At 38.6% G+C, this 141,394-nt stretch overlaps 9 protein-coding genes and 17 non-coding genes across 27 annotated transcripts; 14 read left to right on the forward strand and 12 right to left on the reverse strand.

The window, feature by feature from the left end:
- The first annotated feature begins 5,346 nt into the window (after positions 1 to 5,346).
- Positions 5,347 to 7,972, forward strand: LOC145784326 (peptidyl-prolyl cis-trans isomerase FKBP2-like). The gene is made up of 4 exons (XM_082596126.1): positions 5,347 to 5,531; positions 6,712 to 6,827; positions 7,169 to 7,215; positions 7,718 to 7,972. The coding sequence occupies exons 1-4, from the start codon at positions 5,367 to 5,369 to the stop codon at positions 7,813 to 7,815; spliced, it is 426 nt and encodes a 141-aa protein (XP_082452252.1). The 5' UTR covers positions 5,347 to 5,366; the 3' UTR covers positions 7,816 to 7,972.
- A 4,117-nt stretch (positions 7,973 to 12,089) lies between these two features.
- Positions 12,090 to 31,163, forward strand: LOC145784360 (5-taurinomethyluridine-[tRNA] synthase subunit MTO1, mitochondrial-like). The gene is made up of 7 exons (XM_082596163.1): positions 12,090 to 12,101; positions 12,953 to 13,139; positions 13,624 to 13,752; positions 19,158 to 19,388; positions 22,523 to 22,665; positions 26,699 to 26,850; positions 27,491 to 31,163. Exons 2-7 carry the CDS (start codon positions 12,958 to 12,960, stop codon positions 28,463 to 28,465), a joined length of 1,812 nt encoding a protein of 603 aa, XP_082452289.1. The 5' UTR covers positions 12,090 to 12,101; positions 12,953 to 12,957; the 3' UTR covers positions 28,466 to 31,163.
- A 6,349-nt stretch (positions 31,164 to 37,512) lies between these two features.
- LOC145784512 (ESF1 homolog) lies at positions 37,513 to 50,704 on the reverse strand. 2 transcript variants are annotated; one of them, XM_082596344.1, is made up of 12 exons: positions 50,614 to 50,704; positions 45,558 to 45,691; positions 44,935 to 45,064; positions 43,512 to 43,659; positions 42,324 to 42,530; positions 41,781 to 41,957; positions 41,384 to 41,486; positions 40,779 to 40,949; positions 39,967 to 40,144; positions 39,471 to 39,622; positions 38,945 to 39,267; positions 37,513 to 38,266 (listed from the first exon to the last, which is right to left on the reverse strand). In XM_082596344.1, exons 2-12 carry the CDS (start codon positions 45,687 to 45,689, stop codon positions 38,011 to 38,013), a joined length of 1,977 nt encoding a protein of 658 aa, XP_082452470.1. In that variant the 5' UTR covers positions 45,690 to 45,691; positions 50,614 to 50,704; the 3' UTR covers positions 37,513 to 38,010. The 2 variants fall into 2 exon arrangements, with proteins under 2 accessions (XP_082452470.1, XP_082452469.1); XM_082596343.1 differs by lacking the exon at positions 50,614 to 50,704 and having other exon boundaries at positions 45,558 to 45,788.
- A 4,569-nt stretch (positions 50,705 to 55,273) lies between these two features.
- Trnas-aga (transfer RNA serine (anticodon AGA)) lies at positions 55,274 to 55,355 on the reverse strand. The gene has a single exon. It is a non-coding gene; the product is annotated as a tRNA-Ser (tRNA).
- Positions 55,356 to 64,418: 9,063 nt separating this feature from the next.
- Positions 64,419 to 65,669, reverse strand: LOC145784637 (putative glutathione-specific gamma-glutamylcyclotransferase 2). Its single transcript, XM_082596505.1, has 2 exons — positions 65,451 to 65,669; positions 64,419 to 64,864 (listed from the first exon to the last, which is right to left on the reverse strand). The coding sequence occupies exons 1-2, from the start codon at positions 65,583 to 65,585 to the stop codon at positions 64,424 to 64,426; spliced, it is 576 nt and encodes a 191-aa protein (XP_082452631.1). The 5' UTR covers positions 65,586 to 65,669; the 3' UTR covers positions 64,419 to 64,423.
- Positions 65,670 to 68,095: 2,426 nt separating this feature from the next.
- Positions 68,096 to 68,177, reverse strand: Trnas-aga (transfer RNA serine (anticodon AGA)). Its single transcript has one exon. It is a non-coding gene; the product is annotated as a tRNA-Ser (tRNA).
- Positions 68,178 to 76,620: 8,443 nt separating this feature from the next.
- Trnas-aga (transfer RNA serine (anticodon AGA)) lies at positions 76,621 to 76,702 on the reverse strand. Its single transcript has one exon. It is a non-coding gene; the product is annotated as a tRNA-Ser (tRNA).
- A 9,797-nt stretch (positions 76,703 to 86,499) lies between these two features.
- On the forward strand, positions 86,500 to 86,581 carry Trnas-aga (transfer RNA serine (anticodon AGA)). Its single transcript has one exon. It is a non-coding gene; the product is annotated as a tRNA-Ser (tRNA).
- A 72-nt stretch (positions 86,582 to 86,653) lies between these two features.
- Trnas-aga (transfer RNA serine (anticodon AGA)) lies at positions 86,654 to 86,735 on the forward strand. Its single transcript has one exon. It is a non-coding gene; the product is annotated as a tRNA-Ser (tRNA).
- Positions 86,736 to 86,807: 72 nt separating this feature from the next.
- Positions 86,808 to 86,889, forward strand: Trnas-aga (transfer RNA serine (anticodon AGA)). The gene has a single exon. It is a non-coding gene; the product is annotated as a tRNA-Ser (tRNA).
- A 71-nt stretch (positions 86,890 to 86,960) lies between these two features.
- Positions 86,961 to 87,042, forward strand: Trnas-aga (transfer RNA serine (anticodon AGA)). The gene has a single exon. It is a non-coding gene; the product is annotated as a tRNA-Ser (tRNA).
- A 72-nt stretch (positions 87,043 to 87,114) lies between these two features.
- Trnas-aga (transfer RNA serine (anticodon AGA)) lies at positions 87,115 to 87,196 on the forward strand. The gene has a single exon. It is a non-coding gene; the product is annotated as a tRNA-Ser (tRNA).
- A 3,479-nt stretch (positions 87,197 to 90,675) lies between these two features.
- Trnas-aga (transfer RNA serine (anticodon AGA)) lies at positions 90,676 to 90,757 on the forward strand. Its single transcript has one exon. It is a non-coding gene; the product is annotated as a tRNA-Ser (tRNA).
- An 845-nt stretch (positions 90,758 to 91,602) lies between these two features.
- Trnas-aga (transfer RNA serine (anticodon AGA)) lies at positions 91,603 to 91,684 on the reverse strand. The gene has a single exon. It is a non-coding gene; the product is annotated as a tRNA-Ser (tRNA).
- Positions 91,685 to 92,253: 569 nt separating this feature from the next.
- Trnas-aga (transfer RNA serine (anticodon AGA)) lies at positions 92,254 to 92,335 on the forward strand. Its single transcript has one exon. It is a non-coding gene; the product is annotated as a tRNA-Ser (tRNA).
- Positions 92,336 to 94,555: 2,220 nt separating this feature from the next.
- Trnas-aga (transfer RNA serine (anticodon AGA)) lies at positions 94,556 to 94,637 on the reverse strand. Its single transcript has one exon. It is a non-coding gene; the product is annotated as a tRNA-Ser (tRNA).
- Positions 94,638 to 96,272: 1,635 nt separating this feature from the next.
- LOC145784222 (heat shock protein 68-like) lies at positions 96,273 to 99,327 on the reverse strand. Its single transcript, XM_082596002.1, has one exon. It carries the CDS (start codon positions 99,238 to 99,240, stop codon positions 97,357 to 97,359), a length of 1,884 nt encoding a protein of 627 aa, XP_082452128.1. The 5' UTR covers positions 99,241 to 99,327; the 3' UTR covers positions 96,273 to 97,356.
- A 320-nt stretch (positions 99,328 to 99,647) lies between these two features.
- LOC145784220 (heat shock protein 68-like) lies at positions 99,648 to 102,401 on the forward strand. The gene has a single exon (XM_082596000.1). The coding sequence runs from the start codon at positions 99,735 to 99,737 to the stop codon at positions 101,616 to 101,618; it is 1,884 nt and encodes a 627-aa protein (XP_082452126.1). The 5' UTR covers positions 99,648 to 99,734; the 3' UTR covers positions 101,619 to 102,401.
- A 4,469-nt stretch (positions 102,402 to 106,870) lies between these two features.
- Positions 106,871 to 106,952, reverse strand: Trnas-aga (transfer RNA serine (anticodon AGA)). The gene has a single exon. It is a non-coding gene; the product is annotated as a tRNA-Ser (tRNA).
- A 2,094-nt stretch (positions 106,953 to 109,046) lies between these two features.
- On the forward strand, positions 109,047 to 109,128 carry Trnas-aga (transfer RNA serine (anticodon AGA)). Its single transcript has one exon. It is a non-coding gene; the product is annotated as a tRNA-Ser (tRNA).
- Positions 109,129 to 109,784: 656 nt separating this feature from the next.
- Positions 109,785 to 109,866, reverse strand: Trnas-aga (transfer RNA serine (anticodon AGA)). Its single transcript has one exon. It is a non-coding gene; the product is annotated as a tRNA-Ser (tRNA).
- Positions 109,867 to 110,374: 508 nt separating this feature from the next.
- Trnas-aga (transfer RNA serine (anticodon AGA)) lies at positions 110,375 to 110,456 on the forward strand. Its single transcript has one exon. It is a non-coding gene; the product is annotated as a tRNA-Ser (tRNA).
- A 793-nt stretch (positions 110,457 to 111,249) lies between these two features.
- On the reverse strand, positions 111,250 to 111,331 carry Trnas-aga (transfer RNA serine (anticodon AGA)). The gene has a single exon. It is a non-coding gene; the product is annotated as a tRNA-Ser (tRNA).
- A 15,838-nt stretch (positions 111,332 to 127,169) lies between these two features.
- On the forward strand, positions 127,170 to 130,346 carry LOC145784480 (putative glutathione-specific gamma-glutamylcyclotransferase 2). Its single transcript, XM_082596305.1, has 2 exons — positions 127,170 to 127,427; positions 128,065 to 130,346. The coding sequence occupies exons 1-2, from the start codon at positions 127,275 to 127,277 to the stop codon at positions 128,503 to 128,505; spliced, it is 594 nt and encodes a 197-aa protein (XP_082452431.1). The 5' UTR covers positions 127,170 to 127,274; the 3' UTR covers positions 128,506 to 130,346.
- A 2,280-nt stretch (positions 130,347 to 132,626) lies between these two features.
- On the reverse strand, positions 132,627 to 134,752 carry LOC145784811 (uncharacterized). Its single transcript, XM_082596654.1, has 2 exons — positions 133,261 to 134,752; positions 132,627 to 132,965 (listed from the first exon to the last, which is right to left on the reverse strand). The coding sequence occupies exons 1-2, from the start codon at positions 134,734 to 134,736 to the stop codon at positions 132,762 to 132,764; spliced, it is 1,680 nt and encodes a 559-aa protein (XP_082452780.1). The 5' UTR covers positions 134,737 to 134,752; the 3' UTR covers positions 132,627 to 132,761.
- Positions 134,753 to 136,115: 1,363 nt separating this feature from the next.
- On the forward strand, positions 136,116 to 139,300 carry LOC145784456 (uncharacterized). Its single transcript, XM_082596273.1, has 3 exons — positions 136,116 to 137,136; positions 137,433 to 137,574; positions 137,661 to 139,300. Exons 1-3 carry the CDS (start codon positions 136,743 to 136,745, stop codon positions 139,183 to 139,185), a joined length of 2,061 nt encoding a protein of 686 aa, XP_082452399.1. The 5' UTR covers positions 136,116 to 136,742; the 3' UTR covers positions 139,186 to 139,300.
- Positions 139,301 to 141,394: the final 2,094 nt, after the last annotated feature.

Below are 141,394 nucleotides of genomic sequence, written 5' to 3' on the forward strand. Positions count from 1 at the left end.
TTTGTCAAACCAGTTGTGTATAGAATTTTCTACTTTAAAAAGCTTGTTATAAGGCTATAGGCCTATATACTTTAGGTAGGGTTTAAACTTGTCAAGTTTTTAAAAGAATTTCAAAATTCGAAACCGAATTTCGAGGCCCCTGGACGTTGAGGCCCTATATAGGCTACAGCCTGCCTAGCCTATTGGTAAATCCGGCCCTGTGGGTAGCCTACTGGAAACAAAACAAAAAAGCAAACGCATTTATTCAGTGTGATGGGTGTGACTGCTTTCTGCCACAAAGCAAAGCAAGTCCAGTCGTGGCTCAGTGTTTGTTAATGCAGATCTCAAAGCGGTATCGATGTTGCTTAGGCTGGAACGGTACACGAAGTGAGAACATTTCAGACAAATCATTTTGAAATTTTGGTTTCCAGGTGTTCAATTTTTTGACGAACGCATCAATTTTAGATTTCAATGCAAAATATTGATGTTTTCTCCTCGGAGGAACAAATTAAATTCGTTTAGTTTTTCAAGCAAATCTGAAACTTGGCATAATTCCAAAAGCTAGATACGAAAATGGTGGACTAAAAATGAACTTTATTCTGTTGGAAAAATCACGATTTCAGTTTTCAACGTTAGCCCAATTATAGCTAGTCATTTTAAAGCTTTGACTTTTGAAAGCCACCTCACTTCACGATGCAGTAAAAGAGTTTTAACTCCGATTCTACTTCACCTCAAAAATTTTCAAAAATAGGGCAGCCTATTAAGTGCGCGACTCTTAATAAAGTTAATAACTGTCACAGCATCTCGCACAAAAGTGTTAATATGCAGTAATTTGTGCAAATTGGTATACTTTCTGCGACCCCTAAAATTTGTTACGCGACCCCTTGGGGGGTCGCGACCCCCAGTTTGGGAAGCCCTGCTTTAGCTTATTGGCATGCGATGTCTTAACCGTATCTGTTACTGGCGTAGACCTTATGGTCTCGCCCTCTGCTAATTCAGCAATTTCACATAGAAGCAGTGACGCTAAAAACCTGAGATTTCTTGACTTTTACTTTTTTTTCTTGCCCCAACTTTTTATCCCGAATATGTTGGTATCGGATAATTGTGAAGTTCACAATAAACCTTTTGTCACAGCCAGTTATGAAATGCAGGAAAATTTCGGGTTTATTCAATAGCTTATTGATTGACAGTTTACTATTAGCGTGCGGTTTCATTTTGTGCTTGTCAGTCAAACGCGACGGTGCTAAAATTTCAGGCAGCAAAATCCGTCTTTTTACATTGATTCAACGTCGATTTTGCTGTCTGGGTAGGGTGTCGGTCTCTGACGCAATATGAGTCATTCTTTGCTGGCAGACAATAATTAGGAAAGTAATTCGTTATTTGCGCAAATTGCTTTGTAGTGCAAAAAGTGCATGGAATACTGTTTGCACAGAAACGGAAAAACAAAATTGATGAAATTCTGTGTTCAATACAACAAAACTTTCAAAATGAAATGTCAACTGAAAAGTTTGACCAAGAAATGGCGAAAATAGGTCTAAAGCCGAGTCTTTATCACCCTTTCTACTTAAAATACACAATCACGAATATATTTTGCGAAATAAATTGATTGAAGTGATAGATAAGGCTTTTGACCAACGGCATACTTTTTCCCGGTGATATTTGATATAGCCTAAGCCGACAGAATAATTAGCAATAAGAGAGACGTAGACCTGATGGTCTCGGCCAGTAACTCTTGCCGCCAAAAGGAAGTAGTGACAGATACGGTTAAGGCACGCAAATTCTTAATCGCGCTTCAAACTCCCAAAGTACAACTGCACAATTACTTGAATTACTGGGTAACGTTACATATATACAAAAGAACGACAATTTCACGACGGTAGCAAACCTAAGGAAAGTTGAAAAGACCTACCGGTAAGGTAAAAATCCTGAAGCACAACTGCACAATTACTTGAATTACTGGGTAACGTTACATATATGCAAAAGAACGACAATTTTACGACGGTAACAAACGCTGAAAAGACCTAAAGTGAATCGCAGGGCGCTAGCACCGTATGCTTATTCAGCAAACATCCCCCAACTTTTCATTGATATGTAATGTATGACGGAAAGCACGAATCCGGACATAAATTTCCTATCACAGGATATACGCCGCTTTACAGAACCGCCTGAAAACTGACACGTCAATCGCCAAAGATTGTGAATACTTTAGAAATGTATATATATAGAGTTTAAAAATAAGATTGAGTTTTGAACCAGCCTAGACCTAGTTTCCATTTTTCTAGCATATCTGCGTAGTATGGAAATCTGACTAAAACCATCATGCTCGAGGATATGATTAAAATGAGAATATTTGCAAAAGTACCGTAGCCTACGGTATCTTTATATCAATACTGACAGATACCGTAATATTTCTTTTCATGTAGCAATAGGCTACAGAATATATAGTTCCAACCAAAAACACTTCAGCTTTTGGTCTAGTTGCTTTGGTATTTTGTGCTTTCATTTAGATTAAAGGAAACTGCACAAATATTCCCTTTCCTTGATAACCGTATGCTCAGCAATGGACACATACGGTAACCTGAATTCATCTGTTTGTGCAAACTCCCTGTGATCAAGAATCGTTTCTGTTGAAGGAGAGGCTGTTGATTCAGTTCAGTTTGTTTTTAATTCTGAATATTACAATGAAAAATAATATATGCCTAATTGCCTAATATACCGGTAGGAGAGGTCTGGAGAAAGGTAGAAGCTACAAAACAGTACCGTACAATCAATTCTTCTTTCAAATGAGAGGTTGTTTTTGGACTACATTTCATTGGGGTCAAATCTCCGGGCATTCTTCGAGCAGCCACTTGATTGTAGAGTCCTCCAGCGTTGACAGGCCAACTGCCCTTGGAGGAGTAAACGTCGGGCAGTGGTATAGGATGTGATCTGCTGTCTGTTCCTCTGCACCACAGTTGCATGCCGCAGATGTTGATAGGCCCCATTTGTGCATCAAGTAAGCGAAGCGCCCAACACCTGTGCGGAGGCGATTCAACCGTACCCAGGCAGGTCGGCTAAGCTCCTTTCCTGGTGGCATGGGTCCAGCGTCGGGAACAAAGGTGTGGAGTTTGGAGGTGTTGTCTGTCCACTCCTCTTGCCAGGTATTGGCGATCCAGGATGAGGCACTGGTGTTGTGCTCCAGCAAAGATTGTGTTTGAGTGACAAGGGGGCTTCTCGATTTGAGGCGTTTCTTTATTACCGATCTGGTGATGTAGCTGTGGAGCGCGTGGTGTGGCTCCAGTGATCGGCGGGCCAGGGAGAGTGTGGCAGCTTTGCGGCGAAGCTCAGCAGGGGCGATGCCTGAAAGAACTGGTAAAAATTCAGTAGGTGTAGGTTTCAGGCATCCCGATACAATACGCAAGGCGTCGTTGATGGGTTTGTCGAGCAAGTGAGTATGAGCACTACGACACCATACAGGGGCGCAGTACTCCGTGGTGGAATGGACAAGAGCCAGGGTAGTGGTGCACAGAGTTGTTGCTGTCGCACCCCAGCTCGTACCTGCCAGTCGACGAATAAGGGCAACGCGTGATGTTACTTTCTTGCGAAGTGATTCCAAGTGGTGTCGGTACGTGAGAGTCCTGTCCAAACTAACACCAAGATAGACTGGAGTGGGGTTAAAGGGCAGAATGTTTCCATCGATGTTGATGGTCAGCTCACGCTTTGCTTCCTTATTGTTTAGATGGAAAGCAGTCGACACCGTTTTAGATTTACTGAGCTTGAGTCTCCACTTGTGGAGGTAGTCGGACATCTTAGCCATATCTTGAGTTAGGGTCCTTTTCAGTGGAGACCATTCCGAAGCGTTATGCACCATAGCCAGATCGTCAGCACAGGCATACAGCTTAGATGTTGTTGGTGGAAGGTCATGGATGTAAACATTAAAAAGGAGTGGAGCCAGGACAGATCCCTGGGGAACATCGTTCTTGGCCTGCTTCTTCGTTCGCGTCCGGTGGTGAGGGTGAAACTGCAGTTGTAGACAAGCTCCATAATCATTCTGACCATGTGCCGGTCGGGAAGAAGGTGAAGAAGTTTGCAGGCGAGGCCGCGGTGCCACACTGTGTCATATGCTGCAGTGAGATCAATGAATACGGCACCAGCCTTTTTCTTTTCCTCAAAACAATCCTCTATGTCTTGGCTCATGCGAGTGACCTGTTCTACAGTTGATCGGCCACGGCAAAAACCTGCTTGCTCTGGTGGTAAGAGTGGGTCGATGATTGGATCGACTCGGGTGTGGATGAGTGGTGTGGATACAATCAATTTAAGATATGGCACAGTTGCAACACCTTATTAGAATTTCAAAATTTAGAAAAAAAGAAAAAGTGAATGTTTTAAAATTTATATGACAGTTGCTATGCTGATCTACCCTGGTGCGTTATCAAAAGTGCTGATGATCTTGAAGGGAACACTCTTGATGCATATAGCTCATCATGAAGGGCAAGGTAAGCAAAGAAAACCCCAGAAAGAAATCCTACCACTGGCAAAGCCATTTCAAAATGCAATAAATCAGGCCTTGCACGACAAACAAAAACGAGAGCTGGTGTAGGCCTACAAGTCTCCACTTGGGTTTTTTTTTCAGTCATTTATTGGTCAATGACCGATTTTTTAGCAAAATGTCCGAAAAAAATATGGTCAATTTGGTCAAAATGTCCGAAAAGGGTCATTCCATGTCAACTGTACCAAAAAAATGAAAATTTTAACCCAACATCTCAGATTTTGCACAAATTTAATATGCAGGAAGTACTTTTTGTGCTGATTCCAGAGAAAAAAATTTTTTTGGAAAATGGTTGAGGATTGATGAAGTTAAAGCCAATATAAAATGGCTACTTTTGTGGTCAATGAAGCGGAACAATTAATATGAAAGTCATTAACTAACTTCAAAACCAAATTACTTTATTAGTAATTATTTTATTGCAATGAAATCTTGAAAAAAGGTTACCTCGTCACAAAATATCCTCAATGCTTATTTGGTTCTTTTGAATGTAGGTCTGTAGGATGAATGAAATTTGAATGTCGTTTTCCATAATTTAGTATAGAGCCAAGGCTGTGCTTTTCAAATTCTGACACTTAAGCTGTAGATGCTCTTGGAACTGGTTAACTATGTACAATTGTACAAGAACATTCTCAGATATAGAGTAATGCATAAGTTGATATCAGATGCTGCTGAACGTAGCTTGGCTGTGGCTGATGTGGCTATGGTTTCTTCTCACCCTAACTATACCATAGTTAATTTCTTAATTTTTACTTAAATTACAAAACAAATACATATGATACATAATAAAGAATTTTTTCAACTTTTTTGAAGTATTAGTTTGTTTTCTATTTTACAGGTTAGCCAATTTATAGAGTAAAATATGAAGTTTTTAGTGATTGCTGTTATTTTGTTATTTATGTCCTTTGTCAATGGAGATGACAAACCTACAGAAGGCAAACTCCAAATTGGAATAAAGAAACGTGTTCCACCAGAAGATTGCAAAATTAAAACAAGAAAGGGGGACAATGTTGAAATGCATTATACAGTAAGGTTGTTCTTGGAGAGTAGAATTATTTTCAATGCTTTTACACAAGAATAACAGATTTCATGTGTGCAATGTGACTGAGTTTTTAGTGTGACTGAGTTCATGACTGCAATGTGACTGAGTATATGCAATAAAACATGTTTTACTGTATGTACATCATAGCAATAAGTATATATTTCTTCTACAGATTGATCATGTTTGATCGACTGTGATCTCCCATATGAACTCCCTTCATTCTATTCTGTCTTTTGTTTTTAGTAGTACTTCTGGCATGCTTTTTATTCCCATAATTTCCTTGATATATTGTTAAAATAATTCATTTTTTGTCGTCTTTTTGTTTGTTTGCTTTGTGCCATCCCCGGAATGGCCCGATTCGGTGAGTCCGATTCGGTGAGTTCCCTATTCGGTGAGAGCCTTTTTCGGTGAGAGCCCTATTCGGTAATTTTTTTTTTAAATTATTGTGCGCCGTAGCCTAATTATCATTGCCTTTATAGGGGTTTGGGGGTTGGGGTTTTTTTTGGGTTTGGTGGTTTTTGGGGTTTGGAGATTTTGGGGTTTGGGTTTTTGGAGGTTTGGGTTTTTGGGGGTTGCGTTTTTGGTTTTTTTTGGGGGTTTGGGTTTTGGGTTTTTTTGGGGGTTTTGAGTTTTTTGGGAGTTTTTGGGGGTTTGGGGTTTTGGTTTTTGGGTTTGAGGTTAGGGGGTTTGGGGTTAGGGGTTTTGATTAGGCTACGGTACCCGATAATTTTCAAAAAAAAATTCAAAAAAATCACCGAATTAGGGCTCTCACAGAAAAAGGCTCTCACCGAATCGGACTCACCGAATAGTAGCAGACCCGTGCCATCCCAGTCAGCATTAAATTTTCTGAGTGGCTTCTTGCTATATGTTTAAAATATTTTAATCTTTAAATGACGCTGTCTAATGTCATTTTACATTAAAATTGCAAATATGTATATATTAATAACGTTCGCTTTGCTAGATTGCATTTATTGAAAGTATGCATTTCAATGCGTTTGCTAACCTTAATTGGCAGTTTTAGTACAGCTGTGTAGGACAACAAACACACACTTTTATTTTTAGTATGTTTTAACTTGTATATAAGCGTTTTAAGAAAAACAAATAATGTGCTACATAAAAATGATTCATAAGTTTTCCACAAAAATTTAAAATTACTTTATTCAAGGGAACCTTGAAATCTGACGGAAGCAAATTTGACAGCAGTCTTGATCGTAATCAACCATTCAAATTTCAACTCGGAACTGGCCAAGTTATCAAAGGATGGGACCAAGGCCTTTTGAAGTATGTGAGATTATTATAAGTTAAAGCCAACAGTTAATAAATTGAAATTTATAATTTAAATAACCCTTTTTGTCAATTTTTAACACTATTTCAATGGCATTAAACACTAAACAGTCAGTGCCAGGGCATTATTATATGGCTAAATGAGTAAAATATTTTTGTATTGCAAGTTGTTTCAACACCCAAAAGCAATTCGAAATTTTGGTAGCATGGCATTTACGGTAGTTTTTGTTGTGTGTAAACGTTAGTAAAGAAAAGTGATTTCAGCTGAAGAAGTTTGTACTGAAACTAATTTGCTTTGGCTGAAGATTTTCAGTTCTTCTACAATGTTATATTTTCAGGATGTGTATTGGGGAAAAAAGAAAATTGGTCATTCCTCCACATTTGGGTAAGCGATGCTTATCATTTAGTTGGATGCTTGAGTGTTCTGGGGAGATATTCTGGCAAGATACGTTTGAGAAAATGACATTTTTATTACTATATAACTCCTTTTTGGAAACAATACTTTTAAAAGGGTATTTTATTGAGTAGCTGCATTGCATATCTGCATCATTTTATTAAAAGTATTATTATATACAGGGCAATTTTTGTGGATAATTTCTGGTGTTAAAAACGACTTGTTGCACTTGTGAACTGATCTGTATGCAAATAATAGACTTGGTGTTTTTTTGAACACAACAGACCAACCACAGCAGAACATTACTAGAAAGGGAAATTTTCTGGTGCATTACTTTTTCTATGTCAGATTTTCAATTTTGTTTATCAGACGTTATCTTAATCTACAATAAACATTATTTTTTGAGGTTATGAGCTTGTTTTTTTGTTTAGTTTTTTGCACTCATTAAATGCTCAAAAAGGTGTTTCAATATGCAATTTATTTATCACAACAGGATATGGAGAACGCGGAGCACCCCCTAAAATTCCTGCAGGAGCCACCCTTGTCTTTGAGGTGGAGCTTCTTAATATAGACCGCAAAGAGGAACTGTAACATCCAAGCATATGCAGTGATTGCCTATTCCAAGATTGCATTGTTTGCCAAACCGAGTTTCAGAGTGATAACATTGTGTGAAGCTGTTCGATTCATGATCATATAATAACTGTTTGGAAAAATAAAGTTGAGTTCACGCATTTGCTGTCGTTTTATCTTCTTTAGCGTAGCGGGTTTTTATGGCCAAAAATGGGTTGTATCAATTAAAAATAGCCGAAAAAATTTTTTTGCCTAAATTGTTTGACTATTTATTTAGGCGATATGCATTACTATGAAAAATCATGCTCTTAGGAAGTGGGTGTAAAAAATTTGATTAAAACATTACGTCACATTTTTTCTTCGCAATAATTGCACGGTAACAAAATTAATGCTAGAAAAGATAACAATCCCGATGAACAACCAAACTTTGCAGCATTTATTTGATTAGTTGTTGAAAAAGTCCTCCCCGATAGCCAGTGATGTACGCGCATACAAAAAATATTGACGCCGTCAGCGCAAACGCAAACGTTCGAAAAACTATACGCCGCATGCGTCAACGCAACTTCTAAAAAATGTTGGCGGCGTCAGCGCATACACTAGCGCAAACTCATTTTGTTTGCTAGGTGCCAAACATTCACACGGTATAAACCACTCGAAACAAACAAGTTTTATTTTTAATTTCCACGAAGAAACACAAGCATCTGAAAGTGTTCATCTGACATTTTGCTGCGTTTTGGTTTCAATGTGTCTTTGCCCATTGAAAACATTCTTTCAACCGCAGCACTGGAAGAAGGTATTGGCTTGTAGCGAAAAAAAGTATTTTGGAAATCTTTCGTTGGAAAAGCGCCCACGGTTAATGGTCCTTTGTGTGGCCTCTCTTCCAAGTAGGGCCATGGATTTGTATTATCATGCTCCATTTCACTTGGAGATTAGTATTACTGTAGGCTAAGTTATTCTCTGAATACAATAGTGTAGTGTAAGAAACTGCAGCATATGCCTATCAAAAAAATTCTGGTGTTATTACTAACTGTCGCTCCTAGTAATATACTAACTGTCGCTCCCTAAGAATCCATTCTAAAAAACACTATTTTTAAAATGATTCCGTTTGAATAAGACTAATGTTGCTTTTAATGCCATAATTCTCTCAGTAAGCTCTACCTATGCTTTTTTCTGATAAGACTTTTAAAAAGTGGGTTAATGGAAGACAAAGCTGCCAGACACAAGCAAGTTTAGATTCTGAACTGCACAACTCTTTGTTATTAGCATTCAGGGATAGTTAGCATTACTAGTGTTATTAGCAGTAGGCTACTCGAAAGCCTCTCACAACTGGCCCCTGGATGCATGTTTTGCTAAACTGCTCATCAAGTTACAAAACATATGTTGTGTTTGTAGACTGTCTAAGAATACTCAGCACAAGCATATATATTATTTAGAAAGTATATTGACACGTTAGGTAACAGTAAGCTTCTTATTAGTTGACTTCAATCTTCAAGCAGTAATAAGCACATTTTAAAGCAAAATCAGTCATTGTACAATATCGGTGTTTCCACTTTTAAATATAAAAATCAATTACCAATTTAACCTGATGGCGATGTAACAACATATATAATTACATACTTACGCAACAGAATGTATCAATTGTCAAGTAAAAATTACCTTAGCTTGATAGCCTACTGTATGTAGGCCTACACATTACTACGCTACATAGCCTACTACAAGAATAACCGGCAAAGGCAAAGTAATGTACCGGTACTACATATAACATACAGAGTAGCCTACAACCAGAGTTGCAAGTATCGGTTCCAAATCGCTATTCGATAGCGCTGTTCTCTACTTTTTCAATATCGATTACGTCATAGTCTTTTCTTTTTTCCGCCAATATCGTTTATGGTTTTTCTTTACTTTTTTTTTATGTGAATCGATATTCTTTATTCGATTGTTTTGCGACTTTTTTCAAGCCTTTAAGTCTACTTAATAACATACGACGGACAAAGATATCATAACGTATTTTGACGCTCATGCGAGAAAAACGATAATCGAACAATACCGATCAAGCGGAGTTGAAAGAATAAGCATTTTGTTTGAAGTTATGCATGATTGAGCAGAAAGGATGCACTGGTAGGCAGTATAAAATCAGATACTTGATTTGTATTTTTTTTTTTAATTGCGTTTAATATCGATTAGCCTATTCTTTATTCTCTACTTTTTTGGGAGGCTATTGAAATCGGATATTTCTCTACTTTTTTGGGAAGCTATCGAAATCGGATATTTCTCTACTTTTTTGTTTGAATATTGATATCGATTTATCCCCTACTTTTTTCAATATCGACTTGCAACCCTGCCTACAACATCATGCAAGCAATCACGGTCGGAGACCAAATATTTGAGTTTGTTTAGATACATAGGCTGCACTGCTCATTGCCTGAAAAGTTTCTGATTTGCCCCAAAATGCAAGACTTAACTAATATAAATTAAAGTGCTCACAATTGCTTACAAACGCCTTCAACACTGCTTGACTTAAAATACTTCACACTACGAAGCCAAGTCATTGTTTACATTTTACATGGAGCGACATTAGGCTACCAACCTACCTACTTGCTTGCTTACATTACATTCCTGTTCTGACCCGTAATTTACTAATTTCTCAGTAGGCCTAAGTTGTTTTAACTAATTCTTTCTTTTTTTCTGCAAGACTTCAGTCTCCACATGGGACTCTAGCGTCAAAGGCAGTAGTGCGATATACCCTACAAACAAACTCCAGCTGACTGAACAATAGATGAGACTGTGACACAACACTAGAGCAATGGGCAAGTCGAGAGCCTGCACGTTCGACTCCAGCCACCCGCACTTGCTGTTGTTTCTCTGGGCAAGAAACTTAACGATAATTGCCTCTACCTAGTGATCGATTTCGAGTAATGGGTAGTACCAAATTTAAGTCATAAGTAAAGTAGACAACCGGAAACAGACATTGCCGTCGGCTGCAGCGTGGGTCAGGTGTATGTCGGAAGGCGTACACCGATGGATAGCGCTCAAGTCCGCTTTCCCGCAATGCAGGATAAAGATAAACAAACAAACAAGATGTCAACATTTCGCAGTTTGACAAAAAAAATTGCAAACAACAACTAAGACATTAAAAAGTATGCGTTGACGCTATGCGCTAAAAAACCGCGAAAACTTTACGGCGCAGCCTCAAGCGCAAACTATCCAATAAAATGTGGCCGCAAGCGTTAGCGCAAACAAAAAGTCTACGCCGCAAGTATGCGGCGTAGAATTTGCGGCGCATACGTACATCTCTGCCGATAGCTCGGTTGGTTAGCGCGTGACTTTTGGAACAAAAAAACTTCAAAATCAAGCGACGCTGGTTCGACTCTCGGGGTGTGCACTTGAGCAACACACGTTAAGGACTGCTCTCCATTCAGCGGCATCTAATGGACGGAATAACTCCTCTGCAACAATCGGAAACTTCACTCTGTTAATCTCAGTGACCGGGCCTGCGTCAGTGATTCAAAGCCTCTGCTAGTACGCGAAACTGCCAACATTAAGCTCTACAAGAAGCTTTTCTAGTCCTAGGATAAACGTTCAATCAAATAAAACTTTTGAGAAAAAAACTTTGTTCCGTCACAGGTGTTGCCACAAGTTTTTTTTTTTTAACAACCTTGAAGCTTTATTAATTCGGAGCAGAATTACTCACCTGGCAACACTAGTTTCGTAGATCAAAAGTGGGAAAGCTAACTTTATTGAAAATTGCAAAATTAGCCTGCCTGTCAAATGTTAGGTTCAGACTTGAGAAAAAAAGCTGTTGATTTGTTTTCTTAGTTTTGTAGATCCTTTTTAAAAAGTAAATAAAAAAATAACAGCACTATAACCTCTTTAGTACATGTAGCTCCACCTTTTTTCATTCAAATCAAAAGTAAGTCATGAGAGCAGTTGATTTTGCCTAAGCAGATTGTGAGATAGCTACGTAGTTGGCACCTACCGGTACTTGGTTTGATATGGTAGGTTTCTTTCACTGAGTGATTCAACTAGATTTTTACATCATGAACATACAGATCTAGACAATCATGCAGCAATGAATAAATTTAAAAAATCTTGTTTTTTATTACAATTTGCTTCAAGAAAGCTTCACTCACCTTTCAGCACACAATGTGCAGCATATCATGCCAATTCAAGAAATATTAAGAAAACTTCTGCAGATAAATATGAAGTAGTAGTTGTTGGAGGTGGCCATGCTGGGTGTGAAGCTGCAGCCGCTGCTGCTAGAGTCGGAGCAAAAACTCTACTGCTCACACACAAAACTTCAACCATAGGTAAGTCATCCAAGCCCTCTTGTTTTAGTGCATATATGATACTGTTTCAACTGGTAAGATTGCCTGTTGTTCATTCTGGTGTAGATGCCTTTCTTTGCAGGCAGTCAGGTAGTAATTGGAGTCGGTCATACTGTTTTCGCCTTGCAACCAATAAGTGATGTTACAATGCCATGCTTTTGATTGACATTACTTTGTCCTAGGACTGAGAAGCTTCTTTCAGGGCTTAATCCTGGCAATGTCACATACTTGTAGATTGTAGAAGCTTTGACCCACTGACAAGGGCCGGTCACTGAGATTGACAGAGTGAAGTTTCCGATTGTTGAAGAGGAAGTGTTCCATCCATTAGATGCCGCTGAATGGAGAGCAGTCCTTAACGTGCATTGCTCAAGCGTCCACCCCGAGAGTCGAACCAGCGCTGCTTGATTTTGAAGCTTCTTTGTTCACAAAGTCACGCGCTAACCAACTGAGCTATCGGGGCGGACGTCAATTTATTTGAATGTACATACTGATGACAACTGTTTACTTTCTAAATAAAAATATTTTACAAAGGACTTATGTATCAATGAATCATAGGAATATTATTAGCAAGCTTATTAAAAGTGAGTTATTTGAGTAGGGAAACTTGTGTTTCTATGTTGTGTTTTTCATGTTATCTTAAATCTTTTAACACTTGTAGTTGTGCTATCATATTACATAGATTTGCTTTGTAGGCGATGATTGCAGGCAGCTAGAATTGGTATTTTATGATTGTGAAACATTGTATATTATAATGTATATATATCCTTTTCTTTTAATGGAAACTAACATTTAAACTTTGCATGCAGTTTTGTAACTTTCTTGGTGAACTTCAGGTGAAATGTCATGCAATCCATCATTTGGAGGTATTGGAAAGGGTCATCTTATCAAAGAAATTGATGCACTTGATGGGGTTTGTGGCAGAATATGTGACATTTCTGGGGTTCAATATCGAATGCTAAATCGGCCTAAAGGTCCTGCGGTGTGGGGCCCAAGAGCACAAATCGATAGAGTGCTTTACAAGTATGTTTAGACAAGGTTGTTATCTTTGTAATACCGGTACGGTATGTCCGGTATGTATATATATCGTTGTAATGTATATCAATAATATTCATAAGTATGAAATTGCAACTGTTTGTTTAACATTCTACATTGAAAACATATGCTCTGATAAAGTCTTTGTACATTCATATGGTAGAATGGTCATAATGTGACTGGTGCAAAGCATCACCAAATGTACTATTCTCGTGTATTGCATAGCCAATTTTTGACTGCTCATCTAATTTTTCAAGTGCTACTACTTACACTGCTATAATTGACTCTAAGTGCTTGGAGACAACAAATCATAATCACCTTCATTTATTTGTAACTACCGGTAACTATCAATCATCGCTCGACGATAGAAAAAAATAGATCCTTAACTCCAAAAGAAAGTGTTTTAAAAGTGTAATTGGAATAAGGTACGGTATCTATTTTTGCTTAATCGACCAACGTTTTTCTTGTGCAGAAAGAACATGCAGGAAGAAATATTTAACACCCCTAATTTAGAAGTTATTGAAGCTGCCGTTGAAGATCTGATAACTTCTGATGACAGCTTGTCGACAGATCCTCTTGTTAGTCCGGACACACAATGCAGGTATTTTAAGTGCTATTCACAATGCTATTCTATATTTCAAATTTGAAAGTTTGGTCTTCGACAGCAGATGTCCATGTAGTCCATTTTCCAATAATATTTTTTTTGCTTAATTTGTTTTAGTCACTGCTTGTGTTTTGGTGGGTTTTAGTCAATTTTATGAAAAAACCTTCAGTTTTTGGTGCTTTCTTGCCATCTCCATACATCATTGTTTCAAAAGCAAAGATATCTATGAGAGTTTTAGATCACATCGTACAAAACTTACAAAAAGTCATTAACATTTTTGAACAACTCCTGAAATCTGAGGAGCAAAATGGTTGGAGCAACCTGGCTAATCCAATCAAACAATAAAGAGTCCAAAATGTAGAAGTAGATCAGGCATGCACAACTCAAAACAGTACACAGGCCATTTTAGGAAAAAAATATTTTTCGCAGGCCGCGTGCTAACGTTGTTGTAACTAGCGTGTAGCCTATTTTATATATATAATGTGACCGATTAACCGTCAAATAAGAGATATCGTTGAGAAGATGGTTACTGTCAAGAGACTGTTGCCTCTCGCACTACAGTATCTAGTTGTTTTTAACGCTTATCGGCGGTAAAGCATCGGATTCGTTGATTATGTAACTGTAACCGTGGAGAAAAGTTTATTACTGTTTTGTTCTATTTATCTCTCATAAGAGCTTGTAACTATGTTTCGACGGTTTTACAACAAAAGTAACCCCTCGACGGCCCTCATTTTCAATCAATCAATCTCAATTTCATAAAGATTCTGCCCTCATTTTCAATCTTCCTTCTCTTGTTTTCAGTCATAACGTGATTACGGGGTACTGTATATTTCACAAAATGCTGACAACTCAACCAACAGTACAATTCTGATGTACACTGACACCTACGGTACCAGACACTACGTTTTGAAAATATTCATTCGCGCACTTTGTGCAGAAACAAGCAACAAAGGTTGGATTGTTCTTGTAAAATTTTTCAGCAAAAATGAGCGAAATCACGGAATATCTCCTGGGTCGCATGAAAAGGTTTCACAGGCTGTATGTTGTTCATGCGTAGCCGAGTGGTAAGAACGTCTGCGCGACGTTCGAAAGGACGTGGGTTCGACACCGCTCCAGAGCACGTGGCTGTGTCTCAGCGAAAGACACTTAAAGGCAAGCCAAAATAAGGGGAGCAGCTGACTCGAAGACTATATGTCACTTTGCTGCTTCCTGTCGTCTGTTGTATCGCATCTGTGATCGCAGTGTGCTGTATGTTATCGCAATGGGCGCAAATAAAAGCATGATTATTATTATTATTATTATCATGCCTGAAGTTGATACTAAACTCATGTTCAGCAAATGTTTCGAAAACTAAATTGTCTTCATCTTCGTTGGTACATCATCATCATCATCATAATCCATCGTCGGTTTGTTCCCCACTAGTGGGGGTGGCCGATTGTTTCCGCGCAGCAATTGTTTTAATCCCTTTTCTCCATTTCCTGTCCCTTGCATCTTCCTCCTTCAGTCCGACTTTTTTAAATTCATCCTTTACTTGTTGTTTCCACGTTCTTCTTGGACGACCGCGTTTCCTCTTCCCATCCACCTTTAGATCTAGTGCCTTTCTAAGAACACTTCCTTCCTCCCTCCTTATCACATGTCCATACCATCTTACTCCATTTGCCCTTGCCAGTTGGTCTATGGTCTCTCTCATCTCTAGCATATCCAACAATTCTTCAGTCCTTTTTTCCCTTCTCGTTTTCACCCCACTTATTGCTCTCACCATTGACCTTTCCGTTCTTCTCAGGATTGCCAGTTCACTCTCTCTCAATATCCATGTCTCGCTACCATATAGCATTGCAGGCCGCACACAGCTCCGATATACTTTCCCTTTCATCCTTAGTGAGAATTTTCTGCCATACAACATTTCCCCACATTCCCTGAACTTTGCCCAGCCCAATCTTGCCCTTGTTGTCACTGCTGCTTCACATCCACCACTTCCATTTATCCGATCACCCAGATAACAGAAGTCTGTCACTGTTTCGATGCCATGGCAGAACTCATCATCATGGCCTTCCACTTCATTCCTTCCTTTACTGCATTTCCCACAAACAAAACACTTCGCCAATCTTGTTGCGGCTCTCTTGACGTTAGCACATCTTGCATGTACCCACTTTCCACATTCCTTGCATTGCATTGAATTTCTCATCACTCTCTTGCCGCATATTCCACAGGGATCTACTTTGCTCTCAACAACTGTTCCTTCTGCTCCACTCACCATCACTTTTGTTTTTTCAAGATTCACCTTCATACCCTTGGTTTCAAATGCTTCTTTCCATTTCTCAAACTTTCTCTCCAGTCCCTCCATACTATTACTTGTCAAGACCAGGTCGTCTGCATACAAAATTTCACTCAATAAGCCCTCCCTCACTCCTTCAATTACAACGTCAACCACAATAGCAAATACCAGAGGTGACAAAACTGATCCTTGGTGTACACCAACCTTCACAAAAAACTCGTTTGAATAATTTGATCCAACTCTCACTTTTGTTCTTGCATCCTCATACATAGACATCACAGCTCTCACCAATACCTCCGGTATACCTCTTTTCCTCATTGCCCACTCCATCACTTTCCTTGGTACTCTGTCAAATGCCTTTTCTAAGTCGACGAAACACATATATAGTTTTGTCTGCTTCTCTCGGTATTCCTCCTGCATTCATCTCAATATAAACAGAGCATCCACTGTACCTTTTCCTGGCATAAATCCAAACTGCATATCATTTAATTTCACCAATGTTCTCAACCTCTTTTCTAGTATTCGCTCCACAATTTTCATTCCATGCTCTAGTAGTTTTACACCTCTATATGCACTGCAACTTCTCACGTCCCCTTTTCTCTTGAACAATGGAACAAGAGTACTATGCTTCCACTCCTCCGGCATTCCCTCTCCATCTAATACCCTTTGGCTAAGTTGTAGCATTACTTCAATTCCCAACTCTCCACTTGCTTTTATCATCTCTACGCTCACTTCTGATAGACCGGCTGCTTTATGCAGTTTCATTTGCCCCATTGCCTCCACCACTTCATCACGAGTAACCTTTCCCACTGGACCCTCCACCAGATCAACCTCTGTCATATGATCCCATACATTCTCCTTATTCATAACATTTTCTATATGTTCCTTCCACACTTCTCCTCTGCTTTCCGGGCTGAAATGCAACTTCCCATCTCCACTCCTTATACATCTTCCCCCTACAATATCATTCCCATCCTTTTTCATTTGCTTTATGAGTCTGAATACTTTGTTTTGGCTTTCCCCCATTTTATTAAGTTCCTCCTCAGCACCATTCTTCATAGCTCTTGCAACAACCCTCTTTGCCTTCTTTTTCATACTCTTATACTTCTTTTTATTCTCTTCTAACCCATTTTTGCGCCACTGCTTGTATGCATCTCTTTTCTGTGAAATCGCATGCTTCACCTCTTCATCCCACCACCATGTGTCTCCACGATCCCTCCTCACTTTCTTTTTCCCACATACTTCATCACATGCTGCTAGGACACCTTTCTGAAATGAAGCCCACAAGTCCTGCGCACTCATGTTTACCAGCTCTTTTGCTCTTTTCACAAACTTAATTCTCGTTTCTTTTTCCTCCAGTTTCCACACATTTCTCACAAAAACTCGTTCTTTCTTCACAATTTTCTTCACTTTTTTCATATTTAAGTCTCCTACTACTAGTCTATGCTGCAACTCCCACGGAATTACTTTCACATTCTTCAAGTACTTTCTCTGTTCCTGCCCAGCCACAATAAAATCAATTTCCGACTCATGTCCTCCTGAGCTGTAAGTCACCTTCCTTTTCTCTTTCTTTTTAAACCATGTGTTGGCAATACAAAGTTTCCTTTCATCACAAAATTCAAGTAGCATTCTTCCTTCCATGTTTCTCTCCCCAAAACCATACCCTCCATGAATGCCCTCGAACCCATTTGCTTGTTTTCCAACATGTCCATTAAAATCTCCTAATCCAAACACCAACTCTTTTGAACTCCGTAAATCCCATTCCTCTGCCAAAACATCATAAAAACTTTCCTTTTCTAAGTAATCCCTACCACTTTGAGGTGCATATGCACAGATTAGCCTCACTACCTCCTCTTCAAAAGCAAGTACCATTGTCATCACTCTGTCACTCCTTCTTCTAACTTCTATTACTTTCTCACACAATTCCTCTTTTACCAAGAAACCAACACCACCGATTCCTGTGTTATTTCCTGACCACCATAACTTATATCTCCTCCCATTGACACCTAAAAACCGCGCTGACTGTCCCCTCCATCTTATTTCCTCTAGGCAACATATATCCACCCTTCTTTTTCTTAGTTCTTCACATATTTCAGTTCCTTTACCACACAAACTTCCCACATTCCAGCATCCGATTCTAACACCATAATCTTTTTTCAATGTTTTTTTGTTTTCTCGGAACCCAGAGATTCTTTGCACCCCTTGCCCATCTAAGGGCTGCTGGGGACTAGGGGCCATTTTTAGCTTTTGCTGCATTTAAATAATATTTTGGAGCAAAGATTTTCCAGCCGGATGCCCTTCCTGACGCTAACCACAGTTATTGGCGGTGGGCCTAGCCTTTACTTAAAAAAGTATTTCCTGCAAGGCAGCAGGATTTCTAACAAGTTTTAGCCAACCAGTCGAGGTTGTTTCCCATGAGGTGGGACGTGGACCCACTTGTTAGTTTGGTGTGTGATCAAGACCAGTGTTCCCCGAGACCCATGGTGTAACAATCCATGGTGACTGCCCAGGGTTCAAAGGTGCTACTTGTACCACACACCTACCTCACTACACACCTACAAACCACACTACTCACCACACACCTACAAATGTAAGTAATCCTTGGTGTCGCTAAGTTTGAAATTAAATTGTGGCTGATGGCGCAAGGCAAAATCTGAACTCTTTAGGACTTTGTCCGCCCCGTTAGGTCACTGGTTACATGCCGGCTCAAGATCATGTGGCGCTGGTTTGAATCTCAGGGTGGGTGCTTCTGCAACACATTTCAGGACTGCTCTCCATTCAGCGGCACCTATTGAATGGAATAATTCCCCCGCAACACTTCAACAATCGGAAAACTTCACTCTGCCAATCTCGGTAACCGGCCCTGCATCAGGATTCAGGAGCCTCTACAAGTATGCGAAACTACCACCAGGAATAACCAATCAAGACTTTGTCAGTCCTAGGATAAAGATTCAAAACTAACCAACCGATAAGGACTAAGGAGTCATATATTATAATGTTGTTTTTGTTGGTGACTTGTGTAGAATCTAGCAAAGGTAAAGTTGCCATCAAGGTAAGTTAAGGATTGTGATGCAACTTCAAACTGGCGACTCACAGTCGCACACCTTTACAATGAAGCTTTGCTTAGGTGCATTGGAGTGGTGCTGAAGGACGGTAAAGAGATTTATGCTTCCAGTGTAGTTTTAACAGCCGGAACTTTCTTGCGGGCCTGCATTGCCATCGGGTTGAAGGAATTCCCTGCTGGCAGAATGGGGGATGCTCCTGCTGTAGGATTAGCAAAAACAATTGAAGACCTTGGGTTCACAATGGGAAGGCTGAAAACAGGAACACCACCACGCATCAAGAAGCACAGTGTTAAGTATGAACCTTTTTTACATGTCGCGTAATAATTGATCACTTCATGAAATACATTGTAATAAGATATTTGTAATAGTTAGTCAAGTGCAATGTGACAAAGAGTTTGTTTTGTAAAAACAGAGAGAGACTGTTCACCAGGCATTTGGTAATAAAATTAATTTGCGTTCTTCTGGTGACTATTTACTAGGTTACCTCGTGATGTTAAAGATGATAACTAGCTTTTTTTTTTCCGACGTTTCGTCAGTCAGCACGACTGACTTTATCAAGGTGGCTAAAACAGGTTAATACAACCTGTTCAGCAACGATGGCACAACACAAAAACATACTGATAAAATGAGTAAAGTAAAGCAGCAAGAATCAGAATTAAAACACGCAACAAGATACCTAGAGGTTAAACTAAATGCAGTGAATGCCTAAAACCAGTAGGCTACTTCCTGCAGCGTAAATTTATCTATCTATTGGGCCACTGTCAAGAAACGTTGAAAAGACATCAGACAAGACAGAAAGCAATGGGATTAGCAATAACAATGGTAGAGAAGACGCACTGAGAATGGAAAAGGTGAAGCTAAAGTTAAAGTAATTTGTTGTACACAGAGGGGAAATTCTGACCATCTTTTTGGTTAAGAGCATGTTGTGCCTTCTGGTTTATGTACCATTTTTCTGTGAACAATCTTTTTGTATAATCCTTTTCAGTTTTAAGAATGGTGGCGTTGGTCCAAGTAATTTTATGGTCTGAGTTTATAGAGTGTTTGCAAAGAGCGGAATGCTCTGGACGTTGAAATTTAATAGCTCTTTGGTGCTCGTTGATTCTAGATTTAAGATCACGTTTTGTCTGTCCAATGTAGATTAAATCACAGTCATGACACGGAACTTGGTAGATCAATCCAGAAACTTCACCTTCTTTCATGGGGTCTTTAGCCGAGGGAAGGTATTTACCTATTGTCAGATAGGGTTTCATCGCAACCTTGATTCCTATGAAAATTGTGAAATTGTGAAAATGAAATTGTGCCAGTGACTTCATGTTCTATGGTAAATTGAATGGATGATGAAATGCTGTTAAGGTGCTTGTGAAAATCATTAACTGCAGTTTTTTTGATGATGCAATACATTCCTCTTCGCCCTATTGTCTCCTTTATTGGCTCACCTACCTATGAATTATCAAAATTTTTAATTGATATTTTATCTCCACTCTTCGATCATCAATATTGCATAAAAAATTCCACGGAGTTTGTCAAAATAATTAAAGATATTGACGTTAGCCAGGAAGACTGTCTCGTTTCGTTTGATGTTGTAAGCCTCTTTACTTCTGTCCCTCTGACAGAAGCCTTGGACCTAATATCCAACCTGTTATTGGCAGACGATTCGCTTGTAAATCGTACAAAATTATGTGCAGATGATGTGATTCAAGCTTTAAAAGTGTGTTTTCAATCTACTGTTTTTTGTTATAAAGATGTGTTGTATCGCCAAATTTATGGTACGCCGATGGGCTCCTGCATCTCTCCAGTTGTTGCTAACATCTTCATGGAATTCGTTGAACGCAAAGCCATCAGCACTTTTCACACTCCTCCACAATTATGGGTTAGATATGTTGACGACACGTTTTGCATCATCAAAAAAACTGCAGTTAATGATTTTCACAAGCACCTTAACAGCATTTCATCATCCATTCAATTTACCATAGAACATGAAGTCACTGGCACAATTTCATTTTTGGATGTTAAAGTGGTTCGCCATAGCAACAACAAGAAACTAACCACTACCATACACAAAAAACCAACACATACAGACAGATACCTGCAGTTCAACTCACATCACCCCAAGCATCAAAAACTCACAGTGGCCAAAACATTGTACAACAGACTGGACACACACATAACGGATGATTCTGAACGTTCACACCACAAGAAAAACATTCACAACACTTTAATGCTCAACGGATTTCCACGAAAACTTGCTTGCATACAGCGACCCAAACCGAAACCTTCGCTTCCTCCTTATAAATCTTTTACTTGTCTTCCTTACATAAGGGGGGTAACCGATAAAATTCAGCGTATCCTCTATGGCATAGGAATCAAGGTTGCGATGAAACCCTATCTGACAATAGGTAAATACCTTCCCTCGGCTAAAGACCCCATGAAAGAAGGTGAAGTTTCTGGATTGATCTACCAAGTTCCGTGTCATGACTGTGATTTAATCTACATTGGACAGACAAAACGTGATCTTAAATCTAGAATCAACGAGCACCAAAGAGCTATTAAATTTCAACGTCCAGAGCATTCCGCTCTTTGCAAACACTCTATAAACTCAGACCATAAAATTACTTGGACCAACGCCACCATTCTTAAAACTGAAAAGGATTATACAAAAAGATTGTTCACAGAAAAATGGTACATAAACCAGAAGGCACAACATGCTCTTAACCAAAAAGATGGTCAGAATTTCCCCTCTGTGTACAACAAATTACTTTAACTTTAGCTTCACCTTTTCCATTCTCAGTGCGTCTTCTCTACCATTGTTATTGCTAATCCCATTGCTTTCTGTCTTGTCTGATGTCTTTTCAACGTTTCTTGACAGTGGCCCAATAGATAGATAAATTTACGCTGCGGGAAGTAGCCTACTGGTTTTAGGCATTCACTGCATTTAGTTTAACCTCTAGGTATCTTGTTGCGTGTTTTAATTCTGATTCTTGCTGCTTTACTTTACTCATTTTATCAGTATGTTTTTGTGTTGTGCCATCGTTGCTGAACAGGTTGTATTAACCTGTTTTAGCCACCTTGATAAAGTCAGTCGTGCTGACTGACGAAACGTCGGAAAAAAAAAGCTAGTTATCATCTTTAACATCACGAGGTAACCTAGTAAATAGTCACCAGAAGAACGCAAATTAAGTTTGTTTTGTGTCACAGACGCATCACAAGTTATGACTATTTGCAATAATTTCTATTTTTAATCCATACTAACTAAATATATTTGCAATATTTTTTTACAGAATTACAAAACGTTAACTGATGCTTGTTTCCGTTTGGCGTCAGTAGCAGTATTATTTTACAGGCCTTGCCAACATGGCTAGTTATGTTAAGCAGTTTGATCACTCTGTTGTAACAAACATAACTCGCTGAATATTCTTCACATTTTTAGCTTTGACGTCATGCAACCATGGTTTGGGGATAACCCTTCTCACCCATTTTCATTCCAAAATGAGAAGGTGTGGATATCTCCCGAAGACCAATTGGCATGCTACACGACACACACGAAGCCAGAATTAAAACAACTTGTTCATGGTGAGAGAAAAGAATCCCTTGTTTTAACGTCATTTAGTTGCGTAGTGCCAGAAGATCAGCTCCTCAGTGCCTTTATCTTCAAAGGCGGAATAGACGAGTCAATATAAGGTTGAACCCCAAAAAAATTGATACAAAGGGTTTTTCAACGGATTCTGTTACCTATGGGCCTACTAAATAACATACTAAAAGTCTACCAAAATCGGACCTCCAGAAAGGGGTCATTTTCCAGATGGCGTCCAAGATGGCCGCCGAGATGTTATATTGCCTATATCTCAATTGCTATTCAATTTAGAAAGGCGGTTTAGGTGTCTTACTGTCTATCCCTAGGTTTTCGGGGTCAATCAATCGAATTAAATAGGTTAAATTACGATAGACTGATTATCTACTGAGATACGTATGATTTGTATATAATATACGACCTGGAGGAGCCCGGGGACATTTTGGACGCAGCGATAGGCCAACATCAGACAGAGCAGAGCACGATATTAGCAAATTCACTTGAGGCTTGAGATAAAACGCAAACAAAATCATCTTTTCTTCCATTATGTAACACAAGCTTGAGAAAAGTGGTTTTCCAACATTCCAGTTTCTATACTTTTGGCAGCTTGATAAGCTGAATAGTGGTAAAATTTTCAAAGACAACTCCTCACTTTTCATCTGAATAAATTCCATATGTATTGGTGCAAAACGGTTTCCAGTACACTTTAAAATAAAACGTTTTTTCGACAACAAAACACTCGAAAATCCGTCCGTAGTATCCCCAATCTCCCCTAATAAGATGGAATTATCATAACAGCATATTACATGCGGCATAACAGGTACTATCAATACAGGCATCTAAGAAAAATTGCAACCTACAGGAGGCTCATACTTTGCCTTCTACAGCAGATGAATACAGGGGATTAATCTGTTCTAAAGAATGGCGTACCATTAAAGTCTGGACACAGACACATTCAGAAAATCATCGGAATTACAACAGTAAGCTACAAAGGTAAATCGTAAACCAGGGTGATCTACCGGTTTGTTGTCTTATTGCCTACGGCTGTCTCTATTCATCATCTTCCGACTCGTCTAGAAGAAACTTGTTATGTGGATTGTCACATTCTTGCAGTTGGCATGGTCCACATGCAGCGGTAGGCTACATGGTAGTCCGTATCCTCTACAGGAGCAGCGGAGTGTCTTACAGGCAGTGGAGCAGTTGCAATGAATGACCTTCAAGAGACTGTCTGGAGCAGCCTTCATTTTTGACATAAGTGGGATGAGCCGATTCTTTTGCAGGTTCCACCCCCGATTCATGACATCCATACTCTCTGCTTTTCCCATCCAGTCAGTCATGGCATGGATAAATATCAACTCAGAACACATGTCATGTCCAAAGATTTTTTTCAAACGGTTGATGTTGTATACTTTGGTACTGCCATCAGCTTTGGACTTGTCTGACCTGAAATAAAGGCCCTTACTGTCTTGTACCCGGAGTACATGTCTATCATTGGCAGATACCTTACTAAAGACTGGCCTGGGTGTTCCTTTCCCTGATAAATAGTGTGCATCATCCCCTGCCAGCCTGGCGTGGCCTGCTTGAAGTTGAATGACAACTTCCAAAGCAGATCAACCATGTTGGCACATGCAGTGAGAATCGGAAGTTCTCTGAATGTGATGTCTTGTCGAATATTTTTTGCAAAACGATGCTCAATTATCGCATCCTTGGACGTCTCTACAATGTTCAGTTTTAACGTTTCGTGCCTTGGGATAATCTGGCCTGTTTCTTGTCCTGGTGTCAGGGCGGCTATCATGCTCATCCCGTGAAACGTTCCTTTCCCATCAATTGTGAGAATGTTATGATCTACATTGTCTGCTGCGAATAGCAAGTTGTTGTCCAACACATCAATATCCTTACCAAGCATGTTTGGTGCAGAACAATTTGCGGCATTCATTTCAAACCTCTGCATTTCGCCATACGAAGAGCAGAACCCCATCTGACACAAGCTATCCAAAAGAAACCGCGATCGATTTAGATGGTGCAGTTGCACTGAAAGGCCAGTTTGCAAAGGGGCAATAACAGCTCGTGGTCGGACTGCCTGTATGACTGCATGACCAATAATAGCAACTTTTCGCTGTGTGCCTTTACCTACAAACAAGGCATTGAACACAACGTAGAGTGATTTTGGAATATAATCAAGAGCCGCCTGGATTTTAAGTGTCTCTGTAGTCGGGCACTGGTCGTTAACGGATGGCACATTTGTCTTGATGTCACTCTTTATGAGCCTGGCAGCTGCTTCAAGTAATGCTCTCTTCTGTGACACTTCATCACCTTCTTGGTTTGTGCTTGCGAAGTATGACTTGAGGATGCTTCCCGTTTTCTCTCTCAGCGTCACTATGTCCTCTATACCTTTTCCTTCTGCAATAATTATGGAGTTTCCATACCGTTTCTTCAGGTGACTTTTTAGGTATTGATTGCCATAAGGGAGGGAACCGTCCTCAGATAAATACTCTTTCATTTTACACCTTAGATCAGAAACAGTCAGCTGTTCTTCATCATTCATGGCTAGGTACGCACACATCTTTGTGAAGGCTTGCTCTTGATCCTCATTCTTTGGCCTTCCAGCTTTTCTACGCTTTGAATCGCGATCAGTCTGAAACTGCAAGGGGACATCACGGCTACAGCTGAAATGGCTGCTACATACTTTGTGATATACGCAGTCTGCAGCATGTAGATCGCCACAATAGTATTCAATTCTACCTTTGACTTTGAAAGACCACTCATCATGGCGGTTTTCACTGCAATCCAATATTGCCTTTGCGAAGATATCAGTTTTCACATAACTATAGTCTTCACTTCCATCATGAACATTATTTCCGCAGAAAAGGCAATCAGTCTTGCCATTGAACAGACCCTCAGAGCATAGGCGTAGCCAGGGGGGGGCGAAAGGGGCTATGGCCCCCCCAAATTTTCCAACTTTGGATTCCGAAGTTGAGCTCTTTGTTGAAAATGTAATAAAATTTGTCGAAATTTATAACGTTTTCCAAGACATCTGGTTATTAACACCCCCCAGGACTTGTCTTAGACACACAGATAGACACCAATAAATTTTGCAAATCGTAAATCGCGCAAAATTTACGCGATTTACGTTTCTTTGAACTAATTTGTGGAAGCAATTTTAGAATGGTTTACTCTGTTGGGTTTTTATGTACTGTAGTTATTGAGTTTTTGTGTAGCTGAGTTTTTGGTGTTCTCTAATTTTAGCCGCAGTTTTTGCCGTTCGTGTGTAAGAGCTACCTTTAATAAGTTAATAGCTGTTTATCTGCTAATAAACTTCATACAAATATTACCTTAAGTGTTTCCAGAAAGCGCTACAATCCATTATTTGAGTGTAAATTTTCAAAAAATTTCCGGGGGGCATGCCCCCGGACCCCCCTAGAAAACGCTCCCACCACTTTCATTGTTTCCCTTGCTCAACCCACCAGGATACGCCACTGCACATCAACTGGCGATGGCTTAAATCAAACACTTTGTTACTCTCTTCAATTCATCAAATATTTGGCCCCCCCAAATTTTTTTTCTGGCTACGCCACTGCCTCAGAGTCCCTAGTACCGGTACTTCTTTTATAAGTGCTGGTGGAATAAATCTTTTCGACTTTAACAACGATAACTTTGCTTGCATTGTGATGTGCTACGCACGCATTCATGTGATTATGATGTCACAAACACAAGAACAATAACAACTTGAATACCACCATCTACCCAATACGCAAAATTATTTAGAAATATGCCGTACATTTCCTTGGAAATGACCCCTTTCTGGGGGTCCGATTTTGGTAGACTTTTAGTATGTTATTTAGTATGCTCATTGGTAACAGAATCCGTTGAAAAACCTTTTGTATCAATTTTTTTGGGGTTAGGTGCCTTTTTTCCGTATATTGACTCGTCTAGAAGGTTTTTTGAACTTTAATAATTTATAGAAAGCTATTTTACCAATTACAATAAGAGCCCGTCATATAAGTTAATGAATAAATAAGAACAAAATGTCTTCAGAAAGTCTTCCTTTGAACAAGCTCGTCAGGGAAGAAACCAATGGTCCTCGATATTGCCCCTCCATTGAGTCCAAGATATTGAGATTCACCGATCAGAATTACATGTGCTGGCTAGAACCTGAAGGCTTGGATTCCGAAATCTTGTATCTACAGGTACGTGTTAGATGAGGATTCATACCAGTTTTATGGAACTCGTTTGTAACTCAAAACCTTTTTGCAGAAAATACTATGCTGTCTTGTGGTGTAGCCGCTGAGCGAAAGCATCTAAGCTCAAACATGGTCTCACAACAGCTGCGAAGTTAATTGCGAAAAGACCAGATTTTTTGTTAAGACATAAAAAGTACGATTTAAGTTAAGCAGGTTTTTCTGTCACGGAAAGTTGACAGACCATCGGGGCGAGATAGAGGGTGAGCTGTTTTGTTAATTTTCTAGGATAGATAAAACACTGCTAATTACACAAACGTTATGCCATTAAATTATAATCAATATTTGGATTTTGCAACATACTTTCTGTGGACCCCCTGGGGGTCCATGGCTTAGACACAGCCACGTGCTCTGAAGCAGTGCCGACCCGAAGTCCTTTCCATCATCATGTAGGCACTCTCACCCCTCAGCTACTCAGCTGACGAAGTCAATTTGTCAATGGATTGATAAGGGTGTTCCGTCCTTGATTTATTTGGTAGACACAGCTACTGGCTCTTTGCAAATTCACCCGGCTATTTATTTTCCTTTAAAACGATTAGTAGCAGTTAAGACTTGTTCAGAGAATTTACATCACTTCGTTTCTCTGCAGGGCTTCAGTTGTACAATGCCTGAGGAATACCAAGATCAAGCTGTTCGTTTAATTGACGGTCTGGAAAATGCTGTCATCTCTAACTACGGATATGGCGTTGAATACGACTTCATGGACCCCCGGCAGATAGCTTCAACTCTGCAAACGTATAAGGTTTTAGGCCTGTATTTTGCTGGTCAAATCAATGGCACAACTGGTTACGAAGAAGCTGCAGCTCAGGGACTCGTTGCCGGAGTTAACGCGGCCCGAAAGGCCAAAGGATTACCGGATTTTACAGTCGGTCGAAGTGAAGGCTACATCGGGGTTTTAATCGATGATCTCACAACAATGGGAACTAACGAACCGTATCGCATGTTCACTAGCAGGTCAGAGTTTCGTATGTCTCTGCGTCCTGATAATGCGGATGAACGTTTGACCGAGAAAGGATTCCTTGCGGGTGGCTGTGTGAGCGAACAGAGGTATAGAAAGACAATCGCGAGGCTGAAGGCCTTAAACCTTGCCACCGAAGACTTAAACGCGGCTACCAAGTCATCGAAGGCTTGGCGCAAATTTGTAGGCTATGAGAAGCCGGTAAATAGCTCCACTGTACGAACAGGTCTCGAGTTTATGGGCGATTGTCACGAACTGAACTGTTCACCTGATCCTATCATGTCTCTGACAAAAAACACATTGGAATTAAAAGAAAATTATTGGCTTTATGAAAGATTAAAAGCAGATGCATTGTATCACAATCTGCTTCCACAACAGAAGAAGGCGATAGAGACTCTGCAGAAAGAAGAATGCTTGGTTATTCCAAGTTCTTTAGATTTCAACAAGTTGCCCTTGAAATTGGAAATTCGTGAAAAATTTGCGAAAGCAAGACCTCAAAATATGGCAGCCGCGACCAGGATTCAAGGCGTCACTCCTGCTGCTTTACTTCAGCTTTTGTTCCATGTAAAACGATTCAATAACCCCTTAGCACAAAATAGTGTTTAAAATTTGTTATATTGAATCGACCCATTTACGTTCCGTTACTTGTATTTCTTAATTTTGCATGTTACAGTAGGGGAGTATGGGGCAAGATATCACTTATTTGCTTAAATCAGGGGTTCCCAACCTTTTTTGCCGAGGCCCATAATTTTTATCTAGAAAAATTCCTATGGCCCACACTTTATTTACAATATCTGTTTATAATTATCATATTTAAACAATGCGGTAACTCATTTTCCTTCAGTCTACTGATGCCAAACATCACCACTTCTTGTTCCCACGCTCTTCTTGTCTCGATAAGTGTCGTCATTATTCAGTATCACGGTAATTAGTACAGGCACCGGTTTACCTAATGATATTCTGAGCAATTCCTCCACCGACTGTTGTGGAGTAGGAACCTGTAGTGCTCTATCCAAGCGATTGTTGTAGATATTCAATAGTTGCCGCTCATAGTAGGCTTCTAGACGAATCATAATGAAGTCCACTAACTGGGTGATATTGTACGCTTTGGTCCTTCGAAATTTACTTGTGCGTACAACAAAAATGGCTGCCGGCTTCACTGGTTGCTGGACTAAATTAACTTTTGTTCAAATTGTATTTTCTTTACGAATTGTTGATCAATTTCACAAATCTTACTATTAGAGTGATCACAATCAATTTCTTTTCTCAATTTTTGTAAACTTGGTGTGTCTCCAGGCCTTAGTTTTTTTGTTTTTTTAGTGCAATTTTTAGATTTGGACCTGAAGAGCGAAAGTTTGCTGCTGACATTGAAAACCGCGGGAAAAAATGAAGCGACAGCAAAAATTACCGCACGTTCTAACCAACCCGACATATAAGCGGAACGTACATCATACTGAGCGTGTCCACTATGTTCACCAGCACCTAGGGTTGCCAGATTTTTTTTACATTTTGAAAGCGCGCGACTGCACCCTCAAACACATGCCAAAATACACGCAACCGCACCCTCAAACACATGCTAAAATGCGCGCAACCGCACGCTTTAACGCAAGCCACGCGCCCAAATGTGTACAACCACGCCCAAATATGCAAAGAATTACTGCATAGTATGCAAAAAAATGTTGCAATACTATGTGTGATATTGTCTGACACAACAATCTGGGTCATAAGTGATACCACAGATAAAAATTAATAAAATCTTGCTTTCTTGATCTTTAGCAAGTATAGTGCTCAATTGATCAAAGGTTGAATCCAGGTAATGGGCTAGCTAGTATCTTGCAGTGGCAAGAATGCCAAGAAAAGAGATCTACGATTAGAAGCGCTAAGTAGAACACTCCTACTTGCTTATGTAGTTTACTTAACATACTTTTCATGCGACTGTGCTGCCTTCAATAAAGGTTTGTTTGCAGAAAATTGTTCTTTAAATTCTAATCAGCTGAAAGGTATGTTGAAGAATACACACAATTCACTTTTAACAGAATATACAGCTAAACGGTTTCGCTCATCTATCCATATGTTTTGTTACCCATAACACTGAAAATTCTCTCAACGTTGGCATTAGATACAGGGATAGACATTGCATACTGGACAACTTTTAACAAGTTAGGTGCAGTTTCTTTCTGAAAGAAGTTAGTCCACTTTTCAAGTGATGATCTTCCACTTAGAGTGAGAAAAGCAGTTTCCAGTAAATGCACTTCATCATGTAATGCATCAGGAGGAAATTCTTGCTTAAAACATGAGGAATTCCACACCTCAAGGATTTCATCGAGTGATGGTGGATTTTGAATATTGCTCAGCCCCAACACTCTAAGCCTGTACAGAGGAGACTTTTCAAACTTGAACCATTTTTCCAAGCACTTTATAGCATTTTTGTAAGCTTGTGATGCTTCTGCCGCAAACGTTTTTACTGAATATTCAGAGAGGTATTTCTGTTGACTTGCAAGCTTTGCTCTCATGCCAAAAAATTGATTGCTTAATTTTTTTCAAGTGAACTTCTGAATTTTTCCATTATGTGATAAAGATCACCAGAAGTGGTTGTCTTGCTTTCCCGTTTTAGTAACGTTTCGTTAAAGATACTCATGAAGTAATGAGTAAAATAAAGGTACAGTTCATTATCTGTGGTGCATCCTTGTTAGACAATACATTTTGTTGCTCGGCGAGCATTTTCCACACAGCTTTAGGGCACTGATCTGGTCCAAGACTTAAAAATACGACTTCAGGGGTTGCCAGCTTGAAACTAACCGATCCACTGTCCTAAACAAGCTAAGCCATCATGTTGGTACATGTCGTATCACATCTTGAAATTCAGCTTCACAGAATGAGAAACATTCTTTTAATTCTTCTCTTTTTTTGGCAGAGTTAGAAAGTTCAGAAAATACCTTCAACTCAAGATTTTCTATGTCAAGGGACAAGACCTTCAGACCATTTTTGGCACAGTTGTGCGATATATGGTTGCTACAGTGAGCAGCAACAATGTTTCCATTTACTTCTTGGACTAGCTTCTGAAAGACAGAGTTATTTCCTACTCCATAGTTTGCAGAAGCATTGTTTGCACCAAAAGCAGGAACATTTGCCCATGTTAAACCCTTTTCTTCAACTACTCGGCAGAGCTGTTGCTTAATAGAGCGGGAAGTCTTCAAAGGGGTCTTCATAAAAGTCCAAAATTTTAAAACATAGTTTTTCCTCTACTGTGTAGCATTGCGCAGCCACGGGAAATATTTTTCTATTTTTTTTTTGTTTGAGGCATCCGTAGGAATAGAAAAAGGAATTCCTGTTTTTAAGACTTTTACTACAAGCTGCATGGAAAATGGTATCTTGAACTTGGACATGCAAGTATCTTGAACTTGGACATGCATTTGGACATTTCCATCACCTTCTAATAACTCGTCGCTTTGTGAACGAGTTTGATACAAAGCACTGTTTGTATTCAAAGGGATGGCACAATCTTCACATGTCTTCTTGATAGAATCCACAAGGGAGGGTACAAAACTTGGGTTTCCTCTAAGTATGTTAATGCTTTCCTTGTAGATCTGATCTCTGTTTAAGCCTGGTGCCAGTTGATAAAACGTTCCTGAAGCAATTTAGATAATGTTTGTAGCAGTGCAATCACTTTATAAAACACTAAAAGATCTTTAACAAATGCTGAGTTAGCCATTTTGTGGTAAATACCTGCACACACAATATCTTGATTGTTAGTGTCATTACTCCGTTCAGCGAGTGTCATCAGTATACTTTGATATCTGTCAACAACAATTCGGGTCAATTCAAACAATGAACTCCATCTAACTTCAATATAACCTGGAACTTTTCGAACTTTCTCGTTGCGTTCTTTTTGTAACTTTTCAAAGGTGTCTGCAGTTTTTAAGGCATGCAAACAATAATGTAATTGCTTCATAACTCCAAGAGTTGAGGGCAAAACTTCAGAAACAACTTGACCAACAATAAGATTCAAACGATGTGCAGTGCAATAAGATTCAAACGATGTGCAGGATATTCACAATCCAGCCATAAACTTTCCGTAAGCGAGTTGCAGCACCACTGTGAACTCCAAATAGAACACTGGCTCCATCTCTTGTCAAGCCCAAAAAAACAGAGTTTGCACTAAGAGCAGAAAGGAGGGGCAGTATCTATTCAGCAATAGCAGCAGCTGAAAAGTTTTCTGACAACCGAACAAGGCCATTGAAACGTTCTTTTGTAGTTGAGCCTACGGAATAACGAACACACAAATCCAACTGTTCGTGTCCAGCTTTGTCCTTAAATTCGTCAATAACAAGAAAGAACATTCCAGCTTCAGCAATACTTTCACCAATATGGGTCCTAACTTCATCAGCCATAGCTTCTACAAACTCATTGAAGATCGTCTTACTCCAGTAGTCTTGATGGATTGAATACTGTTTCATGACACTGCTTCTCAAATCTTCAAAAACCGGGTTTGTTTCACAAGTGATCTTCAATAACTCCACGAAATTTCCTTGATTCAAGCATCTTCATCATGCTAATGTAAGTGTCTGTAAGGAATTTCTTGCAAAACAAAGTATATATTGGATATACTGAAGGAGAATTCTGAAATATTTTCTGTTGGTTTCGATGAGCTGTGCCCTGTGAGGTACCAATCTATCATCAATGCTGACTGTATTGCAGTGATAGTTGTTCCATAGTATCTCAGCTTGTAAATGATGAGCACTTCGGGCATGTTTATTCAGACCTTTCCGTTGATCACCTACTGCTTTGCTCCAATTTCTGAATCCTTCTTTCGTAAATGCCAGCTGTTGGTGCCTTGACGCATGTGTGCTGAAATGAATGCAACAATGGCAATACGCTTTATCTTTGGAAATACTATAGATTACCCATTTGTGTTTTTGATACCAAGTTTTCTGGAATGATTTGCAGTATCTAGGGTTTGTGATGTTCGCATCTCGGGGATATACAGGAAGAATTGGTTGAGCTGGTCCAGATTCTTTGCTGCAAATATCATTGGGTAAATAAATTTGTGATGAATGAGATGTATTGCTTGATCGTTCATTTGTAGGGCAACCAATTTTTTGACCAAAAAACTTGAAATTTTGACTTTATAATTTACAAATTTTGACCTAATTTTGACCAATAACTTTCTTCGTTTGCAACCCAAATGCGAAATACAAAGCATATTAGAAATTAAACCGTTAGGTAAGGATATCTTCTTTTTCTAATAAAATAAAAGGAAAATATGGAAGACTCGACGACACCACAGCTAACGAACAGGTAATGAAAGTAACTCGAAAAACTGCAAAAGATAAATATGGAGTGTCTTTAAATATCTCGAAACTACTGAGAGGGTTCTGCAGTATTATACTCCAACATCAAGTAATGTTGCACATTATCGCCTTTGAAGTTCTTGTCTTTTGTCATTCACCTTTAGGTGTTGAAATAAACTCAGAAGCGTAATCAAGCAGTGTACTACGAACTTTAGAAGAATTTGATTGTTTTTAACCTTAGGCATAATTATAGGCTAGCTAAAGACAAATTTGACAACATCAGGAAGCTAAAACTCAACACTATAATATGTATAATGGTCTGAGTATTCACCTAACCAAGAACAAAGACCACGCTACCTGCCTTCCACGCCTAGCTTATAATCGTCAGCAGTGGGCGAAACAAGATTATTACCTCAGAAATTGCAACAAACGGATTATTACGTCAGAATAGCAACATAAATTGCAACAAAAAATCATTATCTGTGTAGCTTTTAATAAGTCAAGTCAATTTATTTTGTTTTAACAGCGCCATATATTAACAAACAAGCGGAGTAAATGTAATTGTCAAAACAATTTAATAAAATATCAATAGAGAGAAGAAAAACTACGATAAAAGAAAATTTTGACCTAACCATAAAATTTGACTTTTTTTACTTAATAACTTTGAAACCTCTCTTCGTGTCAGCCTAAAATTTAGTTTATGGACGTTTTATAAACTTTAAACTAGGCAGAAAAATTTTGACTTTATTGACTTTTGGTTGCCCTATTCATTTGTGTTTGTAGAAGATGAGTCCGGTTGAGATGAGTTGTTGTTATTAGAAGATGATCTATTGTTGCTATCAGATTCCGGAATTGGATCGGAATTTGGTGCACGAAGCCGAGACCGCTTCGGAAATATGACAAAATATTGGTTGTAGGCATGCTTACGCTACATATATGTTAATTTTCTACAAAACCCTAACTTTTAAATATTTTTTATGTGAATCAAAATCTGAAAACCAAATAAATATCATGATTTAAAATTGTTATGGAAAGAAAAGATTAATATTCCTAAAATAACAATACATTCAATAGTGACAATCACACTATTGACACCCCCACCACCTCCCGCCTCTTCCCCCACTCCCGCGTGTTGCGGCATTTTGAAATTTTTTTTTGGGGGTGCGCACCCCCACACCCCCCTTGGATCCATCTTTGATCTAACCTATACACTAGGGTTGAACGGATAGTTGTAAAAGCTTGATATCCGGATAACGGATATATACGGATATTTGGCAATTTTATTTGGAAGGAACACTGAAAGCTACCCTGTCGCAGTATATCTAGTCCTTTAACCACTAAAATACACATGTTATCTTACAAGCAACTCAGTTACAAGTTAATGGTTCCACTCTGTTTCATTTTTACACAATAAAACGAAAACTATCGAATGCTTATTTTTTCTGTAATGCATTTCGATTAAAGCACAACGCATCAATAGTTGAATCGTTTAGACGAGACCGGAGTTTTGTAGCAAATAGCCCGCATGCACTGAATGCTCTTTCTGCTTCTACAGAAGTGGGCTGAATGGTAAGCAGCGCTTTATAAATAATTTGAAGATTGGCCGGCCGTTTCGCTGTTGCTTCATAGACTTCACATTCTTTTCGGATTGTCCTTCTACTAAGTTCTATGGTATTGGATTTGGAAGGTGGAGTTGCAGTAGCAGCAACAGATGCTGACATGATGGTTTGCTCTAGTTGTTCCTTCAAAGATGTAGGCCCTCTTTCTACCCTTGCAGAAGTAGTTGATACCAAGTTGCTTTCATCTTCTACTCTAGGTTCAGGATCTCTTGCAACCTCTCCAAGTAACCTTTGCAACAGGGTTGCTGCAAGAGCGTATACCTTGCTTCTTTTTCCGAATTCAAAAAACGTGTCAAGTTTATCATCCATCAGAAATCTGGGATCATGCAGGTATTCAAGTAGGTGAGTGAGACATGTGTCTCACCTTTCTTTGATTCTGGTCTGAAGGCAAGATCTGATCCATTCTGAAAACGCAGAATCAGTATCAGAAAGAGTTTTAAGTACAAAATCGTGAATTCGTTCAGCTGTCAGCAGCGTGGAATCTCTTCTGCAAAGTGCATCTACTGCGTGTTTGACAGGTTCAAGGACATTAACCACATCTTGGAGGATCTTTGTTTCCCTCTCAGTGATTGTAATGGGAGAATTAACTTCAACAAGAGCCAATCTGATGCATTTCTCCACTTTTACAAACCGTTCTAGTATTTGTAAAAGGCTGTTCCATCTGGCTTTTGAATCTAGAATTAACTTCAGCTCGGTATTGAACAGTCGTTGTACGTGCTTTTGCAAAATTTCATTCTTAAGAGGACTTCTGCGAAACAGAAACAAATTCTTGAAGATTTATGCCATTACTTTCACCCTCCACAAAATTTAGACCATCTTCTTCTTCTTCCATCTCCTCTTCTAAATGTTCCGATCCTTCATCATTTTCGCTTCTTCTTTGTTCATCAACGTTTTCTTGCCTAGCATACAAGAAATCCATGACAGCTAAATGATAACCATGTGCAAAGCAAAGCTGGTGGATGCAACAAACCAGCCTTCCAAAACTTTTCATCACACTAGCTCTATCTGTGGTGGCTGCAACAATATCTTCCATCTTTAGGCCAAATTTGAGCAATCTTTCTTTCACCAAATCCTCTACTTTTTTAGCTGGCATGGAGCCTTTTATCCTGGCCATTCCAAGATTAATGTAGTCTTCGTGATAGTGAAGGTTTAGATTTATGTATCTTCTGTTTCTTGTGCTTGTATACTCATCAAGCGTGATAGAGCAGAATTTTGTACTCATTTTTTCCATTTCGATTTTATCTTTCGTATTGCTTTTCAGTTGGTAGTAGAATGTCATGACAAGATTTCTGACAGTTACCACGCTTTGTGGTAACTTATATCCTCTGGATAAAAATGCTTGTCTCATTTGATTGCTGGTAGCACTTGTGTTGAAAGAAATTCTGTCAACAGCTGCTAGCTCTGCAACAATTCTCTCTAACGAATCTTTGGCTGGTTTAAAAAAAATGTCAATCCTGCTTGTACCAGTGGAACTGCTGTTTGCCAATGCCAGCTGTGAGGAAGCTGAAGGAATAGTTCAAATCACTTCATTTTTTTAGGTTATTTAAATATATCTAAACAATATTGTATCTGCCCAAACTAAAAATATTTTTGAAAAAAATTGCGTTTTTGACCCCATTTTTCGATTTTTGGGCTCCATGAGAAGGCTGAAGACAATTTGTTCGAATCTCAAATTTTGTCATGATTGTTTGGCTAAATTACACTGGGGTAGCATAGTAGGGGTTTTCCCCAAAGCACCAGACTCATGTATTTTTAGTCTCTAAGCAGCAGAAATGTATGGTTAGCCTACTGGTTAATCCATGGCTATTGGCTCAAATATATTGACAGGATTTAGTTGTTGACAGAACTGTTGAGAATAGTGAACATGTTCACTATCACTATTAGCAAAATAGTTTACAGTGAACATTTTCTTAAAATAGCGATTTTGTTCACTAAAATAGTGAACATCTGGCAACCCTACCAGCACCTGAAAACTGTAACTCAGCGAGCATCGGGCAATAAAACAATATGAAAAAATGAAGACTACATACATCACCTAACTATCACTAATGGTAACATTTTAAACATATGTAGAAGTGATCATCTTGCCCGCTCCCCACTGAAAAGTACTTTACATTGATTGGCTGCACCTAGGGACTTTCTGCACCGTATCAACAAAGACTGGAAACAATTGAATTTTCTGGTGATTGAGTTCTTTTCAGTGGACTGCTTTGTTATTGTTTGGGTGAATTTTTACGTGCACACACTGTTTCAATAAAACATTTTCTGGATCTAGTTTTCCTGTAGAAATACATTTTTGTTTCGATTGGTTTGGAATCTTTATCCTGGACTGACAAAGCCTTGATAGGTTATTCCCAGTAGTTACGCGGGTTACTGAGATTGGCAGAGTGAAGTTTCCGATTGTGGCCGGGGAATTATTCCATCCATTAGGTGCCGCTGAATGGAGAGCAGTCCTAACAATGCGTTGTTCAAGCGCACACCCCGAGAGTCGAACCAGCGCCGCTTGATCTTGAAGCTTCATCGTCCACGAAGTCAAGCGCTAACCAACTGAGCTATCGGGCGGATTGTTATGTACATGGAATTATCGTACTTCGGCATAATAAACTGATTTTGAAACTTCCAGAGTAACGTTGTAGGCCTATACCCGATGTAGACCGACTTTGGGTTGGTAACCAAGCGCGTTAGCTCTTGTAAGCACATAAAGTTCTAGGCTCACCGCATGTATTCGATTGCATGTCGCGGTAAATGTATTGACCTTTTGTGCGGTTTTCATTTGAAGGTGCAATACTGAAATAAACGCAACAGATTATAGCCATCGCATGAAACCCGTCGGATGTTCAAGCGTGGTATGGCAAAGCGGTGAAAGGTCTCGCATACTCGTCCGTCAAGCAGTGGGCGGTATGCAGTGGCGTAGCTAGGGGGGGGGGGGGGGCGAAAGGCCACGGGGGCCACCTTTAGAGTACGATTTTTGATTATCTGATAAAAAAACGCGTTTTATTTTCACATGCTTTTTCTTGAAGGGGCGGCAAAATCTGAATCCGCCCTGGGCGGCACATTCCCTAGCTACGCCACTGGCGGTATGTCGTATTTTTATTGTTAAATGCGGCTGTTCATGAGAATTCGCAATGCCATTATATGAGTGGTTTTCAAACAGAGCTGCTTACAATGCAATATGTACGATGCGTTACAGTATTGCCATCACACACTAAGTCGGCATCAAAGCACATTTCTATGATTTTTATTATTTGACTTTTGACTTTAGTTTAAGCATTCGTTTTTTTGTTTTCGACTTAACAGAAGCGACTAATTTGTTGATATCAATGTCTTCGGTTTTTGGTTCGCGGGAGTTCAATTCTTCCACAGACGCGCCATTCTCTTCCTGCGTCCGAAGGCGATCCTGTCTAGCGTCCAGGAGGTCCTTCATGGCTTGCGTCTTTCGGAAGGCGGGGTTGTTGGGATCAAGAGCAAACGCAGGTTGCGAGTACACAGCGGAAAACCTGGAAAAAAAGATTCTCCTTGAAAACATTTAATGAATACATTACTGGCACTTAAATGGATTTATTCCGCTTTAACAATATGCTCCGCCCAAAAGGAAGTAAAACATAAATGCAAAACCATGATTTCACAAAATCCGTGGAAAGCAAGCACTGTTTGAAACATTTTTCTATGTTGAAAAGCAAACATTTTTGAGGGTTTTTTATGCTCTTAACGTTGATTGTGTTGGATTTCATATTTACAAACAATTTAGCTATTGGCAAAACCTTGTGAGATTTGAACTGTGCAATTGTGTGGATTCACATGATATGTTATGAAACAAATCTTCTATTCTTGCTCGGCTTATTGGGGTCTTCACATCACAGTGTTAGGCAAAAAAGTTCAAGCTAACTTCTGATGCTTAAAATTCGTTCAATAACATGCGGAACTCTTTGTCGACAAATAGTAAATTTTGTAACTTTTTCAGCGGTCAGTTTTCGGCTGAAAATATGAATTGGAAAATTTAGCAGAATATGGAAAATTTGCAAGCCACTCCATGTCCTGGCGTGACATGTGTGTAGCTAGTTTGGTCTATTTATAGGAATACTTAAGTTCGCAAAGCACTTTTCGTACCGGCTCTTCATTAGCAAGAGCTTAATTGAATTATAAATAAAAATTTGAAATTTCGTTTAAAATTTTACCTGGAATCTTCAACGTCAATCTTAAAATCATCTTCAGTTTTCTCTTTGCCCAATTTCCTCTTCTTTTTCTTGGACATTTGCTGTTCTTTCAGGATTTCATTGATGTCAAAATGTTTTTTATCGTCATCTTCTGGATCCATCATCAACATCTCCAGAGCAGCCTTTTCTTTAGGATCTTCATCAAAATCATCATTCTTCCTGCGTTTTCTCATCTTTTTCTTCTTAGATAGCTTTTCTTCTTCATCCTTTTGAATCTCTTCATTTTCCTTCTGGTCTGAAACCTCAGCATCCAAATCTAAATTTTCCGCTTCTTCTTCAACATCCTACAAGGCAGAAAAAAAGCTCAGTCAAATTTCACAGCAACAGCAACCACAAAAACGAGGAAGAAGATGTCAAATCAATGTCACTCTTCCACATGAATCCGTGTGTATAAATGAAAGAGGCTGATGCTGAAACCTAAGCTAAAGAGACTGATGCTGCTTATACATTCATAATTTGAGATTATTATGCTCATAATGTTCACTACCTCTGATTCTTGTTTCTTCTCTTCAAGATCCGGTTCCCAGCTGATCTCCATGTGAACATCATCGTTACCATCATCTTTGGAGTCGTCATCCCCAAGCAATAAGCTCCGATAACGAGCGATTTGATCTTGGTCAGTTGTCCGTGACGACAACCCTAATAAAGAAATGTCAACTTTACTAAGTCTTAAATGGTGATGATACCTTGAAACAATCTTGACTGCAAATGTTGTCACAGATAAGATTAGCGTAGTTTGCAGATTACCGAATTTTCATCTGGTTGCTTTCCGTTGCATGCTTATGTGTAGTGTATATTATGTACAATAGTTATTGGCATACAGATAGCAGACCATATAGATAAATTATTATCACAGATAGCATTAGATAGAACCATAACTATATGAATTAGTGATAAATAGTGACGCTGCATCGAGACTATGATAAAATATGGATTAGCGCTGAGTATATTTCATAGACATGAGATGCAAGCTACAGTATTACCTTTTGAAACAACTGTTTCGTTATCTGAGTCAACAGGTTCGTCATCAACTTCACTGTCTTCGCCACTAGAAGATGCTAGAAAATCTTTCATGTCCATATCAGCAAGGTCGTCTTCCTTGAGTTTGCGCATGGTCACTTTGAGGCGGGAGTGATCGGTTTCATCCCACGTCAGCCGAACCTGATGCATCAAGAGTGGACAAAAGTTGTCAAAAATATCTTCACGCTTGTGGTGTGTCTGAATAGTGACCATCTTTTTAACCAAACTTTTCATTACTACATGTGTGCTTCTCTCTGTTTTTGTTTTAATTTTTTCTATTTGTTTTTTGGGTTTTGTGGCCGTGCTAACTACTGATATATAGCCTACTACATAATTTTTCATTCAAGCACGTTTTAAACCTTTCTAGGTTTGGCCACCTTTTCCCGTTCGTTAACGTGCTGGTAGGTCTATATCGATTTTTGTAGTTAGTATCTTTTTCGTCCCGGACGCGTTAATGACGAAAAATAAAATGATTGATTGCACATGAAGGAATACGCAAGTTATACTTTTAGGCGAAGTAGCTTCTAGTCTGACAAAATATCCGAATACAAAACATCACAGCATGTTTGAAAACCCGGATACGACCAACGAGTTTACACCAAAGCAACAATATGCTAAGCGTTGATTCACAATACAACTTGCACTCATAACTATGCTCACATTTATATAATCACTGAAACATCGTAGGGCACACAAGGCTTTCAGAACAAACATATTTTGCACAAAAAAGAGCCAGCAACAAAATCAGTTGAAAAATTTTCATATCGTGTACTACCTTGGATTGCTTCAGTGCGGACGTGAAGAAGTGAACGGGTTTATAGTTATCTTTGTCAGGAACATGGTCAGCCACATCTTTTGGAGGATGTTCGTCGAAAGTAACTTCATCGGGTATAAAACGAAGGTCTAACTTAGTTGCGCAAGACTCATATTCCATACCATCACACTCCTGCAAGACATGCTTGCTGACTTTTCTAGACTTGTTATTAAAAATATACATGTCAGCGAAACGGCGCAGGCCAGGTAATCACTGAAACAAGAACGGCACGGATCAAGGGACCAAAAGAAGGGCTCGGAGGGTCAAGGATCGACAGCTAGATGCATGCGAAGCAATGCGCTGGCTACATGTCGAGTCGTAAGAGCCATGGTTCGAAGCTCAAAAGGGCGCCGGTTTGTGTCTTAGACATGCCAAAAGTGAACTGCCAGAGTATGGGAATAAAGATTGGCTTCCTTGCCTTCCCGTCACTTAGCCCCACTTAACAGTCACTTTACTCACTTAATTAAATTGCCAAAAAAAAACATGCGCGAACGTGTTAGATTCACAATTAGCGAACTGCAGGAGGGAAGGTGAAGAACAAACTGCTCTCAGAAAAGCAAACCAACCTGATAGATCTTATCAGCTGTTTCAGCGGAGTCACACTCAATGACAGCGTAGTAATATTTTAAGCGGTTTATTTGGTGTTGCCGCAACTTTTCCATTTGAAATCTGCAAAATGGTAAAATTTGGTAAGCTTGGCCTTTAGCTGTCATTCAAAACAAAGCAGTTTAATAGTATATGTACTGAGTACTCGTTTCAAGAATAGAAAAATACCATACTAAAACCAGTTTAGTATTATACTTTTTCGTAATCTTTTACAGAAGCTAAAACTTTAAATAAAGTGTTGAAAGTACATACACAACAGAAATCCGTCAGTTTCGGGCTTTTAATATAAAGTGCAAGTCGCAATTTATGATAATTATCGAATTTATCCCACTCGACCAGCCTTTCCTTAACACTCACTTCTCTCCTTCCAATCCATTGGTATCTTCAAACTCGTTTTCTTTTAACTCCACCGGCCCTTCCATATACTCTTTCGCCATTCTTTCCAAGCCAAACTCGGAAGGGTAGATTGAAACTTTCGCTATGCGTCCACCGTCTCGAACGAAACCGTGAAATAACACAAATAGGTCCACAGCCCTGAACAGATAAGCGTTTTAGACGCAAAGTTTATGTGATTGACAAAACATGACAAAACAAGTTTATGTGATGACGCATTCCAGTATGCGTCATCATCATAAGTTAGATTACACGAACAACATTCCACTTTCCACTATATATGTTTTAATAAACCTTGCTGACAAGATAACATTCTATCGAATACAGATGCTCTAAAAGGTTGTTTTCCAACATGGTTGACTTTTATTTAATTAATAAAAGCATCCAAAGAATCAGAAAACGCTTTAGATTTCATTGTTCATGATCTACTCATCTGTAGCTTAAGAACTACAAGAATTTGCCTGACACAAAACAGCCAAAAAACAAACTTCACTTTTAGAAACATACTTTAATCTTTCCCAATCCATATTACAAAGGGCAAGTCGCTTTGAAATGTCATCAGATCGTTCTGTTTCTGCGTCCAATTCGCTCCAGTGATGAGTTATTTTCGTCTCAGGATGATCATCTTGTTCATCATCATCAGAACTTGATTCAATATCTCCTTCACCTCTTGCTAAATCAGGTCCAAAATCTTCATCCGATTCGTCATCTGAACTGTGCAAATGCAAAGGAAGTGTTTAGAACAAACACGATAGGTAAGTTTAAAAGTTAAACTGTATATACAGTAAAGGCTCGTGTTCCCAATGAAAAATGAGAGAAGTCATAGTAAAGGGGAGGGGGCCAAAGATCCATTGTACCGTGCCAGGTCGGCCGCACCACGACATCAGAAAGTCCTGGTCCCGGAAAAGATTGACGACATAAAAAGAGCTTAAAAATTAGAGATGCTATTGGAAAAGTTGCTACAGACAACTGGTCGACCCTGATGGGTAGGCACTTTAACATGCAGATATCCAATCCAGCACGAACCAATCAGAAGCTACGCTTTTCATGACGTCATCAAGATTGCGTTTGGGAAGAATAAAGGAAAAACGCAAATTCTAGCTAAATTAAATCATCGCTTTGCCATCGGTTGGCTTGGCGCATTGGGTTAGGGCGGTAGTAGTCATTACAATGACGTGGGTTTGATTCCCACCTCTGCTAGTGCTATAGCTCTTTTTTCTTCTGTAATTACCAAACAAAGTTCAAAGTAATTATTAATTCTCTGGCTGAATGCTGGAATGGTCACAATAACAGATAACGTACAGATAACGTAGCATCTCATTGGTTCGTGGTTGGATTGGATACGCGCGTGGATTATTAGAAATCTGCTTGTTAAAGTGCCTACCACCCTGATGTTTTGGGATGAACAGTGAACACCAGACTTCTTTGAAGCTAAGTGGGAACAGAGAACGAAAGACTTACGGACATATAACTCCACCGGGAAGTATAATGGCATCAACGTCAGGGTTGTTACCACCATGTGATTGCTGATTGGTAAATAAGTTTGTCCCCGAGCTACATTTATTGTTCAAAAAGCTGGAATGAGTTGGCAACTTTTTTGCAGTGGGGCACAAGACAAATATGGTCATCAACATCAACTGATGAATATAGAGTGACAACTTTACTACCGGTATTGTACTTTAGTTTTATGGATACCTAGAATAAGCATCCGACGATTCATCGTTGCTCTCATCAACATCGTTGTTATTTTTATCTTGAGCTGCATCTTCAGTTTCTTTTTGCTGATTGATGTCTTCGTCAGAACAATCGTTTTCTAAATCACCTGACAATAGCTTGTTCAATCCTAGAACAAGAAACGAGAAACAAAACAGGAGATATTTCAATCACTTCATGAAATAGAAGTTTTAATCCAGAGGTGATACATACGCAGAGATACAAGAGTCTTAACTTGCAGGCATTGAGGTTACATTTAAAGATATTTTTTTATTTTTTCTGGAAATAAAAAAATTAAAATGTTTTAAGTACTTAACCCAATGTCACCCAACCTCGAGGGCAATATGCTTAGCTGCATTTTAAGTACCATATCGCTTGGTGATAACTAGGGCAAGTAAAGTCAAGTTTTTTTTAGTAACTTATTGCGGTGTAGTTTTAAGTAAGAGTTATGAACACAAGGAGTTGGTTTCAAAATCCTAATTTGATAGGTCAATAAAAAGTTATTTTTATCGTTTGGCCAATTTTTAAATTTAAGTCAATAAAGTCAATTTCATGTGATTGACACGTCCAGTCCAAATATTTTCTTTTAAATGCTGAAAAAAAGATAAGCTAATGCTTAACAATTTTTTGTTCATCAATATAGATCTGTGCTTCGTTTAGCTTCTTAAAATTAAAAACACTGCAAAACAATGACAATATTTCCACTATAATGAACAAAAAAAGACCAGAAAATGATTGAGCACAGGTTTGACACTGCTGAAGAAGATGTGGCTGCGTCTTTGAAAAGACACCGAAAGGCGTGCCGTCGATTGGGGAGTGGCACCCCTTTTGACTGAGATGGTACTATTTTGCACTCATTGACTATAGACTATAGCCTTTGATTTCTTTTCATGATTATGAACAGTACACTGCTCCAGTGAGGAATTCCTCACTGGAGATTTCTCACTGTTCATTGGGATGCGCGTCTTTTACGTGCAAACAGTTAGGTCAGGTGTCTGCCAAATAGGTGCATGCACTGTAGCGACTTGTCATTTAGGTGCAATGTCAAATTATATTGAATGCCCCTTCCCCAGTAACAAAATCTTGTGTACGCCACTGAATATACCCTCAATATACGTGGTTCACTGAAGCCAATTCCGTCGTCTACGTAAAACGTTATATGCGACACGTCAAGAGTGTTGTATCATATTGTTTGTTTTAAATACAAAATCTATCCAAATGAGTAATCAAGTTGCTGCAAACTAACAAAATACTGTCAATGCAAGTTGAGTATGGTAGACTAGTCTTATACAATATAACTTGCATCTACTTTGGATTATTCAATGATTTCAGAACCAATAGCATTTAAAAACAACAATATTGTCTACTATGTCTAGGTCTTCTAAATACAAGTGTTGATACATACTATTTCTTTCTTTTTGTCTTTCAAGTTTTAATCTCTTTTTTTCTTTGTGAGACAACCGGTAATACTTTTTCAAATTTTCTGAGGAAGATTCATGAACAGGTAGACCTCGTTTATCTATATCAGTTTTAAACTGCAAGAAAATGCAAAACATGACAGCAAATGTAAAGTATTATAAGAACTTCCACTTGAAGTAGTTAATAGTTTTATTTACCACATTCTTCATAAAAACTAGCGTAATAATTAGATGGTAAATTGATAGATACCGGTATTGGAATATGAAGAATGCAAAAAAAACTTGAATTTTAAGTGGATGTATAGTGAAAACAAATAAAATAGGCTCATCAGTTGAAAAACAACTTATTGATTACAGTTCTCAGAAAACTTAGGTGTCCACTGCACTTTGTTTAATGAAAATAATTTAATGCACTTTGTTTAATGAAGTTTAATGAAAATAATTTATTATAATGTTTAATGCACTTTGTTTAATGACTTTAGTTTAATGAAAATATAGCATAAAATAAAAATGCAAATGTACATCAGTACAATACAAAAATCTAGAACATACGATCAAAAGATATGAATGTCAGTGAAAATTATAAACATATATAATATATATATATTACCTTAAATTTATCATCAGTGAACATGGATTGGAACCGGCGGTCTATTTTTACTTTACGTTGTTTCTGTTTAGTTGAACGAAATCGAGGATCTTGAAAAACTCCTCGAAAACGTTTGTCAACTTCCATTTCCATAACTAAAGATTAGCTCAGAAAGTTTCACACAAGTTAATGCTCAATTTAAATGGCAATTAATAAATATTCTTTCACAAGTTAGCCCCAGCCGAGCAGCAATATTTCTTAATAAACATACAAATATTAATTAAAAGCACCAAACAAACTTTTGCTTGATTTTGCAACTGATCTTTAAGTTGCTCACAAATTAAAAAGTCTCCTGCAAGTCAGCAGTTGTTAACTGAGCATATGACAGTTGAGCAAGAGACAACTGAGCCAGCAATATTTCAGCAAGTGGCTGAAGTTGGAAAATGATGAAACTGAGTACGGTGCGTGACAACTGAGCAAACCGAAGCTTGGCATGTCACATTGTCACAAGTCAGCAAAACCAATTTAACAAGCTGACTTGACAATAGCTGAAATGTACTTGCTGAGTTGTCGCATGCCGAGTGGTCTGATGACCCAAATTAAATCAGTTCAGACTACACATGCAATAGAATAATAAAGGTAATACTAATGGGTGCTCCGGTGCAACCTAATTTGTACCCTGAAAAGATCGAAAAAAAAAATTAAAAAAGCCAAAGTCGCTGATCGCAGTTTCCGCAAACAAACAACCGAATGATCGAGATAAAAAAATAGAACATTGCTGATCTCAGTTTTCGTTTTTCCGCAAACATTTTAAAATTTCCGGTAATGATCCTAAGCTGGGTTTTTTTTTCGGTCATTGACCAATTTTTTAGCAAGATGCCTGAAAAAAATATAGTCAATTCGGTCAAACTGTCCAAAAAAAGATGTAGTCAATTGACTAAATATGACCAAAAATGACTAACAATGACCAAAATAAATAAAAAATGGCTTAATTTTTTCAAGTCATTTTGAACAAATGACCGAAAACTCTCAGCGAAAAAAAAAACCCAGATCCTAAGAGTTTGCAAAGTCGCTGATCGCAGTTTCCGCAAACATTTTAAAAGGGTTAGGGTTTAGGGTTGATCGGAGTTTCCGCAAACATTTTAAAAGGGTTAGAGTGTTTCCGCAAACAAAAACACTGAAAAGATCAAGAGAAAAAAATAGAACAAAGCTGAAGTCGCTGATCGCAATTTCCGTTTTTCCGCAGTTTCTGAAAACATTCTAAAATTTCTGGTAATGATCCTAAGAGTTACCCGAAGTCGCTGATCGCAGTTTCTGCAAACATTTTAAAAGGGTTAGGGTTGATCGGACTTTCTGCAAACATTTTAAAAGGGTTAGGGTTGATCGGAGTTTCCGCAAACATTTTAAAATTTCCGGTAATGATCCTAAGAGTTTTTGTTTGTTTGCAGAAATTCCGATCAGCAACTTCGACTTTTTTAATTTTTTCTCTCGATCTTTTCAGGGTACGAATTGTTCAGGGTACGAATTTGGGTGCATCCATACTAATAGGTAATAAAATCTACGTACGGTAGCCAAGCAGTCTAAAAATATATTTGTCTAAAAAATCTGCATGCAATGCAGTTTAATTGCTTCTACATTGGCATCAGATTGCTCTAACATACACAATGAGGGATGGCACAATCTAAAATGTGGGTTGATAAATTTGTCCCCTGAAAAGACCGAGATAAAAAATGGAGCGATATCAAAGTTGCTGAACGAAATCAATCATTAATGTGTCCTAAGCCACCACAAACTCTACCCTTAAACTGCGATCAGCGACTTCGGCTTTGTTCTATTTTTTTCTCTTGATCTTTTCAGTTTGTTTGTTTGCGGAAACACCGATCAGCGACTTCAGCTATTTTTAATTTTTTCTTCTCAATCTTTTCTTAACCTTAACCCTTTTAAAATGTTTGAAGAAACTGCGATAAGCAACTTCGGCAAACTCTTAGAATCATTACCAGAAATTTTAAAATGTTTGCGGAAAAACGGAAACTGCGATCAGCGACTTCGGTTTTGTTCTATTTTTTTCTCTCGATCTTTTCAGTTTGTTTGTTTGCGGAAACTGCGTTTTTCTCTCGATCTTTTCAAGGGGAAAATTTTAAAATGTTTGCGGAAACTGCGATCAGCGACTTCGGCTTTTTTTAAATTTTTTCTCTCGATCTTTTCAGGGTACAAACTAGGTTGTACCCCTGTCCAATAGCCTACTTTAGTACAACGGTGCCTAAAGTGTGACCTGCAGAAACACTATCTGAGGCCCCCGTCCGGGCTCTACAGTAGAATATATACAATCCTAATTACAGTAGCTTAGTTCAAATTTAAAGAAAAAAATTATTAAAAATTTTAATGTGGATGCCAAGACTCGTGAAAAGCACACAAATAAAAGACTATTCGAGTGACTTAAGACTATGATATTAGATCATCAAGTCAGCAATTAACATTGCGGCGTACCGTACTGTAAACATTATGACTATTGCAACAATGCAACAAGACATTGCCTTCTTAACTAGTCTACAGGCCTCGAAATTCACGGCGGACACCGCGGACATGTCCGCCGTCACAGCATGTGATGTCCGCGGGAAGTACCATCTAGATCGGTCATATTTGTCCGCCGAAAAATAACACAGGAATTAGCGATACAAATTGTCATTGCACAGCACGAACAATTATTGCGAGAATATAATTTCCTGCGTATTCTAGCGTGGTAGCGCGCATCTACAAAATGTTAATATTGTATCCCTTAGCTTCCGTTCAAGCAGGAAAACCTTCCATTTTTACGTTGCTTCAACGATGGATGACATTGAATCAGCGTAACAAAGGTGAATTCTTCGCTAAGAATCGATGGGAGTACCGTACATTTACACTAATCACGCGCAACTTAGTTCAAGTCTTACGTCACAATGTCTGGCTTTGATCTCTGAGTAATATTGATAAGGCAAGCTTGGCTACAAAATTAGATTACACGGGTAGGCTATTACAGCAAGATGCAAAAAAAATTGTTAACTTTTGGTACGGAATTACTGTAAGAAAAATCACAGGAAAAATTGTAAAAGTGAGAATGAGGGCAATGAACCTACTCGCTCTTTGACAGTTTCGCTCACATGACACGCAAAAATAAACCTAATGGAAGAAGCCTAGTGAAACTTTGCACAGCAGAAAATAGTAGAGTTAGTGTGGGAGTTTTCTGACTCGTGTCCAGAGCATTGTGACGCAAGAAGCCGTACGACCTCGTTTGTTGAAAGTTAATCAGTTATGCGGCGTATTAAGCAGCTACACGGCGCTTTCACTCTTCAAGCGCACGTCGTTGGTCTGATGACAGCCTTTGAGAGTGACTTCGGTGAAATTTTAAAAAGCCTTCCAAACCGTAGCTATAGTTCTCAAATGGCGAAAAATTATCAAAATAAAGTGATTAAGCATGACGATCGATGTTAAAACTGGTGTGTCCGCCGTGAGACTTGATTTGTCCGCCAAGATAGCTGCTCAGACCGGACATGTTTGTCCGCCGTCAACAAAAACGAATTTCGAGGCCTGAGTCTAGATGCTAAAATCGAGAACTTTTTCTGTGTAATTCAGACACCTCACCATTCTGCTTTTAACAGAATTTTATGTGTAAGTGGAAGTACAGTAAGTTAGCCTAAATCTTAAATTTTTTAATAAAAGTCTGCAAATTGGCTGAAATACATCATCACTGAGCTATAACTGCAAAACCAACCCTATACAATTAGTGGTGCCAATATTTCCATTAATGGTAGGCTACTTTACTCAGCAGACACTGATGTACCGTACTCATGGTAATAATAATGAAATAATATAGTAATCCTGTGTTTATTTGCGCCCATTGTGATAACATCCAGTACCGTACTGACCAACTGACCGAGGGACATATGGCCTGCTACAGGATTACTATTGAGGCACGTTTGAACCTTTCAAGGTTTTGCCACTTTTCCTGTTCATTAACGTGCTAGTACGTCTATATCGACTATTGTAATTACTTAGCAGCAGTGGGGTAGCCAAGGGGGGGTTTTGGGGGTTACAACCCCCCCCTTTGGCACGCGTGTGACGTCACGATATTGAGAATGATGCTTTCAGTCTCTTTATGCTTGAGAATGATGCTTTCAGTCTAAAAAAAATATTGCCTAACTTTAAACAAAACTGCATTAAAAGAGCGAGTTTTGCCAATAACTTACCAAACATTTAAACATCTCAGCCAGGAATTAGCAACAAGAAAACATAGAGACATAGCTTTATTTCCGAAAAATGCCGAAGAAAACATGATCTTATCTTTTTGCTATGCCACCGGACAGCACCATTTTACAGGAATATTCATACCCACATTTTTGTTGAAAATGCTCTCAGAATGCACCAAATTCAAAGTAATTTTTCAAAATTTTCTGGGGGAGGCCCCCCAGACCCCCCGCCGCTGGGTTGTCAAAACCCCCTCCTTTCAAAATTCCTGGCTAAGCTACTGCTTAGCAGTATCTTTTTCGTCCCAGACGCGTTAACGACGAAAAATAAATGAATGAAAACCGAAAAACTCATGCCGCTTGGTATTAAGGTTGCCAGATTCCTCCAATGGGAATTCTTCATCGAGCTTTAACAATTCTTTAATTTCGTTCACATTTCAGTTCAGTTTATTTTTGTGAGCTTATGTTCAGTTTTTTTTAGATATAAGGTTGTTTTTGATATAAGTTTTTTTCTTGCTGAAGTTTTCCAAATCAAAATTTGAACCAAAAGATCTTGATCGTTTACCTACTTAGTTTCAGGGACATAAGATGTTATCTGGCAACACGAAAAGGAAAATTGCAAAATAGTAAAAAAAATAATGGGAAATTCCCTTGTAGCAAAACCTAACCTAAAATAAAGACCTAAAAAAAAGTGGAAGCAATGTCTGGTTGAAAAATTAAAAAATAAGAGGATATTTTAACTTATCTTTATCTCATACTTTAACGGAGACCAGTGCTATTGAAAAGTACTTCAATACCATAATATCATGCCCCACATGCTTGCAAAAAGTTATGGCATGGCTAAATTTCATCATCACCTTTTTTATTCCTTCCTCTCGTCGAAGGTTGGAGACATTGAAGCGCCAAGTTTCTCTGCAGTGAAATTTTTCTTTTTCCGTTTTGTAATCAACTCCTGACCAGTCTTTAATATCATTAGTCCAAAGTCTTGGTAGTCTGCCTCTATTTCGTTTTCCATTCGTTTTTGCTTCGAGAATAGTTGTCTTTGAATAGCATTAGCCTATTGCGAATCAAATGGCAAAAATAGGCTTGCCTACCACTGTCTCTATATTACCTAGTAATACAGAGACTGTGAGCCTACTTCAATTTTTTTGTTTTAATTGTTTGTAAAATTTCCATGTTGATTTGTTTCGAAATAGTAGCCTACATCTTCGTTTGTGATTTTATCCTTCCATGAAATTCTAAGCATTCTTCTATTAACCCACATTTTAAATGCCTTTAGTCGTTTTACTATTTGTGATGACAATGTCCACTTTTTTGCATTGTAAAGTCACGTGGACGTGGTCCAGATATACCATTTCATAACTTGTTTTCGAAGGTTGATGTTAATTTTGCCTGCTGTTAATGTCTTTCTTTTTTTTTTGACAAAGTTGTTTCTTGCTATTTTTATTCGTTTTAATGTTTCTGTTTTGCATCTGCTATTGTCAGTTAATTGTATATGTAGCAGATATGTAAAGCTATTAACTTGTTCGACCAGCATTCCGTCAATATAGTAGCCTCCCCTTAAATTTTTTTTTGCGTCACTAGGCTGCTAGCCTACATACGGTAGGCACTTTAACGTAACACACTCTTCGAAAAAACTTAGGCTAGCCTACACGTGAATCAGCTGATTTCAGTCATGTGACTCAACACGTGATATTCTGATCGTCTGTATCGAAAGATTTTGATACAAAGAAATTTAACTGAATGCATTGTCATAACCAGCGTGGCCTAATGGGTTAGGGCAGTGCTCTTCAACCGGTGTGCACGGTGCACCCTAGGGTGCACCAAAATATGCATGGGGTGCACCAGTACGAAAAGGTATACACGGGTGCATCCCAAACTTGTCACACTAAACAGATACTTTTTACAAAAACTTTCTGTGAGCAAAAATAAACCATTAATATTTGACTTTCAGGATATTAGAAAAAAGATGTAGGTTTCAAGTCATTTTGCAGCAACTGAAGGACTATCAGCGGTCGGCAACCTGCGGCTCCGGAGCCGCATGCGGCTCTTTTATCTCTGCGCTCTAGCTCACGTGATACTTTTTTGTACTAGTTCGTGTCACAATTAAACCATTGTGGTGCAATAATCAAAAACCGAATAGTTGCGACAAGAAGACGCAACTATCCGGGAAGAAAGGGGATATTTTTGAAAGCATGTCCAAAGTCAAAGCTATAAAGAAGAAATTACCACTGTGGCAGAACCGAGTTGCATCATACAATTTCTCTGAATTTTCGCTTTTCCAAGACTTCATGGAAGAACATGGAAGCAATTGTCAAGAGCAACTGTTGCCACTTATTCATGCCCATCTTAATTTGTTGCAAGAAAACTTTGAGAAATATTTCAATGCTGAACAGAATGCCACACTTAATGCCAGTTCTTGGATATTACAACCTTTCATTTATGACGGACCTACTACAGAAATTGAAGATTTGACTGATCTCTAATCGGATTTTGGTATGAAAGTATTATTTAAAGAGACACCATACACTGACTTTTGGGTGCACCTGTTAAATGTGCCAGAATACAGAAGCATAGCAGAAAGGGCAATTTCCGTACTTATTCAAATGCCAACAACGTATTTATGCGAAAGCGGCTTTTCTTGTTTGTGTGAAATTAAATCTCGAAAGAGAAATTCAATCACACACATCGATCCATTTGTTCCAGACGGTTGTTCGCCTGGTCAAACGTCATGTAGAAACCGTTCAAGTCTACTGAATATTACGTCATGGAAATTCCTAAAACATGAGCCAAAATTGCACCATCACCAGACTCGTGTCAAACCTGTTGAAACCGGTTTAAACATTGTGCCTTTGAGTTATCACAAATTTTTCTGATTCATTCTCGAAGTTGTTTGTTGGAAGTCGGTCGCACATTTAACTGGTTTATTTGGTGCTTGCTAGCTGGACAAATTCTCCGTCTTTTATCCAAGTAATCTGTATCGTAGTGACAGTTTTAGAGGTGTAGGCATTGCATACCCATTTCGATAGCCGCGGGCTAATTTTACAGAAATACACTGTTTGAAAAGAAGTTCAAGTGTGTGTTTCTTCGGTCATTATATACAGACGAACGGATTCGGGAACTTTATGTTAAAATTTTCCCACGAAGAGATTATGGTTTACCGCTGTGACCACCATTGATGAGGAGAGCAATTGAAAAAGATATCATACCTCGGTTTGAGTTGTTAGTTAATAATGTGCAACAACAAAACAGTCATTAAATAATGATTTTTTATATCGCTTTTACCTCAGTTTACCTTTTAAGTAAACAGGGTGCATGAGTTCGTCACAACAACTTTAAGGGTTCACCAAACCAAAAAAGGTTGAAGAGCACTGGGTTAGGGCAAAGGAGTAGTAATTTCGATTAGGCTACATGGGTTCGATTCCCACCCTCTGCTAATACTATTTTTTCTTCTGCAACTGAAGTGAGTGCAAGAAGGATCTTAAGACTGCAATCAATGGAGTTTAGCTATAAGGAAAATTGTGACTAAAACACCAGTGGTGTTATATACGTTACGCATGATTGCATCATGAATTCGGACATGGTGGTACGTTAAAGTGCCTACCGCTACATACTGCGAAATAGCCTAATTGGCATGCAGAGTAGGCTAATATGGCAAAGTTTTAAATTTGCGTCACTATCTGTCAACGGCTTACAACAAAAATGATTGACAAATCGTCAATTTAAATGCAAAATGCCTGGTTTAGAATGCCTGGTTATTCTAAGCAAAAAATAAAGAATTCAAAACGTTGTAACTAAACTCATGTTCAGCGAACGTTTTGATGCATTTATAGCACTAAAGATGAATAGCCTACACAGTAGCCTATCGTTTTCGAAACGTTTGCTGAACATGAGTTTAGTTTCAGCATTTTCGGCTCTTCATTTTTTGAATAAATCTTCAGGTGCATTCGAAAAATTAGAAGTCAAAAAAACTTTGTTCCGATCAGGCCCGGATTTAGGGGGGCAGAGGGTACAGGTACCCTGGGCCCCCCGACTTTTGAAGGGCCCCCCTACGTGGAAAAAATGTGATTTTGTGTTATTTTTTCTTTCTTTCAGTCTTTGAAGTTTCTGGAAAATGCTGTGCAGTGCTGGATTAATGCTACTGTAGACGTATAGAGGCGGTTTTTCGCGCCGTAGGAGCGAAAAATTTTTTTGCATGAGGGCCTCCCCGATCTAAAAGTGCCCCGGGGCCCGCATCAGCTAAATCCGGCCCTGTTTGTTCCATTGAGTTCACGTAGGCTATCACACGACAAAAGATTGAGAACATTATTGAATGCAATGATGAAAATTCTCATCTGAAGTATTTAGGCCTACCTATGTTTTTGCAGATGGATTAATTTTTAATGCTAAACCTAAAATGCATTCAAGAGTCGTGGGCAGAATTCGAACCTACGCTTAAGAACCTGACAGATTTAAAGTTTGTTGCCTTAACCGCTTTGCCACATGGACATGTTCATAACTGATATCCGATTTGAAATTCATTAAATTCAATTATCTGTCGTCCATGTGTCTTCATCATCGGCCTAGCCAGGCATGGAGGAACCACGTGGGCCTTGTGGACTTGGGCTCACCTACTTTATTTTCTGGGTGGACCGAGCCCACCTACTTTTAAAGGCATACTAAAGGAAAATTTCAAACCGGAATTAAGCATTAAAATGAGTAAACTGAACATTCAAGAATACATTTCAAAAACAATTACCCAAAAAAATTTGTTTTCAATGGCGCTGGCAAGGCCCAAAGTCCAGTGTTTCATTTATTTTCATTTTTTTCAAAATGACCAAAACGTGCAAACACAGCTCAAGAATACGTCATAAAGTCCAGCAATAACAAAAACCACGTTACCAATCTGATGTTTTGAGCAAACTGTCTGCTGTTTTGATGTTAAAATGTGCTGTTTTGATGTAAATACATACATAGCCTACAGTCAAATCGCCCGCAGTAACAATTATTGCGTGATCGGTTGATTGCTAGACTTTATGACGTAGACTTTATGACGTTCTTTACAGTCGCACGCTTCGTTGCTCAGGCCAATCTCATTTTGAAAGCTCTGACAAAAGCACGCGCACAATGGTGGTCAGACCGCAATGGGGCAAAATTTTATTGAAAATCGTTTTATGGTAGCATGTTAAACACAAAGAACATGGAAAATCGCCAAGTCAGGTTTTTCCTTTAATACCCCTTTAAAAACCAAATTTTTTTGAAAAGGTAGCGAAAACGGAAAATCAGAAAGGAGTTTCAAAAAAAAGTTCTTCACTCATTTGATCCACGCTAGTTTGATTATTATCTTTGATAACTCAATGATGAAATCCAATCTTTAATTTTTTCTGTTGAGCCCGGTGGGCAGCACGCAGGGTTGGAAGTCGTTAGTCAAAGGTGCCTCCAGTAAAGTGCTCAATCGGCTCAAGCTTGTAACTTATGAAAGTTCAGTGCAGCTCAGAACTTTCTTCGAAACTTAAAATAAGAGTAAATACAATAATACGTCGTCGGCAGGATTCGAACCTGCGCGGGCAGAGCCCAACAGATTTCTAATCTGTCGCCTTAACCACTCGGCCACAACGACCACTTGTTTCATACTTTTTTGCTGTTGCACAAATATTTTAACAATCGCAGTGACGTAGGCTAGAGGGAACATTAAACTTTGTTTCTTTCGTCGAATATTTTTTAGATGAAAAAACTGAAAGTTTGGCTAATTTTCGGTGAGCGATTGAAGGCTGCACAACTGCGCGTTCTTGCAGCTAAATTTGCAACGGTGTTGCAGCACGTTTACTTATAAACAAGTAGCCTACTGCACGTTTTTAAATAGTTTTTACAGATCACTATTTATTACAATTCTATTTTTTACTTCTGCTGGCAGATACATACTTTTTGGAAACATTTTACATAAAAAATAAAATTACAAAAAAATGAAGGGTGATGGAAAAAACGTGGTTCATATTCATGCTTTGCGCACAGGAAAAATCCAGACACATTTGTTTGCTCCTTTGATTTATTTTGTGTTGCATGCATAGTGTAATTGAAAGCGCGAGAAGAAAGAAATAACGCACAAACAAAAATAAGGCTTTTCATCAAATTACTTTCATACAGGGCTGTGGAGTCGGAAGGACTTTGGCGTATCCGGAGTCGGAGTCGTTAAAAAAAGACCGACTCCGACTTGATACAAAATGATAAACAATAAAATTTTTGTTTGCAATCTTTTTTCAAAATATTGTTTCTTGTTTTCCCTATTGAGCTCTTCAACTTCACGAAAAAATGGAAGTGTTTGTTGTCAGTTGACCGTTGTGCTGAATCAGAATTGGTTAGATAATAGATCATAATATGCTGCGAAAATTACTAGAACATTCTGTAGCGATCCATTATTTCATCGTATAAGTTTTCCTGCCGTTTACTAAAGTTTCTGTAATTTTCCATGCAATTGCTCCCAAAGAAAATAGAAAAAAGGGCGCACACAATAAAATTGTTTGTTCGTCCTTTGACGAGAGCTTTATAAAATCGGACTAGCTCTATCACATCAAACCAGCTCAATTAGACAAAGAGCTCATATCAAACCAGCTCTATCAAATCGGACCAGCTCACATCAAACGAGCTCAGTTAGACCAGTTCAGCTCTCAGAAAAACATTAAAATTGGCAAATGGCGCTTCGGCATAAAATGAAATAAATTGTCGACATCGGCTGCTGAATGGGCTGTCTGCCGCGGAACGATTCGCTTTATTGAGCAAACAACAACAAAAATCAGTTACGTTTAACAAGCAATAAATTGCCGGCATGGTGCTTTAAAAAGTAGGCTACAATACGCTACAGAAAAATTGTTGGCAAACCAACGCGTGAAATGATAAAAGGTGACATGTTTTTACAAAATAATTGTGAGCTCGTGTTGTTTTCTTTTTTTTTATTGACGTAGAAATAAAAGTTTTGTAGCATAATGTACTTACCAGAGTCTCCATATTTTTGGTTATCTTGTAAACTTACTTTTATTTTTTAAAACCTACTTACGTGCGGGGTAACCAATGTGGTTATATTTATTATTATTATATTTAACGTATAAGGATAGTTTATATTTAAGTATGAGTTTAAGTATGAGAATGGTTTGTTTATAATTTGAATTAAGATGAAGGCTGTCTATAACTGCCTGATGAAATTTCTATCTATCTAATTTGGCTATCTGACTCCATGAACTAATTTCCACACAATTGTTATTCGAATTATAATTTTAAGTTATCAGAAGGCAGGCGCGGATCTAGGAGATTTTTTCGGGGGGGGCCAGAAAATTCGAAAATCAATTAAAAAGAAAGAAAAAGATAAAACAAATATGAACAATGATACTACGACAGTAGCGTAGCCAGCAATTTTGAAAGGGGTTTTTTGACGGTCGGCGGGAAAAGCCCGACGGCGTCTTCGCCAAAGACGACACCCAGCGGCGGGGGGTCTGGGGGGCACCCCCCAGAAAATTTTGAAAAATTACTTTGAGTTTGGTGTATTTTGAGAGCATTTTCAATAAAAGTGTGGGCAAAAATATTCCTGTAAAATGGTGCTGTCTGGTGGCATAGCAAAAGGATAAGATCATGTTTTCTTTGGCATTTTTTGGTAGTAAAGCTAAGTCTCTATGTTTTCTTGTTGCTAATTCCTGGCTGAGATATTTGAATGTTTAGTATTGGCAAAACTCGCTCTTTTAATGCAGTTTCGTTTAAAATTAGGCAAACTTTGTTTTAGAGTCATAGAGACTGAAAGCATCATTCTAAATATCGTGGAGTCACACGCGTGCCAAAGGGAGAGGAGTTGTAACCCCCCCCCCCCCCCTTGGCTACGCCACTATTAATACTACGACATATACGATATGCCATAAAATAAAATAGACATTAAAAGAAACAGCCATTTTCATCAATTGTGAATGTTTAAAAAATACATTTTGCTTGAATAAAAATTGCTAAGCAAGCAAAGTTAACTTGAAATCTGGTTAAAACCCTATATGCACTATGCAGTGTCCATGACCAATTGGATGTTTGCAGGCATATACGGCGATTGATTGAAATTATAATGAAGGCTAAAAACTATAAAACGGCCATTCAAGGTTTCAGATTGTTTCAACTGACGTCATTTGGTTCAGCGTTGGTTTCAGCTGAGTCAGCTCAAACAAATGTTGCTATTAAAATGTATTTGAAATTGTATGAAAGAAAATAACGGAGTCTGATCGATGGATAATTTCAACCATAATAATATCAAAAAATTATCCCCCCCCCCGGATAAGTTAAGTCCGCCGTGGGACTAATATCAGCTGTTTAGACGCATATCAAACGATTTGATGCGGATAGCCTACATAGAATTTCAACAATAATTCCTCACAACATTTCGGGGGGGGCCCGGGCCCCCTGGGCCCCCCCATAAATTCGCGCCTGTCAGAAGGTGTTCGTATAATGTTGTAGGTCTATAACACAATTTGAATTTAAACAGTACAGAATAATGAAATTACAGGATAGTGAAACATTATCACGAGTTATTACATTTTAATTAAACAATCAATTTAATGTTTTTCTGAGAGCTGAACTGGTCTAACTGAGCTCGTTTGATGTGAGCTGGTCCGATTTGATAGAGCTGGTTTGATATGAGCTCTTTGTCTAATTGAGCTGGTTTGATGTGATAGAGCTAGTCCGATTTTATAGAGCTCTCGTCAAAGGACGAACAAACCATTTTATTGTGTGCGCCCTTTTTTCTATTTTCTTTGGGAGCAATTGCATGGAAAATTACAGAAACTTTAGTAAACGGCAGGAAAACTTATACGATGAAATAATGGATCGCTACAATTCCAACAGTCTATAAAAGCAGGCGATTTCGCACATATAATCAGAGATTTACTTGAAATGTCATAAAGGAAGCCTAGTAAATTTTTGATATAGAATCCTTGACTAATTCTAATGGCTAATAGCCTAGTAACGGTTAATAGTTCGGTAGCGCATATATGGTCTCATGTATTTCAGGGCCCCTGATTCCGAAAATGCACTTAATTTTTTCGAATTGGCTCTAGTTTTCGAGATATTCGACAATGAAAATATTTTTGAAATCGTTACTCAAAACATTTCAATCAACAAATTACTTATTTTCAGCCCTGTATACAATTATGATGTCATAATTGCACTTGTCTAGTTCAATTGGTTGATATGGTATGAAAGTTCAAAACGCAAGCAAGGGTTGAAATGAACTGTGATTAACGTAAGGGAGACATGAATACTCAATGACAACAGTTGTAGGCTAAATCAGTAGGCCTACATCACAAGAAAAATAGCCCGAAGGTCATGTGTTTATGAATGCAGCCTTATACTGAAAAGGTAGGCCTACTGAAATGGATACTTGTACAAATGAAATTTTACTCTAAGCCTTTGCTAAGGCCAAGTCTTTGCTGCAAGAAGTTTTCTTTTCTGGTCTATAGGCTAATAAATGGCATATAGGCTAATAAAATGCTGATGCTGTACAAACAATCCAGATATATTTTACTGCATGAGGCAACGCAGAGGAGTAGCGCATTCTACGATAGATACAGCGTTATATAAAAACAAGCATTATTATTACTTTGACATGAAGCTGGGTGATCAATCAAAATAAGTCCTGGGTTCCTCCTAAAGTATGCAAACATTGCACTCAAACCCGTTTCTGATGGGCTCAAGGCTAAGAAGAAGTTCAGAGTGTCATGGCATAAAGAGAGCCGTGGAATCATCATGAAAATTGATACTTCTGCACGGTGAGCATGTTCGAAAGAAGTTGGAACATCATGGAGTATGCAAGGCAGCCAATGCGTGGACGATTTGCTTGAAACAATAGGAAAACGTGCATGACTGAGAGTAACCTCAATACCTTCAGTAATGTTTCAGAGTAAGGTCAAGCTTTTTTCTCAAAACCATTTCTACCACCTACTGTAGTAGTAAAAGATTTACTTATCAAAAGTGGTAGCTGGAATCAGTGCCGGTCTTAGGTAATTTCGGGCCCTGTGCGGAATATGATTTGCGGGCCCCAATGACAATGATCCAATTCAGTAGCGTAGCTAGGGATTTTGAAAGGGGAGGGGGGGGGGTTTCACGGTCGGCGTGATCGCCGAAGACGGCACCCAGCGGCGGGGGGTCTGGGGGGCCTCCACCAGAAAATTTTGAAAAATTACTTTGAATTTGGGGCATTCTGAGAGCATGTTCAAAATTTGGGTATTAATATTACTGTAAAATGGTGCTGTTCGGTGGCATGGCAAAAGGATAAGATCATGCATTCTTGGGCATTTTTCGAAAACAAAGCTATGTTGAGTCTAGATGCAACCTATTTCGTCCCCTGCAAAATTCGTACCCCGATTTCGTACCCTGAAATCGGAGTAACAAAATCAAATTTCGTCCCTTGAAAAGATCGAGAGAAATTTGAAATGTTTGCGGCAACTCCGATCAGCAACTTCGGCTATGTTGCTTTTTTTTCTCGATCTTTTCGGGGAACGAAATAGGTTGCACAATTCCTTTGTTGAATTCACTTGTTGAATTTTTCCATTGGAAATGACAAAATTACTGCATTTTCTGAGTAAATTGTGGGCCCCCTAATTTGCGGGCCCTGTGCGATCGCACGGTTTGCACACCCCAAAGACCGGCACTGGCTGGAATCTTGGCTTCTCATCTCGATCAACGTGGCATTCTTGACTCAGAGGCCAAGATTACGTTCTTCTGCAACAAGGATAAAAATCTTAGCAGCTACCGTACTTTACTGAAGAACATAACTTTGTATTCTGTAATAACATATATCGCCTTCATACCTTGATGGGTGTTGCTCAGTAAGCCTACCATAGTAAAGAGTTGCGTTTGTTCATCGATAGCTTTGTTTTGCTTATTTGTCTAGTTTGTTAAGCAAAACAATGTATGCATTTTGTTTGAACTGAGTAGCTTAGTTAGTAAGTCTGATGCTGTTGAAGACCAACAAATATATTAACGCAAAACGCACATCTTGTATCCTCAGGCTTACTTCACATCATATTTTGATTATTACTAGGCCAGTAAACGTTAAATAGCTGTTTGTTTGGGCTGTAATCAACGTGATTGGTTTCAAATAGCGTTTATACAACTCAGAAATGTGCCTGGGATTACTTCCAGTTTTGTCTATGTAGTAAACGACACGACGTGAAATTTATAAGGGCTCAAAATCGCGAAAGAATATTTTTGCTGTATCTCACAAACTAAAATGATTCGAAAAAACTTAGTGCATTTTTAGAATCAGGGGCCTCGAAATACCTTATAATTTTTTTTTTTTTTGGCCTGTGATAATCGATAAACATCGTCAAATGATTCAAGAAACTGAAAGCAGTAGATATTTACTACGGTGAACGGTGTAGCGAGTAGTTGAGTTAACAAGTAACTGTGAGCATGCAGTGAATATCCAGGCTTGATAATAATAGGTATAGGTTATCATAACAAGCTTTATTAAATTACTATCGGTGCCAATTGTCATTTTACGACAAACAGATTTTTTATGATAAACAAAAGCCCTTCTATTGTCAGACGTAATAAAAGCTTTCGTATCCCCTTCTTGATATGCCTGTCTTCTTCAACCTCCAAACGGTTTCGTATTTGTCTGCCGTGATTAATTTTTGACAAATTTTTTTTTTTATGATTCTCTTCTTTCGTTGAGCAAACAATAGAGGAATTAAGTAGCCTGCATGCAACCAATATCAAGGCACTTTATGGACCTCTTTACACTGTATCACGGAATCCCAAGGGATCTCTGTGAATCATAGGTTAAGAAGATTGTGTCAACAGTGCCTTACGTAGCCAGGATGTAAATCGCTTTTCTACGCAAGCAACATGTTTCAACAAGGCCCTTCTGTTTTTTATTTTTACTTTAACCCTATATTGCCCAGGTGGTGCTGAATCAGCACCAAGCACTTCAAATTTGCTGTCGCGGCTTAAACATTGGCTTATTGAAAATGTGGCCGGCTGAGGTTTGTAGGTAGAACTTGGTTCTAGACCTAGGGTTTCAAACTCAAGTTGCTTTGAGGGCCAAATAAACACTGTAACTTAACTTGAGGGCCGTAGTACACATTAAGTCAATAAGCAAAATCACACAGTTAAAACGTAATAAAAAAAGGTTGTAAAATCATACCAAGAATGTTAGATCACAAGAAAAAGTAGTAAATACAAAGAGATAGAAAAACATTGTAGCCTACAAACGCAAAAAAAAACGAAAAAGAAAACAAAACGAAGCGACGGGCCTGGAGAGTGCAAATCAGCAATCTAGCAATCAGCTATGAAGATAAGAAGGCATGCTTTAATTTGCTATGATACTCAGCAACCTAGGGACGTAATATAAAGTCACTAGCAGCAACCACAGTCACCACATCCGGGATGATTTTATAGGCCTATACTACAGCCTATAACATCATCCCGGGTTCGAGTCCAAAGTTATACTTTCTAGAATCTAGACCTTCTTGTCAATGCTACGGAGTGAAGTAAACTTAATTTACTTGTACAACAACTTTGCAAAGGCTTTAATAAAATAGAAAGCAACTACATCTGCAAATAAAAGGATACATAAATAACTGCTTCTGAACGTACACAATGCTACAACAACAGAACTGAATGAATGAACGAATGAAGAAAACGTAGAACCAAGGCGTGTAGAAAACAAGGCAATAATTAACTGAGTAATAAGCTTGAGGGACAGAGCGTCGTGCTCAGAAACACACGACATTCTCCCCCTCTCAAAATTGCATTATATATAGCACAACCACGCAAAATATAGTTCATAAGCGTAACTTGGACAGCAGGTGTGATTTTACATGAAATCAAAGCAGACTGCTAAAAATATGGCACTGCACCATAACGATCAACCGAACGACGAATACGAGTAGATCTGCGTAAGTGTGTTGTATCAGTGGTGGGCGAAGACGATGACATAGAGTGATCAGTAGTTTCACGTTGTACAATGTCGCCATCGTCACTACGCACACTTAAATTTACATCCGGTGATGTTGAAGTCATGTCATTATTTACAAATCCATTGGGTAGAGCAATAGCCTCACCAGTCGCCACTGGAGGAGGCAAACGTATTAAGTTTGTTTCGACTGGAACATCCTGGTCAACCGGTAAAACAGGTTCATCCGATTGTCCCAATGGTGCAATATCTTTGAGAGAGACCGTTGTTTCTCTGCCAGAAGGAAAACGAACACGAGCATAGTTAGGGGTGGCATGCATGAGCTCTACTTCGTCAACAACAGGATCATACTTTGATAAACGAACATGACGCCGTAGAAACACTTTATTTGGTGTTGATAACCATGTCGGCATAGAAACTCCAAATGACGATCGACGTTTATACACAAATAACCTTTCGTGAGGCGTTTCATTTGTAGCGGTACAAAGCTAAGAGCGGATAGAATGCAAAGCGTCGGATAGCACGCTTTCCCAGCGCGACATGTCAAGTTTACGAGACTTTAACCCTTTGAAGGTTGGGGGGGGGGCTGTCAATTCAACTTTTTTGTATCAACAGTTGTATCTCTAAAACCACTGAGGCTGCGACTACGAGATTTCTTGACTTTTCCTAACTTTTATTCACCTCTATTGAGCTGAAATTTTGAGCGAATAAAGGTTATAAATTGAGAGATATAAAGCATTTCTCAGCACATCCTCTGAAATATTTCATATTCTATTGTTCAAAATTTTCCCACCAGCTGGATGAAAGCAATTAATTTGGCCCATGTCTCGTTAATCAAATGATTTAAATTGAGATTATGTAAAAAAAAATTATTCACAACATTGCAATGCATGTTTTTCATTACTCTATCAAAAAATACCAAATAATTCAAACGTCATAAGTCACATCAACATTTCAACGTATATAAGCAGTTCTAAAATTTACATAGTTTTAATTTTCGGATATGCTCTGCGTGAATAGTTTTACAAAGTGAATCCCAAATTTTGAAACCGTGCCTTAAAAAATAACAGAGATATCACTCCAAAAGCATAAGAAGAATCGACAGCCCCCCCCCAAACTGAGCAAGACTCCAGGAGCCCAACCGCCTAAGGGTTAATGCTGATTTCACTGCAGACCAAATTATTCCATTATACCTTTCACATTGTCCATTTCCAGGAGCATTATAGACAGACGTCCTACTGCATGCAACACCATGACTATTAAGAAACGATGATAGTTCTTTGGACATGAAAGCCGAGCCCCTATCGGAGTGTACATACGCAGGCATACCAAACAACGCAAACAATTGGTTTAAACAAGAAATAACAGTTCGCGCACCAGTACTTGCACAAGGAAACGCGAAAGGAAAACGCGAAAATTCGTCCACAACTATTAACATGTATTTGTTCTTGGACACAGACGGCATAGGGCCTTTGAAATCTAAACTCAGTCGCTCAAACGGCTGGGTAGCTTTAACAAGATGCGCATTAGGTGGTTTATAAAAGTTAGGTTTGATTTCTGCACATACACTGCAGTTTTGCACCGTTTTCCGAACGTCGTCGACAGAATAAGGTAGATTTTTAGTTCGAACAAAATGAAGCAAACGAGTTATACCAGGATGGCATAAAGATAGGCCTACATGAATATCGTGTAGCACATTATTATGCATCGTAGACTTGACTACAATGGAAAGCACAGTTTGTGATATTTCAAGCAGCTCTTGGTGGATGGTTTGTAAATGATGCAGATGGGCAGAGATGGTCACCACAAGCATGCATCACAAAATGTTCTAATGTAAATAAATGAGTGTCTTGATCTTCTGGAATGTTCTCTCGCACATAGTCAGCAAGTTTAAGCAAATACTCGATGTTACTGCCATTTGGTCCAACTGCTCCGTAAATGTTTTTTGCTATCTCGACGTCGCTTGCTGGACCAAAATTAGGATGTACTGGTGAAGCAATGTAGAGTGTAATGTCAAAAACTGGTTGGCCACTTTCTTGAGGATGAAACGAGAGCGTGGTTGCCATATAATCCCTCTCCCTTTTGCTGAGCTTACGGCGAACGTCATCGATGCAATCTTTGGAAATCTTGTAAGCGATTCCCCAAACACGTTTTTCTAGGTCTTTTACAAGCGTTGCCACACGCCCAGGCTGAAACAATGAATCATTATTACTTTTTAATTTTCTTTTTGTTGAGTGATCTTTCAATACTTGTTATATTAATGTCAATTTATTTGCTTTATCCATCTAGTCGGCTTTCACAGTACGATAAAATACTCCAAATAGTAACTACATGCTAAATTTATTTAAAAAAAACTGTTACACTGCATTTTGTTTCGACATAGCCTATTGGTTTGTCAAAATGAAAAAGTTCAACTCTGTGGAAAGCTTGTTTCGAGATTTTAAGTTAATCATCGATTTTGCTTTCAATCGCTTTTAACGCTTCTTTAAAAATTACGGTATGTAAAATTACGTAAAACCATTCAGCCAAAGTAACAATCACGTACCAACGTAAGACTGTTGTGCATACTGTGTTATTAATTATTGTGCAAACGGAACTATAATTGTAAGAAATACAAGCAGCCAAAACCTTGCTGGAAAGCTTTGTGCACAAAAATGCTTTTAGAACAAAAGTTGACATTTTGGTTCTAGAGAAAACAAAAGCTTTTTACACAATATTAGGATAAACGATAAACGTGAACGCAATAAACTTTAAACTAAGTAAACACTTATTTACCTTTCCTGGAATTCCTCTGTGAGTTTCATTGAAGAGCCAAAATCTTCTTTTGTATCCTTGTACGAAACCTACAATTTGTTCGTCGTACTCGAAATCTGGATTCCACAAAAGAGATCCATAACCGAATAACCACATTGTTCACTGGCACAGTAGGCTATGTGAGACGTTATTGCTTACACACCCAGCGCAAAAACGATAAAATTATATCACTGCGTTGTTCTAAATAAACTGTAAATGTAAGTTGTTATTTGACGAAAAATGTGTGGACGTAGGGCTACATAGAATTTGTACTGGATTGTGACTGTTCTACAAACTGGACAGGTGATTTTTCCACTGTACTTACGAATATCCACAACACTTTCACTATCCCTGCCCAATCAAACTCTTTGAAAAGGGTACTGGTCAGTTGCTATAGTTTGAAAGCATTAAGTAAAACTTTGCTAGTTGGTTTGACATCTTGTTACTGCAAATTCTTATTGCTAACGTTTAAGCTATGTATAGTAGCCTACACTCCTTCGCATTTTCCTGATATGTCAATAGATTTCTGTTTTGCAGTTGCAGGTCCTCAAGTACTTTTTGGTTGATTTTGCTTCCAAACGGCTGTTTAAATATATTCTCTGGTCACTGTCTTAAACTTTATAACTAATGGATTGCTTCACACAACAACAGATTGTTCTACAGTATAGTGCACTGTGCACCTCTAAAACTTTTAATACCTACAATTGTCATGCGATACATTGGAAAATCATTACTAGGCTAGGCTACATGATCAATACTTCTTTTGGTCTAACTAACTATTGAATAATTACTACAGGAAGAAAATATTGTGACGACTTTACTGAAACAGCTTTGTTTTCAATTGGAAGTGAATGGAGAAAGACACTATTTTCTAGTGGTCTTTTTTTGGCGATCAGCTGATCAAACCGTTGACGCAGTTGGGAAAACCAGTAGTTTGGACTGGCTTCAGAAAGGGTTCAGTGTCGTGTGAAAAAGTAGTTTCAGTATGATATCATGTTTGGTCATTCTATTATCTTCGGTCATCTATTTACTAGTCTTTTACTCTAACCTGTTGATGAGCTTCGCTTGGCCTTTTCATTTGTAATTAAACTCGGCTACTCACAGGAGGGACCAGATAAAAGTACTCACCAACCTCCCCTTCCCCATTTGACCCCGATGAAATGTAGTATAAAAATAACTTCTTATAAGGAAGAAGAATTTATTGATTATCAGTAAAACCATTGAATCTCAAGCAAAGTGAAAATAAACACTTTTTTAATAATCGAGGGAATCAAAAATTTGGAAGCGAACCATCATGGAATTGAACTGAATACAAGCGTTTTTCACTGAAGAAAATAAGCATTAAAATGCCTGTTTTAAAAACAAGCCGATTGTGAATGCCATTTAGGGCTTTTCGAAAAATTTGTTTTGTTTTTTGTTTCGAAATAAAAACGCATTTCGTTTCGCTCGAAACGATTGCGGATAGCAGGGAGAATTTAATAATGCCGAAAACGCTTCAAAATTTATTGGGTGGCCTTGAGGCTTTTTTAAAGAAATTCTAACTAGAAGTTTTATTCATGCTCGTGAGTGTTTTAAACCAAAGTAGTTTAAAAATTTGTCGAAATAAAGCTTCGGTTTACATGACACGAATTTCTTTTGTTTGAAATTCAATTTGAAATATTTTTCTTGTAAAGACTTTGATTTGATTCATTTCTAACTACGTTTAATAGAATAATTTTTTTCGACACCAAAATTTGATTTTTGAACGGCTCAAAGCTATGAATGCATTGTAAACATGCTCAGTATTAATTTTGAACAAATAGAATTCATCAAGTAAAGGAAATACTTTTCAAAACTGGGTTCAACAATGTAGGCTATGACGTTGAAACAACGTCAAAAACCATTGACTTTGTTACAATTGTCAGTAACACCTTGCTAGATATCTAGTGAAAAATGATCATTTGTTCTGGCATTTCCCAGTCAAAACATTCAAAACTACGTTTGTAGACGTTGAATCAAACTAAAAAGGGACTGGTCAGCTAACTGGGCTGTGTTTACAGCGAGTGGTCTGTGTTTGTAGACATAGCCTGGTCAACAATGCTGTTGGCCAGCATATGCTGATTATTAGTTTTCGAGTATCGAAGTTCTTTTCTCCTTACCTCATCGACAGTCTTCACAACACTTTTCATCAGGCTGTTGTTTATTTGGCTACGGTACTACATGTGTTTGCAGCCATTTTGGTTTGTAGCCATTTGCAGCTTCTCTTTGTTTTTGCTTTATTTATTGCTGTTTGTTTCTTGGGTTTTGTGGCCGTGCTAACTACAGACATATAGGCATAGCCTATTACATTATTTACTATTCAGGCACGTTTGAAACCTTTCATGGTTTTGCCACCTTTTCCTGTTCATTAACGTGCTGATAGGCCTATATCGACTATTGTAGTTAGTAGTATCTTTTTCGTCCCGGACACGTTAGTGACGAAAAATAAATTAATGAATCGACAGACATAGCCTACTTTGTGGACCCGATAAGGTTTGATTCATTTTGTATTGTGCTTATAAATTTTAATGAAAAAATGAACCATAGACAAATGCATTCTAGCAACCACACGGCATTTGACATACACAAGGTTCGAGTACATCTCAATACGTCGTCGGCAGGATTCGAACCTATGCGGGCAGAGCCCAACAGATTTCTAATCTATCGCCTTAACCACTCGGCCACAACGACTTGTTCAAAACACAAGATAATATTTTTCACTTCACTTGATCAGTGGTGGTAGCCAGGGCCTCTGAGAGAAATTTTCACTAGGGGTACGAAGAGTCATTCCGGGCCCCCCTCTCACTCCGGGCCCCCTTTGTCTTGGGCAAACAGTGTGGTGTTTGCTTAAGCGTATTGCACACGACACAACATTTTACTGCAGAATTGGACATCTGTGCACAATAATAGTACGGTAGCCTATCAGGCTGCAATAAAACTATTATTTTGTGTTGTGCATATCATGTGATCTGCCCTCGCCAATTTGTGTATCCTGCAATGAATTCGTGTCGAAAACGTTGGATTTAGTAGTTTTTCATGTTTTTTTTTTTGTGTGTTTATACTGTTTAATGTTAAATCCGTTTACGTTACGGAGTGTTATATCTATCTGGCACAAGTCAAGCTCTCTACCATGGCTCAAACATAACATCTTCTTAAAACATAATCAAGTTAATCATCTGACCAATCCTAACCTTTCTTCATTAACTGCACTCACTAAATAATAACCTTTCTTATATAATAAGAAAAAACTCACACGACATGTAAAAAATTCTAAAATCCAAAAATTTTAAAAATCACCATTTTTCATACAAAAATCGAGCTCACAAGTTCATATTGCTTTCTAGAGCCGCCCAACCTGGTGATAAGGTAGGTACTTTAAACAGCATTTTCTCGGTATGTGTATGATAAGTCACAATAACTATTGTGCTTAAAAAATTATTTAGAGTGGGCCAACTTGCCCGTTGGGCCAACTTACCTGAGTCTCCCACGATTTCTTCATTTTTCACTTCAAGTATATTTTAGGTTTTGTAGGAACGTATGCAGTACAATTTTATTAAACTGCAAAATAACAATAAATCTTTGAAAAAAGCAACCGCTTGTACCAAATCCGACCAAACTGTGATCCACCAATTACATCTAGAAAACATTTGTTTCATCCGTCGCTAACGACCCTCACTTAGGATGAGTCGATCTTAATATCGATCTTAGATCCACCAACATCAGAGGTGAAGGCGAAACCGCTCGGGCACTGAGCTAGTATATACAGGGCCGGATTTAGCTGATGGGGGGCCCGGGGCACTTTTAGATCGGGGGGCCCCCGTGCAAAAAATTTTTTCAAGCCTACGGCGCGTAAAAACCATCTCTACGTCTACAGTAGCATCAGTCCAGTACTGCACAGTATTTTGCAGAAACTTTAAAGGTCAAAAGGAATAAAATAACACAAAATCACATTTTTTCCACATAGGGGGGCCCTTCAAAAGTCGGGGGGCCCGGAGCAACTGCCCCCTCTGCCCCCCCTAAATCCGGGCCTGAGTATATAGCCTATGTTTTACTAAGCAGCCACCCACCACCAAAAGTGAGTTAATCCAGGTGTAGCCTATTGTAGGTGCAGCTTACCACAGCTTACTTTGCTACGATGCCCCTCTGCCCTCATATTTTTGTGGATGGGGTGGCAGGGGGGCAATGGTGCCCTTTTAAGATCATGTAAGCTACTGCACATTTTGCAATACGATATAACAATTTCAGTTATAGCTGTTAGCCTAATTATAATCTTTCATTTCTGCCTCAAAATAATATTCACGACACAAAATTCTGTATCACAGTAGGTAATAAGCCTGCATCATCATAACATATAGCATGATGGCCAGGGCCGGATTTAGACCATTAGAGGCCCTAGGCTATTCCATTTGTGAGGCCCCTCCCAATATTTGAGCTCAGAATTTCTCTCTAAACAACATCACATGTCATTGCTTAATGTTAAAAATATGAGTGCATTAAACTCTTCGTTCTTCTCATTTTCCACATTCATGGGTGCAAATTTTTAATTAAAAGAATAAAAATTTAGTTAAGGCAGTTTTGCTTTTAATTTTAATTTCTTTGATCAAACAACCGTTACAATTATTGTAAAGTTTATTTACGAGGACATAAGAAATAGTTACAGCCATCAAATAGAGTACCGTAGGCTAAGACCAGGCTAAGACCAAATTTTTTTTCTAGCTTTCGTCAAAGCAAAATCATGCAAAAGTTCATCAAAATTTATCTGTTTAAGTTTGTCACTCTCAATGCACAGAATGCTCAGTGCGGACAACCTTTCTTGAGACATTGTCGAGTTTATTGAGACAGTTTATTTTTGATGCTTTTGAGCCTTGAGAAAGATCTCTCTCTTGAGCAGTCAGTGACCATTAAGCCTAGAAACAGTCTTATTATTGCTTCCACATTAGGAAAATCAGAGTTAATTGTTCCTTGCGCATAATTTCCTGAAGGTCTCCATGAGACAAGGAAATAGATTGCTCTTCTGTACCGGTAAGCCCTTAGTTTTGTGTTTGTCTCGCGTACAAATGAAAATGTAGAAGTTCATCAGTAAGTTTAGGGTCAACATCTTCCGGATACGCTTCCTTTAAAAGGTCTACGCCTCGTACAATTTCTACCTTAGTTGCTTTCAGATTAGCAAGAAAGAGGAACATTTCTGCAATGTCACTGTAGCCTACACATTAGCCATTCTTCTTAAAATGGCTTGAAGTGCGTCGAGCATAGGGATAAAGGAATTTATTTTAAACCTTTTCTTTGAAGAGAGTTCACGTAAAGCGTCAGGTGCATTTCTTTGTCTCCTAGTAACAGCTCTGTAGTTAATATTCGGCAAGGTTGCTTTTGCTTGCTGATCAAACTCGTTAAACACATCTCTAATTTTGCTTAGAAAGTCTGCAAGTGAACTGCACTTTTTCAGATTTTTGAAAGGCTTTGCTAACCCTGTAAAAACGACCTAGCACTCTGGACCAAAAATGCAACATAACAATTCCAATTTTTCCATGTTTTGCAAAAGGTTGTTAGCATGAAGTATTAATGCGATTCGAAAATCAAATTTCAAAATTTCACCTATCGCTCATGGATTGTAGCAATATGTAGAGCATTCCTGTAAAATATTTTGTAATAAAACGCTCTAACTTTAAACATTGAAGCGTTTAAAGATTAGGTATTTACAACTTTTTGATAAGGCGATTCACCAAACTAGATTGCGTTACGCCTGAATTACGTGATCCAAATAGCGCTCTGTGATTGCGCAGTTCCATGGAAACGACGACACAATGAGTGATTTAACGATTGGGAGTAAGCTCCAAAAAATAGACAAGAAGCAGTTTTCAGCTGAAATGCTTGCTACAGTGCAATTCTAGGTTGGTGAATAACATTAAGGCTGATATGTGTTTAAAACTTAGTTGTTATAGTTGTTATGTAGCCTAGCTTTCCCGAGAAACTCGAAGCGGTTGTCGGTCGAAAATATTAAGGTTTCTGCAGGTGATTGCTTTGATGTAGTCTAATTTCTGCTCGGTGCTAAAACATTACTGAATCACGATGACAAATTGTATAAAATGTAGAGTTTGTTACAGATTAACGAAGTACAAGGCCTAGGAATTTCAATATTTGAAATTAAATCAGTGTTAGAAAAAAAAGTTCTGTGTTTTATTGAGTTCCAGTCTACTTCACAGTTTGTAGGTGTACCGCAGTCATAAGATCACAAAACTATAACGGTACCATACTCTTCAACTATATTTTCAGTAAATAACGCTTAAATAATTGTGGACTGTTGTATCAGTAAGATAATGCCTAAAACTAGTACGAAAACTATTAGAAGCGCTGAAAGCTCTGTCATTGGACCCTCGAAAGAACTCCCGACTGCAGACCTACCAACGCTACGAGATGTCCTCGCATTCTGTGGTTTGTTGAAGGTAATATTGAAATTTAATAGATTTTGTTTTGCCTTTGGGGTGTCACGAGTCATGACTGAATTGACTACTTTTATATGAAGGCCTACTTAGTACTTACACTGTAATTAGTTTGTTAAAACAAGAATTTAAACAAGTCAAGAACCGAAAACAGGTCTAGCAAACAACCAAACTTTTTTCCAAAACCTATAGGCTGTAGGTTTATTAAACTTTTTAAAAAAAAGCAATGATTAGAATTAGTCACTTCTTTTCAGAGATATAGCAATCCTAATCAAATATTTTTTCAGGAATCTGGAAACAGAGCTAATTTTTCACTCTTCACGAAGATCGCCAATGATGTCATTATCATCTACCATCGTGTGAATTCATCCCTTTCCCTTGCTCCAAAATCTTCGATTGCCAGTAAAATAAAAAAATCTTATAATCAGCAACTGTATTTTCAACGAAGTAAATCTCATGGTCTAAAATGCCGTTGCTTGATATCTGTTTGTGATAAATCGATTTGTGGAGATTCGTGTGAATGGGGAGCTCATATCACGTGCAGTTGTCCTAAAGAAGACCACATTCCGAAGGCAGAACTGAAGTTTTTCCTCTCCCAACGTAATCGTGGAGCAACAGCACCTCAATACCAAATTGGAGCACTTGACAAAAAGACGACAAAAACTCTTCAAAAGATTGCTCACAAAAAGGTAAGATATAGGACATGCATTTTAGAATTCTTTGCTGCTGCATTAAACTTCTTTCTTTCAACTTGGCTATTAATTAGCATTAGTTGTTGGACTATTTTAATGATATTTTTTACAATAATTACTTTCAATCAAGAGTATGGAACAGTACCGTCTGGATGAGTTTGCTGCTGCTAAGAAGTCCCAAAAGATGGAAGAAACTTACTGGAGAAAAGAGCAGTTTGCTGCAACAATTCTGGAAGCAAATGATTCTTCACTGGAAGAAGCTGTGCCTGGCTCATCCGAAGATAACAATGTAACGTACAAAGCGACCACAGGTGGAGGTACTTACATAGTATTGCAAACGCTTTTGATGTGTTTATCTTTTAAAGCTTAGCAAGGAACTGATTTCAGACAAAGTACGACATCCAGTAAAAATCCTGTTGCTCTTAATAATTCATAAAAAACCCACATTCCTTTTAAGAAAATAAATTGTTTGTTTTATGATTGAGTTTTCAATTAAGTTTTATTCAAATTGCAGATGCTAGTTCTGGTTTATTTTTTAGAAGTACGGTAACATAATTTATTTACATCATATACCACAAACAGATTCCTCCTTATTATAATAATTAATAAACCACATTTTTTCCAGGACATCAAATGCGATTACCACTTCCAACAATCGCAAGGGAAGTAATGCGATGGGGCACAAGTCAAAGAGAAGCTGCTGCTTTGGTAAATGCTACACTTATTGATGTCGGATTTATTTCACCAGACGACCCTTCAATGATAGTAGACCAAAGCAAGATCTGGAGGGAAGTGGAAAAGGTTCGCAAGAGAGAAACAGAAATAGATCGAGAGAAAAGAGGAGAAGAAAAGTTACAGGGGATCTTCTTCGATGGGAAGGAGATTGAAACTATTACTGTAGAAGAAGAGGATGGGGTTTTTAGGCAGAAACAAATAAAGCAAGAGCACATAGTTTTAGTTGGAGAACCGGGAGGCCAATACAATATTTGTTTTTTTTTGGACCTTTTGGGAAAGCTGCAGAAATGATAATGGACCTTTTGGGAAAGCTGTAGAGCCCACAGCTGTTGAAATAACAAAACTTTTAAAGGAGGAATACCTCATCGACAACTGGTTGGTTGTAGGAGCAGACTCCACTGCTGTTACTACTGGGAAAAATAATGGAATAATTGCCAGGTGTGAACGACACATTGGCCACCGTCTCCAATGGAATATATGCATGTTGCATACCAATGAGCTCCCATTGCGACATTTGTTCCAAAAGCTTGATGGAGCAACTTCTGGAAGTGCTTCCTTCAAAGGGCCAATCGGAAAAATTCTGCCACATGTTGAAGACCTTGAATGGGATGCAAAATTTCTGCGAATTGAAGGCCCAAAATTACAAGTACCACCTGAGATTATCTCTGATCTTTCCACAGATCAAAGATATCTTCTTCTTTCTGTAACATCAATTCAAGGTGGAAACATTTTAGACAGCTTGAAGCATTTGAAGCCCGGTCCAATTTCTCATTCACGATGGCTTACACTCGCATGTCGATTAATGTCGTCTTTACATGTCAAAGCACGCTCTGCAGGGGACGATTGCTGATGCTCTCCAGAAGTTGGTAGCATTTATTGCCACTAATTATGCTCCACTGTGGTTTGACATAAAAAGCAAGCCATACATTCACCATGCCCCATTTCATGTTCTCCGTCAGGTCCAGCTGCTACATCTTCTTCCTGCGGATACTCGGGAAGTAGTTGCTCCTTATGTAAAGTCGTGGCATGCTCACAGTGAGAGCCTCCTTCTAGCGATGGTAAGCAATGACGACCCTGCTGTTCGATCTTTTGGTGTGAGAATTTTGGAAGACATTCGTAAGGGCAACAACACTGGTGATGTTTCCATCCGCACATTCATACCTCCAAAATTAAACTGGAATGCCGACTCACTGTGCTCGTTAATTAATTGGGAGGATACCACACCTACAGAGTCCGTATTAACTTCTCACTTGACCTTGGACGAATTAAAGAATTTAAAAAATACGAAGTTTGAATGCGCTCATTTCCCTTGTCATACTCAGGCTGTGGAGCGCCTTATCCGGGAAGTGACCAACGCCTGCGGAAGTGTGGCTGGCTACCAACGACGGGATGGCTTTATTCGAGCTAGACTTGCTTCAAGGAGAGTCACTCCAAAAGCAAATACAAAATCCGACTTTGTTGCTATGACCACGATTTAATATTTGCTAGTGAGCACAGTTATATCGTTCTGATTGCTTTATCTGTTGATGTGGTTCAATATTGCAATTTTCTTGGCACATATTTTATAGGTAAACGTTAAAGTCGTGCATTTCCATGTGATTTTTAATTTGTAGTTGTTACTACGTCCAGTCGTCCATATGCATGAGGTTGTTGTATGTTAGTGTATTATTTATACTGCGTATTATGTTGTTATGTTTACTGCAGTCCTACAACAAAGCAGATGATTGACGATTTAAGACGATCGAGATTATACTCTTGATATAGAGTAGAATATTGAATAAGCCACGTTTATTACTGATTGAACAACAGTTTTTTCCATGTTTTGCAAAAGGTTGTTAGCATGAAGTAATGAAGTATGGTATCACCCTTCTCACTTACATTGGAGTGCAAATGACTGAGAGCATTGGTGATGGCACTGTAACTTTCCAAAATATCTTCCGTGGCTTTTGCATGTGCATCTCACATTCTCACCTAGTACGGTAGCCTATCCGACAAATGTTTTGGCACTTTTGATTGAGGTTGCAAAAATGATTTAAGAACTGCCCACCTCTTTGTGGAAGCTGAAAAAAGGTGTAAATTTTATTGATAATACCAAAACAGTTTACTGCATCAAGACAGCAATCAACAGCTGAACGGCCTACCAAATTTAAGGAGTGACCTGCTGCGCATGGAATAAATTTTGCAAATTTATTTATTTTTATGACTTTTTGCTGCATACCGTTGTATCTACCAGCCATGTTTGCAGCATTGTCATAAGACTGCCCTCGGCATTTATTAAAATCAATCTGAAGCTCAGTAGTGAGATATTTATGCACTAAATATGCCATGCCTACCCCAGAGTGGTCTTTCAGCTCAAGGAAAGTTATAAATCTTTCACTTGGTAAATCGTTTACAGGAGACACGTATCTGATAATAATCAAAGGTTAACTGATCGGTATGTGAAATATCGGGAGTAGAATCCACAGAAAAGCTGAAATATTCCGATTTTTTAAATGTGACAACTTAATTGCATAATTATATAAATAGGCTAAAATATCCCTATATATACGTATATACTTTAGGTAGGGTTTAAAATTGTCAAGTTTTTGAAAAAAATACAAACCTCGAAACCGAATTTCGAGGCCCCTGGACGTTGAGGCCCTAGGCTTCAGCCTGCCTAGCCTATTGGTAAATCCGGCCCTGATGATGGCCTTCCGTGCCATTGTTCTTTGTATACCGGACACTTGTATCATTACTCGATAATGAGCAGGTAGATGAGCATTATTGCTTTATCTAATCTTAAAACTTAAAAAAATTGGCCTTTCAGCAACAAAAGTGCCCTTTTTTCATAATCTTGCCCCCCAATCAAAAACTGTTCCGGCGCCCCTGGCCATGCTCTTTGGCGCTTTGCAAAGCAGACGGTGTCAAAGCAGCTGTATAGACTAGAGGCGCAAATGAGTACAAGACTACCCGAATCCATTCCATTGCTCAGTGCCAAGAAAGAATTAGATTCAGTACCGTACCATTTTTAAAAAGTTTGTGGCATGACCCGACAGCGTATCTAACTCTAGTCTAACGATTCAGAGGCGGACGCACTAACCACTAAGCCACCGAGCCGGTTAAGTTTTGCGAATAAAAGTTCAAATTAGCTGTTTGGAGCTAAGCGATCGATTACAAGTATGCAAAATTTTTAAATCGCTAAGGAATCATTATTATTGAGAGGTGTTTTATCTGAGCTTTTGTGCTCGTCATGGACAAGACCTGAAGGGCCAACAAAAATTCAAAGTGGTACGTCGTTGGAAGGATTCGAACCTGCGCGGGCAGAGCCCAACAGATTTCTAGTCTGTCGCCTTAACCACTCGGCCACAACGACTTGTTGAAAACAATTACTTTAATATTTATCAAAAAATGAAAACTGAACATTTATATCATATAACGTTTTTTTTTTTGATTTTTTTTAATAAATGTAATTAATATTATGTCGTCGTGATGACTTTTTGTCGACGACCCATAGTGCTTATGAAGTTTAAACAACATTTGTTTGGCATTGTTGTTGTTTTAGAATGGGATGATAAGTGCAATTTATTTATGTCAAAGTATTTCTTAATTTCCGCCCCGTTAACTCAGTGGTTAAGGCCCCTACTCAAGATCAAACGGCGCTGCTTCGGCTCTCGGAGTGTGCGCTAGAGCAACTCATTTCATCTGGGCCACTGAAATGTTGGTTTGTTGTAAAACTAAATATAAAAAAAAAGATAAATCTACAACTCTGGTGTAGTGATAGTGCTGCTGTTTGATACGAAACAACATAATTTTATTTTCATAAAAACATGTTTAGGGCCATTCAACGGTAGGCATTTAAACATAAAAAGTCTTGTAAGACAAATGAATCTTTGGACCAATCAGAAGTTACAGAAACAGCGTGTCAACCAATCAGAAGTACAAGGGAAAACAAAGAAAACATTACTGATTTTAAGTAAATCAAGTCAACGTTTAGCGGCGAGGGTTAAGACAGTGGTAGTCATTTTGTTGACGCGTGTTCGATTCCCATGCAAACCATAACTCCTTTTTCTTCTGTATTACCAAACAAAGTTGAAAATCAGATCAACTCTCTGCCTGAATGCTAGAAGAGTCACAATTGGACGGGAGTCACTTAAACATGCTCTGATTGGTTGGCAGTGTCATTGGGTCTTTCAGGGAATTGTCATATCTAAGTGGCTATCCCATTGAACAATCAGGTAGGCACTTTAACAAGCAGATTTCTAATAAACTGCGAACCAATCAGAAGCTACTCTGTTCATGACGTCATCAAGGTTGCGTTTAAGAAGAACAAAGGAAAAACGTAAATTGTAGCTAAATTAAATCATCGCTTTGCCGTCGGTTGACTTGGCGCATTGGGTTAGGGCGGTAGTAGTCATTACATTGACGTGGGTTTGATTCCCACCTCTGCTATAGCTCTTTTTTCTTCTGTGATTAATTACCAAACAAAGTTCAAAGTAATAATTAATTCTCTGGCTGAATGTTGGAATGGTCGTCGTCGTCGTGTGAGCCTCTGGGGCCGAGGGTCTATCTTTTTACCATCCCAGATTCATGATGTTCCCGGACTACACTGGAAGGCTGGTCGTCCGTATAAGAATTGCCAGGTCGTCCGCATAAGCGTATTTTGCGGAGACCGTAGTTGGCAGGTCGTGGGTGTAGATGTTGAAAAGAAGTGGAGCCATGACCGATCCCTGTGGGACGCCGTTTTTCAGGCGTCTCAGTCTGCTTCGCCGTGAGCTACCGGTGGTGAGGGTGAAGTTCGGTTCCTGACAAGTTCCATAATCATATGAACCATATGTCGGTCAGGAAGCAGGCGAAGCAGCTTGCAAGTAAGGCCGCGATGCCATACGGTGTCATAGGCAGCTGTGAGATCTAGAAAGACAGCGCTGGCCTTCTTTTTTGCCTCAAAGCAATCCTCGATGTCTTGGGTTAAGAGTGTGACCTGATCTACGATGGATTTTCCGCGCCGAAACCCAGCTTGCTCTTTTGGAAGGAGCGGGTCGATAATTGGGTTGACGCGGCATAGATCAGTCTTTCGAGGATCTTGAAAGGAACACAGAAGAGGGATATCGGACGATAACTCCTTGGGTCCTCTGGTGGCTTGTGAGGCTTAGGGATCGCAACTACTAAAGCTCTTCTCCAGATTTTTGGGATTGTGAGGTAGTGCAGGCAGGAAGAGAGGAATCTACGTAACCAGGACTTTAGGGCATGGCCAGCATGGAGCACAAGCTCAGGGCAGATCTTATCGGGCCCTGGAGACTTGTGTGGTTTCACTAGGCGGAGGGCGGTGGCGAATTCCTCTGGAGTGAAGTCTCCAGAGATTGTTTTTTCTGGTGGTGTTTCCACTCGCCACAGGGCAGATACTTCCTTGACAACAAGGTGGGATGCCTTGCGGTCCTTTGTCTTGTACACCCCGTTCTGCACTAGCTGGGAAGCGATGGCATTAGCAGAAACGGGGAAATGACGAGGGGAGTTTGCTGAGCGCCCAGTGAGGTTGTTGATGATGCTCCATGCTTTGCGGCTTGAGTGTGAGAAGTCGATGGTTTGGACAGCTTCGTTCCATCGCTCAAGCTTCTTTGTGTCCAGCCGCTCAAGTAGTCTGGTGTGGCGGCGGTGTTAAAAGCAGCACCACTTGTGGCGGCTAGGTATGAGCGATAGAGAGCTTCACACTCAGAGTCCCAGCATGGTTTATAGCTGGTTCGATGGCCACGTGGTACTGTGGCCTTTGCCGCAGTTATTATGGCATTGCAGAAGTCCTAGTATGCCTCGTCTGCGTTGCATGTTTCAGTCGGTGGTAACTTTGCAGCAGATTCATTGGTCAGGAGGCTGTATTGATTCCAATCGGCTTTTTTGAAGTTCCATCGCTTCACCGGTGAACTCGGGACAGGAGCCACAAGTTTTGGGGCGATGATGAGGGATGGCCGGTGTTGGGACCGCGGGAACTTCTCAAGCACACATCTGTCTGGAAGAGAGCTGTCGACACTCGCAAAGGCCAAGTCAGGGTTTGTCCCTGTTCCCCAGCGGCCGGAGTGGAAACTGGCTGGTCCTTTGGATTGAATAGGAGGGCAAGATGGTTTGTAGAGGCCCAGTCAGCCAGCAATTCTCCGTCGCTGCTTGTGTTGTAGCCCCAGTCGATGTGCTGGCAGTTGAAAGCGCCAGCGTAGAGACTGGGGGAGGGGAACGTTGGAAGGGATGGTGGCAACATTCGCGAGGGTGGGGGCTTGTAGATGTTGACGATGTTGTAGTCTGAGATGCAAATGCACACCCACTCAATCTCGGCATCAATTGGAGATTGGTCGACAAAGGTCCACTTCAGGCTCTCATGCACAAACGTGGCAATGCCGTGCTTCCTGCTTAAGGTAGACCCGGCTAGCATGTAATTGGGAATAGCTAGCCTATCTGTTGAAGTGCAGTGGGTCTCTTGGAGGAGGATGACGAGTAGGGTGGTGTGAATTTCACTTAATGTTTTGGATTTTGATTTAAGGTGTTGTAATGTTGTCTTTGGGCCTAAAAAACAACCCCGAACATAATTCTGGTTCTCCTACCCCTAAATTGACCCTCCTACCTGAGGTCAAAGGTCACGTGAGGTCAAAATTGCTCTATCTCCACTTCTACTGGTGCTACAAATCTGTTTAATGGCTTAAAAGATTCAGAAGACCCATATTTCTGTCTATTCTAAGAAAACTTTTTCTTATATTGGTAGTAGAATTCGACTAAGCAGCAAAAATACAGTTTTTGTGACGTACTTCAACAGCCAAATACTAAATTTCAGCAATTGGTTGGATTGTTGTTTGAGAATAAGTGTATTGAACATCGAAATATTCTTATCTGTAGCATTGATGAGGAACTGAAATTTGAACTAAGTATGAAATAATGTTTTGATGCATTTAAGATGACATTTCAATGGTTGAAAGGCATGAAATTATTGAGAGAGAGAGATACAGTTTTTGCTAACAAGTCACACTACGTACAATAATAATTATTATACAAACAATCAAAATTTAAATTGAGCATGAACTAACCAGCAACAACGGGAAGGCTGCGAAGGGACCACCGACAGGTCTTCAAGTCAAGCAGCACCTAATGAAAATCTCATTGCATGTAAATGAAAATCCAATTGCACTTTTAAACCCTCAAAAAATGTCACAAAATATTTTGCCTCCCTCATATTTAGGTTCCCGTTATGCCTCTGGTCTGGTAATTATAACGAAAAAACAAGTGGTTTTTATGCAATCGTTTTCAGCAGTAACATTGCTTTTTGGTGTTGAAAGAGGGCATCAACTTCCGTGATTTGATCTTTTGCCAGATCACACCATCCCGTCTTTCTAACCCAGCCACATGCATGGAAGCTTCTGTTACGAGCTTCACATGACGCTTTACACTTACAGCTTGATTGTGGCATGGGTGATCAAGTTCAAGCTTGTTTGTTTTGAAATTTTGTATTGCATCATCATTCATGACTTTGGTTGCGGGAGGTTCCTGTGACATGAATTTCATCAAAATTTACTATGTTGTGGTAGAACTCGGCGTTGATATTGATCTCCAGTATGATAAATTTTCGAACAGTTACTGTCCTCTCTGCAATAGATTTCGCCTTTGCACTTTCATCATCGGTAGGCACTTTAACATTACCCACTGGTCGAAGAGGTACGCAATCATGCGTGACATGTTCATTCGCGATTTAGCTGATTTCAGTCATGTGACTCGTGACGTGTTTTTCTGATCGAAAAATTTTGATACAAAGAAATTTAACTGAATGCTTCACCACAACCACCGTTGCCTAATGGTTAGGGCAGAGGAGTATAGTAATTTCGATTTCGTGGGTTCGATTCCTACCCTCTACTAATACTATTTTTTCTTCTGCAACTGAACTGAGTGCAAGAAGGATCTTAATGGTAGCCACTTTAACAAGTCGAAATTGTGACTAAAACACAAATATTGATTGAACATGTCACGCATGATTGCGTACCTCTTCGACCAGTGGGTAATGTTAAAGTGCCTACCTTCATCATCTGGGGTCATTTCAACATTTTTGCTTCTGCGTAGCGATAGCACAATATTGACAGCTTGCGATCGAATTGTATCATCATCGTCAGCCATCATCGAAAGAAGAATGTTTTCGGGGTGAGCTGAGAAGCCATTACGTATCAAAGTTTTTGATGCAATGTCTCTTGCTTGCTTCTAGGGAAATTGGTTGATTCGTTTGAGCATGCGAAAATAATTGACAGCTACTTTATATATTTTAAAGTTAAGCTTGATATCAAACCAACTTAGGAAGTAGACTATTAAACAAAATGCTACAAGAATTCTCAAAATTTTGCTCGGCTTTGTTTGGGAAGTGTTGTATTGTATCCAGGGCCGGATTTAGCTGATGGGGGGCCCGGGGCGCTTTTAGACCGGGGGGCCCCAGTGCAAAAAAAATTTTCAAGCCTACGGCGCGTAAAAACCATCTCTACGTCTACAGTAGCATCAGTCCAGTACTGCACAGCATTTTGCAGAAACTTTAACACTTTGCTCCTCAAAGGGAGGCCAGATTTGGCCCCCCCCTCAAATTTTCTTTAATTATTTGAAGCACAGTAACGCCATGCACTTGGTTTTTCTTGACTTTTCCTAAAATTGCCTGGCGGATCTGATGATATTAAATTTGATGCTAAAAGTTGTGTAGTTTTCTTGTAAATTCAAGATTTTGGTGAATTTTTGCTATTTCTAGCTAACTTCCAGCAAAGCGTGAAATGGATTACATTGCGATAACAAGCCATAAGCTCATAATTGCTTCGTGCATCGATATGCGCGAGCAGAGAGAAGCATCCTCTTGCTTTCCTTTGTTTGGTTTGACCTCAATAATACAAAGCGCGTTATTTCTTATGCTACAAAGAAAAGCCAGTGATCGCAAAGCTGTTAATTAGAAACAATAATAGCAAACGTTTTTTGCGTAGTCAGCTCTACAAAGAAGAATAGCAATCCACGATCAAAATAGTAGGCTATGGAGGCCACAAACTGTTCAAAACACAGTTGTTTCAAGCAGATAATATTCATTGACGAATAAAAAACGTTACAATAAGAAATCTTCTCTTGGGTAAAGACACGAAAACCTGGTTTCGAAATAAACGTTCTATGGAAATGCTCTCATTGACAAAACTTGCAATTGAGGAAATGTATCACTGCAAATGCTTTTGGGAGAAGCCGGAGAAATAGCGTTTTTGCAAACAGTAATTGTGAGATACACTCAAAATTGTGAGATAGGCTCCATTTACACGTAGCAGCTAACTCGATGGCGTCCCTTCCCTGCTTTATGTCGCCTACTTGTTGTTATGTCCTGTATTTTTGTTTCACAGTGCACTGTGTTTTGTTCCAAAGAGCGCAAAATAAAGATGATAATGCCTCATCTACATTACAAAATATTTTGTAATGTACAAACAAAATGTACAATGTACACAATGTACATTACAAAATATTTCGTAATGTAGACGAGGCATAAAGTTAGGCGTCACATAAGACAAACAACAAATCAGCTTTCTTCTTCATTGATTCAACATCTGAATACGTTGCCCCAATGTATAAGAGGCCGGCTATTGTGAAGACCCGCCATTTATAAACAATCCGATTATACCAAAAGTGGGACAAACTTGTGGATCAAAGAATGAATAAACAATGCTGAGAAAACTAAATCTAAGTGAGGAACAATACCGATGTCTTCATTTATCTTGGAAAAATGCTGCCTAAACTTATCAACAAAAAATACTGTAAATATCGGCAAGGATCCCGAAAGCAGAATTTGTTCGACTTTGGCATGGATTTAGTCAGACATCTACAGTAATAATTCCACACATACAATAACGGGCTCTCAACGGCGGTAAGATACATAATAATCAACCTGGTTCTGGACGATTTGTGTAACAGTTTAGGGGAAAACACTACTTGAAATGATGCACCACACAAAAGATTTTCAATGAAGACTGAGTCTAAAAACTGATGTGGATTGTGCTTCACAATGACTTCAAGTTTAGGACAGAAAAGGCACAAAAATATCACGATGAAAATAAAGACCTTGTGGGAAATTTTCGAGAATCATAACACGATGCAAATACCATAAACGCTTAGTTTGCATGCTGCTCTAAGCTGGCCGGCAACCACAAAGGTAGACAACACAAGCAGTTTATAATTCGATAACAGCGCAATAAACATTATAAATACGTAAACCGACAATTTTCTTTTACAAACGTTTTACGTCTAATAGTAAATTTTCCCACAACAATTTTTTGTGAAGCGCTTGCAAACCACGGTTTTGTAAAATAATTCATCATTATTATTTTTTACTTCTCGGATATTGTAAAACGTCATCAGCAAAATCACAAAAATTTTTTTCATTACTTCAATGTAGTAGGCCTAAGAATTTTTTATAGAATTGTAGCCACGTTGTTTCAACAAAGAAGCCATTTTTGGAAATATGAAGTTATAGAAAATAATTTGCAATCATGCAAATGGTTGGAAAGAATCTAGGAAGTCTTCTCACAATCTGGCACAAAGTGATTATGTTTATTGTATCTCTGCAAAATGTTTTACGACAAACTTTGAAGCTTCGTTATAATCATTTTTATCTTTGAAGTCAAAAGTTAATTTTTTTTTGGCCAGAAACATAATCACTGCCTTGCTGATGTTGTCGCCTTTACGCGTATTTTTTGTGCTTCAAACAATAAGGATCCAGTCTGCAATCCAGTCTATTTACATTGATTCAACATTTGTAAACGTTAAATTTATGTAGATTTGCTGACTGTGGGTTATTTCACATTTCCTTTGTTTACGCATGTTCCTCAATTCGCTCTTGCATTGTTTCGACGCTGGCGGAGTAAAAATGTATTTTCAAATTGATTGACGCAATCTTCAATAAAAAGTGGGCTTCGAACTTAGCTTTGTTGATGTAAATGCTGTATTTTTTGTGGATGTAATTTATGAGTCATGTTTATAAACACCCGTAAGCGAAATGACTTATGATGGAGCCTGCATGATATTTGTGATGCGACTTGACACAAATCCACAATTTCAAAAGCACCTAATTTGAACTTAGAAATTTCAGATAATTTCAACAACTTGTTCAATTGTCTTCTCTCTACTAAAAATATTCATACTACAAACTCAATTGTAGACCTAAAATACACAAACGAAGATGTAAACAGCTATTCAAGCAGGCTAAGGTGTTACTTATGAGAAATTTGGTTCCATAAAACTAGAAGCTAGCCATGAGTTTCGAAATGCATTAGTTTAGGACAAAAATGTAAGACAACAAACGCAGTTTTGTTTTTTTTCAAATTCGTGTAACAATATTACTCTGATTGTAACTATTTTAGAATCAGTGAGTAGCTTACAATAAGATTTGCTCGCAAATCTTTATCAATGCAATGATTCGGCACACCGCACACACACTTCGTGCAGTCGATTGAGCTCTTTGTTATTCAGAACTTTGCATGAAATCGGATTAGCATGGTAATTAAATAGCGGCAAGATAAATCAAAATTGTCGTTTTTGGGTACCTTTGCAAAAATTGAAATATCAAGTTTAACATATAAAATTTCAAAATAAGACTTTTCAAACTTATAGACAAATGATTTGTTTTCACACCAGTGCAACTTCTGTTGAAATAGCACCAGCGGATAACACGTAACAGCTGATTGAATTTGATCCAAAAACGGCCCCCCCTTGAGCAGTTAACTTCCAAAAAAACGTTGAAAAGCAAAGGGTTAAAGGTCAAAAGGAATAAAATAACACAAAATCACATTTTTTTCCACATAGCCTAGGGGGGGGCCTTCAAAAGTCGGGGGGCCCGGGGCAACTGCCCCCTCTGCCCCCCCCTAAATCCGGGCCTGATTGTATCTCAAAATGCGACATGCAAGTGTCAACCATCTTGCATGTGACAAGCCATCTACTTCAAACTGTGCTAAGTCATTCTCCAGTTTTCCAGATATGACAGCCAAATAAATTTGGTATGCATAAAATTAATCGGAACTCAAACTTTCCATAACTTCGTTTGGCAATTGAGGAAATTCAATAGAAGATAATGGCTTAAACTTAACCACATGCCAATCAGACACTAAACCATTTAGCTCTTGGCCAATTGGGCCTGAAAACGAGTCGGAGTTTAAAGAGACTCCATCCAAGTGCTTAAAGACATGCCTGAGAGGCAGTTCGTTGGTATGAAGGAGACAGATGACCTATTGCGAAGGTCTTTGCAGCAACTCTTCTAATGTGGCAAGGCTGTAATGGTGTTTACCTGTCATAATTGTGGTTCCATCTGAGCCTATAATTGACAAATTTTTCTGCAGGTCGGTATTTGCCGGTGCTTTGTGAAAAGTTTTGTGATTCTTACATAACAATCCAACCAATTGCTGAAATTTACTGTTTTGGCTGTTGAAGTTCGTTAACTATAATTATAATGTTGTATAAGCAAAAATACCACAAAAACTACATTTTTGTTGTTTAGTCAAATTCTACTACTAATAGAAGAAAAAGTTCTCTTAGAACAGATAGAAATATGGGTCTTCTGAATCTTTTAAGCCATTAAACAGATTTGTAGCACCAGTAGAAGTGGATATAGAGCAATTTTGACCTCGCGTGACCTTTGACCTCAGGTAGGAGGGTCAATTTAGGAGTAGGAGAACCAAAATTATGTTCGGGGTTGTTTTTTAGGCCCAAAGACAACATTACAACACCTTAAATCAAAATCCAAAACATTAAGTGAAATTCACACCACCCTAATGACGAGTGCCCGATTGGTATGGGCAAGCTGCTCCACAACTTTGATCTTGCTTGTTGTGTAGCCTTCTATGTTGAGCTGCAGAATGGTGGGCGTCTGAACTTGTCCATTGCCCCTTGCAGCTGTGCCGTCCGGGTGGAGGCTCTTGGTTGACAAGTTTCGTTTGGCATCTGCTTGGGTGCAGATGTTACTCACATGATGGGGCACGAGGAGCCACTTGTCGTTCATCCCAATGGTCACAATAACAGATAACGTACAGATAACGTAGCATCCCATTGGTTCGTGGTTGGATTGGATATCTGCATGTTAATAAGTGCCTTCCGAACAATCACGTCAGTTGTAGGTACAATAAGTTTTATTTTTTGAATATATGTTCATAATATTAAGTCGTTGTGGCCGAGTGGTTAAGGCGACAGATTAGAAATCTGTTGGGCTCTGCCCGCGCAGGTTCGAATCCTGCCAACGACGTGAGGCTTTTTGTTATGAAGTCCAACCTTTAACATTATTTTTTCCTAATAAGTTATCTGTTGCTTATGTGAAGTCGTTGTGGCCGAGTGGTTAAGGCGACAGACTAGAAATCTGTTGGGCTCTGCCCGCGCAGGTTCGAATCCTGCCAACGACGTATTACTTTTTGTTATGAAGTCCAACCTTTAACATTATATTTTTCTAATAAGTTATCTGTTGCTTGTGTGAAGTCGTTGTGGCCGAGTGGTTAAGGCGACAGACTAGAAATCTGTTGGGCTCTGCCCGCGCAGGTTCGAATCCTGCCAACGACGTATTACTTTTTGTTATGAAGTCCAACCTTTAACATTATTTTTTCTAATAAGTTATCTGTTGCTTATGTGACGTCGTTGTGGCCGAGTGGTTAAGGCGACAGACTAGAAATCTGTTGGGCTTTGCCCGCGTAGGTTCGAATCCTGCCAACGACGTATTACTTTTTGTTATAAATTCCAACCTTTAACATTATATTTTTCTAATAAGTTATCTGTTGCTTGTGTGAAGTCGTTGTGGCCGAGTGGTTAAGGCGACAGACTAGAAATCTGTTGGGCTCTGCCCGCGCAGGTTCAAATCCTGCCGACGACGCATTGAACTTTGTCTGAGACGTTATTATTTTTTTGTTTTTATAGAAATATAAAATTATGATAGCCACCATCTACAACAACTTTTACGAGCATTTTGAAATGGGAGTTAACGTTGATGAAACTAGGATAGGCCTACTCAGATACACAACCAAACGCCACCTGATCACACGTCCCCAGAGATCAATATCAACAAAAAACCTCTAGGTGTAGTAGACTACTTCTCCTGCCTTGGGAGCATGCTTTTAACAGCACAAACATGTGCAAAGGAAATTGAACATCGTATACAAGCAGTACATTGTGCCTATGGAAGACTTAACCAGCACCGCGTTTTTAACAACCATGCTATATCCAAGCTTGCATTCCTGGGAGGGAGGGGGGCTCAGCTCCTCGAAATATGCAAAGACTTGGTGTAGGGGGGCTCAGGGGAGACTCGTTCAAGCTTCCATTTTTAAGTTCTTCTGGCTGAACAACTTCCCGATTAAACAAGTAGCCTAACACTTTAACAGCTTTCTCACAACACAACTACAAAAAAACACGAACATGAATTGATAGCAATTGCCGTTTTACGTGATTAGGTCCCGTAGGCTATAGTTAGCTCACGCAATCTACCAGTGGCGGCTGGTGCTGTTTGTGAGCGGTGGGGCTGCAAATGATTTCGCGGAAGGGTCTGGGGGTCTCCCCCCAGGAAAATCGCATTAAATTTGGTGCGTTCTGAGCATGTTTTTACCCCAACTTTTGAAAAAATGCATTCAAACTTTGTTGAAAAGTTGATGCATTCCTAAGCTGTATTTAAAAAAAAACTAACAGTATTGCGTTGGAGACAAACTTTACCAGTATTGAGCATAGTCTTGACTAGCCAAGCCATTGTGTAGGCTACAAGGTTCAAGTGATTTTGAGATGCCCTAGCACAGAGGTTCTTAACCGGGGGTAAATTTCACCTACCGAGGGGGTACATTTACTGAATCATAAATTAAGGCTTTCAGACAAAATTAGATCTGTGTAGTAGAAGAGTTCGAAAAGGAATTTACGGTAGGCTACGCAAATTTTCCAACATTTGATGATTGGAAAGTCAGTAGAAGTCGCAACGAGATTTCTGAACTCGAAATATGCCAGCACCTTGCCGCCTTAAAAAAGAACTTTGATGGTTACTTCGAAGCTGAAAGTTTTAACCGTCGGCTCTTTGGATAACTCATCCCTTCGAAGCCAAGTTAGAAAGTATTGCTGACGATGATCTTTGCAAAGATGAATTGATTGATCTTCAATGTTCAATGTTGCTTTGCTCCAAATTCTTATCGTGCTATGGTGACTTTTCCAAGGTTTGGTGTGGATTAGTCGAAGAGTTTCCTATGCTGACTAAGCGTGCATTTGAAGTTATTATACCTCTTCCAACTATTTATCTGTGTGAAGCAGGGTTCTCTTCATTGTTAACTATTAAAACAAAACATCGATCTCGCTTAGTTCCCAAAGACGACATGCGCGTAGCTCTTTCAAGGACTGTTCCAAGACATTATTTTTCACCGGACCCCGTCAAAAACAATCTTGTCTTCGGCAAATGAACAGCTTGTTTTTGATATTTGCCAAGGTAAATCCAGACAAAAAAGGATGTTTAGCATTTCTTCGCATGGTTGACTGGACACGATTACATCACAAGGGACCACTAAAACGGTGGAAGTAAATTTTACTTTTTTCATTCGGCAAGGGGTAAACGAAACAAAAAAGGTTAAGAACCCCTGCCCTAGCACTTCCTATAACCTGTTGAATACCCTAACTCTACAGCTAACACTTCTACATTTATGGCTCATCACTACTCTGCGAAATAAAAACTAACTTTAAAAAGTCTGTAAAGTTATTCGGTTAGGCGGGGCTGTTTTCCATGCAGCCCCAACAGATTCAAAAATTGCTGTAACATATCAAAAGAGGTGGAGCTTCAAGGATAATTTTTAGCCAATCAGAACGCTTGAAATTAAGAATCTCAGGCTGCAAAGACGTTTGCCCAAAATCGGTGTTGCCAAACGAAACTTTTAATATTTTAATTTTCGATCCGCAATACTTAAGTGAAAAAAGTAACCGGGTCGGACAAACACAGAGGAAAATATATTTTCCCTCTTCTCTTTCTTTCAGGTGGGACTGCAGCCCTGCAGCCCCATGGCACGAGCCGCCACTGCAATCTACTGTAAAAAAGGGTAAAGGGGGGTCCCATACTTGATTCAAGTGTCGGGTATGAAAAGATAAGGTTCTCATTGTACTAAGCCTTCGGCACTAAGGAGAGTAGGGTGGCTAGTTCCTTTCTCTCGGCCGCCTTTACTTCAGCAACTACGCCCACCCAATTTATTACACCCTGGGTAAAGGTGAGCGGTGTTTTCAACCACCAGCTGAAGCCGGGAGTCGAACCAGGTTTGCATAATTGGAAAGCCAACGCCTTATCCGTTGCGCCATCCCACCGCTAAGCAGTGGGATGGCGAGTAAATAAAGCTTTTTGCAAAAAGGGCAATAAAGTATGGTTTCGGTTTCTGTTAAGCAATTATGAAAGTACTGAGAGTGAAAGGTTTCCTTGAAGCTTATAAGAAACAACATTTGATTTACTTTACATCTGACGGTGCGTCAGAAATGATGAGTACCAAGAGCGGAGTAGGGCCCAGAATGAAAGAAGTATATTCCGAACATAATTTTGTGGCACTGTTTGAACCACCGGTTAGAATTAGCTGTATCTGATGCAAAAGCCACTGTACTGTAGGCCTACATGGATTTAACACATACAGACATTTTATGACAAACTTTACAGTAGCTATTCGAGATCAACGAAGTTGCATCGGGAACTGAGGAACATTGCAACAGAGTTCGATGTCGAGTTGAAGAAAGTGGGTAAAATTTTCAGTGTGCATTGTGTTGCGTCCTCACATCATGGTATCAATGCTCTGTGGAATAGTTTCCCAGTATTGTGTAAATACTTCACAACCCTCGCAGAAAAGAAGAATATTAGAGAAACAGATCGGGCCATGTTCAGAGGTCTCTGCATCACAAAACCAACAAGGAATTCATAGAAGATCTGGCGCTTTCAAAAGATTGTCTTCGGCAATTATCGCTTTTGTCAGAAACTCTCCAGACTGGGAATATCAACTTCGTATAGTATCTAATCGTCAAGTCAGATGGACTGTTAATTCTCTATGTCAAATAAAAGATGTTTGTGATGTAGCCATCAGGTTTTTAGTCTCACTTTTTACACCTGTAAAGGAAAATGTTGCTGGAAAGTACTTGTAGCTCTCGAACCCACTTAGGGGTAGGCTTACATTTGTAGGCTACGTTACTACGTTCAAACGTCAATGATGGCTTGTTAAAGCTTGCACACAATCAATTCTGGGAAATTGGGCTGGAAAAGATAATGTCCTCAAAAAACACGCTTAGAGCTATAAAACAATCTTATAAATTATACGCTACATAAAATTTTATTTTTGGTCAGTAAACACATATTTCTGATATCAAGTCGTTGTGGCCGAGTGGTTAAGGCGACAGATTAGAAATATGTTGGGTTTTGCCCGCACAAGTTCGAATCCTGCCGACGACGTATTACTTTTTGTTATGAAGTCAGACCTTTACCGTTATATAATTTTTTTTTGTTTTTTTTAAAAACATGAAACATTTTTATGTTAGGTAGGTATAGAATTAATTTCAAATTATTCACATTGTCTCACATCGTTTTTTTGTTATTTAAGTTATTATTTCCATCAAAAAGTAATCTAGAAGAATGCTTTGCTGCACACTCGGAGCGAAAGTCCACAGCGAAAGTTCACTCCACACATGAACTATCCAACAGACTTGTTCGAATCCTACTCAATGCAACAAAAGTTGTACTAACTAAGTCATCATTGTTATATAGGCCTATAGGCCATAGTCTGATACAACGCTTTGATTTTACAAAAATATTAAAACAACGTTAGATTTCTCAACAAAAGACGTAGTAAGCAGGAATGCAAATAACTTAAAAAATATGCTTCGTGGAAAGTAAAACTCTTCTTGTTAAAATGAACTTTTTTGAAGATAAACCAAATAGGCTAACACAACTTGCATGAAGTCCGGAAGTGTGACAACAGCCATTGAGGTAGACACAACTTTGACTATTACATATAAACGAAGCATAATTCTTCGAAGGCAGGATTCGAACCTCTCAACAGGTTGGAACACAATCGAGAAAAAATTCATCACAGCAGTCTCAATAAACAGCAAATTTAAACTTATATGCCAAACTTGCGATAAACAGTGACCAGCTAATCAACCATCATCATGTTTGAGAAGATCTCGAATCACTGACTATGCATCGTTTGTATCGGCCAGTGTTGATTGCAACGAACCCATTGGCGCTGCATTTTGTATGATGCTCATGGCGCATTGTAGCACCAAACCAAAACAATGCGTCGTCGGCAGGATTCGAACCTGCGCGGGCAGAGCCCAACAGATTTCTAGTCTGTCGCCTTAACCACTCGGCCACAACGACTTGTTCGAATATTCCAAGTCAGTAGAAACCAGGTATAGAAGCCAGTCTGCAGTTTTTTGACAAACATAAAGTTTAGAGCGGAGGAATTTTTGGAAATATTTGGATTTGGTTCCAGTAAGAGGCACAAACCCTTCACACATAAAAGCATTGTCTAAGAAGAAATAACTAAACAGTTCATCTGGGAATAAGCAGTTTACATCAAAGAGGTTTTCTCTAAACTCTAAAGGAAGATCTCAAAACTTAATGAAAGTACACGCTTAACATTTCGAAAAGACAATTTAAAAAAAAATGTGGTGCTTTCATCCAGTTGCCGAATTTCCCGGAAAGAATCTCGTCTCTTCTCACATCAACCGAACAATCAATTAAATGACATTTCATTTTTTTCTAATCAATTGACTGACAAAAGCAGCGGTTGAGAAGTATATGGCATGAATTAGTGGTGGGATACTAATGAGCCCAGCCTCATGGGCGAAAAACGTGTCTATCGCTGTCAATTCTTGCTACACTCGAATGGCGAGCAATATTTCATTTCATTTTTTTTCTAATAAGTTATCTGTTGCTTATGTGAAGTCGTTGTGGCCGAGTGGTTAAGGCGACAGATTAGAAATCTGTTGGGCTCTGCCCGCGCAGGTTCGAATCCTGCCGACGACGCATTACATTTCACAATTGCAGTGTGAAGTCTTTGAGTCAATGTAAAAATTACTGATTTTGCAGTCTGGGTATCTATGTGAAGCTGCAGTTTTTACTCCAGTTGCTGTCAAGACCAGGGTCAGGTTGAGAGTTGCAAATTAAATCGAGGCTACGTTGTGTAATTTCTAGAGTTAAACTTCATAAAATCTAGTTGCTAAAAAGCAATTTCCAGTATCTTGCCAATAATAATATGCACCGTGATCAATGAATTAACAAAAGCAAAATTTTTTATGGTGTTACACTTATTCAAAACTGAGGAGAGTGGAAAACATGCGGCCACTGGTGAAGAGAGGCGTGTCAGAAAAAAGGTTAAGAACCACAGCTGTCCACTGGTGTAAAACCAAAACCTCTTATACAGCAGTGCACGGAACAACACAGGCAAAAGTTTTAAGGGTAAAATAACTCCCGTATTCTACTGCACAAGATAGCTGAAAGTTGGCGTCTTGAGGTTTATGATGGTTTGCTACTTCTGAACTAGTGTAGCCTAGAGCTTTGTTATGATCTGCGCTTTTACGAAAATAATTCTTTGTCTTTCCATTGTAGGCTAATAATGAATCATTTTCTACCTTATGCTCTATTGCTTCTGAGAATAATAAAATAACAATTTATGTATGGAAAGCTTTGGCAGTGATAATGTTAACCCTTAGAAGGTTGAGCTGTTGGATCGGTGTGGAGGTGACGAGTTTAGCTGACTGGGGTCTAAAATTATCGCTTTATCAACGCAACTTTATAACAAAGCACGCTTGATATCTTCAAGACATAACTTTCCTGGGTATAATTGGACTTCCGCAAGATGATGATGCTGTTTTTGCTAATTTGTTTTATTTGTTTTTGTCATTGTTTTCATGTCGTCAAGTTATGGTCTATCTATTTTGTGATTCATGCAAGGCATGGTGCGTTGCGGTTGAAATGGCTTTGCCCGTGGTAGGATTTCTTTGTGGGGTTTTCTTTGCCTGCCTTGCTCTTCTATGCTACGAGCTAAACGCATCAAGACGTGTTCCCCTCACGACCATCAGCACTCTTGATAACGCACCATGGCCGATCTTCATAGCAACTGTCCATACAAATCTTAAATATATCAGCTAAAGCTATATGGGCTAATAAAGCTATAGCCTGAATATATGTTTTTTATTATTTTTTTGTAACATTTTCTTTTTTTATTTTCCCTTTACATCTTAAATTTTTCTGAAGGTGTTGCGACCGTGCCAAATTTTTTTCAACTTAATAACTTACTTCGGTGACAATCACGTTTTAACGTTCGCGTTTTGTCGCTTCTACCTTTTTCTCGACCTTTGCTATGTTGACGTGTATTGTTTTTGATATGATGGTCAGAAATAAAAACAACTGAACTGAACTGAACTCCTGGAGTCTTGCTCAGTTTGGGGAGGGGCTGTCGATTCTTCTTATGCTTTAGGAGTAATATCTCTGTTATATTTTAAGGCACGGTTTCAAAATTTGGGATTCACTTTGTAAAATTATTCACGCTCAGTATATCCGAAAATTAAAAACTATGTGAATTTTAGAACTGCTCATACACGTTGAAATGTTGAGGTGACTTATCACTTTTGGATCATTTTGCGATTGCGTGAGTTTACACATTATTTTTTTGGTAGAGTAATAAAGAACATGCATTGCAATGTTGTGATTAAAATTTTTTTACATAATCTCAATTTGAATCTATATTTTTCATGCAAAATAATATAATAATGCAAAATAACATATAATAATGCAAAATAACATATAAATAGAATATGAAATATTTCAGAGGATGTGCTGAGAAATGCCCTAGGCTATATCTCTCAATTTATATCCTTTATTCGCTCAAAATTTCAGCTCAATAGAGGTGAATAAAAGCTAGGAAAAGTCAAGAAATCTTGTAGTCGCAGCCTCAGTGGTTTTAGAGATACAACTGTCTGTTGATACAAAAAAGTTGAATTGACAGCCCCCCCCCCAACCTTTAAAGGGTTAATTCATCACAGCTGCCTCAATCAACAGCAAATTTAAACATCTATGACCAAATTGCGATAAACAGTAGGCTAACCAACTAATCAACCCCTTGATGTATGCAGACCTCCAATCACTGGTTAAGCACGTTTGTACCGGCAAATGTTGATTGCAACCTATTGGCGCTGCATTGGGCATGATGCTTATCGGGTATTGCAGCACCAATCTAAAATAATGCGTCGTCGGCAGGATTCGAACCTGCGCGGGCAGAGCCCAACAGATTTCTAGTCTGTCGCCTTAACCACTCGGCCACAACGACTTGTGCAACATTGGAAGCCAGTAGAAACCAGCGATAGAAGCCAGTTTGCAGTTTTTAACAAACATGAAATTTAGAGCGGAGGAATTTTTGGAAATATTTGGACTGAGTCCGAGACCTCAACCCTTCAAACATAAAACTTAAAAAAAGCATTGTCTAAAAAATAAATAATTAAACGGTTCATCTGGAAAAAGGCAGTTTCTATCACAAAGGTTTTCTCTAAAGTCTAACGAAGATCTCTTAATTAACATAATGGAAGTACACGCTTTACGTTGCGAAATGATAATTTAAAAGAAATGTGATGCTTCCATCCAGTTGCCGAATTTCCAGGAAAGAATTTCGTCTCCTCTCACATCAAGCGAACAATCAACCGAATTTTCAATTACATTACATTTCTTTTTATTTTCTAATAAGTTATCTGCTGCTTGTGTGAAGTCGTTGTGGCCGAGTGGTTAAGGCGAAAGACTAGAAATTTGTTAGGCTCTCCCTGTGGAGGTTCGAATCCTACCCACGTCTTATAGTTTGATTTACTCTTATCTTAGGTTTCGAGAAAGTCCTGAGCTACGCTGAACTTTCATAAGCTACAAGATTCTACTTTATTGCATTTGCTATAGCCTACATCTATTTTCTCAATTTGTCAGCGAGGAGTTTGAAAGAAAGTTGATTCAACAATCTGAGTCGGACGAAAACATTGAACAGACAATCTCAGGTATTGAATAAAAATGTTATACTTGAAGTCGTCGTGGCCGAGTGGTTAAGGTGACAGACTAGAAATATGTTGGGCTCTGCCCGCGCAAGTTCGAAGCATTAGATTTTACAAATGCAGTCTGTAGACGTTGAATCAATGCAAACTTGTTGACTTTGCTGCCTGGGCATTTATGTGAAGCTGTTGTTTTTACTCCAGTTGCTTTTAAGACCAGGGTCAGGTTGAAAGTTGAAAACTTAATCTAGACTACGTTGCGTAATTTCTGGAGTTAAACTTCATATTAAAAATGTAGCTGCTAAGAAGCAGTTTCCAGGATCGTACCAATAATAATATGCACCGTGATCAATGAATAAACAAAAGCAAACTTTTTATGGTGTTACACTTATTTAAAACCTGGGAGATTGCAAAACTTGTGATCATTGGTGAAGAGAGGCGTGTTAAAAAAAAGGTTAAGAACCACAGCGTCAAAACCTGTTATACAGTGTAGGCTACGGAACAACATAGGCAAAAACCTTAAGATTAAAATAATTTCCCTATTCTACTGCACAAGATAGCTGAAAGTTAGCGTCTTGATAATTATGATGGTTTGCTACTGCTGAACCAATGCAGAGCCCTAATTGTTATGATTTGCCCTCTTACGAAAACCATTCTTTATCTTTCCATTGTAGACTAATGAATCATTTTCTACATTATCCTTTACTGCTTCTGAAAATATTAAAATAACAATTTATGTATGGAAAGGTTTGGCAGTTATCATGTTAAATCTTGCTTTTTCATATTTTTATAAGCCTGCCAGAGCTATGCTTTCTGAACTTTCATTTCTGTGATGCAGGGCAGGCTATATGCAAGACGCGTATGGCAACCGTAGATTAGCTTCCTAGTTGCTGGAATTCTTTACTTATTCGAATAAGCGAAACAAAAACTTCCATAAATTCAGTTTATTTTAGTTATTTTTGTATTTCTAACCATCACAGCGAAAACAATAACTACATGCCAATGTCCTGATGTCAACACAACAAAGGTGTAGAAAAAAGGTAAAAGCGATAAAACATAAAAGTAAAAAACTTGATCCGAAAGCAATGTATTTTACTGAAAACATTGTGTCTGAATGAATTATTTTCTTACTATTGCAAAGTGGCCAAACGTCGTCAGAGCACACCGATAATATAAACTCTGTTTAAAGCATTGTAGGCTATGCATGAAATTAGGTTATTGTTGCCATGCGAGGCCAACAAAACACAAAAAAGTCACATTATAATACTGTACAAGCATGTAGCCTACTTTGTTTGTTAAAATCTTAAAAATATGAAACAAATCGATATAAAAAACACAAAATCGGTATTTGAATTTTAACAAAAGTTTACCAAGTGCTACAAAAACAAATGTTTTAGGATGCAAAACAAAAACAAAAACTTTGATTATAGGCTGCAATACTGTTTCATAGGCTACAATATTGCATAATAACACAACACATATCAAGAATATATATTTTTTAAATCAGTGGTGGTGGCAGCAGTGGCCGAGTGGTTAGCGCTTTGGGCTCACAGTCGAGAGCCTGCGTGTTCGACTCCAGCCACCCGCACCTGCTGTTGTTTCTCTGGGCAAGAAACTTTACGATAATTGCCTCTACCCAGTGATCGATTTCGAGTAATGGGTAGTTCCAAATTAAAGTCATAAGCAGAGTAGACAACCGGAAACAGACATTGTCGTCGGCTGCAGCGTGGGTCAGGTGTACGTCGGAAGGCGTACACCGATGCATAGCGCTCAAGTCCGCTTTCCCGCAATGCAGGATAAAGATAAACAAACAAACAAACAAACAAACAAACAAACAAACAAACAAATACAAATCATGAAACTCACAAAATTGTATCAAAATAACAAAAATAATGAGGTCTACAAAAATACAGAACAAGTTTGCATTTTAAATTTCCACAAACGCATTTAACGTAATAAGTTGAAATGAACTTCACAATGGATAAACACAAACAAACACTCAGGCCTCAACTAACGTTTCAATCAATCCACTTCATTGATCACTGGACCATCACCTCCGGTAGCTTGCTGTTGATTGTTTGGGGAAGAATGAAGCTTGTTCATCACAGGAGAGCATTGTCTTTGCAAATCTTTAAGTTGATATTCAAACTCATCTTTTTCGGCCAATGAATTTGCATCCAGCCATTTTTCAGTTGATCGACAAGCTGTAAAAACTTTCTCCACATCTTCAGATGATAGTTTAGTTTGTGTGGAAGCATTTTCTACCGCGCTCTTGCATCCGTACATGTACGTTTCCAGTTCATTTCTCGCTTTCAATCGATCCATTTGTTTCAGGTCAGCTTCCTTGTATTTTTCAGCTTCAGCCAACATCTTGTCGATTTCTTCTTTTGAAAGACGACCTTTGTTGATGGTGATCTGGTTTGACTTTCCTGTGCTTTCATCTTTTGCAGAAACTTGAAGAATTCCGTTGGCGTCAATATCAAATGAAACATTGACCTGTGGAACTCCTCTTGATGCTGGTGGGATTCCTGTGAGGTTAAACGTGCCCAACAAATTGTTGTCTTTTGTGAGCGGTCGTTCACCTTCGTACACTTGAATTGTCACTGCTGGTTGGTTGTCCGCGTATGTTGTAAAGACTTGTGACGTTTTGTTTGGAATTCTTGTGTTTCGTTCAACCAGCTTAGTCATCACATTTCCAGCTGTTTCTATCCCAAGTGATAAAGGTGCAACATCCACCAACAGAACGTCTTGAACATCGCTGCTTCCCGTAAGAACGGCAGCTTGAACCGCTGCACCATAGGCTACAGCCTCGTCTGGGTTGATGGATTTATTGAGTGATTTTCCATTGAAATAATCGCTGAGTAACTTTTGTATTCTGGGAATTCGAGTTGAACCTCCGACCAAGACGACTTCATCGATGGTTGACTTGCTTAATTTGGCATCGAGCAGCGCTTTTTCAACTGGATCAAGGCAGGATCGAAATAAATCTGAACAAAGCTCCTCGAATCTTGCCCTTGTTATCTTGCTGTAAAAGTCTATTCCTTCAAAGAGCGACTCCAGTTCAATTGCAGCTTCAGTTGATGTTGATAAAACTCGCTTTGCTCGTTCACAAGCAGTGCGAAGCCGACGAATCGCCCGATTGTTTTTTGAAATGTCTTTTTTGTTTTTTCTTTTGAACTCGGCAACAAAGTGGTTCACCATTCGGTTGTCAAAGTCTTCACCACCAAGATGAGTGTCTCCGGCAGTTGCTAAAACTTCGAATATTGATCCTTCGTCCACGTTGAGAACTGATACATCAAACGTTCCACCTCCAAGATCAAAGATCAAAACTTTCTTCTCACCCGACAAGTTTTTATCCAAACCATAAGCGAGAGCTGCTGCTGTTGGCTCATTGACAATCCGCAGGACTTTTAATCCACTGATTGTTCCTGCATCTTTGGTGGCTTGTTTTTGCGAGTCGTTGAAGTAAGCCGGAACAGTAATGACAGCTTCTGTTACCGGAAATCCAAGGTAAGCTTCGGCAGTTTCTTTCATTTTGGTCAAGACCATGGCACTGATTTCTTCAGGCGTGAACGATTTGTGTTCGCCTAAATACTCAACTTCCAGAGCAGGTTTTCCTTCTTTGTTGGTGACTTTGAACGGCCAGTGCTTCATGTCGCTTTGCACTGTGGCATCATCAAACCTGCGACCAATCAACCGCTTTGCGTCAAAAACCGTATTTTCAGCATTTCTTGCAACTTGGTCTTTCGCTCCGTCTCCGATTAATCTTTCTTGATCTGTAAAAGCCACAAAGCTTGGGGTTGTCCGATTTCCTTGATCGTTTGCAATGATTTCCACTTTTCCATGCCGGTAAATACCGACACAGGAGTAGGTTGTACCCAAATCTATTCCAACAGCAGTTGTCATATTCTTCTTGTTTTGATGATCAATATAGCGCAATACAAAGTAACAATTTCTAATCGCAGATACTTAACTGTTTAAACTTTGCTTACTTACAATCGTTTGAAATGTGGAGACTGCTTGCGCTCAGCTATTTATACCATTTGCGAAGTTTCCAGTCATCGCTAGAATAGCGAGCGCATGAGAAAAAAGAAACGTGTTACGTCATAGAAATATCCGAAGCTTCGCGAAACGTCCCGTACAAGTCTTTATTTTTATGATTCTGTTCGGGACGTTTCGCGAAGCTTCGGATATTTCTATGACGTAACACGTTTCTTTTTTCTCATGCGCTCGCTATTCTAGCGATGACTGGAAACTTCGCAAATGGTATAAATAGCTGAGCGCAAGCAGTCTCCACATTTCAAACGATTGTAAGTAAGCAAAGTTTAAACAGTTAAGTATCTGCGATTAGAAATTGTTACTTTGTATTGCGCTATATTGATCATCAAAACAAGAAGAATATGACAACTGCTGTTGGAATAGATTTGGGTACAACCTACTCCTGTGTCGGTATTTACCTGCATGGAAAAGTGGAAATCATTGCAAACGATCAAGGAAATCGGACAACCCCAAGCTTTGTGGCTTTTACAGATCAAGAAAGATTAATCGGAGACGGAGCGAAAGACCAAGTTGCAAGAAATGCTGAAAATACGGTTTTTGACGCAAAGCGGTTGATTGGTCGCAGGTTTGATGATGCCACAGTGCAAAGCGACATGAAGCACTGGCCGTTCAAAGTCACCAACAAAGAAGGAAAACCTGCTCTGGAAGTTGAGTATTTAGGCGAACACAAATCGTTCACGCCTGAAGAAATCAGTGCCATGGTCTTGACCAAAATGAAAGAAACTGCCGAAGCTTACCTTGGATTTCCGGTAACAGAAGCTGTCATTACTGTTCCGGCTTACTTCAACGACTCGCAAAAACAAGCCACCAAAGATGCAGGAACAATCAGTGGATTAAAAGTCCTGCGGATTGTCAATGAGCCAACAGCAGCAGCTCTCGCTTATGGTTTGGATAAAAACTTGTCGGGTGAGAAGAAAGTTTTGATCTTTGATCTTGGAGGTGGAACGTTTGATGTATCAGTTCTCAACGTGGACGAAGGATCAATATTCGAAGTTTTAGCAACTGCCGGAGACACTCATCTTGGTGGTGAAGACTTTGACAACCGAATGGTGAACCACTTTGTTGCCGAGTTCAAAAGAAAAAACAAACAAGACATTTCAAAAAACAATCGGGCGATTCGTCGGCTTCGCACTGCTTGTGAACGAGCAAAGCGAGTTTTATCAACATCAACTGAAGCTGCAATTGAACTGGAGTCGCTCTTTGAAGGAATAGACTTTTACAGCAAGATAACAAGGGCAAGATTCGAGGAGCTTTGTTCAGATTTATTTCGATCCTGCCTTGATCCAGTTGAAAAAGCGCTGCTCGATGCCAAATTAAGCAAGTCAACCATCGATGAAGTCGTCTTGGTCGGTGGTTCAACTCGAATTCCCAGAATACAAAAGTTACTCAGCGATTATTTCAATGGAAAATCACTCAATAAATCCATCAACCCAGACGAGGCTGTAGCCTATGGTGCAGCGGTTCAAGCTGCCGTTCTTACGGGAAGCAGCGATGTTCAAGACGTTCTGTTGGTGGATGTTGCACCTTTATCACTTGGGATAGAAACAGCTGGAAATGTGATGACTAAGCTGGTTGAACGAAACACAAGAATTCCAAACAAAACGTCACAAGTCTTTACAACATACGCCGACAACCAACCAGCAGTGACAATTCAAGTGTACGAAGGTGAACGACCGCTCACAAAAGACAACAATTTGTTGGGCACGTTTAACCTCACAGGAATTCCACCAGCACCAAGAGGAGTTCCAAAGATCAATGTTTCATTTGATATTGACGCCAACGGAATTCTTCAAGTTTCTGCAAAAGATGAAAGCACAGGAAAGTCAAACCAGATCACCATCAACAAAGGTCGTCTTTCAAAAGAAGAAATCGACAAGATGTTGGCTGAAGCTGAACAATACAAGGAAGTTGACCTGAAACAAATGGATCGATTGAAAGCGAGAAATGAACTGGAAACGTACATGTACGGATGCAAGAGCGCGGTAGAAAATGCTTCCACACAAACTAAACTATCATCTGAAGATGTGGAGAAAGTTTTAACAGCTTGTCGATCAACTGAAAAATGGCTGGATGCAAATTCATTGGCCGAAAAAGATGAGTTTGAATATCAACTTAAAGATTTGCAAAGACAATGCTCTCCTGTGATGAACAAGCTTCATTCTTCCCCAAACAATCAACAGCAAGCTACCGGAGGTGATGGTCCAGTGATCAATGAAGTGGATTGATTGAAACGTTAGTTGTTCAATAGCAATTAAACTGACTTTTTTATGATTAGGCCTATGTATTTGTTTGTGTTTATCCATTGTGAATTTTATTTCAACTTATTACGTTGAATGCGTTTATGGAAATTTAAAATGCAAGCTTATAGCCTATTGTATTTTTGTAGATTTCATTATTTTAACGCAATTTTGTTAGTTTCATGATTTGTATTTAATTTTAAAAAGATTTCCTGACATCTGTTGTGTTATTATGCAATATTGTAGCCTATGAAGCAGTGATTGCATAGCCTAATCCGAGTTTTTTACTTAGTTCTTCATGCTAAAACAAATATTTTTATAGCACTTGGTAAACTTTTGTTGAAGTTCAAATACCGATTTTGTGTTTTTTTATATCGATTTGTTTCATATTTTTAAGATTTTAACAAACAAAGTACATACTTGTACAGTATTATAATGTGACTTTTTTGTGTTTTGTTGGCTTCACATGGCAACAATAACCTAATTTCATGCATTCCATAGCCTACAATGCTTTAAACAGAGTTTATATTATCGATGTGCTCTTAGACGACGTTTGGCCACTTTGCAATGGTAAGGAATTAATTCCTTCAAGCACAATGCGCAATAAAATAGCCTACAGTGTTTTCGATCGAGTTTTTTACTTTCCGGCTTTGTCACTTTTACTTTTTTTACACCTTTGTTGTGTTGACATCAGGATGTTATTGGCATGTAGGCTAGTTATTGTTTTCGCTGTGATGGCTAGAAATACAAGTATAGCTGAAAGGAACTGAATTTATGGAAGTTTTTGCTTCGCTTATTCAAATAGGTTAACAATTCCACAAGCTAATCTACGGTTGTCATACGCGTCTTGCATATAGCCTAGGCCAGGGGTCACCAACCTTTTTTACATGCGGGCCACTTTAGGATTAAGGAGAGCTGTGGCGGGCCGCACTAATAAAATGTTCGGTAGGTTGACTCTTATGCTAGAAAAGAACGCATTTCGTACCCAGTATCCAGCATTACATGTTGTTAATATTTATCTTAGAATACCGCAGCAACAAAATTAGTCGAACAACGCTACTGCCAGGCCAAGCTTCTGTAACAACACTTTTGACTTCTTTAAGAATGCCTAATAAACGAGGCCACTTGTTTTGCACACTTATAGCGAGGTGAGCGGTTTCATCAGAATATTCATCGCCAAGCAAGAGTGATGTTGTCACTTCGCTTCACAAAAAATATCTTGCAATTAACAGTTTCAGTAACCAAAGAAATGTTTGACACATCGCAATACAGGCAACAACAGTGACTTGCTAACATATCAGCGAAAAATAGGTTCCAATAACAGGGAGAAAGAAACTAGGCACCATGAAACAAACGCTTGTAGAAATCACCGAAAAAAACGTTTCTATCGTAACTCATGAACAGTGTTCCCTCTAAAAAAGCAATGAGTGGGTTTTTCATCTTTTTTATGAGAGTCTATAGAACCATCTTTCTTAGATAATTATTAGACAACTGTCACTTGCGGTGCTTATCAGCATGGCAAGCATTGTTGATTAACAACATTTTGCAGTAGCCTACCGAACTAAATATTTTCATAATACAACAGAAGTTGTCTTATGAAAATACAACAATAATACAACCAGAAATAATACAACCAACACCTGTCAGAAGATATTTCATTTTCTTGATACAACCAGAAAAAGTCTTTTAATTTATATATAACATTTTGCCAATTTTTAATATTATAAATTGAGTTGGCACACCGACCTATTTTGCCAAAAAAAACTTGCATAGCCTAAAGCCCTAAAGCAGCGTTTCTTAACCGGGGGTGCTAGCACCCCTTGGGGGTGCTGGAGTAGACTGTAGGGGGTGCTAAATGCATGCAGTATAATAGCAAAAAATTCCATTTTACTTTTCTGCATTGTTTCGTCTTTCTGCCAGCATCGGCAGGTGCCATATCAATGATTGCTCTTTCGAAGTAGCCTACATGGTTTGTTGTTATTGTAGTCATCTCCCAGTCAAGTATGCAAATTGATCCTGAGTAGTTTGTGCGAACTTACCTGGTGGGTGCTTTGTTGTAATATTACTGTTCGCTTCTAGCAGCCACCATGGCAAAATACGTTCCCACAAATCACTCATATCCAGAGTGGATACAGCAGCCCTTCTTGGCAGACATGAGTGATGATAACAGACTAAAGGAGGAGCTGATTGACATGCAGGTGAATCAGAGTTGTCGGACAAAATTTCGTCCTTCCGCTTGCTGATTTCTAGTGTGATCAGTTGACAGCATATCCTGCATTGGCACGAGCAGCATTGGAATCGATCTTTCCATTTCTGACTATCTAACTGTGTGAAAAGGCGTTCTCCACCATACTCCAAATCAAAATAATGGACAGGAACCGCCTTCAACATGGGTTGCTCCACGATATGAGAGTGGCTTTGACCAACACTGAGCCTCGAATAGAGCAATTGGTCACACATAAGCAACAACAGAAATCACATTGATACATGTGTAACTAGTTACCCAGCTGAGTAACTTAAGTATGCTTAAGTTTTTCCATGTTCTTTCACTATTTTCGGGTTTTCCTATTTCTTTTATCACCAATGACGACAGTAGTTTTGAAGAATAAACAAAATGATCAATTTGTACATCGCTTTCCTTTCAATAATGCAGACCAAAGTTTAATGGCGGCGCCGAAATTTAGACATGCTTCTTGATCACTGGCGGTATATTTTGTATTTTTTGTCGCCTAACTAACTGTGCTGTTGTTTTAAGAGAGTTGATTCGCTTACATATGGTTATAATCTTATAATTGAATTTTTGTTGGTGAATGAAAGCCAAATAGTAAAACCAAATCCTGAATCAACTTGGTTAAAACAACTGCATAGTTTGTTAAACAACAAGAGACTTCATTACAAAATATATCGCCAGCGATCTAAAGGCATGTCAAAATTTCGGCCTCTACTAAACTTTTGGTCGGCACTGTAGTAGCCTAGTCGTATGCCAACGATAGTTAGGGGGTGCTAGACTGTTGAGGCCTGTTTACAGGGGTGCTAGAGTCAGAAAAGGTTAAGAAACGCTGCCCTAAAGGAACACTGCTCGTAAAACACAATAACGGTGAAACGCACACTAGTGTTTACATGACATTGACAAACTTAAAATAAGCAACCCTATGCTCACAGACAATTTCAAAATTCGAAAACAGACGTTTCAATCAACCACTGGGACAGTGTGGCTGGACATCGCATTGAAATAACTTTTGGCGACCCTTACCTAGAACTACAATCTGATTGGTCGGTCGGTGGAATCGTATGCAAAGCAAAAATATGCTTTCCGGAAAGTATTTTTTTACCTTACATGCTCATTAACTCCTCAAGAAAAGTATGTTTGGTTATACTTGTACTTGTACGCTGATACCTTCCGCGGGCAGCACATAACAGCTTGGCGGGCCGCATGCGGCCCGCGGGCCGCCATTTGGCGACCCCTGGCCTAGGCCTACATCACAAAAATGAATGTTGGGAAAGCACAGTTCTGGCAGGCTTATAAAAAATATGAAAATGCAAAATTTAACATCATCACTGCCAAAGCTTTCCATACCGTACACAAATTGTTATTTTTTTTATTTTCAGAAGCAATAAAGGATAAGGTAGAAAATGATTCATTAGCCTACAATGGAAAGACAAAGAATTGTTTTCGTAAGAGGGTAGATCATTACAGGGGTTCTGCATTAGTTCAGCAGTAGCAAACCATCATAAATATCAAGACGCTAACTTTCAGCTATCTTGTGCAGTAGAATAGGGGAGTTTTTTAACTGTAAGATTTTTGCTTAAGTTGTTCCGTACACTGTATAACAGGTTTTGACTTTAGGCTACACCAGTGGAAAGTGGTTCTTAAGCTTATTTCTGACACGCCTCTCTTTACCAATGATCACATGTTTTGCAATCTCTCTATCAGGTTTTGAATAAGTGTAGCCTAAGTGTAGGGGAGAACCTCCATCATTGGGACGATTCTACAATGGGACACTTGGTCTCCCACGCTTGGTTGATCAAGCGAGCACAACGTATATGACGAATTTCAATTCGCCATGTAGTCTATAGCTTGTACCAACAGTGAGATCCTTCAATTTGCATGCATGGCTGGTTTGTTAAAGAAAGTGTGTTTTTTGATACCCAAAGTAAAAAAAGATAGGTCACTTGTCTTGAAGATATTTTTGTACATACTTGGCGAAGCAGGTTGAAAAAGCATGGTAGCATATTCTATATGTCTAGCAGTTCTTAGGACAAAACGTTGTTGTCAGTGACGTAGTCTTTAAGAAATTAGCTGATTTTTTTGCATTTGCAGATGGCATCTTACAATGGGACAGCAGGTCTTGCCCATCAATGGGACATTGTAAATCATCTCGACTTATTCGTAAAAAGGGAAACACAGATCCTTTAACTATGAAAACTGCTGTTGAAAAAGCAATACAAACCGGAAAAAATAGACCTGTAGCAAGAAAATTTGACATACCAAGCCAAACATTGAAAAACTGGGTTGACACATACAAAAGAGCCCAAGCAAGTAATGATCTTAAAAGCAATGTAAGTTTTGAACCTCATTATGGTGTCAAAAAGATTTTAAATGATGAAGTTGAGAAAAATTTAGAAAACTTTAATAATGCACTACAGTAAATATAATCAATAACAAAGTGAATATCAAGTTTATAATATGCATTTACACAGATAATAAATTGTGTCCCATTGTTAGAAATTGCCTGTCCCAATGGTGGAGCCAGATTCAACAATGGGACGTTTTGAGTAACCTTAAAAAACTGCGCGTTATTTCTAAACCACTGGAGATAATGAAATTAAACCAAGTGTTATTTGAAAAAAAAAATGGATTGGCATAAGTGTTGTAAAAAAAGCGCTGCATTTCGTTACAAAATTAAAAAAAAATAGCAAAACGCAAAATTTGTCCCATTGATGGAGGTTCTCCCTAACACTATAAAAAAAAATTCTTTTGTTGATTCATTGATCACGGTGCATATTATTTTTGGTAAGATACTTGAAATTGCTTCTTAGTAGCTAGATTTTTAATATGACTTTTAACTCCAGAAATTACGCAACGTAGCCTAGATTAAGTCTTCAACTCTCAACCTGATGCTGGTCTTGACAGCAACTGGAGCAAAAACTTCAGCTTCATGTAGATACCCAGACAGCAAAAACAGTAATTTTTACATTGATTCAACGTCTAACACAGCTTGCATTTCTGAAAAATAATGCATCGTCGGCAGGATTCGAACCTGCGCGGGCAGAGCCCAACAGATTTCTAGTCTGTCGCCCTAATCACTCGGCCACAACGACTTCACACAAGCAACAGCTTCCCTACTACAAAAAATGAAATGTCATGTAATTGAGAATTCAGTTGATTGTTCGGCAGGCTATAATTGTTCAGTAGGCACTTTAACGTATTCCACTTTCCCAAAACAATAACGCAATCATGCGTGACATAGTCTACGATTGCTCGCGAATCAGCTGATTGCAGTCATGTGACTCAGTACGTGATATTGTGAGCGTCCTTTCGAATGCTTTTTGGTAACTAAGTGAACGAATCGCCGTCACCAGTGTAGTCTAGTTGATTCGAGTTTGGGAAAGAGATATAGTCATTTCGATTGCTTAGGTTCGATTCCACCTCTTATCTTTACTCTTTTTTCTTCTGTAACTGAACTGACAAGACAATTTCGAAATGTCACCAGCAAAATCTGAAGCTACAAAAATAATGGAAGATGAAATTAGAGATGTCATAGCAAGCCTCTCAGATGGAAAATCAAGTGAGGTAGATGAAATTCCTGCGAAACTTCTGAAACAACTGGGAGAAAGGGGATTGCAGAACATGACAAAGGTAATAAACAAGATGTACAACAGTGGTGAAATTCCGGATGATTTCACTAAGAGTATTTTAATTAAGTCTGATATCACACGCCAGCAAAATTCTGCTACATAGGCTATTATCAAAAAAAGAATAACCCCAATAATACAACAACAAATTGATGAAAATGAAGTGAGATATAAAAAATAATCCGGAACAATAAATGCAATCTTCCTCCTACAAACAATTGGCGAATGGAGAATAGAAAAAGAAAAATACACTTCATTGCATACATAGATTACAGCAAAGCATTTGACAGAATAAAACACATCAAATTACTGCAATTGCTCGAAAAGTTTAATGTCCCGTTGTTAGGGACAGTAATGGAATACCGGGACGACTCACTTTACTGATTTTTCTTAGGAAATGGACAGCTGGAGGGATACCGGTACCAAGAAGTTCAAAAATTAGCAGAACTGCACAACGTTTTCTTTGCTTTTAGGTAAATTTATTTTCATCAAATGAATTGCTATACGGTATTTGGTTAAAATTTTGGGTGCTAGAAAATCTGTAAAACCTCATTGCAGCAGTGTGAGGCTACCTACCATTACCAGTGTTGCGTGAAGTCTACCCCTTTATTATCATGACTTGAATACTATTCAATAAACATGATATCACATATTTCCCACATTTATTTTGGCGATACACACTTTGTACACAGGTTGGCACGTCATATAAACTGCACCTGAGAGTGTGACATATGGCAGTAGACCTTAAGCTGTAGTTGCATCAAATTTTGTCATAACTTTACGACCCTCCAGTTGTCCACCTTACTTTTGAGTGAGCAATCCCCTACTTCTGCCATCCCTACCCGTTGTTAGAAAGAGGACTCATAAAAAAATATATTTTAAACAAGCAGCAGCAGTTCGAAGTGGTAGCAGTCTCACAGAATTGGTGATAGATGATATAGAACAGTAGGCTGACTGGCCAAGCATCGGAGAAGCAAAAAGAGTAGCGGAGGAACGTGACATGTGGAAGCAAATGACAGCCAAACTTCGGATTGGAGACGGCACGTGACAATGATGATGATGAACTGAACTGAGTGCCAAAAGAATCTTTGGCTGCAATCAGGTGTTTCAAACATCAGTGATGTCATATGTCACGCATGATTGTGTTATTGCTTTGGGGAAGTGGAATACGTTAAAGTACCCACCTGATTGTTCGGTTGATGTGAGGGGAGACCAGATTCTTTCCGGAAATTCGGCAACTGGATGGAAACGTCACATCTTTTTTTAATTGTCATTTCGAAACGTAAATTAGTATGTACTTCCATAACGTTATGAGATCTTCGTTTAGACTTTAGAGAAAACTTTTGTGATGGAAACTGCTTTTTTCCAGATAAACTGTTTAGTCATTTCTTCTGTAGACAATGCTTTTTTTTAAGTTTCTTGTTTGAAAGGTTTGGGCCTCTTAGTGGGACTAGGTTCAAATATTTCCAAAAATTCTCCCCTCTAAATTTTATGTTTGTTAAATAGTGCAGATTGGCTTCTTATCTCTGGTTTCTACTGACTTGGAAGTCAGTTTGGTCAAGTCGTTGTGGCCGAGTGGTTAAGGCGACAGACTAGAAATTTGTTGGGCTCTGCCGCGCAGGTTCGAATCCTGCCGACACCGCATTGTTTTAGTTTGATGCTATACAATGCGCGATGAGCGTCATGTCCAATGTTGCGCCAATAGGTTGCAATCAACACTTGCCAACACAAACGTGCTTAGCCAGTGATTGAGGTTGATTAGCTGGTCACTATTGATCGCAAGTTGGGCATAAAAGTTCCGGACATCATGCAAGTATAATGTTAACTTTCAGCTATCTTGTGCAGTAGAATAGGGGAGTTATTTTACCCTTAAGATTTTTGCCTTTGTTGTTCCGTACACTGCTGTATAATAGGTTTTGATTTTACACCAGTGGTTCTTAACCTTTTTTCTGACACGCCTCTCTTCGCGAATGATCACATGTTTTGCAATCTCTCAGGCTTTAAATAAGTGTAACACCATAAAAATTTATGTTTTTGTTGATTTATTGATCACAGTAGCCTACATATTATTATTGTTAAGATACTGGAAATTGCTTCTAAGCATCTAGATTTTTAATATGACGTTTAACTCCAGAAATTACGCAACGTAGCCTAAATTTAGCCTTCAACTCTAAACCTGACACTAGTTTTGACAGCAACTGGAGTAAAAACTGCAGCTTCACATAGATACCCAGACTGCAAAATCAGTAATTTTTACATTGACTCAACGTCTTCACACTGCAATTGTGAAATGTAATGCGTCGTCGGCAGGATTCGAACCTGCGCGGGCAGAGCCCAACAGATTTCTAGTCTGTCGCCTTAACCACTCGGCCACAGCGACTTCACACAAGCAACAGATAACTTATTAGAAAAAAATGAAATGTTTCTCGCCAGTCGAGTGTAGCAAGAATTGATAGCGATAGACACGTATTTCGCCCATGAGGCTGGGCTCATCAGTATCGCACCACTATAGTTCATGCCACATAGTTCTCAACCGCTGCTTTTGTCAGTCACTTGATTAGAAAAAAAATGAAATTTCATGTAATTGATTGTTCGGTTGATGTGAGAGAAGACGAGATTCTTTCTGGGAAATTCGGCAACAGGATCAAAGTATCAGATTTTTTTAAGTAGTATCTTTGATGGAAATTGCTTATTCTTAGATGAACTGTTTAGTTATTTCGTCTATAGACAATGATTTTATTAAAGTTTTATGTTTGAAGGGCTTGGGCATCATATTGGGGTTAGGTTCAAATATTTCCGAAAATTCCTCCTCTCTCAATTTCATGTTTGTTAAATACTGCAAAATGGTTTCTATCCCTGGTTCCTACAGGCTTCCAATGTCTGAGCAAGTCGTTGTGGCCGAGTGGTTAAGGCGGCAGATTAGAAATCTGTTGGGCTCTGCCCGCGCAAGTTCGAATCCTGCCGACGACGCACTGTTTTGTTTGGTGCTGCAATGCGCGATGAGCATCATACCCAATGCAGCGCCAATAGGTTGCAATCAACACTTGCCGATACAATCGTGCTTAGCCAGTGATTCCAGGTCTTCACATGATTGGGGTTGATTAGCTGGTCACTGTTTATGGCAAGGTGGGTATAAAAGTTTAGATTTGCTGTTTATTGAGACTGCTGTGATGAATTTTTTCTCGATTGTGTTTCAACTGTTCAGAGGTTCGAATCCTGCCTTTGAAGAACTATGCTACGTTTATATGTAATAATCAAAGTTGTGTCTACCTGAATGGCTGTTGTCACACTTCCGGACATCATGCAAGTTGTGTTAGCCTATTTGGTTTATCACCAATAAAGTTCATTCAAACAAGAAGCGTTTTACTTTCCACAAAGCATATTTTTTAAGTTATTTGCATTACGGCTTACTACGCTTTTTGTTGAGAAGTCTAACGTTGTTTTAGTATTTTTGAGAAACCATAGCGTTGTATCAGACTATGGCCTATATAACGATGATGAGTTAGTACCACTTCTGTTGCATCGAATAAGATTCGAACAAACTGGATCGTTCCGGTGTGGACTTGCACAGAAGTATGCAGCAAAGTATTCTAGATTACTTTTTGATGGAAATAATATTTTAAATACCAAAAAACGTTGTGAGACAATGTAAGTAAATTAAAATTAATTCGGTACCTTCCTAACATAAAAATGTTTCATATTTTTATAGAAGACAAAAAAAATTCAGTAATCCTAGATGTTTAACTTCATAACAAAAGCAATGCGTCGTCGGCAGGATTTGAACCTGCGCGGGCAGCGCCCAACAGATTTCTAGTCTGTCGCCTTAACCACTCGGCCACAACGACTTGATATCAAGAATATGTGTTTACTAACCAAAAATAAAATTTTATGTAGCGTATAATTTATAAGATTGCTGTGTTAGGTTTCAGTTGTTTTTATCAAATACAAATTACAAATGATTTTCTAGCAGAAAGTTGGTGAAAGTCACTGCAAATGGGCATGTATTTTTAAAATACTGCACGAAAAAGTCTTAAGATAACAAAATTAAACCAAACAGTAGGCTACGGCGTAGCACCAGCAGAATCCACAAAACTTTATATGCTCTAATAGCTCAGTCGAATAAGCGTTTGACTGTGTAAGAATAAGGGGGCAAGGTAAACCAAGCCTTGGTTCTACTTTGGAATCAATGCACTCCAAAAGAGCATTTTATTTAGCGCCCCCTAGTAGATTTAATTATTTACAGATCATTATCAACAGTATCATAGCCAATTATTGCGGCCTTTGATGAACTAGATGCTCAGTTTGTAAATTTTTCCAGTGTTCCCTTTGTCGCGCAGTGTCCCAAAGTGTTCTTGGTTGGCTGATTGATGTATTGAAATTGGATATAAATGTTGTTCGTTGTCTGCCACGAGCACGTTTCCCGAGAAGGCGGCCGCTTAGACAGAGATTTTCTAAATCTTCTTTTCTGATAATGTGACCAAGAAATTTGAGTTGCCTTTGAGTCATGTTGTTCAATAGTTCCTTGTCTTGATGTACCTGGTTTAAAACTTCTGCATTTGTGATGTGATCAGTATATGAAATCCTGAGCATTCTCCTGTAAAACCACATTTCAGCTGCTTCAATGTTACGCCTAGTTTCTGTGTTGAAGGTCCATGTTTCACAACCATACTGGAGAACAGACCACACTAACACTTTGAGAAGTCGCACCTTCAGAAGAATAGAAAGCTTGCGATCCAATAGAATAGGTCGTAGTCTATTAAAAGCGTCTTTAGCTAGGCCTATTCTTCTTCGTATCTCTCTCTTGCATCGTGCGTCCGCTGTCAAGAGAGAACCAAGATAGTTGAAAGAAGACACTTGTTCAATTGTGTTGCCTCCCTGCTGAAGTACAAAGTGGGATTCAGGACTTTGTTTGGAGATAGTCATGCATTTTGTTTTTTTGTCATTAATTTCAATTCCATATTTTGCACTGATGTCTGAAGTTTTGTTAATTAGTGTTTGTAAACCATCCGGGGATGTCGCTATGAGCACAGTGTCATCAGCATAGCGAATATTGTTTAATGAGATGCCGTTCACTAAAACTCCCTCATCAATTCCTTCTATTTCTCTGAGAATCATTTCACTATACAAGTTAAACAGATCTGGTGACATCACACAGCCTTGTCTGACCCCACGTTGAATTTCAAAATATCTAGACAGACCTTCCGGTAGGCGAACTGCAGCTTGTTGTTGGTAATACACATTCTTAATTATGCGCAGGTCCTTGTGATCAACGTTAATGTTGTTCAGCATCTCAAAAAGCTGTTCGTGACGAACTTTATCGAAGGCTTTTTTAAAATCTACAAATGCTAGATATATAGGTCTTGTTGGATTTCGATTGCTCTTTCACCAAGCATTCTCATCGTAAAGATTGCGTTGGTTGTTTCCCTGTCTTTCATGAAGCCAAATTGATTGCCCCCTATTTCTGGAAGCAATTGCCTTCTTAAGCGTTGGAGGATGGAGATTTACGTTGGAGTTGGAGATTTACAGATAAAATCACTTAAACAAACGGAAAACATCAGTCTGTTAATCTAGATGGCTGCTGGATGGTGCTGGTCCTGTGTCAGTGGTTGAGAAGTAATACAGTATACAAATGTGTTAAAATTAAGCTTCCAAAAACACTTTCTCAGTCTTGAGATAAAGATTTTCACAGTCAATGACAATTTGTTGGATGGCAAGAAGTAGGCCTAATAGGCTGCCATCAGTGCCACAAAAATGTTTTGATATTGCTGTCACTCGGCCATTGTAACTTTACGCAAAATTTTGCTCCTATTGACAAAAAAGCAAGCAAATATATTAGACGGAAACGCAACTTTTTTGCTTTATATTTTAAATGTTAGGCTACTTTGGAAAAATAATTTTCTCCGTTTTTTAAAACATGATGTGACTTTAGCGATTTAGCCTTTGTCGTTTATTTTGAAATAACTTCGGATAAAGTCGATATAATCGTTTTTTGTATGAAAATTATATTTGCCGGCAACTAGGCCTACGTTTTTTCATACAAACTACACCAATCTTCCGGAATGCGCAGTCGATTAAGCATCTGACTTTTTGTATCAAGAGAAACAGCAAGATCACGAGACAATTGTTCTACTTTTGGCGTGTGCGTTGTTACCAATAACACGCGAAATCATCACTCTGTCAATCTCGATCGAGCATACTTCAGCGGTTTCACAAAACCTTTGCAAGTATGTAAGACTACCAGGAATAACCCTTATGAGGCTTTCTTAGTCCCAGGATAGCTCAGTTGGTTAGCGTGTGGATTCGCGAAAGAAGAAGATTCGAGATCAAGCGACGCTGGTTCGACTCTCGGGGTGTGCGTTTGAGCAACGTATTCTAAGGACTGCTCTCCCTTTAGCGGCACGTATTGGTTGGAGTAATTTCCAGGCAATAACATTCCAACAATCGGAAATCTTCACTCCGTCAATCTCGGTAACCAGTCCTGCGTCGAATTAAAGCATCTGCTACGGTAGGCCTACCATATTTTCATCGCCTAAAAAGAGGACACGTTTCGCTAGCGAGTAAAATACGTAGAATAGATTGTTACGTACGAAGAATTTTTACATCCTTTTGGACAATTATAGACATTTATGCAGCAAAAATTACAGCAAAAAAACAGACACAAAAAAACAAATAAATTTGTTTTTTGCAAGCCGATTTGTTAGATTTGTGTGACAAAATAAAAATGTGATGTGATAATAAAAATGTGACAAATCAGGCAGTATCTGCAGGTAGCCAACTAGCCATGCCTTAACTTTTTTTGGAAAAAAAAGGATCAGCTTTAATGAAATTATAAAACTACTTGCACGAATTATAATTGAAGTTGTATGCAGCTGTTAATGAGATACTAAGGACAGACTCAACTATAAGGCTGATCCCTTCCTTGTAGCCTACCATTGTGGCTAGATCACAGATAAAATTCATTCTACATTTACACCCACGTAAGTTGTAAGTAGGCTATCTATGCCACGATATATTTTGAAGTAGGTTATATGTTATGCATTGCATAGTACACTTTGGATTATTTTTTCGATTTGCTTCACTTGACAAAATAGCCAAACTATTATTGTAAGTTGGTAATCAGCAACGTCTACAAGCGTTGAATCAATATAAAATAGATCTGGGTAGAACAGGGGTGGGGAACCTGCGGCCCGCGGGCCGAATGCGGCCCGCGTGACTGTTCCATGTGGCCCGCGTCAAAATTTCTTTACCCAAAATATATTAAAACAACAGCTCAAAAAAGAGTAGGTTCTGCATTCTCGGTATATTGCAAATGGCCTTCTGTGACTAGTAATCCATCATAAAAGGCCATTTGTTACAACAATGTGTACGTCACAATGTGTAGGCTACGTCACAATGTGTAGGCTACGTCACAATGTTGCCGTCCCATGTGACCAGTTATTGTTAATCGGCCAGTTATTGTTAATCGGCCAGTTATGCCATTCGTGAAAAGTGTTTTGCAAAGTTAGTGGGCTACTTCTCAAATTAGCAAAATTTAACGTTGTATAATGGCTTCTGGAAAGAAAAGAAAGATTGGTGATGAAGACAGAATGTTCCAGAAAGATTGGACAAAATTTCGAAATTTTTAGTGGCCCACCTGTGTTATTTCTCATTTTATGTGGCCCGCAATGCTAAAAAGGTTCCCCACCCCTGGGGTAGAACAATAACTATTGTAAAAGTGTGAGAACCTTAAAATGTAAACATGTCAAACTCTTTGCAAGTTTTTGCGTTTTTTAATGTTTTATTTCTTTGTGATTTGCACATTTTTTTGATTGTTACAATTTGTTTTTTAATTTGTCCCAATTTTTCTTTTTTTATAAATTTGTTGATCAGATCTCCTCAAATGAGGAAATTCCCTCACAAGAGGATTTGCAGTTCCGCTCGCACTCATCGCTGAGCACAAGTTGGCAGTACTTACGACAATCACAAAGAAATGTAGTGTTATAATGAACGTCTAGGATTGTTGAGAAAAACAGATCAAATAGTACGCCAATGTTTTTTTGAAAATCTATAAATCAACATGTTGCATTGGTATAGAAATGGTTGGAAATTGCGAAAACGTCACATAACAATGAAATCCTGTTGAAAATATGAGCAAGAAAACTGAAAATATAAAAAAAAGAGGACATTCGAGCATTTTTGGGTGTCCTCGGAGGACAATTTATTTTTCTTCAAAAAAGAGGACAAATCCTCTTAAAAGAGGACATATGGTAGCTCTATGCTACAGTCTACTCTACAAGTATGCAAAACTACCAGGTATAGCTTATCAAGGTCTTGTCAGTCCGAGGATAAAGATTCAAAACCAAACCAAGGATTAAGATTACTGCAATCTAACAATCTCACTTCGCTAAAGTACAGACAAACATTTTTTTAGAAATAAACACATAAGACTCCTCCTTCTGTCAAAACGCACAACAGCTGAGACAAAACAAGCTTTTTCAGGTATCTTTATAAACTCAACCTTCAACCTATAAACCAGCGGTTCTTAAACTGGGGGCGCGAAAGGTTCACAAGGGGGGAGCGAGCGATGTCAAACTATGTGACTTAACACATGTGACTAAGTGGATTTATTGCCAGGATGAAGCAAAAAAGTCCCAATGCCATTGGATCTCACTGCGTGATTCACCGTGAGGCTCTGGCCTCCAGGACTCTACCAGCTGCGATGAAAGATAAGTTTACAGTAATCATACGAGCCGTCAACTTCGTCAAAACCAGTGCCGTCAATACGAGACTGTTTACCAAGCTGTGCAAGGATATGGATTCGAACCATAAGACTCTCCTCTTCCATACATCTGTTCGTTGGTTATCGAAAGGTAATATGTTAGATTGTTAGCCCGCGTGTATGAAATGAGAGATAAACTGATGCTATTTTTGGAAGCTCATGGGAAGCAAGATCTCCTTCTGCCATTTTCATCAGAGAAGTTTCAGCTGGAGTTGGCATACCTCGTGGACATTTTCGAGGCCCTCAATAACTTAAATCTGCTCTTGCATGGCAGAAATACTAACCGGATTAATAGCTATGATTCCATTCGAGCATTTGTGGCAAACCTGGGGTTGTGGCACCGACGAATACAAATAGGAAATGCAGCTTCATTTACCAACCTAGATACTGCACTTGACAAAAAGCAACTTGAACTGGAAGGTGAGCTTAAGGTTGAAGTGGAGGCTCACCTTCAGCTTTTGAAACAAGAATTCAAACGCTATTTCCCAGACTTGGGTGACACCGACCTTCCAGAATGGAAAATGACAAGAAATCCCTTTCGTGTTAACGAGGACATTCTTCCCGACGGTTCTCAAGAGGAATTCTTAGAAATAAAGTGTAACTCCACTGCAAAAGACGATTATGAAGCAATGCCACTAACTGATTTTTGGGTTAAATATTTGCACATACACATGGGAGTGGGTAGCGTGGCGATACGCACACTTCTTCCGTTTTCGTCTACTTATCTGTGCGAAAGTGGCTTTTCTACAATTTTGAACATAAAAACAAAACATCGAAACAAACTTATTGGTTGTGAAGCCGATATCAGCTACAAAGCCTCGAATTAAACTTTTGGTTTCCGAAAAACACTTACATCCCTCACATTGATGAAAGCTAAATATAAATTCCTGTAGTCATTACACTTTAATGTTTGCTAATTTTGTAGTTTGGTGGGGCGCAAGTTTGGATGGCACGTCAAAGGGGGGCGCGGCTCAAAAAGTTTAAGAACCCCTGCTGTAAACATTCAAAAACATTACGGTACATAGGGTAGTTCAGGGCAAAACAAGTCGTCGGGTAAAACCGGTCAGTTTAATTTTAATCAAGCATAACTTTTTTTTTGGAAATAATACACTAAAAAAAATGCTTTAGCGCACTTAGTGGTTCTTTTGTGATGCGACAACAGCAACTGCTATGCAGTTTTTGCTTGCTATCTTGGTCTAGGCTGCGAAACGTAAGTTGGTGTAAAATTTTACCTTCATATTTTGGACTAACTTTTTTTTGTGGTTTAGACTAAACAGAGCATTACACTATGAAAATTGTTAATTAAACCAAGACTTTCTAGTTTAAACAAAATTACAATTATTGTAATTTGTCTCAAAACAACTCATCTTGTAGTTCTTCCTTGGAAATTAGTTTTGTTGGGTATTTATTTTTGTTCAGTCATGGCTATTTTGGTTGGGGCAACACAAGTCAGTCATGAAGTGCTGTGCCAAACTTTTGGTGAAAATGCTAAATTCTTTAACCAAACTGTCATGTAGGCTTAGGCTACCTGGTTCATAGGGTATTAGTTGCCTATTACATCAAAAATCAGCTTATCCTAGTGTGAGCGAAGCATTTAGTTTGGGGGGGGGTCTACCAAGGGGGCACGATTTTTTTTGATTTTTGGCCATGTTTGAGGCCCTATCACTGCTAAACCAAATTAGGTAACAACCCAAATTTTTTACAGGTGATAGTACTTCTGCCAAATATTGAAAAAACAACATCGTTCACATTGTAACTCTAAAAGGTCAAAGGTCATAGACATCCAAAGATGGCCGTTTCCAGCTCTCGGCTAAGATTTTCTAAAATTTTAAAACCTCGCCAAGACCTCATTTGTGATTGGTTTTGACTGAAATTTGGTAGAAATGTTGTATATAAGATTCTCTATCCACTGAGAAAATATCAGTACAAAAAGTTAAAGGATTTGGGAGTTATTTAATGTGAAACGTGGGTCGAAATGAAAAAAAGCAAAAAGGTGGGGTCCTTTTAATATCTTGGTTACCCCTGACCCCAGTAAAAATTTGCACTGAAATGTTGTCCACTTATTCACTAAGATATGATAAGTTTACCACGCAAAATTCATTTATGGTTCTTAATGTTTTCTTATAGAAAGTGTGCGTCAAAGTTTGGACAAAAACGCAAAAAATCACAAATGAAAGATTTAAAAAAAATGTAACAATATTGAACTATAGCCTACTAGAAAACGTTTGAAGTGTATTTTTGATTGTGTTTCTATCAATTGTTCACAAAAGCAATTCTTCTAACATTTGGCAACTGTAATGTACCATGTATACCTCATTGTTAGTGAACAAAATGGCAAATTTTGTCATAATCTTCCTTGCTCAGTTTGTTTTGTCGTCCAGAAGAACCATGGATATTCGGCACAACAATTGAACAAATAATGTCATAAAATGGAATCCAGCATGTTTGCTGATGTCTGTTCTGAACGAATGTGCTGCAGTGGTGTACTTTGTATGTGAAACTGCACTTTGTATGTGTAAATATACTCTTTCTCTCATCAAAAAACACTGACCTGTTTCACCTTACTTAGGGGCAAAACCAATCATTTGACTCGGTCGTAAAAATGATGTTTTATTAACATAACTTAAAAATAAATTTCACTTTTTTTTTGCTATCTTGTTTAAGGAAGCCTTAGTATAACTGTTTAACACTAAAAATTGAAACATTTTTAACTTTATGTGAAGATATACACAAAGGGACCAGAAAGACAAAGGGACCAGAAATGGAATTTTTACATTAAAAATGTTAACAGAGAGATGTATAGAAAAGAACAAGGATCTTTATCTATGTTTCATAGACTTTTCTAAAGCTTTTGATAAGGTTCAACATGCCAAATTATTCCATATACTGCATTCTTTAGATATCGACGGTAAAGACCTCAGAGTCATACGAAACCTCTATTGGGAACAAACGGCTGCAATACGTATAAATAACGATCTTAGCGAATTCAAATCGATACAACGTGGCGTCAGACAAGGATGTGTCCTATCTCCAGATCTTTTCAACGTTTACAGTGAGATGATTTTGAGAGACATCGAAAATATGAATGGAGTAAAGGTTGGAGGACAAAATATAACAAACTTGAGATACGCTGATGATACAGTCTTGATAGCAGAATCTGCAAACAATCTACAGGACTTATTAAATTCTGTTGTCAATAACAGTAAAGCAATGGGTTTAGAGTTAAATTCAAGAAAAACAGAATGCATGACGGTATCAAAAAAGAAAACTTATCCAAATTGCAACCTAACACTCAATGGTGTTACAGTGAAACAAGTTGATAAATTTAAATATCTTGGATATATTATAACTTCCGATGGCAAAAGTGACACTGAAATTAAAAAGAGAATCGCCATAGCAAAGGATACTTTCAGTAAAATGAGCACAGTCTTCAGGAATCGCAACATGACAATAAAGACCAAAATTAAAGTTTTAAAAGCATATGTAGAATCAATTCTAACCTACGGATGTGAATGCTGGACAATAAGTAAAGATATGAAGAAAAGACTAGAGGCTGCTGAGATGTGGTTTCTCAGAAGGATGTTGAGGATATCTTGGACTGAAAAGAAGAGTAATGACGAAGTTATGAAATTGGCAAATGCAGAAAGGAGATTAATAACAACAGTTAGAAGGCGTCAGATGCAATTTGTAGGTCATATTCACAGACATGGAGATTTGGAAAAATTAGCTCTATTGGGGATGATACAGGGAAAAAGAAGCAGAGGTCGACAAAGATTAACTTATTTAAACAGCTTGAATCAATGGGCCACAAACACAACAGTTAAAACGAACGATTTTATACGAATGGCAAATGACAGAGAAGTTTGGAAGACCATGATCGCCAACGTCTGTATCAGATCAGGCACATAATCATCATACACAATAATACCAAAATGTGACTAGTCTTGCCCCGCACTACCCTACGTACATTCTTTAATCTTAGAATTACTGTATGTGAAATGAATAGCTACAGAATGCTGATTTTCAGCGCTGTATTTTGGGAAGGGCTGCAACTATGGTACTATTGGTTGAAACAAAAACTACAAATTTTAAATAATTTCAAATTATCAAACGTTTCTTTTGAGTTCAATTGTCGAATGCAAATTACATTGATCTGTTTGGTGCAAATGGCAATGACGTCACAATGCTCCGTACAATCCCACACTTTGTATGTGACGATAATTGCGTAACTTAGGTTTCTGTAGAACGTTAAGTTAAAAGCTATCTTTAAAATGGAAAGACGGCGTGAAACTATTCACCAGGCATTTGATAATTGAACGCAAGTCGCTTTATTTGAAATATAGCCTAAGTTAATACAACCGTTCTTTTGACAACGTCCGAAAAAGTAGACTATAGCATACTTCATATTTAAGTTCTTCTCTACTATACAGCGGTAGCTTTCCAATAAAGCAAACCTGGTTCGACTTCCTGCTTAAGGTGGTTACTGGTGAACATAGGCTTAGGTGAAAGTTAGTGTTTGGGGATGCAAAAAAAGGCGACCGAGAGAAAGTAAAAGGGATCAGGAACCCTATTCTTGTTAGTGCTTAGTGTGATGAGAACCAGAGATATTAAAATCTAAATCCATTTTCAAATTTCAACTTAAAATCTATATCCAGGTTATAAGCATCTGTCAATACTGGTAATAGGCAAAGATTAATATTTTTTTATGATGATATTAGAAGTTTTGTAGTGATTTAAGATTGCAGGTGACACACTTTGGCAATTTATAATTGCAAAAATATCATTTAAAATGGTATAGCTAAAATACATTAGCTTAGAATTCAAACCGAAATTACATCGGCCTACAATTTACAGGTATGGCAAGGCCTATGTATATACACTAGATCGTTTTGTTCTGTAGGCATAGCCTATAAGTGCCGGTATCGAGTACCTGCGCCCAGGCCCGGATTTAGGGGGGGGGCAGAGGGGGCAGTTGCCCCGGGCCCCCCGACTTTTGAAGGGCCCCCCTATGTGGAAAAAAATGTGATTTTGTGTTATTTTTTCCTTTTGGCCTTTAAAGTTTCTGCAAAATGCTGTGCAGTACTGGACTGATGCTACTGTAGACGTAGAGATGGTTTTTCGCGCCGTAGGCTTGAAAAAATTTTTTGCACGGGGGCCTCCCGATTTAAAAGTGCCCCGGGCCCTCCATCAGCTAAATCCGGCCCTGCCTGCGCCAATACTTTGAAAGTAGCCTATACCAATGCCCACGTACAGTCCCACGCTGTATTTCATTGAATATTATATTACATATTTGCAACTTTCAGATCTGAAGTGCTTCGCTTGTCAAATTACTAAACAGTATCATATGTCGCTTTGTGATGCAAATTTTTTCACCACAGCAGCAACAATGGATTAAGCGTGGCACGCTCAGGAAAAACAGATCTTGCTACTGGTGCGTTGTTTTCTTATTATTGTCGTTATTTACATCATACAAAGGCATTTCACAATAATTTTTTTTTTTACCAACGAAGGCGTGTTGTGTCTGTTTTTCAACTTTTGCATAGCAAAAAGTTAAAATCAAAGCAATATTGCCGAATTCAAACTTGAGCAAAAACACTTCAAGTTTGCTGTCTCTACATATTTGTGACAAGACAAATTAGAAAAATGTAGAGAAAGTTGTATTGTGACGGAAGAAAGCATAGGACTCATGCAGTCACTTGGAGAAGTTCGGGCAGTTTAGTCAATTAAAAAAAATCAATCAGCCCAAAGAGTTGGACTTGAAAACTTACAATATTTATCGATTAAATTTTTCCAGAACAGAATTGAAAACGACTTCGTTCACGACAGAAAACAGTATTTTTTTGACAATTGCTTTATTTGGTTACAATAAATCAAGGTTCTTTTTATAGTCTACCGGTACTTTATTAAAAAGAATTGACGTAATGTTACACAAGTGGCGCTCAACTCATATAGACACTGTTACAAATATAAGGATTTCGCCATATATTCAATAACAAAATTATCATGTTTCCAAGTAAACATAATATTTTGATGGTGCATGGGAAAGTTTTCCCTGATGAAACAGGTACTTTACCTAGTACATCTAACGATATATTTACCTGGTCAAGTTACAATTGGACGTGAAAATTCATAGGTAGCCTAATATAAATATTAATTAAATTATTGAAGAACAAAACTTAAAATAACTTTTCCTAAATTGAAAACAAAAAACAGCCTTTCTAACAATTTCTAACTTCATTCGATCACAATAAATCAAGGTTTTTTTATACTTTAAAATGGATTTGACCAAAAGTTGCACAAGTGGCGCTCAACCTATAGACGCAGTTAAAAATAATTATTTTACCACATCTTCTAAAAACGCAAAATATTTTTAAGTAAGCAGAATACTGTTCTATTTTAAAAGTGAAATGTCCCCTGATCAAGCACCCTTCAGATCCTCTCAAACAGTTACTTTATCTGATCTTCACCAAGTCGGATCAGATTCGTAACGTAATCGATCTGTTGAAAATCTGTACCACATAAAGTATCTGCCCGAGACAGCTTTTTGCTATTGCAGCCAATAGGAGGTCTGGAATTTTTACAAAACAGCAGACAATGTGATCTGGAATTTTTACAAAAAGAGGTCTGGAATTTTTACAAAACAGAAGACAATGTGGTGTCTTCATCCAGCAACCGAGTGCTGAGAGCGTTGCAGAACAACATCGACACAAAGAATTCCTGAACTGTGAGGATTAAATAAAAATAGTATATTCTAATTTCCAAATTAAAACAGAACCTTCATGCCAAACTTCCGGTACTACCTACACCTCAAAGAAAGGTTAGCCTACACTTGCATCAGTAACCAAATGGTTTAAAACTAAAATTAAAGACCTTGGAGTTCAGAGTTTGATGCATAATTTTGTATTATTTATGATCAAACTGTTATAATTTCATTTGCCGTTTTGATGCACTTAAAACAACTCTGTAAATCATTACTACTTCAACGATTTGGCAGTCCTGAAAATTTCTTGACCGTAACACCAGCGCTTTGTGGAAAGCAGATACACCCTGACAACATGTTTTTCATCAGTTAGGCAGAAGAATAATCACAACAACAACTCCACTCTGGAATGCGAGATTGTGGGAAATTTCTTCGTGTGTTTGTTGCTTACAATATTTAAATATATCTACATCATTTACAAACTTCACATTTTATTTCGTAATTTGCATGCTTTGAATCAACATGTTGTTGTAATATAAAACCTTATCCCGATTCAGACTAAGCTATGTTTCGAAGCTAACGCGGACTTACGTGTGGATTCCATTCACACATTCATTTTCTTAGAACTTTTGCTATAAGTTATACAAGCTATAGGAAGTTGTGTTTTTAGCAAAGTTAAAAGAATTTTTTTTGACTATATAATTACTTACAATTTTAAGTGGACTCAAGTCATGTAAGTAATACGAAATGGTCAGAAGTCAAATAGGTCATGCGGTAAATATTGAAGCCATGGGTGTGCCGTACAAATAAATGTCGAATTTTGGCAAACCTGTATGGGCAAAAAACAAATGGTATTAATACAACAAAAAGTGTTCAATCCCAAGCAAAAAAAACAAGAAGAAAAAACTAAAACTACTACCCACTAAAAACCTTAACAGCCTGTTTCACCTTATTAGAATCATCAGAATGAGCTCCACGGCCTGGACGGTCACGTTGTCGGCGTGTGGAAGCTTGCCTGGACCTAGCTAAATATTCTTGTCAGGCGCAGCCAACACAGGTCTACCCTTGTTGGAACGGCTGCGGATAAGATGCTAGACTAAAAACGATCCCAACCCAACGCTCACAGTGCGTATTGCAGTTATATGTTCAGTCGCTTGTTAACTTATTACCATTATGTATTTTATTTTTTTGTTTAGATCTATTAGGTATTTCCTGATGAGGGCAAAAAGTTCTTGCCGAAAACTTTTGAATTTATCATGTTGTTATTGTGTTAGTGTATTGTATCTGTTTAGAATAATGCTATTCAATCCTGTTAAATTATTGTCAGTCATCAGTTTACTTTATGGTACGGTATTCTAAGATTGAAAACTTTGGAAAATCTTCTTAAAGAAGTTATCAACCTTCAAACGCCCAAACTTTTAAGAGTAAATTTTTATAGATTTTAGTGCTTTATCTTAAAATCCAATGCATTCTCAAACCTGTTTAAAAATTTTCATAGATTCAGTCGACCTGAGAATGGGAAACGCTGCTAAGTGCAGCAGAAACATCTGAAGAACGTACCAGCTTAATCGAGTGGTGTTGTCTTCGGTTCTGGTACTGGTGGATCTGACATCGATTCCAGGCCGGGTCAACTCGAAAACTTTAAAACCGGTACCGATTGTGTTCTTTCTTGCATAATGCAGTGAGAGTAAGTCCGGTAAGAATGTGATGACATGTGAACCATAAAATTAAATGAGCCCTGTCGCTATTGTTGAGCGACGATAATAAAGCTATAATATTATTATCTGAAAAATGTCTGTCATATACACATTGATTGCCAATTCACATTTTTATGACGTAATTAACAATATTTTTAAACGAAAGTGCAGTCTATATAATTATAGTTGTAGCCTATATCCTTCAGGTTAAGCTACTTTTAAATGGGCTATTTTAATTTAAAAATCTTCTTGCGCGTCAAACTCCACATTCTATAAGTCAGGGGCGAAAGCAGTTCCTTTCTCGAAAGTATTATTGTCAACGTAGCTTACAAATTTCCCTTTGTTCATTGTTTTTTGATAAAAAAGACCATGGTGAATCACAGAAAGGGTCTTCGGGTTCAGATTGGATATTTTATCATAGGATTATTATGCCATAATGGTAAATAAAAATTTCCAGGGTGTAACTAAAGCGATCAGTGGGAAAACACATATATACAATACCCCTCCTACTTTTTACGGAGGAATCTTTTGAACAGTGACGTATCTATGTTGCAACCAACTCGATTTTACGTAGGCCAAGCAAGGTATCCACAGTCCAGTAGTCCTATATAAGAAGTCAAAAAAAAAATTATGGCATTTAGATCTTATTTAGGACTACTGGGCTTTAGTTTGAGCTTTAGTCAATAAGTTATACAACCTTGAATCAAATAAATTAGAACATTTTAGTCAAGTAGGCTAGTTGTAGTGCATACTTAGAAGATGTTGCAGCATTTCTATTGAAAGGGTCTTAGAGTTTAATGTCATACACATAAGCAGGAGAGTGTGGCAGATATGAAAATAAAAGAAGCGCCTTTGAAATGAAAATCAGCTTGGTTTCGCTATTGTTGAAAATTTGAATTTGTCGCTTGCTGTAGGCCTACGATTTTTTTTTTTAAATTTCAACAGACTTTTATTCTATTGAGTCTTCCTAATTCTATTGGTAGTCCAAAAGTTGACACATTCTACTGCAACAGAGTTTTATAACCTATTGAAAGGTCATATAGCTGTTGATCTGGTTGGTAGGATGTGGGCACATAAAAAATGGCAGTCGTTTAAGACTCAGCAGCAAAGCGACGGAAAAAGTTTTTAATACGATACTTTTCAAAGAAAGGTTGCAAATTCCAGCTCAGTGTTTTAAAAAAAAAGTATCCCAGAAAAATCTAGCAGGCTTATTTATATTTTTTTTGTGAATACCGTATTGTGATGCTAAGGCATGCTGGGAAGTGGGTATTCAGATAAAGTTAAATTGTTTCATCATTGGGGGGCCAACGTGTAATTTAATCTTAAAGAAGTGAAAAGAACGTAACAGTAAGTTATGGAAATTATGTAAGAATCCTTCATTTAGGATGAAACCGAACAATTAAACACAATAAGTAAACAAGGTCAAAACCTAACTGATTTTATTTACTTATTATGGAATGTTTTTATTGTTATAGTGCAAAATTTTATTTACCCCTATATAAAGTTTTACCTCGCTTCCTGATTTGGAGACGAAATTTATTTTGTTCCATGGCAACTTATATTGATGAATAGCCTATAAATCAATCATAAATTAACTACAGTGCATAAAGTGAATTTGCAAAGTCGAGTTGAAAAGAAGATTACGTGGAAAAATCTTATTAAAGTTCTATTGATTGTGGAAATTTTTACTTTCTGACGGATAAAGCTTCTTTGAGAGCTAAATCCTAGCACTTTTGCATAGTTTTGCTGCCCGGGAATCAATCCATCCACTTGATGTGGCTAAATAGAGATCAGTCATGAAATGCGTTGCTCAAGCGCACACCCCGAGAGACGAAGTAGCCCAGTTGGATATTAAGTCGGGTGCTTAACCATTGAACTAACGCTGATTAGCTTGACCAGAGAGTTAGTTCTGTCGTATAAAAATATAAAAAAATTGTAGGCCAAAGATAATCAAACAATTTCGTTTGTACGCCCCTTAGCTCAGTGGTCAAACGCTGGACTCGATAAAGCGGCGCTGGTTCGGCTCTCCGAGTGTGCGTTAAGCAATGCGTTTCAGAACTGTCTTCCATTTACTGTGTAGGGTAACGGCACCTAATGGATGAAATAATTCAGACAACAAAATTTCAACAATCGGAAACTTTACTGCGCTCTACCAATATCGGTAACCGGTCCTGTGTCAAAAGCCCAACAAGCACGTGTGGGAAACTGCCAGGAATAATCTATCAAAAGCTTTGTCAGTCCGAGGTTAATGATTTGAAACCAAATCAAATCAACCGAACAACTGAATCTTATCTCGATTAAAAATGCAAGTCAAATGCTTTCTCAATTTAAGGTCAAGCATTCACAATTAAAACATTATTTTCAAGATAATTTAAGCCTGCCATAGAAGTTACTATTTAACCAGACTTATTTTTTTCATTTGTAAACTAAAATAGGAGTAAATAATATTCCGATCACTTATTCTTCTATCTATAGAAATAAAATATACTGCTTTCTTTAGTTTCTTCAACAAGCATTTGCTGTTTCATTAACGCTAAAAAAGTAACCACAACAACTAACAACATTATTAACCTACCTAAAGTGTTTCCCTACAATTGTAACTTGATTTCCGCAAATTATATCGAGAAACAGTAATGACGAATACAGACTCAATGTGGCTATTCGGTTATGGATCTCTTTTGTGGAATCCAGATTTCGAGTACGACGAACAAATTGTAGGTTTCGTACAAGGATACAAAAGAAGATTTTGGCTCTTCAATGAAACTCATAGAGGAATTCCAGGAAAGGTAAATAAGTTATTGCATTACTTGGCTTAAACAATTTTATGTTTTAAAGTTTAAAACAATTTTATAAGATTATAGCTTATCATAGTAGCAGGTTATTTATTTTGCATTTGATTGGAGTAGTCTACTGGTGTGGAGATCTGGAACCGAAACTGTAGTTTCAGAGGCTTGACTTTTCTCCAAAGAGTTAAATCACTTCTAAAATGCACTTTCTATCTTGTTGTTCCTACACTCTTAGTTGGCGGATATTGCAAATAGGCCTATTGTCGTGTTAGCTTTTGACTAGAAGCTTAGTTAAAACAGAAGGCCATAGGCTGCCGCCATAGCCTACTATAGCCTTAGACTAATCGTAAAAAAAAGACTATGGTAATAAAGTAGGCTACTAGAAACGAAGTAGGCCTATAGCGGAGTGCTAGGCTTACTTGTTTTATTCTTCAAATTGTTTCTAAAGTATTTTTACTGCTGGAATATTATGGTGGCGACTGACTAGTGGACCGTATGGTCGTTTCCTTGTCTCACTATCAATAGGCCTAAGGAAACAAAACTTAAACATAGTAGTAGTATCGTTGTTTTATTTCTCTTCTGTGTTTTGTTGTTTTGGTAAAATAAACAATTGATTGATAGTCTTTTATTATTTCAGCCTGGGCGTGTTGCAACGCTTGTAAAAGACCTAGAAAAACGTGTTTGGGGAATCGCTTACAAGATTTCCAAACATTGCATCGATGACGTTCGCCGTAAGCTCAGCAAAAGGGAGAGGGATTATATGGCAACCACGCTCTCATTTCATCCTAAAGAAAGTGGCCAACCAGTTTTTGACATTACACTGTACATTGCTTCACCAGAACATCCTAATTTTGGTCCAGCAAGCGACGTCGAGATAGCAAAAAACATTTACGGAGCAGTTGGACCAAGTGGCACTAACATCGAGTATTTGCTTAAACTTGCTCACTATGTGCGAGAGAACATTCCAGAAGATCAAGACACTCATTTATTTACATTAGAACATTTAGTGACGCACGCTTGTGGTGACCATCTCTGTCCATCTGCACCATCCACAAACCATCCACCAACAGCTGCTTGAAATATCACAAACTGTGCTTTCCATTGTAGTCAAGTCTACGTAAAATAGAATTGAAGTAACCAGTAATAGAAGTGCGGTAGACCGTAGCGTTGACAAGGTGGTCTAGAAAGTATAACTTTGGACTCGGACCCGGTATAATGTTATAGGCTGCAACCTTTCTAAGGGGTCTGGAAGCTTAAAAAAACCACGTCGTATTCGTTGCATCTTTCTGAGAAATGTCTTAGTTTTGGGTCAAATCTCATTGGTGGGATTGAATGTGATATTTCAAGGCAGGTACGCTCTCAGTACTGTGCTGCAAATAATGCAAAATTTTATTTTTGTAAATGCTCACCCGCTGTAAAAAACATCGTATTTCGTTCTTATTGTATGTCGTTTTACGCATCCCAGTTGTGGAACAAGTTTAGATCTTCTGGTATAAAACGATTACGTGTTGCTTACAATGATTCTTTCAGAATATTGCACAATTTGCCTCGTTATGTCAGTGCCCGGAAATATCAAGTAATGAATAATATAACAACGTTTGATGTTTTATTGAGGAAAAACATGTTTTCGTTTATTAACCGTTGCATAGGCTACACTCCTCAAATCGCTTTATATCAGACCTGATGTCATCTGATTGTTTTTATCGTTTTGAATACTTTCAACTCTTCCAACGCTCATTGTATGTAAATTTGTAACAGTAGATGTTTAATGAACTCAGACGACATCCAAGGTGGCTCTCTGTGACCTTTGTGCATTTGCAGTTTGTGTATTAGCCTATTTCGTTTTGTTTTGAATGGACAGCTTTGTCTGACGCAAATAAGTAATAGTAATGATTGGAATCGGGCTCAAATTATCCTGTCAACGTCCCAGACCTGGCACTGGCAGCAGGTTTTTCACTGATTGTTTAAATAGTGTGATTTCGTGTTATCACTGAAATTGGCACAATGGTAGAAACCGCTTTTCATGACACAAACCTGGGAATAGTTTGTTTCATTTCGTGACTAACAAGAAGAAGATTAGTTTTGTCTCATGTATATTAAACACTGGACGAACCACATGTGGAACACGGAGTGGCAAAATCACACCTCCACGCTCCGTGACTTCATACCCGACGCCGATCCCCGTCCACCAGGGATGTCCCTCGCAAGGCTTGCGTGGGCCAGGCTTAACCGCCTGCGAACTGGCGTCGGCCGCTTTCGTTCGGACATGCACAAGTGGGGCCTGGCTCCTTCATCAGAATGCGAGTGTGGTGCCACGGAACAGACCGCAGACCATGTTATCCACCACTGCCTAACCCACCGGCCTCCACACGGTGCGCATGGTCTGAGAATCCTGGACGACGAGACTGCTGAGTGGCTGAAGATTTCCTGCCCTCCAATCTAGCCTGGAAAGATCGCTCATACGCCATCATCATCATGTATAGTAAAGTTGTTTTTATTTTGACCAGTACAATGACTCTGTAGAATATTTAGAAGACACTTGGAATACTAGCCTATATTTCAAGTGGTTCCGATTTCGAACAGATGTCAACATTCACGGAAGACCTACTTTGTTTTTTATTATTAAGTTTGGTTTTTCTCGTCTTTTATTATATTTCTTTGCCTTAAATCTACTGTGACTTTGTATTTCATTACACATGACTGAAATTGTCTAAAAGTACTTTTGAACGAGTGGGATGGTTCGCACTTGCACGGATGAAAAAAATTGTAGCCTTATACGGTTGACAAACGTGGTACAGATAGCATCTGGCTGATTTTTACTTTTTTTTAATGTGTAACAATTCAAATAGACCTAATAATGTGTTGCTAGCGATGGCCGTGGGTATTTGATGCACGTGCTCAAGCACATACTGGTACCCCGAGAATCAAACCACCGCTACATATTCTAGCCGCTAGCGGGTTTTAAGAGCAAAGTCGTGTGCTAAATCTAGGCGCTATTGACATATTCAGTAGGCCACCATTCTACAAAAATGTGGATATTGAAAAATCTAAAGACGGTAACCAAATTCTTCTAGTTCTGCAGGGGTGCTAAGCAGTGCTGCAGGCTATTCGTAAAAAAAGCACAAAGTAGACTATACTGCCAGATTTGCCAAAATGATAAATAATACATAACTTGCAAAATGCTAATCTTTATTCTACCATAACATGAATTATCAACATCAAAATTGGACGAGAGGTACAAAATTGTTTATTTTTCTATGAATACATTCCAAAAAGCCTGCCGAGAGAAATCTATATCTTTATCCTCTCTACAAATTTGAGATATGTAGTTGTCAAGAATCAGTAAGGATAGCATGGGCACTCTCTTTGGAAAGCCAGAGGGTATAGCCTACTATAGTTGCTCGAAAAAGCAGAGAATATACTGCGTATACCGCTGTATACCCTCGAATACAGCACAGGTTCTAAGTTTTTTTTATTTAAGGTTTATAATCCCAATGCAGGGGTTCCAGTTTTTTTTTTTTAACTTAAATGCTTATCAATTTCAATGCAGGGGTTTAAGCATTTTTATTTGGATGTTTAATAATCCCTGATAATAGCAGAAATGTTGCTGCCGTAACTACGCTCCAATGACACAGAAATAACGAAATGAATCTCAAGGAATTTCTTTATTAGTGAGTCCAAATTGCGGAATAGAGTCTCAAGATATTGTATTATTCGTGAGTTCGATTTGCAGAATTAGATGGCCAATTTTTGAATTGTCGATTTTTAAAATGAATAAATTTTGAACTTGGAAATAAAAATAATGTGTACAAAACTTGTTTGTGTGGAGGTAGCCTATATAAAGCACTTTCAGATATTAAAAGAAAAGGCAAGTAATTGCGTAATTTAAAATTTGCAAATTTTAATAATAGGCCTATATTTACGATTGTAGAACAACAAGAGAAAACTCATGGTAAAATTTCGTCATAGAGGTGAACAGTAGGCTACAGATATTGAATAGTTGTTTTTTCACAATAACTTGAAACTGACGCTATTTCTTAAAAGTTATTGTTGATGAAATCACAGATTTGATGTCGTAATATAACGTCTTGCTAAAACAGAGAAAATTGAAAGTCATTGTAGCGCCTGCGGTTTTTCTTACAAGTCCTTGCGTCTAATAGCCGTTGAGAAATCTGTGTCTGTTAGGAATTTGAAATGCTTGAATTTGTGCGTTGCCTTAGAATTTGTAGGCCTACCGCTTAGTAGGGCTTGATATAACCTACTTATCGGCCTAGGCCTACGTAGTTTTACATCGTTGTAGCGTTATTCCCGTTATGCATATCTGCCGCAATGCCTGAAGCATTCTAATCTAATCACACTGCGCTTCCTTAAAATTAACCACTTAGTGCTAAAACAAAAAGTCAGTAGCCTATCATGGTTTTTGTCAGTCAATTGGGTGGTGTGTTCTTGTCACGATTTCTTTCTATCTCTTACCAGGAAAAAGACTTGGAAAGGTTCAATGACGTAGTTTAATGGGTTAAACCGAAAAGCAGTCAATTAAATGTCGAATAATTCTACTAGCGAAATGATAATCTGACTTCTTGAAGAACTTTAACGAACGGCTTCTCAAATAACTCTAATTTCTGCATCAACTACCAATCCACAACTCATAGCACAACTCTCATAATCAACTCATAATAATCTCATAATAATCAGAATAAACATTACACAAACTACACCACTATTTATATAGTTGGTTGTTCAGTCCAGTAACTTCGAGAAGGTAACGTAGTATTGCATCACACGAACTCATCGTCGGTCACGTAGCATTTAAATGTAAACAACAGAAGTCTCTAGAATGTCACGTAGGGCCGAAGGTTGTAGAAAACACGTTACATAATACAGATTTCGTCATCAGAGGTTACTTTAGGTCAATACCCGATAATAACACATCGCTCAAGAATTCCATAATGAAAACAACACATTCTGTCAAGACGCAAAGCAGCCCGACGCGAGGCTTTGCACATTGATTGTGACATACGCCCCCCCTTAAAATATTGTTGCAAACAATATAACAACACAATCAATACAAAACACACCACAAAACAATTAATTACTCAATAAATCAATTCTCATAAGTCCATCGTTGCATGATCTACCAACGATAACTTTTCTCAAAACAATAGTCATGTTTTCGGCGAAAGTCTCCAACGTCCTCAACATCTTCAGTGCATCGGCGAGCGAGATGACCCATCTTCCTACATCGGAAACACCTCCTCTCCGGACAGTCCTTGGCGAGATGACCTTCTTTATGACAATTGTAGCAAGCCTTTTCATCAAAAGGGCAGCTCCTGGCTATGTGTCCAATCTCCCCACATCGGTAGCAGTGGTTGTCACGGCAACGTCTATTTTCCGAATGTCCGCCGTCAGCAACGCACTCCCTGGCGAAGTGTCCGCGTCTACCGCATCTATAGCAAACTCCAAATGGTCGTCGCCTGCCTCTCCTCCTCGGTTCATCGCGCTCGTAATATCCGTCATCGTGAGATCGTTGCTGATTATCTGCAGAACAATCTCGAGCAAAGTGACCATTCTTGCCACAAGAATAACAAGTAACTTCAAAATTTCTCTCAATAACATTTCCGATTATAAGATCAATTAAAGATTTTTGTAAACATAACGCTTTCACAGTCCCACTACAATACGGAGTTTCGATATATATCTTCGCTAACGGTCCTTGGATTGAAGTGTTATTTATCGACATCACAATTCCAGTTTTTCCCATTAACTGACTGTCTTTCACCAAATCTCTCCTCACTATTATACCCGTAGAACTAGAATCACGTAAAACTTTTACCTTTTTGTCTCCAACTTTTCCATCCACTACTGGCAGGTAATCTTCAGGTATTATTTTTCCGCAAACATCTTCATCCGGATTCTCCTCGTCAAGCTTGGGTTCAGGAATCATTAACGCACAACCGCATCGATAAACGTCCGTGTCTTTATCTTTTCCAGACTGATTGGATCGGGAAAACGACTTGTCCTTGCATTCCTTCGCTTCGTGTTCTTGCCTATTGCAACGATTGCACCACTTCCTCGATTCCTGATGATCTCTGTTAGTCTTCTTCCGGCAGTTAACAGACTTATGACCTAAGCCATTACAATTAAAACAACGTACTTCTCTTGGAACAGCACCTTCTTTAAAATTATTTGTTTGCTCTTCGTCATTATCGCATGACAACGTTTCTTCAGTCGACAACTTCTCATCATGAGCAACTAAGTACTGTTCTGCCACACTGGCTATTTCTTCTAGATTTTTTGGACTTCTCTCCATTAGATAAACAGACAGATCTTTTGAACATGAATCTGTGAATTGTTCCTTAACTATAAGGTTTGCCAATCCGTCCAATGATTGTTCGGCCCCCGAAAGTTCAAACCACTTTAACAAAAGGTTTCTTAAACGTTCAATAAATTGACCTGGGCTTTCGTGTCGTTCAGGCTTTGCCTCACGGAATCTTTGACGGTATCCATGCTCGGTAAAATTGTATCGCTTTAACAGAGCTAACTTCAATCTGTCGTAGTTCATGGCTTCTTCTTGCGAAAGTCTTGAATATACATCAAGAGCTTGTCCCGATAATAACATGCTTAGCTGGGTAGCCCACGTCGACTTCTCCAACTTGGCTATTGTAGCATATCTTTCAAATCTTAACAAATAACTATCCAACTCATCTTTTTCTTCAACAAATGATGGCAAATCTGGACGTCTAACTTGCGTCACAATAACATCTCGAGCATTATCATTAGTAGAATTAGATCGCTCACCAATGTCCAGCTTTTGTCTTTCTAATTCAAGTTTTAACTTTTCCAATTCATATTGCGCTCTTCTTTCTTCAGCTTCTGCTTCGCGCTGCGCTTGTTTCTCTTCAGCTTCTGCTTCGCGCTGCGCTTGTTTCTCTTCAGCTTCTCGTTGAGCTTGTTTTTCTTCAGCTTCAGCTTCGCGCTGCGCTTGTTTCTCTTCAGCTTCTCGTTGAGCTTGTTTTTCTTCAGCTTCGCGCTGCGCCCGCTTCTCCTCTGCTTCGCGCTGCGCCCGCTTCTCCTCTGCTTCGCGCTGCGCCCGCTTCTCCTCTGCTTCAGCTTCAAGTTGTGCTCGCTTTTCCTCAGCTTCAAGTTCTGCTTTCCTTATTTCACGAGCAGCTCTTCTATCTTCTCTTTCGTCAGCTTCTCGCTGAGCTTTTTGGGCCATTATCTTGTGATACTCTTCCATCACAAACTGAGACTTTTCATTGTCACTCAGCCCCATTCGTTCAGCCATGCTCCGTAAGTCTTCAATCATCTCATGTTTGACGGCATCCGCCATTTTGACAGCTTGTTGTTAATTTATTATTCTTTCAATAAATCTTTCGGTATTCTTCGGTTTTTCGGTTATCTCCTTTTTCGGTATTCCCGGACGAGCCCCCAGAATGTCACGATTTCTTTCTATCTCTTACCAGGAAAAAGACTTGGAAAGGTTCAATGACGTAGTTTAATGGGTTAAACCGAAAAGCAGTCAATTAAATGTCGAATAATTCTACTAGCGAAATGATAATCTGACTTCTTGAAGAACTTTAACGAACGGCTTCTCAAATAACTCTAATTTCTGCATCAACTACCAATCCACAACTCATAGCACAACTCTCATAATCAACTCATAATAATCTCATAATAATCAGAATAAACATTACACAAACTACACCACTATTTATATAGTTGGTTGTTCAGTCCAGTAACTTCGAGAAGGTAACGTAGTATTGCATCACACGAACTCATCGTCGGTCACGTAGCATTTAAATGTAAACAACAGAAGTCTCTAGAATGTCACGTAGGGCCGAAGGTTGTAGAAAACACGTTACATAATACAGATTTCGTCATCAGAGGTTACTTTAGGTCAATACCCGATAATAACACATCGCTCAAGAATTCCATAATGAAAACAACACATTCTGTCAAGACGCAAAGCAGCCCGACGCGAGGCTTTGCACATTGATTGTGACAGTTCTTTTAGTAATTTAGTCAGTTCACCACGGATTCTTTATCTTGGAAGTCACGGTGTCAATTTACAGTAGTTAGGCTATGGTCAGTGATGGGCATTATCGGCGATAGTTTACCGGCGATAATTATCGGCGATAAATTTTTATCGCTTATCGTTATCGCTTAATTATTTTTTCAGTTATCGTTTATCGTTAAAGGCAATATTTGATTATCGCCGATAAATTTTATTTCGGATCAACACACAAGTGGAAAAACCATGAAAAGTAATATTTTTACTCGCCACCTAGTTAATGAAACTAAAATTAAAGCCAGTTCTTCTTCAGTGCCTGAAGTGTGTGTGCACAGGTCGTTGTCAGGAGAGGGGGCACGCCCCCCTGCAGCCAGGGCCGGATTAACCATTAGGCTAATAAGGCTATAGCTTTAGGCCCTGGAAAAATTCGGCCCTCAATTTTTGAAAGGCTGATAGTGATACAGAATCAGTAACAGTACAGTTTTTGCTTAAAAACGAATGACCGAGTTGAGCCAATACATATGAAGAGCCCATTTCCAAAACCACGTAGGCGCCACTTTTACCGAAATTGAGTTTAGAGCAGGGCTTTTCAACCTGGGGATCGCAGGTCGCGAGCCGTTTTTCGGAGGTTTGCGAGGCGCTTGAAATTTCAATGTAGGGGAGAGTGGGGAGGTTTGAGCCACTGGGAGGTTTGAACCATGGCTGTTATTGCGGATACCATAAAAGTAGAAATGACGTAACTATGTCTGTAGACAGAGGAAGTAAAGTGATTCCAAAGCATGTCTACGTTAGAGCGATAGCAGCAGCGATTTTAGCGCAAGCAGGTTAGAACTTGTTTTCCTTGCAAAAAGTAAATTTTAGGAATTTCAGTTTGTAGCTGCATGCCATCTTCGCTGTTTTACTTAGGCAATAGTTAATACTACCATGAGTAGTCCTATCTAAAAGGTGTTTAATGATGCTGGCAAATGCTCTGTAAGTGAAAGATTTAATAGCTGATTAGACAAGTTTCTTAAAATGGTGGCAACAGGGAGGTTTGAACCAGTTGATTCGGGAGGTTTGAACCGGTGGCTCAAACCTCCCAGAAGAAAATAAGTTTTAGTAGCTTCTTCTGAAATAGTTTGCGGTCTGTAGTAGTCAATGTATTGTAAGTCTAGTGCTTTAGTATGCATTTGGCTACTTATAAATAGGCTATACAGTCTATGTTAACTGTAGTAATATTGCGAATTGCTTACACAGGGTATTCCTATTGGCCACAGTAAATTACAAGCATTAGTTGAATTTAAGTTTTTATTTCCATCACTATGCCTCGCAAACATGTTAGAACTACAAGCCACGCATCAGCCACTCGTGAGGAGATGTTGCTTGCTTTGGAGGAAATAAAGAATGGAATGTCGATCAGAGAAGTTGCCAAAAGAAGACATATTAACAGGACCACTTTAGGTCGCTATTACAAAGAGTGCAATCGTCCTGGATCTGATAATGGTAGACTCTCAGAAAACATTGGCTATAATAGAACGAAGGTAAAAAGTCTGGTGTTTCCTTGGGAGTTGGAAAGTCTGCTCGCACAGCACATAAAAGACCTGGACGATAGATTTCACGGACTCACACGCACCAAATGCCGTGAGTTGGCTTTCAGTTTGGCTGACAAGAACAACATTCAGATGCCAAGTAACTGGGTGGTTTCTAAGATGGCAGGTTTGTTTTATTTTAAGCCTATGTTGTTTAAAAATTGAATGAGACTGTTCACCAGGCATTTAATTCAATAACATGATACGCTCTTCTGGTGTAAAATAAGCAAAACTATCACAAGGTGTTTTTAGTGATAATCTGCATTTATTTTCCGACGTTTCGTTAATCAGACACGATTAACTTGTTTATTAATTCTGTGTGGAAAATTGTGTACGGTAGCACATTGTAGATCACATTGGTTTGTTTTTTCGACATTACTCAACACACACCACCTCTCAATTCTTTCCCATAAACTTTTGCAGGAATTGACTGGTTTGAAGGTTTCAAGGAGAGACACCATCTGACATGTCGTAAACCAGAAGCGACGTCTTTAGGAAGAGCGACAGCTTTCAACAAAACAACTGTTGGGGAGTTTTTCGACAACCTTGGAAGAGTTATGGACAGGTCTCGTAACAATAGCCTAACATTGCTTTGTACTTAGCAATTCTTATGATCTGAAAAAGGCTTCATTGTATCGTTTTGTGTTTTAGGTACAACTTTGCTGCAAGTAGAATATACAACCTTGATGAAACAGGTGTCACAACCGTGCAAAGACCAAATCATATCGTGACAACGAAAGGAAAAAAACAAGTTGGTTCTGTGACATCTGCAGAGAGAGGAGAACTTGTAACAGTTGTATGTGCTGTCAGTGCTTCAGGTGTTGCCATTCCCCCCATGTTTATCTTTCCAAGAGTAAGATATAAGGAGGAATTTGTTAGACATGGACCAGCAGAATCCATTGGAGAAGGTACCAAATCTGGGTGGATTAACGAAGAAAAATTTTTGGTCTACTTGAAACATTTTGTGAAGCATAGTGGTTGTTCCCCCTCTCAACCTGTCCTCTTAATTCTCGACAACCATGAGTCTCACGTTTCTTGGGAGGCTGTGGAGTTTGCTGATAAAAGTGGCATTGAATTGCTGACTTTGCCTCCTCACACTTCTCACAAACTTCAACCGCTTGATAAATCAGTGTTTGGGCCATTTAAAGGCTATTACAACCAGGCTGTAGATGGATGGATGCGAACCTACAACAACAAAACTTTTCGGATTTATGACATTCCACAATGCGTTAAGGAGGCTTTTTTAAACGCTATGACGCCAAGGAACATCACTTCTGGCTTTGCCTCTACAGGAATATATCCTTTTAACAAAAGTATATTCACAGACACAGATTTTGCCCCATCACTTCTGAGTGATAGACCAAATCCCCAAACAAGTACCTCCCATCAACCTGAAGTGAATGAAGCTAATGTTATGGCCGCAGTTCCCAACACTATTGCTAACCGATCAACTGATAATGCTTATTTCTTTGAAGGTGCGACACATTTACCCGTATCTTCATTGCAAGATCTCGAGGAATATCACGCCTCAGAAAGCTTCATACCACCCAACGAAGTTATTCCATTACCATCAAGCAAAACCCCAAGAGTTCAACGCAAAAGGAAACGAGTAAAAAGTCGGGTTCTCACAGAGACTCCAGAAAAACAGGCAATAAAAATTCAGCACGAAGAAAGACGTGCAAAGCAGGAAAAATTGCTCAGAAGAAAACAAAAAATTATTAGACCAAAGCCAAAGAAACCCCCCACAAAACGTGTGCTAGCTCTTAATGAAAGCTCAAGTTCTGATGAGGATGATGCAGTTCCTTTGGACGATATGTCAGACACAGCATCAGAGAGTGGAAGTAGTGTAAATGAAGAGCAAAATCCCAAAGAACTTGCTGTAGGAGATTTTGTTGTTGTTAAATTTAATACCAAAGAGAACACACGTCATTACATTGGCAAGATAGATGACGTGGGCACAATCGACGAGGAGCCTGAAGCTCGCTTCTTGCAAAAGGTTCCATCTACAAATAAGAGTGGAAAGCCATCATTTACATTCAAAGAAAATGATGAAGGGTCTTTTCCACGAAGCGACATAGTAAAAGTTTTACCCAATCCACAAAAAGCGGGAGGAACTGCAAGAAGGGAGAGCCATTTTATATTCAATTGTTGCCTGAAAGAGTTCAATTTGGAATGATAACATATTGATGTTGACAATGCTTAATTACTCTTACGAGACAGTTGATTGACAGTTACTGGTCGTTGTTTGTGTTGCATGTTTTTTATTATTTTTGTACTTATACCGCTGTAAATGTTTGAGACATCTTTTTCATGAAACAATGTGTATTTATCCAACTTTGAAAAGGTGGGTTAAATTACCCCAGTGTGGTTCAAATCACCCTTTTGAGTGGTTCAAATCACCCCAACCCAAGGGTGATTTGAACCACTTGAGAACTTTCTGAAAATACTTTATATTTTTCGTTGTAATAAATTTCATTTGCAAATTCACTTTGGGCTTGCTCAAGTACATCCTAGACTTGGATGTCATGCAAAAAAATTGCTGAAAAATTGAATCCTGAAGCAGACATTAGGAATATTGAGAAAAGTGGTTCAAACCACCCCACCCTCCCCTATTGTTTTCAATTCTTTTTTGCCAGAAAAGATTAAAAACTGTGTTTTTTCTCAATCGCCCATTCCTCTACTTGAGGTTATTATATCGTTTAAGCTTTCAGACATTGCAAAGGGCTTTAACTATAGGAAAGCATTCGATGTTTTTCACCAAGTTCTTGTAGGCTACGTTGCTTTGTGCAGACTAAAGTTAACCAGTACAGTAACAACGCTATGGTGAAAAAGCAAAATTATGTAGAATCCTATGCAAAATATACATTTCTCAGTATCGTTTTCAATGGCATTGAAAAACAATAGTGTCGGCTATTTTGTTTGTAAGTTCTTTCAGCAACAGGTGCACCCATTGACGGTGCACGCAAGTTGAAAATATGCAGCACCAACCATCTCACTGAAATTAATCTAAACAAATCCATAAAAGATTGCTATAAATTCATCCGGTGAAAGTGCGAAAACGTAGATTATTCTCATTATTTTTTCTCCTATTATCTAGCTCAGGGGTAACCAAACATTTTTCTCTGAGGGCCGGATTGCTGCGAGATTAACAGCTGCGGGCCGGATGCAAATTGCGAAAAGATATACAACTATTTAGAATCTCCATTGACTTGAATTGAGCACAATAAATAACAAAGTCTAGATTATTACAACGAAAATAATACACTTTCAGCACAGCAACACTTTCGTTACATATCAGGCAACTAGCTATACCATTATTGGCTTTCACAAAAAAATACTGTTCTTCCCATTTTTCTTTAAACACCCGACACTCAGAATCTACTTTTATTTTTTTAGTACTCATTTTAAAGAATAAAGTATGCAACACAACCTAAAAGTTAATTATTTAGCACTGGTTCTGTCTAAATCCTTCTGCTTATGATGTCCAGTTTGGCTGGTATGATTTGCCTAAACAGAGATATCGCACTGATGAAACATTAGTGTTTTGAACAACAAAGTTGGTGATGTCATAAGAAGAAACAATATGAAAAAATCATTAGCAGGTTACGTGTAGCTCAACAGCAACGTCAGTCCTTCACAAAAAGTTTGATAACTTTTTTCCTTAACAGTTATAGTGCAGCTGTTATTTCCGCAGCACGTGGCGGGCCGTAGTTTGGTGACCCCTGATCTAGCTGATCTTGATAGAAAATGGAAATAACAATCGGAGGAAATGTAATAAGCTTAAAAGCCGTGATATCATCGCAAAAAAACGTTTTTCGTTTTGGAAGTTTACGTTGCAACAGCGAAACTAAACATAGGCTAACTAGATGTGGGCATGAATAAAATTTAGTTAAATTTTGCATTAAATATGTTTTTGTTGAATACTTTTAAGGGGGGACGCGAGACCACATTGATTGCTCTGAGGGAGTCGCGTTGAAAAAAAGGTTGAAAACCCCTGATTTAGAGTGTCATCAGGTAAAGTATTACCATATGTAGGCCTACCCACTATCCGTTTCTTTCCAAAATCGTTTCCATCTGCTTCAAATTTGACAATAAAAATTGTGTTTGTTTCCAAAACCAATTATGCGCCATCATTAACCATTTTTCTGTTATGTTTATGTTATTTTGCAGTAAATAATTTCAATTTTTCATGTATGTATTTTTATTACTTTTTGTAGCTTGGTTTGCAAAAATGGGCCCTTCTCTAGTAAACAGCCTTAGGCCCACAGTACTCTTAATCCGGCCCTGCCTGCAGCGACGGCCTTGACAACACAATAATTTTTAGAGTTGCAAATTGCAATGCAATGAAATGCATGCAACAATTATCTTGCTGTTTTGCTGCAATC

The sequence above is a fragment of the Aplidium turbinatum genome, chromosome 15 (assembly GCF_918807975.1).
Source record: "Aplidium turbinatum chromosome 15, kaAplTurb1.1, whole genome shotgun sequence".
Lineage (NCBI taxonomy): Eukaryota > Metazoa > Chordata > Ascidiacea > Aplousobranchia > Polyclinidae > Aplidium > Aplidium turbinatum.

What these genes read in the sequence shown, in the direction of transcription:
- LOC145784326 (XM_082596126.1), top strand. Translation starts at nt 5,367, where the DNA reads ATGAAGTTTTTAGTGATTGCTGTTATTTTGTTATTTATGTCCTTTGTC. An exon ending in ATGTTGAAATGCATTATACA is followed by an intron (nt 5,532 to 6,711) that starts GTAAGGTTGTTC and finishes ACTTTATTCAAG; the next exon opens with GGAACCTTGAAATCTGACGG. An exon ending in TGGGACCAAGGCCTTTTGAA is followed by an intron (nt 6,828 to 7,168) that starts GTATGTGAGATT and finishes TTATATTTTCAG; the next exon opens with GATGTGTATTGGGGAAAAAA.
- LOC145784360 (XM_082596163.1), top strand. Translation starts at nt 12,958, where the DNA reads ATGTCATGCAATCCATCATTTGGAGGTATTGGAAAGGGTCATCTTATC. An exon ending in ATCGATAGAGTGCTTTACAA is followed by an intron (nt 13,140 to 13,623) that starts GTATGTTTAGAC and finishes TTTCTTGTGCAG; the next exon opens with AAAGAACATGCAGGAAGAAA. An exon ending in ATTAAAACAACTTGTTCATG is followed by an intron (nt 22,666 to 26,698) that starts GTGAGAGAAAAG and finishes AAATGTCTTCAG; the next exon opens with AAAGTCTTCCTTTGAACAAG.
- LOC145784512 (XM_082596344.1), bottom strand. Translation starts at nt 45,689, where the DNA reads ATGGAAATGGAAGTTGACAAACGTTTTCGAGGAGTTTTTCAAGATCCT. An exon ending in CAGCTGATAAGATCTATCAG is followed by an intron (nt 40,950 to 41,383) that starts GTTGGTTTGCTT and finishes CATGTCTTGCAG; the next exon opens with GAGTGTGATGGTATGGAATA. An exon ending in CCGCACTGAAGCAATCCAAG is followed by an intron (nt 40,145 to 40,778) that starts GTAGTACACGAT and finishes TTGATGCATCAG; the next exon opens with GTTCGGCTGACGTGGGATGA.
- LOC145784637 (XM_082596505.1), bottom strand. Translation starts at nt 65,585, where the DNA reads ATGTGGTTATTCGGTTATGGATCTCTTTTGTGGAATCCAGATTTCGAG. An exon ending in ACAGAGGAATTCCAGGAAAG is followed by an intron (nt 64,865 to 65,450) that starts GTAAATAAGTGT and finishes TCATTGTTTCAG; the next exon opens with CCTGGGCGTGTGGCAACGCT.
- LOC145784222 (XM_082596002.1), bottom strand. Translation starts at nt 99,240, where the DNA reads ATGACAACTGCTGTTGGAATAGATTTGGGTACAACCTACTCCTGTGTC.
- LOC145784220 (XM_082596000.1), top strand. Translation starts at nt 99,735, where the DNA reads ATGACAACTGCTGTTGGAATAGATTTGGGTACAACCTACTCCTGTGTC.
- LOC145784480 (XM_082596305.1), top strand. Translation starts at nt 127,275, where the DNA reads ATGACGAATACAGACTCAATGTGGCTATTCGGTTATGGATCTCTTTTG. An exon ending in ATAGAGGAATTCCAGGAAAG is followed by an intron (nt 127,428 to 128,064) that starts GTAAATAAGTTA and finishes TTATTATTTCAG; the next exon opens with CCTGGGCGTGTTGCAACGCT.
- LOC145784811 (XM_082596654.1), bottom strand. Translation starts at nt 134,736, where the DNA reads ATGATTGAAGACTTACGGAGCATGGCTGAACGAATGGGGCTGAGTGAC. An exon ending in GAAAAGTTGGAGACAAAAAG is followed by an intron (nt 132,966 to 133,260) that starts GTAAAAGTTTTA and finishes ATTGTTCTGCAG; the next exon opens with ATAATCAGCAACGATCTCAC.
- LOC145784456 (XM_082596273.1), top strand. Translation starts at nt 136,743, where the DNA reads ATGCCTCGCAAACATGTTAGAACTACAAGCCACGCATCAGCCACTCGT. An exon ending in GGTGGTTTCTAAGATGGCAG is followed by an intron (nt 137,137 to 137,432) that starts GTTTGTTTTATT and finishes AAACTTTTGCAG; the next exon opens with GAATTGACTGGTTTGAAGGT. An exon ending in CTTGGAAGAGTTATGGACAG is followed by an intron (nt 137,575 to 137,660) that starts GTCTCGTAACAA and finishes TTTGTGTTTTAG; the next exon opens with GTACAACTTTGCTGCAAGTA.